This window comes from Danio aesculapii, chromosome 1 (assembly GCF_903798145.1).
Source record: "Danio aesculapii chromosome 1, fDanAes4.1, whole genome shotgun sequence".
Classification (NCBI taxonomy): domain Eukaryota; kingdom Metazoa; phylum Chordata; class Actinopteri; order Cypriniformes; family Danionidae; genus Danio; species Danio aesculapii.
This window is the reverse complement of record NC_079435.1, coordinates 43,112,906-43,257,084: the sequence shown is the minus strand read 5'-3', so window position 1 is coordinate 43,257,084 and position 144,179 is coordinate 43,112,906. Positions and strand designations below refer to the sequence as shown.

The 144,179-nt window shown below is 34.5% G+C and overlaps 3 protein-coding genes across 6 annotated transcripts in view; all 3 read right to left on the bottom strand.

The window, feature by feature from the left end:
* The window catches only part of ufsp2 (ufm1-specific peptidase 2), an 11,810-nt gene extending 1,020 nt beyond the window's left edge, over positions 1-10,790 (bottom strand). The window contains exons 1-11 of the mRNA XM_056460829.1: positions 10,703-10,790; positions 10,104-10,179; positions 9,410-9,593; positions 9,263-9,323; positions 8,849-9,003; positions 7,397-7,589; positions 5,918-6,064; positions 4,231-4,395; positions 4,011-4,135; positions 2,704-2,780; positions 2,041-2,165 (exon numbers count right to left, since the gene is read on the bottom strand). Of these exons, the coding sequence (XP_056316804.1) occupies positions 2,041-2,165; positions 2,704-2,780; positions 4,011-4,135; positions 4,231-4,395; positions 5,918-6,064; positions 7,397-7,589; positions 8,849-9,003; positions 9,263-9,323; positions 9,410-9,593; positions 10,104-10,179; positions 10,703-10,705 (1,311 nt within the window). The 5' untranslated portion in view covers positions 10,706-10,790. The remainder of the gene's footprint in view (positions 1-2,040; positions 2,166-2,703; positions 2,781-4,010; positions 4,136-4,230; positions 4,396-5,917; positions 6,065-7,396; positions 7,590-8,848; positions 9,004-9,262; positions 9,324-9,409; positions 9,594-10,103; positions 10,180-10,702) is intronic.
* Positions 10,791-16,204: 5,414 nt separating this feature from the next.
* pdlim3a (PDZ and LIM domain 3a) lies at positions 16,205-31,624 on the bottom strand. The gene is made up of 7 exons (XM_056446670.1): positions 31,398-31,624; positions 22,660-22,811; positions 19,979-20,054; positions 19,713-19,900; positions 19,432-19,565; positions 18,235-18,346; positions 16,205-16,729 (listed from the first exon to the last, which is right to left on the bottom strand). Exons 1-7 carry the CDS (start codon positions 31,488-31,490, stop codon positions 16,561-16,563), a joined length of 924 nt encoding a protein of 307 aa, XP_056302645.1. The 5' UTR covers positions 31,491-31,624; the 3' UTR covers positions 16,205-16,560.
* A 6,704-nt stretch (positions 31,625-38,328) lies between these two features.
* On the bottom strand, positions 38,329-143,773 carry sorbs2a (sorbin and SH3 domain containing 2a). 4 transcript variants are annotated; one of them, XM_056460800.1, is made up of 27 exons: positions 143,363-143,773; positions 99,308-99,364; positions 94,708-94,734; positions 94,341-94,465; positions 92,088-92,660; positions 89,855-90,241; positions 86,171-86,297; positions 80,993-81,168; positions 78,315-78,381; positions 78,144-78,194; positions 75,843-76,047; positions 75,660-75,774; positions 70,385-70,468; positions 65,867-65,923; positions 62,263-62,309; positions 59,741-59,916; positions 56,728-56,789; positions 56,357-56,454; positions 53,359-53,473; positions 53,139-53,267; positions 52,887-53,057; positions 51,097-51,924; positions 48,992-49,804; positions 47,090-47,197; positions 46,790-46,827; positions 46,600-46,706; positions 38,329-44,099 (listed from the first exon to the last, which is right to left on the bottom strand). In XM_056460800.1, the coding sequence occupies exons 2-27, from the start codon at positions 99,315-99,317 to the stop codon at positions 44,038-44,040; spliced, it is 4,758 nt and encodes a 1,585-aa protein (XP_056316775.1). In that variant the 5' UTR covers positions 99,318-99,364; positions 143,363-143,773; the 3' UTR covers positions 38,329-44,037. The 4 variants fall into 4 exon arrangements, with proteins under 4 accessions (XP_056316775.1, XP_056316782.1, XP_056316789.1 ...); XM_056460807.1 differs by lacking the exon at positions 89,855-90,241 and having other exon boundaries at positions 143,363-143,772; XM_056460814.1 differs by lacking the exons at positions 89,855-90,241; positions 92,088-92,660 and having other exon boundaries at positions 143,363-143,770.
* Positions 143,774-144,179: the final 406 nt, after the last annotated feature.

The window sequence follows — 144,179 nt, the reverse complement described above, 5'->3', positions numbered from 1 at the left end:
AAGCAAAATTTTGTGCCAGCTGGGTAAGTAAAATTATCTTGTTTTTGGTATGAAATGTATATATTTAGAGATATTTGGACCAGAAACAAGACAAAAATTCCAAGAAACATTTTTTTTGCATAAATCTGATTAACTCCATATAAATAAATACAATTAATTTTTGTTACACTTTCCAGAATTTAAATTTTTTGTGGCCAGATGTTTTAAACTCTCTTGAAGTCATATCCTATAATGTGACGTATACAGGCACAACAAAATTAAATCCTATAGTTCTTATGATATGATTAAATATATGTTTCACTTCATGAGAACTTAAAGAGCTCCTATTATGCATAAAAAAAGGGGGGGGGGGGGTCAAAAAACACTTTCATTGTATTATAATGTGCATTTATCTTTACCTAATTATCCCAACGACTCCCATATGATTCGTTCAGCGATTCATTTGTTCCAAATCTCTCCTTAGTGCAATGCTAATCTGCACTGATTGTTCCATTGACCCAGTCTGTTGTGATTAGTTGACTGCGTTCAGCGTGACACAGAGAGAAATACTCACCACAGCTTATCAACAATTTTGAAGTAGTCAGAGTGTATGTGTGAGCCTAATGCAGGAGTGCATTAAAGCAGTGCAGTTTAACACCAGCATAATGCTCTATTCTTAACTATGACACACTTTCAGTATTAACCCACACAGTGGCAAAAGCTGAACTGTTTTGAAACTTGACTGCCGCACGTGTGTAGGAACAGCTGACGGTGGCTATAGCACCGGAAAACAGCAGTGGATCGTGAGCTCACAAACGCATTTAAATCCGTAAACAAATTAGCACGTGTCACGTTTTCAACGTGGTTTTAGATGCGATATGAGAATATAAAGAGTTGACCAAATACAGTACAAGCGGTTACAAGTAATAAAAAACAATTAAATAGATAATTTGCAAGCTAGAAAAAATAGTAGGCAACCATTTTAATCACACTTACTGATCCATGAACTGTGTACTGTAAAGTTCCTGTCAAGCTCTGAGTAGTAGTCAAGTCCCATACATCAATAATCAATTCTGATCCTTCCTTTAACAAACGGCCGATGAATCCCCTGTTGTAAGCATGTAGATTGCTGAAGCACTCGTCAGAAAAATGATGGGAACACAGCACAAGGTTGGGGCTATATTGCTGAGGTATTTTTGCAAAAATAAACTTCAACCACTGACTCTTCACAGCCTCATCTTTGGGTAGGGAAAATAACACTAACTTTCTCTCACACTTCAGAGCATAGCATCTACATGACTTGATTCAACCGGGATCTGCTACATTGTTTGTCTTCCTCTTTTTCTTTCTACAGTGTTTGTGGGCAGGGGTTTCAATTTTCCCAGGTCTGCACGCACAACAAATGGGTGGGGCTTGAGTTCCGTATCGACGGCTAAGGATTTGTTACCCCCGACGATTCATTCGAACCACTATGAGTCGACTCTTTTATAGATGAATCAATAGTTTTAAATACGGGGCACTTTCAGATTTAGGCTTTAGCTGGATATTTCACTTCACTTAGATCTGTGTAACACACCACATGGAAGGTCATTTTAAAAAACCCATAATAGTGGTTCTTTAATGCATTGATTTAGTTTTGCCAATATGTTCTTTTCCATTGACTTCCATTGTATGAATCACAGAGGAGCATGATTTTAGATAACTCTTCGATTATACATCTATTGACTAAGAAAATACATCTTAGATGGCCTAAGGGTAAGTAAATTAAAAGCACATTTTCATTTTATGGTGAAATTACCCTTGACAGAAACTCTAGGTACCGCAAAACCTATTTATATTTAGCCTACATACTGCGTGTATTCCAACCGATGCTGTACAATTAACTGATGTTTTAAAGCACATTTGTAACACTTAAAATTCCATGTATATCTTGGTATAATGGAAGAACACTTAAGATAATTATAGTTGTATGTATTGAAAGAGGTTATTTTTCAGCAAGACAGAGCAGAAAGTTTACCTCATCAAAACAAAATGCTAGACTAGTGTTGTCGTCAAATGTACCTTGTCAGTAATGATCTGCAAGTCCTCTCCACCAGTATAATGAGGGTCCAGGATAAGAAAACGTATTTCTCCAGTGTTCTCACTCCACGCTACACCTAGAATGGTGTGCGCAAGTACTCCCCCGCCTGGTCAGGAAGAAATAATTAATAGAAATAAAACAGGAAAACAACAAATCACGGAAAAAGAAGCAATGTGAACCATCATTCACATTCAATAATTTTTCCCCCATTTAGAAATACTATATGATCTTGTAAAGAGAAGCCATTTTACAATATAAATAACATTCTATATAAAACAACAAGCACACAGTAATATTTTAAGTGAAAAAAGAAGATATAATAAAAGAAATGTGTGCTTATCGGGCTACATCTTGCACTCAGTATATTTATTAAAAATTGTTGATTTGTAATTATGACATGCTCCATAATTTTGGGTCACCTCCACTCAGAAACACATTTTACACATGTTTTTTTTCTTTTAATGAACCTGCTCTCTGATATTACAATTATGACATGACAATATTAAAATGTACTGACCCCAGATCCTTTGAATGGAAGTGAATATTATAAGATACAAGTACTGTATGCTAGATCAATAGTTAATCATGATAATGTAACTTTCTGTACCATCTAGTCAACCGTTAAATATAAAATGTTAACATACCAATCATGACAGGTGTTCCTTCAGTCTGGAAATGATTGGCTAGCTCCCTGCCCTTGGTTGCCAGCTCAGATCCCTGACTTTAACAGAAAATTCAAACCTTTTAGAAACTTTTATTGTAAACCTATTTTAGTATAACAGTGCATATGGTTTTGTTATGTTTAAGGCTCAAAAGGCACTACACATAGGGTTCCCACTGTAAGCCAAATGTCAAATTCCCTGACTTTTCCCTGATTTAAAACTATAAAGCTGAATTTTCATAACCTATCCACCTTATTTTTCACACAAGTGCACCATGGCCATTAGAACTCAAATGTGTGAAGACTTCTGGTCTCATTGACTTCCATTATACTTTGTAGCAAAGCAAAACTACTTACAGTTAAAGTCAGAATTATAAGCTCCCTCTTGATTTTGTTTTTCTTTTATAAATATTTCCTAAATGATGTTTAACAGAGCAAGGAAATTTTCACAGTATGTCTGATAATATTTTTTTCTTCTGGAGAAAGTCTTATATGTTTTATTTTGGCTAGAATAAAAGCAGTTTTTAAATTTTTAAACACCATTTTAAGGACAAAATTATTATCCATATTAAGCTAAACATTTTTTCGATAGTATACAGAACAAACCATCATTATACAATAACTTGCCTAATTACCATAACCTGCCTAGTTAACCTAATTAACCTAGTTAAGCCTTTAAATGTCACTAAGCTGTATAGAATGTCTTAAAAAATATAGTGGAAAATATTATTCACTGTCATCATGACAAAGATAAAAAAAATCAGTTATTAGAAATGAGTTATTAAAACTATTATGTTTAGAAATGTGTTGAAAAAAAATCCGTTTTCGTTAAACAGATACTGGGGGAAAATAAACATGGGGGTTAACAATTTAGGGGGGCTAATAATTCTGACTTCAACTGTATTCTGCTTAATATTTTAAACTGTATTTTTAATCATATTGTTTTAATATATTTGATTGCCAGTTGAAAATCTGAAAAGGAAGAAATTAGCATGGGAAAAATACAAACCATAACAATGGGTAAAACACATGAAACAACGTGCTAAAAAAAACCCCACTGTATAGAAAAATTACATTCTGATAAATTTAAAACAAAATTTGACAAAAAATCCACAATATTCCATGAAAAAAAAATTTAAATCCATGACTTTTAATGTCTGGAATTAACCTTTTTAAAATTCCATTGATATTCCAGAAATTCCATGACCTGTGGAAGCCCTGTAAACAGCATTTGCCAGAATTAAAAAAAAAAAGGAAAACACCACCCTAAATAGAAAACATCTTTGGTACCTGACAAACATGATCTTTGAGGTGACGCCCAACAGTTGGTTAAGGACAGCCTGAACTTCAATGGAGCCGATCCACTGACGTGAACCCACAAACCGTGCCTCTTTATCCCCAACATCCACAAGAGCCTGCCAAACCAAATGTAAGGTTTCTTTTAAATCCATACAAGTAGACCACATAACTTTAACACCGTTACATCCATTGATGGTTTACTGTGGCTTACCTGCTGGATCTGCATGTGTGTGGGAACAGCCGTCTCCACATATCCTTGCTGCTGGAACCAGGAGCAGATGGTCTGAAGGGAACGATATGCACATCCCCAGCCATCGTCATCCACACGATCCTGCATGTAGTGGTGATAACTGTATACACCCTGCACTAGATACAGCTACAGAGAGACAATAGAAAGTGTCAATGGTTCATCTTTACTATTGGAAGTCACAGATTTTGAACACTAAGGCCCAATCCCAATTCTATTTTTGTACCCCTACCCCTTCAAACAGAGTGTGAAAGGGAAGGGCTTCAAAATTTACCCTTAAGAAATGGGACAATACTACAGCACCTGTACACGTCATCTCTAAGCTCTTGCTTCATATGAGATCAGACGATCACGACTGCTGTAGTTATTCCAGTTGTGTTATTATTTGGTATTTATCTTCAGAAAAATCACTGAAGGCAATGATATCATGATATCATAATGATCTAATGTGGCAATGAGATCGTAACTGTACTGTGCATTTACACCCTGGCCATATTCATCTATGTAAACACAAGAAAACAATATTAACATTATAGCAGACACTGTAAAAAGCTCATTCTCAGCCACTAGACTTTTCTGACATGGGATTTGAGTGTCATCAAGTGACAGAATGTTGTGGGACTTCTATACAGGAGTTGTTATTATGAATTATAGATAGCGAAGTTTAGCGGTTTTTATTTCAGCGTTTTTTTTTTAAAGCATGACGGTAAAAGACGGTTATGAATGTATTAAAACATATGTGGGATGCTGCCCCATTTAAATTCAAATGTTGTTATTTCTTAGCCACATATTTTAAATGTCAACATTTTTAAAATAATTTTTTATATTAAAAATAAAATTTCCCACATTTTTCAAGTGCCTTAGACTGACTTTTGCTGTTTATTCCGATGAATCCCTTACCAAATAAGCACTGACACATTATTTATTTAAGCTACCACTTTTTTTTGTTTTGTTTTTGAATGCGTCTCATTTTTCTTTAGATGGATTTTTGGGTGTACCAATTGCATAGCTTTACATTAACAAAGGAAAATTAAGACCTGTTAAGAATTATTTAAGACCTTCAAAATCATATTTAACTGAATTTAAGACTTTTTAAGGCCTAGAATTTTGTTTTGTTAATTTAATATTTTAAATTTAAATTTAAAGACATTTTAAGGCTTTTTAGGACCTTTTGTGGGCACTCTGGGAAAAAAACAATAAAATGTTGTGAGGAACCAATTTCTTACATACTGGTGTGTTTTGTCTTATTTTGAGCTTCAATTCTTCTGTATTCCAATAAAGGTAAACAATAATAACAACAAGGAAGCAGGTTTGAAATAACTCAAGGTAGTTCACCCAATAATCACCCAAAAAAAACTTGACTTGTTCCAAACCAGTTTGAGTTTTTTTTTTATATGTTGAACACAAAATAAATGTTATTAAAGAATGTTGAGAACCTGTAACCATTGACTTCCATAGTTTTTATTGTTCCTATATGGATGTCAATGGTTACAGGTTTTCAACAGCCTTCAAAATATTTTTTTTGTGTTCAACAGAAAAAAAATCCAATTGGTATGTAAGTCAAGACTGAGTAAATGACAGAATTGTCCTTTTTGCGTGAACTATCCATTTCACTTTCTGGATGAATTATTCCTATAAATCACAACCTCACCTTAGCATCCTCAATGTTAGGTGGGTTCAGGTGCATGTGGGGATTACGGAGGTAACCGTCTTTATAGGCCTCATCAGGGAAATGAAAGGCATTGGCGCGTCGCAGGTATGGCTTGTCGATTGACAACTCAAACTTCCTGTGCAGATCCTAGAAACAAAGGAAGCCGTCTTGTTTTAGATAAAAATCACACATGGATTATCAATAAACTGTTAGTTGTGGCATTATAAGGATACTGTGTGGGCTCAGATTAATATTTTGTGCACATTTAAAAATCTTCTTATGCTCACCAGAATCAACACTTAATTGTCTAACACTTATACTACATTCTTTATGATTCTTCTATGCTATTCTGTTCTATAAATCCCATGATGACTGTAATGTACGAAACCAACTGTGACTTTCCATAGCATCTAATTAATATTATATTTTAATTTTGAAAGGTTTATTCATCTGGTTCTTCAAAAATAAACTATTTATTTAATTTCTTTTTACATATTTTACAGTTTATGGCCTATCAGCCTATCAGATGGTTAAATGAACAACATGCTTACAGCTCTGTCAGTGAAACTCTCTGTTCACACATGGTAGTTTGTTTTTAAAGAGAAAGAATATGAATAAAAAACAAAATAACTGACATGAGGAAATTATGTCCCTATGTTATAGGTTGTGAATTTTGGTTTTAGTTTATTCACAATTAATTGCCCAGGCCTAATACATATATATGTACATTGTTTAGCATAACTGAGTACACCCCATTTTGAAAATGTATATTTTTATCCATTTGTCAGTGAATATAGGTCATATATTTTCGGTGCATTTGAACAAAACAGATTTATTAAATAAATATATTTATCCAAATTATATTTTAGTCACCAAACATCTTTAGAAATGGAAAGACAATATATTTAAACTTATGCAAAATACTATGTTCATGCTAAATACAAAATTTCAATAACATTTTATATAGTATTTCTTGTTTCTCTTGGTTTTTGCTCTTTTTAAATTTTTATTTTATGTTTTTCCAATAAACATATAACACAAAAATTTTGGGCTACAAATTTTTGGACCGTTATCATAAGTTATTTTGAGAGATTAGCTCCAGATTTGGCTTCAGTATTCACTAATCTAATGTATTTGGACAAACAATATTGTGAAAAATCCTATAGAAGTTATTCATTTAAATGAGAGATTTGTGAGGGGTCAGCACTGTACATATAAATGTAAAATACTATTTTGTCTATTCTATATTATGTTGACTCTATAAACAGTTGAAGTCAGAATTATTAGACCCTCTTTTATTTACCTTTTTCTTTTTAAAATATTTCTCAAATGGGGTTTAACAGAGCAAGAAAATTCAATAATTTAGAAAATTCTCTAATAATTCAGGGGGTTTAATAATTCTGACTTAAACTGTATATACCATTTCCTATTCAACTTCTTTTTCTTCCATGAAATCATCTGAATCTTTGGATTTCTTGCCTCTCTGATGGCCTGTAGCTGGCTGTCTGGCACTCCTGCAGGGTAAATCACAGTGGTAAGTCCAGCTGGTTTGGGTAGCTGAAAGTGAAATGGCTGTGGCACCAGGAAAGAGGAGCCCTTCCTATACCGGAGCACCACCTCCTCCATATCTGCTATCTGCTTATTTAACGCCTCTACCAGACCTGTAAAGACACTAAACAATCACACAGAGAGAGATACATACTAATGAAAGTGTCATTAAAAACGAGACTGTGACGAAAAAAAAAATGTCATTAGTAGAAACATATTTCATATTTACTTTTTGGCTTTTCATAAAGTGTTTTGTCATTATAATATAAAGAAAATCTCTAAAAAGTACAATTTCAAATATTTATTTTCTTGCATTTTATCTTTTTTTTTGTAGATGTCAAATACATTCATATTTTCAAAGGCCATTTTTTCAGAATGGTTTCTTTCTCCTAGTCAGAAATCTCCACTTCAGCAGCACTTGGAGACATAATACACAGTTTAGTTCATTTCTATATTCTGAAGTTTTTTTTTTTAGAAAGGGATTAATTCATACATAATTTGGGTGATTATGTACACTTTATTCTACAAATTATGGAGAGATAAAAGAAACACCCAAAATTCAATCTGGAGTCTAATATGTCAAAAAGAGAAAAGAAAAACAATTTAAACCTATTAAATTCCATGTTAAGATTTTTGAGCTAGAAATACAAGCAAACAGACACATATTCAATAAAATAAAGCTTTTTAGAATATAAAAACACAACATTTTATGAAATATGTGTAATGGAGGCCAGCTAACAAAGTGCTGTGCAGGTAAACCTTACTCATCTGACCTCTAAAGGTGCTCTAGTGACAGACGCTAGAGGCCATGGCCTTTAGCTTTCTTGTTAGAGCAAACAACTCCCATGCAAAGAATCGCTAGTTCGATACCAGCTCAGACCGGGTTGGGAGCAGTAGCACCGATGGGTTACAAGTGGGGGCTCGTCCGGGATGGGAGTGAGGTTTAGGTGGGTGAGTGTAAAGGAGGCCAGCTAGTGAAGTGCTATGCAGGTAAACCTCACTCCCCTGATCTCTAAAGGTGCTCTAGTGACAGATGCTAGAGGTCATGGCCTTTAGCCTCCTTGTTAGAGCAACCAACTCCCATGCAAAGAATCGCCGGTTCGATCCAAGCTCAGACCAGGTTGGGTGCAGTATCACCGGTGGGTTACACTTGTAATTTAAAAAATGTTTGCAATTCTTAACACAATCTTTAAACTGCAGTGTCCAGTATGTAAGTAATAAAAACAAAACGCTATTCTATTGGCTGTTTTTTAAAAAAGGCGGAGCTACTCTTTCTTGTCCCACCCTTTCTTAATTTTTCAGTTGCAATTACGTCAAACATCTAATAAAAAATGCACAATTCAAAGCACTTCACGGGACCTTTAAGAACGATAAGTCACTCACGTTGGCAAGCTCTCATCAGCGCTCACAGAATAAACACAGTCTAAAGGCAGTGGCATCTTCACACTGTGGTGCTGTGAACTCATTCGCATCAGACTAGGAGCTTCATTCCCAGCAGGATCAGTGACCTCAAACAACAGCTTCATATTCACTACAGTCTACAGAAACACAGGCAGCAGATAGTTAATGTCACAAAAGTTAATGGTCACAATGCTTTAAATCAGACGTGTCCAAACTCAGTCCTGGAGGTGTCCTGCATAGTTTAGTTCCATCCCCAATTAAACACACCTAAACCAGCTAATCAAGCTCTTTCTAGGTATACTAGAAACTTCCAGGCAGGTGTGTTGAAGGAAGTTGGAGCTAAACTATGCAGGAAACCAGCCCTTCAGGACCGGTATTCAAGGAAAAGGTTCTCACAGGTCCGGATCTTTTCTTATCTTTCTTTTTTGATGACTTCTTGTTCCCACCATCATCTGATCTACGAAAAGCAAAAAGAAACAATCTTAATACTCTTATAATACACAATGAATGAAGAATAAACTTGGAATATATAAGAATTCTCACTCTATATACTGCAAAATGTCTCCACATGCTGATGCTTCTGTCAAGCTTTCCATGCTTGACTGGAACCCCATGTTTGGCCATATTAATATCGGACTGTTACTGACAGTGAAAACGATATTTTTGGATGATACTTTTGATCGGAGGTTCTGAAAACTTTTTGATATGGTGTTATCACTTTGTGCTCCTGCAAAAAAAGAAAATAAATAATAAATAATGACACAAAATAACTGAAGACATCTTATTCATAACACTAATTCATTTTTATTTCTAGATGAATTGCATTAAGGGTGGCTCGGTGGCACAGTGGTTAGCACTGTCACATCACAGAAAGAAGGTCGCTGGTTCGAGCCTCGGCTGGTTCAGTTGGCATTTCTGTGTGGAGTTTGCATGTTCTCCCCATGTTCGCATAAGTTTTCTCCGGGTACAAGGGTTTCCCCCACATTCCAAAGACATGCGCTAGTCCGTAGTGTATATGTGCGTGAATGAGAGTGTATGGGAATTTCCCAGTGATGGGTTGCAGCTGGAAGGGCATCCGCTGCGCAAAATATTTGCTGGATAAGTTGGTGGCTATTCCACTGTGGCGACCTCTTATTAATAAAGGGACTAAGCCGAAAAGAAAATGAATGAATGTATTGCATTAAAGACAACTAAATTAATATCTTTATCTGCTTTAACAAAACAATATGAACTTTACCATTTGGATTGTCAAGCTGACAAGCAAACTCCAAGATTCCCTTCACCCGGAATATAATGCACTCTTCGGAATGAACCTAAAATTAAAACAGATCAACGTTTTATATAGAGGATAAATTGAAGGAAAGAAATTGAGGTAAAGTTGGTTTTATATTCGCACATTCCTTCCTTTTTGAACGGTGACAACTTGTGATGCAGTCTCTAATATTGCTTATTAAGCTACTTTGAATATTTCGTTCTGAAATCGCTAAGTATGACTTCAAAACAACATTAGCTCTATTTAATTGACTGTGAGCGATGTTGTACTTTGATAGTCATTGGCTGCTAACATAATTTCACTATTTAGAATTTGGAAAGAATACTTTTCTGAAACCATATCATTAAGGAGAAGTCCTAATGTGCGAATATAAAACCAACTTTAGTCCAGTTAAGCAAAATAACTGGGTTTGCATTTCGTGGTTTTTATTACAATAACTTATATTCTCTCAGAAGCATATGCTGGTAGACTAATTCATATTATATCGACACCGTATGCAACTAGCCTTTTAAACGAAAGGGGATATATTTCGATCAACAAATAGATTTAAAACAAGTTATTACCATTTTAATTCCCTCGATCTATGATCGAATTCAGCTGCTGTCAAGAGGAGGCTGCCATTTTCGATGACGTATCATAACACACGTCCACCTCTTTCTCGTTTTTTTGTCGCGTCACAGGGAAAACACAATCTTTTGCTGCCCCCTGCTGACCTGAATGTGGCTGCTCGATTTATAAATTTATAAATAGAAAGTACAAAAAAATAAAATAAAATAAAATAAACAAATAACTGAATCATAAGTAAACAATTAATGTTTTGCTACACTGTTAAAATGTTATATGTAAATATGAATTGTTATTTTAAAATCATGTTACATGTACATGTAAATATAAATAATATAGTAGAAGTTATTATGAAAGTGTTTTTACTTAAAAAGGCCAATGAGTCTAGCTGTGTGAGATATAGAAAAAGCACAAGGAAGAATCCTTATCAATACACAGACAAGCAGATTTATTGACAGAAAATAATAAATGATTTTTTTACTAGTTTTGATTCTTCATTTTGAATAATAATAATAACATGAAAAAATGTAGTTAATAATAACATAAATCAACAACATTAAATAACAAAAAATAAATAAAATAATAAACTTATGAAACCATATCAATAAACAGACTGCATTTTAAATCACAGAACATTGGTAATTAACTTTTTACCAGTAGAAATTAATAATAAAAAAAATACTAACAACAACAACAACAACAACAACAACAACAACATATATTTTAATAATATAAAAATTTATATTTATGAAGCCATGTCAATAAACAGACTACATATTAACATACAGAATATTGGTAATTCATTTTTACCGGTAGAAATTAATAAATTAAAATAATAATAATAATAATAATAATAATAATAATAATAATAATAATAATAATAATAATAATAATAATAATAATAATAATAACAGCAACAAAAAAACAACAAGTAAAACAACCCAGTTATGAAATATCAATAAACAGACTGTTAAATCACAGAACATTGGTAATTAATTTTTTAACCAGTAAAAATAATCACTGAAATAATAATAATAATAATAATAATAATAATAATAATAATAATAATAATAATACTAACAGCAACAACAACAACAACAACAACAACAATAATAATAATAATAATAATAATAACAATAACAACAATAACAATAATAACAACAACAACAACAATAATAATAATAATAATAACAATAACAATAATAATAACAACAACAACAATAATAATAATAATAATAACAATAACAACAATAACAATAATAATAACAACAACAACAACAACAATAATAATAATAATAATAATAATAATAATAATAATAATAATAATAATAATAACAATAATAATAATAATAATAATAATAATAATAATAATAATAATAATAATAATAATAACAATAAAAATAATAATAATAATAATAATAATAATAATAATAATAATAATAACAATAATAATAATAATAACAACAACAACAACAAAAAAACAACAAGTAAAAAACTCAATTATGAAATATCAATAAACTAACTGTTAAGTCACAGAACATTGGTAATTAACTTTTTTTTACCAGTAAAAACTAATCATTGAAATAATAATAATAATAATAATAATAATAATAATAATATTAATAATAATAATAATAATAATAATAATAATAATAATAATAATAATAATAATAATAATAATAATAATAATAAAAAGAAGAAGAAGAAGTAAAATGACAAATTTAATGAAAAATAAAAACACTCAAAACTCTAAAATAAAAAATAAAAAAAAACAGACAGCATCTAGGAACATTCCTTAATCATTGTTTCAGGTTTTTGTACGTCTTTCTCCTGTGTCTTCTTTATCCATTATGTTGTGTGTCCTCCTATCAGAATATAATAAAGCAAATAATATAAATAACAATTAATGAGTCATATATATAACAGCTGTATTTAGCTTACCTTCAGCACACTTAACAAGTGGACTTTGCTGTTGTAGACTGTGAGGCCGAAACCGTTGCTGTTTCTCTTCATCTGCACTGAGATGCTGTTAGTAAGGCAGATATATTCCTCATGGAGCCTCTTTACCTCATGCCGCAGCAAATTTCTCTCAGTCTGTAAAGTGAGCAGACAGCTTTCCACTTCGTCCAGCTCTGTCTGAACTCTCTCTGCTTTACTCACTGCATATTTGATCACCTGACTCTTCTGCTCCAGTCTTTCTCGTAGAATCAGGTTTTCTTGTTGTACTTGCATAAGCATCTTCTTCTCTTCAATTCTAGCTGAATCTTCTTTCATTGGATGCTCTTCTAAGCCATTGTCCACAGCTGTTTCCATAAGTTGCTGTTTCTCAAGTTGTTTGCTTTGGGTGATTTTCTCCAGATGTTCAGAAAGAGGTTTGTTCTGGTTTAAAACCTCTGTAATTCTTTGCCTCATTTGCTGGTTTTTGTTGAGAAGTTGTTTGTTCTTTGAATCCAGGTTTTTGTTGATGCTTTTAAATTCCTTAAAGCGCTTCACAAATCTCTGCAGCTCTGTCGCGCAATCCTTGCAATACTTCTCCATCTTTTTAAGCTTTTTTTTAACCTCTAGGTTTTCTTTCTGCAATTGTGTGTACTTTTCTAAATAAGGCTCAAATGGACACTTATGAGTTGGCATAGCTGTTAAATTGCAGTCATGAAAGCCTGATTTATGTATGGTTTTATTGTCCTTCTTATTTCGCATTAAGATGTCTTTCTTAAGGATTGCTGCACTGGCCAGTTGCCGCTCAGTGTCTTTAGGGTCTGCATTAAACTTGCTCTCCATAGCATTGCAGTTGTCTTCTGGTCCTTTTGCTGTAATTGCAGGGTCAGAATTTAATGTGAACTGTGAACTGCTGTCTGTAAATGTGGATTTTTGCATAATGTCCATAAGAGTTCTACAGTGTCTTCTTTGTCTGGTTTATGACAAGTTTTTGAATTCCTCCTTCAGTTGACCAATGCCAGTTATACAGCACTTAACAGCTTATTTTCTTTTGTGATTGATTCCTGCAAAGGATAATCTAGTCATCTCAAATACTCCAAGAATTGATAGAATTGACTTTTTAATATAAACGTACAGTTTTTTTTTCAGAATTCAGAAGTCAGAATTATTAGCCCTCCTTTAATTTTTTTTGCTTTTTTAAATATTTCCCAAATTATGTTTAACAGAGCTAGCGAATTTTCACAGTATCTCTGATAATCATTTTTCTTTTGGAGAAAGTCTTTTTTGTTTCATTTCATCTAGAATGAAAGTAGTTTTAATTTTTTTTAAAAACCATGTATGGTCAAAATCATTAGCCCCTTTAAGCTATATATTTTTTTCGATAGTCTACAGAACAAACCATTGTTATACAATAACTTGCCTAATTACCCTAACCTGCCTATTTAACCTAATTAAACTAATAATACCTTTAAATGTCACTTTAAACTGTATAGAATTAAGTGTCTTGAAAAAAATCTAGTAAAATATTATTTACTGTCATCATGGCAAAGATAACATAATTCAGTTATTAGAAATGAGTTATTAAAACTATTATGTTTAGAAATGTGCTGAAAAAAAATCTTCTCTCCGTTAAACAGAAATTGGAGGAAAAAAAATAAACAGGGGACTAATGATTCTGACTTTAACTGTGTACTAAAAAATTATTACTAGTTTCCGAGGTTGATTAAAAGCAATTAATAATAATAATAATGATAATAATAATAATAATAATAATAATAATAATAATAAGAATGCTCTCTGCTGATAATAATGATAATGGTCAAAGACAAAAATGGGATTTCGAGGATCAAAAGAATCGAATTGTAATATAGATTTATTTTTTCATACATCAGAATGTGTTTTATTATTTTTACTGTATACCAGGTTTTTCAATAACTGTAAGATTATACAGTTTAAATCAGATATAACTCCGGTTAAATTTTAATTATTTTATATTTTTCCCCAAGTTCTGTTTAACAGAGATATTTTGTCAACACATTTAAAAGCACAATAAATTTAATAACTAATTTAGTTGCCATTAAGACAGTACATAATATTGTCTTTGCTTTTTTCAATACACTAGCTTAAAGTGTAATTTTTTTAAAGGCCTAAAAATGCTTAAGGCAATTATTGCTAAATATCTATTGCTTAAGGGGGCTAATAATATTGAAATAACAGTTAAAAAATGCTTTATTACGGCCAAAATAAAACAAGTACGACTTTTTCCAGAACAAAAATTTGATCGGAAATACTGTGAAAATTTCCTTGCTCCAAACATCACTTGGGAAATATTTGAAAAACAATAAATATTTCACAGCAGGGCTTTAAAAATTTTGTCCTCAACTGTAAATGAAACACATCAAAGTTAATAAATTCTTATGTAACTTTACATAAATTTGATGACTAAATCTGCAGACACCAAAAAAGACGTCTTTGACCCAGTTTGCATTATGTGGCTGTATAACGTTAAATTTAACTTAACTTGTAATATTTTGTAATACATCTCTTCAATTTTACTTACCAAACTTACCAATAATTGCTAATAGACTGCTTCTTGATTGGACTCGATTGGATTGGATTTGATTGATATTTACAATATGACGACTGTAACCATAGAAACTAAAGCAATTTCAGTTTCTCTTGTGGTCTTCGCGTCACCACGTCGCCTCGTGAGCAACTCGACATCCAGAGTCCCGTGAGTCTGTTCAGTAAATCGATTTAACGTTAAATCATGTATATTTATCGTTAAAACCTCATGTTTGTTGATTATTGTCAATTTCGCGAAACAGACCATCGAGAGTTGAAGTACAAAACTGCAACTATAGCACTGAAGTAACAGAATGCAAGCTAAGACCAAACTGAAGTTAGCATTTCCTCAAAAAAAAAAAAAACTTCGTGTTAATTGGTAGGCTAACTGAATTTTACCCGCTTATTTACAAAATAACAGTGATAAAAAAGAAAAAGGTAATATCTGTGATATTGTTTCGCCTTTTAGTCAGAATTAATTCATTTCCACCCAACTCATTCATTCATTTTGGCTTAGTTCCCCTATTAATCCAGGGTCACCACAGCGGAATGAACCGCCAACCCATCCAGCACATGTTTTACGCAGCGGACGCCCTTCCAGCTGCAACCTATCTATGGGAAACATCCATACACACTCATACACTACTGACAGTTTAGCCTACCCAGTTCACACGTACTGGACTATGGACTGTGCACCAAGAGAACTTCAAACTCCACACAGAAACGCCAACTGACGAACCAGCAACCTTCTTGCTATGAGGCGACAACACTATACCTACTTCGCCACGGCGTCGCCCTTCCACCCAACTGGACTGTAAATGAAAAGGAGGGAATTTTCTTTTGTGTTGTACTCATTTCATTCATCGTATTTTGTCACAAAACACAAAAGTTTTTAGAAGAGTGACATTGGTTTTACCCCAGCAGGTGGCAGTACAATTCCTAAATTCTAGACTTTTCTGTATGAATTATCACAGTAAGCTGTAGTAAAATAATAAATTAACTTTACAGTACATGTTATATTTTTTTTATTTTTTGTGAAAGCACATTAAACGTGATGAAAATATGTCAAACAAAGCCACTTGTGAGTCTATCTTCTTTTAGAAAGTACATCCATGTCCTGCTCAAACACACCAGATAATAGATATTTTGATTCTCAAAAAACAAAACCTTTATTAATACAAAATATTTTAGTCAACGCACACTATATTACTACAGTAAGTGCAAAATACTGAATCCCAGCACACAACACGACAATGTATGACAACTCTCGGTATCTGGATGACATGCTTGTGCATGAATTGTGGTAAAACTTTTGTGTCTGTGGTTAAAACAAAAGAAGTTCATGTTGGCGAGAAGATCAAAGGTCCGGACTCTCAGGAGGTTTTGCCCGGGCATGAGCGTGGCTTTCACAGTACAGCTCATCATCTATGAAGTAGTATCCTTTCTGCTTTAGGTTTTCCTCACATTCTGTGCACACAAAACAGTCTGGGTGACGGAACTTATCCTGAACCTTCACAACCGTCCCACTGAGAAAACATACACAGAGAGACAGAAAAACTAAAATTATAACCCTAGATCACCATTTACATTTTTGATAAATACAGTAAACACAGTAATACTGTGAAGTATCATTAGATTTATTAACATCACTTTTTAAAATAATTTTTCTAATGTAATTTGTGTCAGGTAATGGCTAAATTTTCAGCATCGTTGCTCTAGTCTTCAGTGTCGTGATGATTTTAATTTGGTTGTCCATAGTAAAAAAGTTGTGTGGCTTAATTTTTTGTGGAAACCATTATTATTATTATTATAATTATTATTATTCAGGATTATTTTAGTAATAGAAAGTTTAAGAGAACAGAATTTATTTGAAATACAAATCATTTTTATATTACTTTTCATCAACCTACTCTACCTGAAAAGCAGAAAACTTTTATTCACTCCAAAGCATTTTTATAATGCATGTATTTTCATTATTTTTAAAGTGTAAAAATTAACTGACCATTTACAATTAATGAATGATACTGGACATTTTTAATAAAGTCTGAATATATACGGTATATGTACACTCACTGGCCACTTTATTAGGTACACCTGTCCAGCTGCTTGTTAACGCAAATTTCTAATCAGCCAATCACATGACAGAAACTCAATGGATTTAGGCATGTAGACATGGTGAAAACGATCTGTTGAAGTTCAAACTGAGCATCAGAATGCGGAAGAAAGGTGATTTAAGTTACTTTAAATGTGGCATGGTTGTTGGTGCCGGGCTGGTCTGAGTATTTTAGAAACTGCTGATCTACTGGGATTTTCACACACAACCATCTCTAGGGTTTACAGAGAATGGTCCGAAAAAGAGAAAATATCCAGTGAGCGGCAGTTTTGTGGGAGGAAATGCCTTGTTGATGCCAGAGGTCAGAGGAGAATGGCCAGACTGCTTTGAGCTGATCGAAAGGCAACAGTGACTCAAATAACCAATTGTTACAACCGAGGTATGCAGAAAAGCATCTCTGAACACACAACACGTCAAACCTTGAGGCGGATGGGCTACAGCAGCACCCTTTATGACCACAGTGCACCCATCTTCTGATGGCTACTTCCAGCAGGATAACACGCTATGCGAATCATCTCAGACTGGTTTCTTAAACATGACAATGATTCACTGTATGGCCTCCACAGTCACCAGATCACAATCTGATAGAGCACCTTTAGGATGTGGTGGAAAGGGAGATTTCGCATCATGGATCTGCAGCCGACAAATCTGAAGCAACTGTGTGTTGCTATCCTGTCAATATGGACCAAAATTTCTAAGGAATATTTCCTGTACCCCTTTGAATCTATGCCACAAAGGATTAAGGCAGTTCTAAAGGCAAAAGGGTACTAGTAAGGTGTACCAAATAAAGTGGCCGATGAGTGTATGTATAATTTAAATATTTTTTGGGCAGGAATTTCGATGTATCTCCATAAAAGATTGTTGGCTTTCTACAGTAAATATTTGACCCTGTGCAATGGCTTGTGTAGCTTGACTTACACTATGCCGTTACCACACTTATCACACATTGGTAATTTGTGCAAGTTGCCAGAAGGAGCAGACGGTTTGCTCATGGGGGCATTGACTTTCCTTATCACTAATGGACGAGTACCTGTGGAAAAAAGACAGAAAATAAGACAGTATAGTAAGATGTTTCTGATCAGAACAAAACTTTAGTGTATGTGCACATTGCAGCATTTTCAAAAAAATAAGAAATCCACAGTAAAGATGCCATAAAATTACCCAAAACAAACAGTAATGAGGATTTTTTTATATCCTTGACTATATGTCACAAAATTTCAAAAGACTTTCATTTTTAATATATTATGCATAATCCACAACACTCCTTATAAATTAGAATTACATTATCTGGGTGAAGCATATTTTACATATTAAAACTAATACTATCTAACTAATAATATCTCGTTCATCATAAAAAATCAATTGTGTTAGATCTTTTCTGTGAAAAAAAATCATTTTAAGAGGTGTTTTGACAATGCAAAGCCAGAAATCCAGAATGTTGTCACTCGGTGCACATAGCACTTTATGAAAAACAAACTGCGTAGTGGATCGTAAGCAAGGTATGCCGTTTACGAGCGTACATTATTGCTACTATTCATTCATTTTCTTTTCGGTTTAGTCCCTTTATTAATCTGGGGTTGCCACAGCAGAATGAACCGCCAATTTATACAGCATTTGTTTTATGCAGCGGATGCCCTTCCAGCTGCAACCCATCACTGGGAAACACATACACACTTATTCACACACACATATACTACGGACAATTTAGCCTACCCAATTAACTTGTACCACATGTCTTTGGACTGTGGGGGAAACCGGAGCAACCGGAGGAAACCCTCGCGAAACTCCCCACAGAAACGCCAACTGACCCAGACGAGGCTCGAACCAGCAACCTTCTTGCTGTGAGGCGACAGCACTACCTACTGCGCCACTGTGTAGCCCATCTACTGCGTTGCCCATGTATTGCTACTAATTTCCTGAAATTCAGGGTAATCCCGCACCGTTCTATGAGAGGGAGGCAAACTTTCCTTCCGTGCAATAGATTAGATGGTCAAAACTGTTTTGACTCAATGCCTTCCTTAGTGTGTGAAACAAATTTCTCACTCCACCCATTTTTTGAATAATCAATCTCATTGTCATACTCATTCATTAAAAACAATGTTGTGGATGTCGTACCCTCACTGTTTATAAAGCTCTGTAAGGCCTTAAAGGATCCAGACTGTCGAGGTTCATGAGCTTCATCCTCTTCTTGATTTTTCTGCAGCATCCGAAATACATCCGAATCCTCTATATTGCTGAGTTTCCTAGGACTACACAGCCATCATTTCAATGTAATCTGCTACACAAAAAACAAACTAGATGCTGTATTGATTTAAATTCTGATCATTAAATCTAACGTCCTGTTGATTAGTTCTAAAAACATTCTAGAAGGATTTAGGTTCAGGTATGAAACACACCTTTCTGCTTTGTTATGGATGAGGCCCTTGAGTTGTCCTTGTAGGGCATCCTGGATATTGCCTGAAGAGTAAAGGCCAATAGGGGAGTTGTAGGTTGGACTCACCACCTGTCGTGTTTCATCAATGTTTGCTGCAGCCACAAACGGCGAAGCCCTTCGATTATGGCCTGTTCCTATTGGTCTGTGCTCCTTTCGATCAAAATGATAAGTGTTACAGGTCATATTAAAAATGGAGATCATTGTGCTGAAAAATATGAAGACACGTACTTGTCTCTCTGCTTCTAGGTTCATTTTAAATGGATTGTCTTCAGTCATATTTGGTGACCACAGCTTAGTCGCAGGTCTGCAAAATAACATTTGTGATCCCACATGAATTATTTCGGTAACACTTTAGTTTTGGTCACAATTCACGGTATTAGCAAACCATTAACGAACACTACCGGTTAATAAACTATTAATTAGCTGTTTATTAATGGTTAGTAAGGTAGAAGTTGGATTCAGGTTTTAGGTATAGGGATACAATTCAATATAATATACGATTATAACTATGAACAGTTAATATCTTAATAATAGGCAGGTAATAAGCCAGTATAGACTGTAAAACCCAAAAAGTTAAGGTAACTGAAACCATTTAAGGAAACCAATTGCAACAAACCATTTAAGTTCAAAAACTAATCCTAATGAGTACTGTGAACTTAATCCATTTGAGTAAACGAAGCAAACTGAGCACAATAAAACCCAATAAATGAAAAGAACTCAAACCAACTGAGTACTGTAAAACACAGTAAGTTAAGGCAACTCAAACCGTTTGAAGAAATTGATTGCTACAAACCATTTGAGGTAAAAAACTAATCTATATGAGTACTGTGAACTTAAGTTGAAGTAATGAGGTATTTAATTAACTCATTACCTTCAACACTGAGCTCAAAACTCTTTTCAAATGGGTAGAATTAACTTTCAGTACATTTTGAGTTAACTACACTCATTTCATTTGATAAAGTGGACTGTTGGGTTTTACAGTGTACCAATTAGCTGTATATTTAGTAAGGTAGAAGTGGGGTTTAGGTTTTGGGTTCAGGGATACAATATATGATTATAACTACTAATGAACAGTTAATATCTTAATAATAAGCAGGTAATAAGCCAGTAAAGTTAATAGCATCAATTGTGACCTAAACTTAAGTGTTATCATTATTTCTTGTTTTTCCAATATGCTCTCAATATATTTCTTAGCATATGTGTGATTTTAGAATTTTGTGTATAGATTTCACTTTTAATAACACAAATTATATCACATTATCTATAACAACAATATGTTGTGCTTATTTAGGGACATTTTTTCCTGAAAATATTGACTTAAAGAATCCCACTACACCATTTTATACAGACAAATAAGCATCTGCATGAAACATCTATTTTCTGTATCATTTGTAATTTCACTTATTAAAACAAATTTGTGTCCGTCCCTATGTTCTGGTCACATTGTTTCTAAAAAGGCATAACATTTAAAGCACTGACAGAAAAAAAGCATGTGCCTCGTTCAAGTTATTTTACTGGAAGGCACTGAGGTGTGTCATTATTCTTCTCTCATTCAATTTTACAAACTGCACTATAAAAATTGCTGGGTTCCACACAATTCCTTCATGTTGTCCCAGCAAAAAGTTAACATAATTGTTTTGACAAATTTAAGTGGATTGAACAGAAAACAATTAAGTTCTCCCGCCAAAAATCTTAAGAACTGTGTTATTTCAACTCGTTTTAAATAAGTAGTTTAAACAAGCAACAAAATATATTTTTGAGTGTGTTTAGGATACACTAATAGATTATAAGAAATTATCTCTCAACTCTGTTACTGAGATATTTAATTGAATTTTTCATTCACCTTTTGAAAACTGTAATACGATTAAAACACATTTTTTTGTTTTTAAGACATGCCATGTGGTATCTGGTTTGAGGTTAGCATCTTGAGCTAATGCATGGAAATGGAGGAATGGTGGAAAATGTCAACTCTGTTAGCTGTTTAAAATGTTTAACAGTACGTTAAACCCCATAATCAAATGTTCCCCATCATATTTAACAATTTTACATCATCATACATTAATTATGGATACTTTGGTATTATACACTCTCCGAAAAAAGGCACACAGTGGTACAAACAGTTCCTTGAGAAACAGTTTTGTACCTTTATAAAAATGGTACCTTATATGATCCAGAAAAGACCTCTTATGATATTGTTCTGTGCCTATTATGGTACAATTAAAATTAAGTACACAATTTAGATTAGATTAGATTAGATTCAATTTACTGTCATCACACATGTACAAGTACACGGCAACGAAATGCAGAACGAAATTGTTCTCATTTAAAAGGTACAAAAGTGTTGGACAACTCCTTCTTTATAACAATATCTATGCAAATAAATATGACTGGAAAGGCAAAGTGATTTTATAGGTAATTTCCATATTAAAACATAAATCATCCTTTAAAAGTATGTAAAGAAACTTATAAACATTAATTCTTAAATTCTATAATACAATAATACAAACAACTGGTACTATAGGTACTGAAAACTAAACATTTAAGGCATTTTTAATAAATGTTTGATAACCATTTTGATACTGTTAAGGTACAAAGTGTCTTGTCACTGTAGTGATACCTTCATGGATCAGATTTGTACCTTTGATGAAGGTACAACATTGTATCTGCAGGTTTTAAAAACCAAAGGTACATTTTGATTTCCCATGTCTTTAAAGGTACAACTTTGTCTTAACATAAAATCCCCCCCCCTCCACCATTTTTTCTGAGTGTATCATTCCAATATAAGCAGGATGAATGCAAAATACTTCAAATGCACCAGCAATTCTAGAAAGAGTCCAATATTAAAAACTCAAAAATCTGTTTCAATAAACCCAATACACATCAACTATATAAATGATTGGACCTCTGACCTTTCAACAATAAGTGTAAGCTGATGGGAGGCATCCTTAATTAAAGTCTGAGCCTCAGAGTGCATCAGGTTTTCTGCAGACACTCCATCTATCGACAAAATGATATCTCCTGGAGAGAGGTTCACGGTGGAAGCTTTACTTCCTGGTGAAATCTGAAAACAGAGAATGGTATAGACAACACCAGAAGAAGCTAGTTGAAAGTTTCAGCAAATGGTTAAACTCCAACACTGAGCACTGACACTGAGTACTGTTAGTACAAAACAACTAAACCGGGCAAATAAGCGTCAAACCACAACACAATAAAAGCACTAATTAGAGAGAAAGATTCTGTTGATGGATAATGTGCAAATATACAAATTAAGCAACACTGTTACAGTAAATTATTTTTTTATAATAGAAAACACAATGCACTAAGAGCAATGGAAGATAGAAAATAAGGTGTTGGAGTTGGCAGAAATGAAGCTTTTACAGAAACGCCTAGTGCAAATAAACATGCACTCATTTAATGGAATCAATACCAGTATACTGGTTACTGCAAAACTTATGAAATGTGGTATGGCTATACTTTTACTCTCCTTCCATATATTTTGGGTATGAAAGGGAAACTCCTACTAATGCATAACAGTAAGGTCAGCCATAAACAATCATCTATCCACACCACATGGTTCATACTGCAAGTCTTAAATCAGTGAAGAAAATCCATTTTAGCAGTAAATTTGTTCACCTTCAGTTTGTGGTACATGCTTATTTTTTGCAGTGAAATTGTATAGTTATTTTATTAGAAAAGAAAAGGATTTTTGAAGATGAAAACGTCTTTTTGTTTTTTATAAAGCAAACAATAGGATATTTTAACCAAGATTTAAAATCTTAAGTTTACTTGATTATTCATTCATTATTTTATTTCTGCTCACAAAAATCCAGCCTGATCTCATGAGAAAACGTAATTATTTAACGTTTTGTCAGTTTAGTGGCTAATTCGTACGAATTCGTATGAGTTCAGTCGTAAGAATTCGTACGATTTTAAAAAGGAGGTGTGGCACCTAACCCCACCCCTAAACCCAACCGTCATTGGGGGATGAGCAAATCGTACTAAATTATACGAATTAGATTGTACGGATTCATACGAATTAGCCACTAAATGAAAAAGTTACGAATTGCCGTGAGATTGTGTTGCAAAAATCATGTTAAAAGCTGAGGATTAAATCTAATAAGTCAGTATTTTGATGAACAGTGCATCATTAGTGATCCACAGATTGTATTATTTCTATGGTTACATTTTTTTTTATTTAATCTCACATTTTGGCGATATGTAAATTAGAAGTGCATATTATATTTTTTGGCATCTAAATGTTCTTTCTTTCCTTTTCTTTCATTCTTTCTTTCTTTCTATCTTTCTATCTATTTTTACAAATGTTTTCTTACATGCGCGCTATAACTTACTACAATAGACAAAAATCCTGTATCAAAAAGATTTCTAAAAAGCAAGATGTATACAAAATGTGGATTATTACATGAATAAACAAATGTTTGTTTGTGTGTGTGCAACCATAAAAAGTGACAAGGTACAGGGCTATGAAGCTTTATATTAGTATCTCAGGATTGTGTGTGTGTTTGTCTGATTGTGTTCATGTCCTTTTCTTCATTGGTATGTTACCCAAGTAAACTAATCTTAACAGTAAACATACTTGAGGAATAAGTCTCCAGCCAAGTTCTGCAGTCCTACTGTTATCATTTCTCAGAGTAAAGCTGCAAATATGAATTATATGAAACTGCACGTATGCAGCGCATTATATAGTATGCATTACATGAGCAGAATGGCATGTAGAATGGTATAAGAACCAAATGTAAATGTGCATCCATTATGTCAGTCATTCATCATAAGGCGGTGTTTTCTGTGGAACTGTTATGGTTTGGCACTGGATAAGATCCTAACCCTTAAATCAGTTGTTTATCAACTCAATATTTTTCTTAGAGTCTCTTATCTATTCATCCCAGATGTATGTTCTGTGCAATGTGTATGTGTATGTTCTTCTGCATTCAAAGCAAATAATACAAGTTTTTTTTTTCAGAATAACTTAGAACTAATTTACAGAGCATGTGTAAAGACTAATTTTACACTGCAATAGAAGGGCTAGTATTATGAAAATGCATAAACCTTTAGGTTGGTTATTGGTGAAGGATAGAGAAATCATTTCTCTACTGTGTTTCAAAAGAAATATTTCTGCATCAAGAGTTCCAAGTGTATTGTTCTGTCAACTTTTTTATTGGTCTTTGTTGTTATGTATTAATGTAATTTTGTTTTGTGTTTAATTGACCCCAGGAAGAATAGCAACAACCTTGGTAGTGGCTAATGGGGATCCTAATAAATAAATAAATAAAGTTCCTGTAGCATTTACAGTATGCTATTGGATTTTTGGCAAAAATTGTTTCTATCGGTCAGTTGTGACACTGTCAAACCCATCCTGATCTCACGAGGAAATGTAAGTATTTTAAGTTTTGTCAGTTTAGTGGCTAATTTAGTCATACGAAAATGTACGATTTTAAAAAGGAGGCGTGGCACCTAACCCCACCCCTAACCCCAACTGTCATTGGGTGATGAGCAAATCGTACTAAATTGTACCAATTAGATTGTACGAATTCATAAGAATTAGCCACTAAATCAAAAAGTTATGAATCGCCGTGAGATTGCGTTGGTCAAACCCTGTTGCCAAGGTAAAGGAGTAAATAATTTCTCATCACCCCCAAATAGCTTATGTTACTTGTACATTTAAAAAGTGTTTAGTTGACTTTACTTAAAAAAAACCTGAAAACCCCAGTGCTCTTAAAGTGATTAGTTGACTCTACTCATAAAAGTAAATAAACCTGTTGCCTTCAAATTATTGAGTAATTGAAAGTTTGCTTTACTTAATTTATTTAATACAAATTAAATGAACTTAACAGTTCAAGGTTACAAAGCACACTTTTTAAGTAAAGTAACTAATCGCATTTTACAATGATTATATCTGACTAGTCATATCTACTTATAAATATGACGAGACACACGTGAATGTTGCCTGTAATTTACAGAAGCCAGAGTAAAGTACAGCAGCCAGTTTACTGCAACTTAGTGATTCCGGTTAAAAAAATTATGGTTTATTTACTCATTGTTTATTATGTCTTATAATTTAAAAACAAAAAGCTTTAAAGTTTACCATTATAAGTTAGAAATTGCGGTGGAAAAGGGTTTTCTTATAAAGTCTATAAAATAAGTTTTTAAAACTCATATGAAACTATAAAATAAAAAAATATAAAAATAATGAATGAAAAAATTCTATTTATAAAAAAATTTGTAAAATGATCCATCAATATTAAATGTGAGATAAAATGTCAACTAAAACATTTTCTTGCCGACATGAAAGTAAATGATACATACACATTTTTACACCAATATAAATTCAAATGCATAAATGCTTATATGCTTAGCCTTCATTTTCATCTGAATTGACCACCATTTATAAATGTTGGTCTTCAATCCATCTTCTCATCTTTTTCTTCAATGAAACTTGTAATTGCTATTGACAGGAAATTATGTTAGTCTGTTGTTAGTTCAGATCACTGTATACACTCTCAGAAATAAAGGTACGCGAGCTGTCACTGGGGTGGTACCTTTTCAAATGGTACACATTTGCACCTGAAGGTTCCATATTGGTACCTCAAAGGTATATATTAGCACCTACACATTTTAAGAGGAACACTTTTGTACTTTTTAGGTACTAGCATGTACCCTTAAGGTATTAATATAGGGCTTTTAGGCACAACATTGTACCTTTTGAAAAGGTATCACCCCAGTGATAGCTCACGTACCTTTATTTCTGAGAGTGTAGTACTTAGATTATATAAATTGCTATTTGTATGATATTATAGCCAGAAGTCAATTTAAATAAGTTAATTTACCAAATTAAATAATGATAAATGATTAGATTAATTAGGTAATTTTAGGAAAACCTGAAACCCTTGCTCACATAAATCAAAGCCTGATTTAAAATGAACTGGCATTTAACCTCCTACCGCATGATGTTACCATATGGCAACATGATAATTATGTTCATTTCCCTGCCACTTTTTGTTTAAGACCAACATTATTATTTTTTTGTTGTTGGAAAGTGAAGACCTTAGTGTAGCCAATGATGTGCTTTAGTTAAGTCACATGACATGCATTGTTTTTCTGTAGTGTGATTTCTGACAGACTGGCATTTATTGTGAGTAGTTGCTAAATGCAAACGTCAATAAAAACAAAGGATCAAATGATGTCAGATCCACAAAAAAATCTGAAACATCACCTCCAGTAAGTTATGATAACATATTCACAACTCATTTTCTTTAATCAAATTAGTTTTTTGTAAATCGTTCAAATGTGTGAGTTGTCAAATGGCAACACTGTGCAATATAGTGGAACGTGCAATATTGCAATGGGTTAGCTAGCTAGCAAGGTCAGCTGTGAACTTTTAAGTTGTAACAATAACAACATGAAAGCTAGTAATATAATGTTGATTACTTGTATGTTAATGACATTTGCATTTTGGATAAAATCAATTTTTAATGGCAATACTACTTTTAAATAGATATGAATACAGGGAACAGTGTATTAGCGAGCACCACCATGTTCTATGGTAAGTGAAAGAAGAAAAGGACAGAACTGGCTCTTCCTGCAGATGAAAGTGAGGATGAGATGGGTTTTAGTGACCATGAATGGTGCAGACAAGACATTTGATGGAGACAGTTCAGGTAAGTTAGCTCAGAGGCAGATAAGACAGGTGTAGTAGTATATAATATATAAATATTGTTAGCTAGTAGCTACATTATTCTGATGCATCTGGAGATACTAGACTTGTTATTCATTTGTTATAATATTTATATTCATTGTATGTTGTATGTTGTATACATGATAATACAATATGATTGTTTTCAATAATATTCAGCAATAAAAGAATGGAATAAATGAAAGCTGTTGGAATATGAGTTGTTGGAAAGCATGTATAAGGTGTTATTTATAAGTTCTGTGTTAAAGCTTATAATACTGCAACACCAATTAAATAATTTCAAACAACAAAATTATTCTTTATGAGGAATATAAATTTATAAATTAGAAATTTCTAAGTTAGATCCACTGTTGGACGTTGTTGCCATACAGCAACATATAAAGTACCTTAAAAAAAGAACATTTTCCACATTTTTTACAGCACTTCAAGTTAAGTAAAACAGTCAAATATTTTTTTTCTCAAAGATTTATCATAATGCATGGCGGGAGAGGGTTAAGCATTGAAAAAGTAAGCAAAGATTTATATTTGTACTGCATGTAATAGACATTTGCTCCACAAATCTGGGCTAAATCATTTTTAAACTTGGGTCGACTTAAACTAATCAGATACTACAGTATATGACATAAAATACAAAGACTATCGTCATTCTGAAATTAAATTTTGAGCACATTCCAAACCTGCTGTTGGAAAAATATGCCTGCTTTCCAAACATACTTTGATTAATAAAGTCCATGCAGGTTACAGACTGTGAGTAAAACAAATCTGAAGGCCCAGAGGACAGGAGGGTGTTTGACCAAAAATGGCTGCGCAGTGTTGAGATTAGGTAACAGTGTCATGCTGCACCGCAGAGTGAGCAGCAGAGAATGTTCCGAGTGTGAAATCTCATTAAAGCAAAGGAGAAATCCAAAACTAGAGCTGCACAGAGAACAAAAGCAGAAAACCACTGCACAAACAATGACTTCATTGTGCATTTATATCCTGGATCTTTGATCACATAACAAGTTGTAGCCTTTTTAACTCACATGAAAAAAAATGTTGTTTAAATAATCTTCAGATGACAGTAGATTTGGCTAAGGATTAAGAATTAAGAAGAGTTGATCATTGTATCAAGATTCAGTTTTGTGATTTGCAAGACTTATTCTTAAAGGGATATTTCACCCCAAAATGGAAATACTTCTTTGCTCACCCCTCGAGTGTTTTCAAACCATTATGAGCTTTTTTTTTCTTTCTGTTGAACACAAAAGAGGATATTTTGAAGAATGTTAGAAGCCGGTAACCACAGACTTTCATAGTAGAAAAAACAATTACGTCAATAGTTACTAGTACTAGCGTTAAAAAAAAATTGTGATCAAAAGAAAAAACAAACTCAAACAAACAAACCCACTTGAGGGTAAATCGTGAGTAAATTTCCATTTTGGGGTTTTGACTAAAGGGTGAGTAAATGACTTTACATCTCCCGTTTCTCACTTATTTATTTTTTTTTGCAAAACAATACTAAAAATCAAGATTTAATATACAAATTGTCAGATATAAAGAGAATGGAAATATATAAATATTGAGGTAAAATGATGAGGATTAAAAAATCTGAATTGCAAGAATAGACACAAGCTTGTTTCTGGAATAAAAAAAAAAAAAAAAAAATTCATTGCATCTTTTTATCTCAAACTTGAAAAAAACTATATTAATTTTAATGCTTGGCAAAGATTAATTATGATTAATGACATCCAAAATGAAAGTTTGTTTTGGTAATAAAATTTCCTCAATTTCCATTTTCTCAAATATATACATAATAAATATACACAGTATACATATATTCTGTAAAAAACAAAACAAAAAACAAAACTTTTACTTTGAATGCAATTAATTGGGATAATTTTTTGCCCAGCACTATATATATATATATATATATATATATATATATATATATATATATATATATATATATATATATATATATATATATATATATATATATATATATATATATATATATATATATATTTATATATATATATAGTTGAAGTCAGAATTATTAGCCCCCCTTGAATCTTTTTTTCTTTATTAAATGTTTCCCAAATGATGTTTAACAGAGCAAGGAAATTTTCACAGTATGTCTGATAATATTTTTTTCTTCTGGAGAAAGTCTTATTTGTTTTATTTCGGCTAGAATAAAAGCAGTTTTTAATTTTTTCAAAACCATTTTAAGGTCAAAATTATTAACTCCTTTAAAAAAATTTTTTTACAAAAAAATGTTTGTTTTTTTATTCATTGAATAAATAATTGTAAGATGTAAAGATTACAGTTAAAAACTTGCTATTTGGAGATATATAATAACAATTGAGAGAAAGTCTGAACTATTTGAAACAATATTAAAGGTACTTCATATAATCATCAGACTTGTATTAAATTATTGCTCAAATTCCAGATCTGTATGATGTTCTTTCTTCCGTAGTACAGAAAATTAAGTTTGGATAACAGCAGCCAGGATATTCCTCAAATTATTATTATTATTATTTTTTTTTTTGAGTTCCACAGAAGAAAGAAACAGATTTTTTTTTCATTTTTATTAAAAAATCCCTTAAAGGGCTGAACAAACAGAGTGATTTGAATCAGTCTATGCTCCTATCTGTCGTTCTTTCTGTTTTTGGACTCTCTCTGACATTGGTTTATACGTGGAATACACAAATCCACTGCCACAACAGGTGCGAGGATCCAAATGTTAGTTCCAGTGTCAATGATTCATCAACAATTTTAGCTCCACACATGCACATACACAGCACATAAATAGAGCATGAGGACAGCCATTGTTCTGCACCATAAAACATTCTCTTTATAGGGGATGATATACAGCAATCCACAGCTCATGCCAGATTCTGTTGTGTAATTGCGGTAACCATTTATCTTATTTTTTTCTTTTATTCTTTTTGCATTTTGCATTGTTATAAGATTATATAAGTTATTTTAATATTTATTTTAGCGGTATATAAAAATGGTAATGAATTTTTACTTTTATATTTTTATATATATACTTGTATAGTAAATGTCATTTATTTTAGTATGCTTATTTTTTTTTTTGTATTTACTTTACTGTTATGCATCTATTTAGCGTTTTATGGTTCTGTTATTATATTTTATTACATAATTAACTTTGCTTACTCTAGAATGTTTCAAGGAAATCTTCACAGTATGTCTGATAATATTTTTTTCTTTTGGAGAAAGTCTTATTTGTTTTATTTTGACTAGAATAAAAGCAGTTTTTAATTTTTTATGAACTGTTTTAAGGTCAAAATTATTAGCCCTTTAAGCTAATTTTTTCCCACTGTCTACAGAACAAACCATCATTATACAATAACTTGCCTAATTACCCTAACCTGCCTAGTTAACCTAATTAACCAAGTTAAGCCTTTAAATGTCACTTTAAGCTGTATAAGTGTCTCGAAAATATCTTGTAAAATATTGTTTACTGTCATCATGGAAAAGATAAAATAAATCAGTTATTAGAAATGAGTTATGTTTAGAAACGTGTTGAAAAAATCTTCTCTCCGTTAAACAGAAATTTGGGGAAAAAATAAACATGGGGACTAATAATTCTGACTTCAACTGTATATAACTTTTTAAAACGTAGACTATATAAATTGTACATTTACATTACAACAATAATGATGATGATGATGATAATAATTTAATATTATTAGAATATATAGGTATTCTGAATTAATAATAAATCAATCTTATAAGGCGTATGAATATACTCTTTCTAAAAACAGATGAATGATTCAGCATTGATACCTGTTTTATGATTAGCCTGCCGTTGATGATGCTGTTCTATAAACGAGTCAAACGCCCTTGTGGACACATGTAAAAGCTCTTTACAACCAATATGCTTTTTCTGTTAAACCGAACGCTTCTTATCACAGTTATAGGTAAATAGACACTCACTTTGGCGACAGTGAGCGGCTGACTGAAGTCTCGTCCTCCAATAAGTCGAAAACCCCACGGCGCGGGTCCATCCAGCACCACAGTGAACGGCATTTCCACAGCAGGTGTGTGTGTCGAGTGTGACGATGTTTTCAAATTTAAACCCCTTTAGAGCCGAAAGACCACTCCTACGCTGAGCCCTATCTCTAGCTTTATATCTTCCTCACTCACTTCTCTCAGTTCATAATGTTCTTCTGTCTCTGTCTGACTGTTCATATCATCTGATCTTCCTCTCCTCTAGTGTATATACAGTACATCATACCTAAATCTGTTTCATCACAGAATTATTCTCCTCGATTAGCCACCTCGATTATATCAAAACAATGGTAGGAATGGCAATTTTGCTTTCGTTTTCAGAACAACAAGGGTTTTTTTGTCAAAAAAGTCTGCAGTAACTATAAAAAAATTCAAGTTTTTCATCCTACAAAAAGGGCAAAACAAACAAACCAAAATAAGTTAAATCCTAGATAGCAGGCCTAAATTAAATCAACATTGAATAAATGTTAAAACATCAACGATATAAAAAATATCATTGAAACATCGTTAAATGATATTATTTTTTGCCAGTTTTGCACCCTTAAATAATGTTATTTCAAGATCACAAGTCACAAAATATTTTTTAACTATAATCTTTAATCACTTTTTTACACTGAAAGCAACATTGCATAAATGTATAATGTTTTAAACATTTATGCAATGTTCAACCAAACAATCATCAAATTAATGTTCAAATTTAAAGTTGATTTTCAGCCAGTTTTGCACCCTGAAATAATGCTATTTCATAATAATATGATACAGTAGATCAAAATAGTCACAAAATCTGGATTTTTTCAACTAAAATTAAATCAATATTTACACAAACCAACATTGACTAAAAGTTAAAAGATCATCCAAACTATAATTGAATTGTGTTTGTCTTGGTCAGTTTTGGTTGTTGTATTGGATAAGGGTGTTCAGTTGCATTTACAGTGTAGTTTTCAGGATAGAGTATACATATACTGTAGCACCTGTGCAAAATACAAAATAAATTATCTGACACCCACACGCAAGCACACAAGCACATGCATACACACACAGACACAAACTGACATCATATTAAACATAAAAATGTATAAAATAAACTGTAATTTCTGCATTTCGTTGCCTTGTACTTGTACATGTGTGATGACAATAAATTGAATCTAATCTAATCTAATCTAATTTCAGAATAATGTAAATATTGTAATATAATAAAATAATATGGTAAATTTCTGTTTATAGTTAATACAACTTTTATATAATGTTCATAGTACATTCATCTGTAAATATCACCATAGTTTTTCCTATAACTGCACTTTATAACCTATACCTATATCCTGCACTTGCTCCTATTGCACTCCTGGCTAGACCCAAACTGCATTTCGTTGCTTTGTACTTGTAGATGTGTAATGACAATAAAGTTGAATCTAACCTAACAAAATCTATAGTTTAATATAATATTATGTAATAATATGTATAATATTTTTCCCCAACATTTTATACAGTATTAACAATCTACACTCTGTGGAACAACTTAATTGTTGTATGGTCAATCTACATACGTTTGTAAAATCTATTAAGTTAACATCATCATTTTGTGTTAAGACATGAAGCAGCTGTGTTGAACCCAGCATTTTTTACAATGTAGTAAAAGATCAAGTTCCATTTTTATCGAGTAAAGTTTTTATCTTGAACAGCTTTATCAAGAAACTACTATGAATTTAATTACATTTTCGCTTCCATAATGCTGGATAATTATTATATAACTATTTCAATAGTTCACACTTAGATATGCTTGGCGTTAATAGCAGGTTTGTCCCGGGAGAGAACCCTAAGCTTGGAGATAATTTAGCCCAAGGCTCCCGCCTGGTCAATAAGCATGTAAAGGGAGTCCGAGATCAGGTAGTTCTCGAGAGCTCCCCTTAGAAAGGGAGGAGATGGGGTGGAAGGGGGGATTCTTCCAAAGCGAAGATAAGGCAGTAGGGAAAAATCTGTCTATTTATTGTAAGCTTGGATCAATCTGATTGGATAATTACTGATTACGGATTAGAAGCCAGCCATGCTCAATCATATCACACGCTCCTCTCGAAATTAGTTTATAAAACTTGTTTAGACTGAAAAATACAAAAATTGGGAAAATCTTTCAAAACGAAGATCATGAACATTAACTCTTTCAGGATGTTTCATAATTGTTCTTTTTTTTAGAATTGCAAATTTGATCAAACAAAAATGTAAAAATAATAAATTATATATATATATATAATTATGTGTGACCATTTTTGTCTAGCGGAGTTTACTGGATAGAAGAAACTTCTCTTATGACATACCTGGCAATGGAGACTGATCTCAGATGTGAGCTACAGTATACAGAGAAACACTGATCAGACTGTCAGCAGAGATGAAGGCAGGCCTGTGTGCTCCTTATGGCTTTCTAGTGTTTGTACAGGACTGGAGACACAAGAGCCTTTGCTGCTTCTGCCCTTATTTGGTGAGTGAACGAAGCGGAGGCTTGTAAAGTCTCACTGACACATTCTTTTATACCAATCTGGATCTCGCTCTGGATCTCCAGTTAAGCAGATCCCCATTTGCGTTCTCTCATCTTTAAATCTTCTCCTCTCCTGTGGCCTAATCTTGCACTTCCACTTTGTTGATATAGTAATAATAAACTCATTGCCCTGGACATGGACGAATCCAAGCATAAACTCTTCCGTGTTTTCTTCCATTGCTTGTTTTTGACTCTAACAGTTGGGCTTCTTCCCTCTTGTGTTTTATCTGCTTGATTCATTCCATCTTTTGGTTCAGTCCAAACAGTATAAATTGACATAAAAAGAAGTAACAAAACTCTGTTGTAATACAAGAATATTCTTCTTTAATAGTGTAATCCCAGAGACATTGCCAGTATTCAGTTTTCAGCAGGTCTGACAGATTTACTCCATAAAAGGTTTTTGGGGAAATGGCCAAACAAATAAATGTCACTGGCAGTAAATCCCATCCTCATATCATTCTGGCTACAATGACAGTTTGACATGTCTTATGGTATTTAAAACAAAAAACAAAAACATCCTTAACACATTAACTAAAAAGCGCAGGGATATAACCATGATTATTTTGTTATTATATCAACCCGGGCCCCTTCTGATAACGTACCTCTATATACAAATCTGGAGACTGCTAAATACGTCCCAGGAGGTACATTTTTTTGCAGATTTTGTTTTCACAAATCCACAAGAGTCCGCTGTGTATGGTTTTTGAGATCTCAAATTTCTCTCACGAGTGCCATTCGTGCCTGCTGTTCTCTCGTAAATCCACCAGAGGCCGCTGTCGACTGTTTGACTGACTGACAGAACGATCGACTGACCCCCGCGCTTCCCTAAACCCAACCAATAGTATTTTAAAAAGCACAGATTGACCCACTCACTCACTTCCCTAAACCCAACCGACAAATTAAAAAATAGTTTAGAAAAAGAAAATAGCTCGTCTGATTTTTACCATGTTTTATCACATTCTCAACCTGTTATTTACTTGTTTATTTTATTTTTTAGCTTCTGTTTTTGTCTTACCTGCTTTCTGCAACCGCTCTTCATTAGACTCAAACCCCGTTGCCTCTCTGCGTCTCAAGTCCACCGAAGTACATGGTGAGCTAACTGGACAAACGCCATCTGGAGTTAAATGGTCAGCTGGTGAGCGAGAAAAGGAACGGCATCATACCGCCCTATAGCGTTCATTAAAAAAATTAAATGCAGCCATACAAACCTAATTTGTACTATTTCAAAACCAAAAAGGTGCATTTTCGTACTTATTTTTTTTCGTACACCTAGACAGGTACACCTAGACAGACCAGGGACCTATGTGAGGATCTTGTTTGTTGACTTCAGCTCGGCGTTTAACACTATCATCCCAAAACTTCTCCTGCCCAAATTAACTCAGCTCTCTGTGCCCACCTCTGTCTGTCAGTGGATCAACAGCTTCCTAACGGACAGGCAGCAGCTGGTGAAGCTGGGAAAATTCTCATCTAGTATCCGCACAATAAGCACTGGCGCCCCCCAGGGGTGTGTCCTCTCCCCACTGCTTTTCTCCCTGTACACGAATGACTGCACTTCAAAAGACTCCTCTGTGAAGCTCTTGAAGTTTGCAGACGACAACACACTTATCGGCCACATTCAGGACGGTGACGAGTCTGCTTACAGACAGTAGGTTAAGGAGTTGGCTGTCTGGTGTAGTCACAACAACCTGGAGCTCAACACGCTCAAAACAGTGGAGATGATAGTGGACTTCAGGAGAAACCCCCCTGCTCTCCCCCCACTGAGCATCATGGACAGCATTGTGGCAGCAGTGGAGTCATTCAGGTTCCTGGGCACCACCATCTCTTAGGACCTGAAGTGGGACACTCACATTGACTCCATTGTCAAAAAAGCTCAACAGAGGCTGTACTTTCTTCGTCAGCTGAGGAAGTTTAACCTCCCAAAGGAGCTGCTGAATCAGTTCTACACCTCCATCATTGAATCAGTCATCTGCACATCAATAACTGTCTGGTTTAGCTCAGCTACTAAATACGACCTCCAAAGACTACGTCGAATAGTTCGGACTGCTGAGCGAATCACTGGTACAACCCTTCCTACTCCCCAAGAACTGTACTTATCCAGAGCGAGCAGAAGGGCTGCCAAAATCACTCTGGACCCCTCACACCCAGCACACTGCCTCTTTGAACTGTTACCTTCTGGTCGACGCTACAAAGCACTGCGCACCAGAACAGCCCGACACAGAAACAGTTTCTTCCCTCAGGCAATCCATCTCATGAACACTTGATGATAATAATTGTGGAGCCAACATCACTACTTGCCATACACTTTTATACACATATACACTTATTTAACCACACACTTACATGCCAATTTGCACATAACAGCTGCACATATAACGTTGTATATAGTAATAAACATGTACATACACTTGTCAATCTGTATATTTGCACTCACTACTTCTATTTTGTTTTTTAAATATATTTATTATCTGTTTTTTGTCCTGTCTCTGTAATCCTGTTGCACTGTAGAAGCTCTGTCACGAAAACAAATTCCTCGTATGTGTGAACATACCTGGCAATAAAGCTCTTTCTGATTATTTAAAATGAGCCAAATCATCACAATTCTTTAGGATTTTTTAGGGTCAACTTAATTGTTTTAAGTTCAATACTCTTAAATTTGCCAAAACAATTAAGTTAGCTTCATCAATTTGTGTTGGGACAACAAAGGAACTTTGTGGAACCCAGCTTTTTACCAACCCAGGCTTATTCTGATTATGTACCCCTATTTACATTTCTGGAGAGCGCCAAATGCATGCCAGGAGCTACATTTCTTTGCAGGTGTTATTTTTGGGAATCCACCAGAGGCCACTGTGTATGCTTTTTGCGATCTCATATTTCCCTCGCGACTGCCACCAGAAATCCACCAGGGGCTAATGTCGACTGATTGACCTATCGTCTGACCCACCCCCCTCCTTCCCTAAATCTAACCAACAGCGTTTTCAAAAGTAATCCAGAAACAGAAAAACCCTCACAGCAGCCTGATTTTACCATGTTTTACCACATTCTTACCCTGTTAAGTACTTGTTTATTTTATTTTTTGGCTTTTGTTTTTTCCGTTGCTGGACTCAAACCTCGTTGTCGTGGTCAACTCCCCATGCTACAAGCCACATGACAAACTGGTAACAGCAGAAAAGCTGCCCATATGGAGGCAAGCGGTCAGCTGGTAAGTGTGATAAGGAACGGCGCCAAACAGTCCCGTAGCATTCATTTTGAATGAAACGGAGCCATACGTACTTCTGGCCACATAATTCGCGATCTCCAGAAATGTATACAGTGCTACGTTTTCAGAATGAGCCTGTGTTTTTTTTTTTAAAAACTGTACCTGGTAGAAACTGTACAACTCTAAGGGATTTTGAACCTTTGATAAAGAAAATTATTTGCTCTACACTTGTAGATGCATGAATTAAAAAAAAAAAAATCACCTTCTCATAAACACTCCACATTTCTTGGAAAATATTGTGCATTTTTGAGTGTGCTACACGCAGCTGAGCGGGATGTAGGAAACACACTCTATTCTCATGAAATCAACATTACATTTTTAGATATTGCTAAATAAACAAACTTTGACATTGCTGTTTTGTCACCTTTTTAGGTAAATTGTGGTCCAGCTTTGACTTTTTAAATAAACATTTTTTTAAAAAAATGAAACAACCTTGAAATTTCAAAACTTTGAAATAACTGTAACTTTGAATTAAATGAACTTCAGACATTTATAATGATCAAAACAGATCAATTTCCGCAAAGAATCCTGAAAAACAAACAAACATGCTTTTAACGAAAATATTAGTGAGATATCTGAAAGAAATGCTGTTCATTTACTCCACCTGCAGACCATTCAAGATGTACAGAAGTTTTCCTTCATTAGAACGATAAAGAAGATTTTTAGCTGAAATGTGGTTCTTGGTGATTCATTATAAAAAAAGTTGTAAATATTTTTTTTTGATTTCCTAAATAGATCCGTTTCACTTCAAAAAACCTCAGTGTATCATCAGAATTCACATTTATTAAATTTGTTTTGACTGTTTGCTTAATTTTTTTTGGATGATAACTATTGACTTTGACTTACTTTTTAAAGTAATTTCAACAAGGACCAGTTTCCCAAAAATAAAAATTGCCCAAAGAAGATTGGACTAACAGCAACATATTTGGGGTTAACATCCATTTAAAGAAATCTCTGTTTTGCATTTTTTTTTTTTACCTAAAACGGTCATGAAATACTGAAAATAAATATAATAATTACACTCCCACAGTGTTGAAATATTAGAACTGGAGGCAATGGATAAACAGAGGGGCTCAAATAACAGAGCAGAAATTTATTGGCTACAGAACAAAACAAACAAAAGAAAGACAGAAGGAGAGAGAAGGAGAAAGGGAAAAAAATAGGAGAAAGCTTTACTTGACAGAGAGCAGTTTAAGAACCTAAGTTAATTATGAACACAGACAGACAGACAGACAGACAGACAGATAGACAGATAGACAGACACACACACACACACACACACACACACACACACACACACACACACACACACACACTTTGGAGGTTTGTGAGGACTCTCCGTTGGCATAATATATTTTTTACTTTCAAAACATGGCAAATTTTGAATTTGAAAAGACCCTGTTAAGAATGATTTTTTTTCATGTCCTTATAAACCACATCAAGGTCTAAGGTCATATCCATGTCATTATACAGTTTGTGTCCTCATAAACCACCAAAACCAACACTATAACACTATATGATGATAAAACACCATATCTGTCATATCCACTGTCTTGAGTAGAGGAGTATGTGGCTGTATCAAAGGGAAATAGTGACTCCAGTTACACTAGAGAGTGCATCACTATCCATCCTGTGCTGAAGAAAGTCCTTTATTATACCCAGAAAACATTCTCTGCCAATTTTTTTGCATACATTTTAATTTTTTTGCACCAAAGACGTTGAGTGTGTATAAATTTGGCACATGGGATGAATTATAAAGGACTACAAAACAGATGAAAGAAACCATAAGTGAGAAAGCAAGAGCTTTATAACGTGAAGTATAAAGTGAAACCCATGTACAGTACAATACAAAAAGAACATATAGAGTTTTAGCAAACACAGCTGTGAAGCTGGAAAATGCAAAACGTGTGTTTAAACATTTAAAGCTGAAGTGTGTCACTTCTACTCAGAGCTGAACTCAAAGATCACAAATCACTATTCAAACATCCCAGTGACTTTTTGCTTTCTTAATAAACGCCATCAGTCTGGCTTTTCATTAAACAAGTAAATCAAAGTGGGAATTCAGGCCTATGTGTGAACAGTCAATAGATCGCTTCACAAAAGTCCTCTCGATATACCAGTTTTACGAAACTTCAATTGGAATAAAAGTTCTGATATAAACACTGATCTCTGAAGTAGTGATCAAAACAAACTAAGTGAAGTTTCATAAACCAATTTCGAGAGGAGCATGTGATATGATTGAGCACGTCTGGCCACTCATCTGTAATCAGTAATAATCCAATCAGAGTGATCCTAGTTTACTATAAATGGATCATTTTCTCCCTAATGTTTTATCTTCGTTTGGAAAAATACCCCCTTCCACCCCATCTCCTCCTTTTCCTCCCTTTTCTAAAAGGGGGAGCTCTCGAGACCTACCTGATCTCGGATCTCCTGATATGCTTATCGACCGGGCGGGAGCCCTGGGCTCAGATATCTCCGAGCTCAGGGTTCTCTCCCGGGACAGCATGCCAAACCTGCTTTATACGCCAAGCATATCTAAGTGGGAACTCTTGAAATATCTATTTAAAAATGTCCCGACTGTTCAAATAAGACTATCAATTACATGTTACTGTTAAAAAAGTCACTGTCAATGTGAGCAGATTCTTCTAGCAACCAAATCAAAGTCTAAAAGCCCTTGAATCATTATTTGAACGTACAAAAAAAACATTTTAAGTTTCTTTTGGTTCCCTATTGAGAACATTGTGAGAATCTTGAGCTCTATTTTAAGAACAAAAGCATGCTTATTATGAATATGCAGCTCTTTATGTGGATCAAATGTAATTACAATTGTTTCCGAACAGGTTTCCAAAACACCTCGCATCTACCACTGGGCAACCAAACACCTCCACTCCAAATGCAAACCATTAGTTGCGTGTACAAAAAAACAAAGTGCCATCATGAACCCTTTTCACAATTTCCGGGGTTTTTGAATGGAAATTAGAATTAAACATTATTTTTTGAGTTCCCATTTGATTTAGTAGCAAGATGAAAAAAAAAAGATCTTGATCACAGCAAGTTACCAAAGTCCTTAGAGGCCGTGCGTTATTACAGTATATTTTTCTTTCTCGTTTTCTCAACATATCAACAGTTGTTTTCTTGTTATAATGACTTAATTGTTTCGTGACCTTGACATATCAACAGTTGTTTTCTCGTTATCACGACTTAATTTTTTCATCATTTCGACAACAAAAGTTGTTTTCTCGAGTTTTCGATTTATTCAGCATAAGAGAATGTCCTAGACACAGTAGCTATTTCATATTGCGGTCACACTTTAAAATAAGGTTTCATTAGTAAATGTGTTTACTAACATGAACTAATTATGAAAAACACTTGTATAGAATTTATAAATTATAGTTCAGCATTAACATGCATTATTAAAATCCAAAGTCATGCTTGTTAACATTAGCTAATGCATTGTGAGTTAACATGAACTAACAATGAACAACTGTATTTTCATGTTAACTAACATGAACAAATACTGTAACAAATGTATTATTTATTATTTGTTAGTGTTAGTAAATGCTTTAACTAACATTAATACAACATCATTGTAAAAGGTTAGCCATATTGCATTATTTGAAGGGATTCACTTTTTCATGTAATTGTAAACAGCTTACGCAAAAGATGCATTAAAGCAAAAGCAGGATCTTCATCATTCTTCATAATCTAATTCATACATGTAACAACTTATTTTGCACCATCATAGAATGAGAATAGAATAGAGCTCTAAAATGGTATAAACAGTTGAGGGAATTTTATTGTAAATAATGATACTGTATATCAAGGGTCACCAAACTTGTTCCTGGAGGGTCGGTGCCCTGCAGATTTTAGCTCCAACCCTAATCAAACACACCTGAACAAGCTAATCAAGCTCTTACTAGGTATGCTAGAAACACCAAGGCAGGTGTGATGAGGGTGATGAAGTTGGAGCTAAACCCTGCAGGGACACTGGCCCTCCTAGACCGAGATTGGTGACCCCTGCTGTATACATCAGGGGTTTCCAAACTTTTCAGCCCATGGCCCCCAAAATAACAATGCCAGTGACTCGTGACCCCCAAAATGGTTCACACACACCAATAGGTTCAAGTCTATTCTTTGTTTAATTTTGAAGATTGCCACTCAGAGATCATCCTCCATGTTCAGTGTGGTTTACATTTTTCATTTCATTTTAATGTATACGAGTGCGGTAAAGGTGTCAAAGTTTACCCTGGTGCCATGAAATTAATCTGCTGCATCTGACCCTATTGCTGTGTCTTTAATCTAATGTAATGAGACTCCAGGATTTGCAATCTAGTTGAAAAAAAGTGTGATGTTTTATACCTGTAACTATTAACAACCATCTTTTATCTTCTGTAGCATATGGACAAAATATGCTCATTCTAATAGTTATCCCGCAACCCTCCGAGGAATCCTGACCACCACTTTGGGAACCACTGATATATATGAATGCTATCATGAATACACATTAATCATGAGTATGTGCGTTTGTGCTCATATGATTATGGCTCTTCTGAAAGTCCTTAATGTGTTGCACGAATGTGCATCTGCAGTCATTCTAGCTTAGTTTGCTGCTCCATAGGCAAAATACACGTGTTGTCCCTTCATCATCAATCATTAAGTTACATGTGGAAGATTCTGTTACTAAGGTTGGAGTGTCCATCTGAAAACTTTTGGTGGCCTGCTCATGCATTGGGCGGGTATAAATAATAATGATAAATAAATAAAACCCCCCAAAATTAAGTCGTGATAACGAGAAAACAACGTTTGATATGTCGTGATCACAAGAAAACATCTTTTTGTTATGTTGAGATCACGATAAAACTAGAGAGAAAAAAATATTTGAATGCATGGCCTTTTAGAATGTCCATAGCAAGTTGATATGAGGAGAGAAAGAGACTTCAGTCAGTCATGCCAAGGTAAAATAACACAATTTTTAGTGTTGTTAAGTTAAATACCTTACATTACTTTTCATGCGAATGACTGTGAAAAACGCATCAGGAAAGTCTGTGAAAAGGGTCAGCTGGATCAATAAACTTACAATTGGTTTACCTATAATTTCCCCTGCATATCACACTACAAAATGATGCAATATCTCATGTACACACTTCAACTTTAAAGAAAACAAAAATAAGAGAACTAATAAATGCTTAAGGTGCTTTAAGATTGCTTTGCTGCCTGTGAACTTCAGACATACTTTTTCATACACTGAATAAACATACTCGTAAAAGCTGATGCAAAACAAGCTATATGTTTTCAGATGAGAACACAACAAGTGATACACTTAGTGCAGAAAATACTGACGTACAAATCCTTCAAAAACTAAACATGAATTTTTAAATGCCAGACAAGCTTAGAAACAACAACATTCATCAAAGACCAACAGCTCTTTCTCTCTCTCTCTATTGCGCTATACAATGCAGTTTTTAAAAGAGTGCATCTCATGAGAAACGTGGCAGATAAATTACATAATTTAATTGTTATACCAGAGATCAAATGCTCAAAAGGAAAACTGCAAGATGAACCCTTTCAGATAAATTAGTTAAACAAATAAAAAGGGAAACATTTGAGCAGGCTCACCTTGACTTTGTAACATTTGTTGCCATTCATTTCTAATGCAGTTTTACAGAATGTTACTGTATGAAAATCTGGTTTACAATTCTAAAACAGCCTATTCATAAAATTCTCAAGTAAACATTAGAAAAACAAGTTCGTTAATCAAATAGTTTATACCAAATCCCATAAAAGCATTTTTTCCTTTTCAGAATTTCAATGCACTTTCATTTTAAAGACAACTTATACAAATACCCAGTGCACTGATAATTATATGGACATTATCCTATATTAAAGATTGCCACTTAAACAACAGCACAAATCCTTCATATTTCATATTTCTGTATGGCAAAAGTATATTTCCTATACACTTAATTAGCTTCTTATTTTGGCCACAAAAACGGGGAATGGACTACATCATAAATTGTCCATTAAATCACTTTCAGCTCATTTTAAATGAAACTATTCATCACCTTCTATAACCAGTGGTCTCTATTGCTATTAACTTTGCATGTTAAATACACACACACGCACATACACTTGTATGTATGGTTTATGAGGACTATCATAGTTGTATTGTAGTTTATACTGTAAAAATGCTTATTATATGGTCTTTCCCTACCTTTAAATCCAACCATCAATGAAAACCTGTGGCAAATTTTAAATATCAAAAGACGCAAGTATTATTTTTAGCTTTTCAAATTACAAGAACACAAGGTATGTTCCTGTAAACCACCTTAATAGAGTACAACTAGGTCATACCCATGACATTATACAATATAATGTCCTCATAAACAATATAAACAAGTACACACACATTCAGTTCAACACTGATGCCTGAGTTTTTTCTCTCAGTTTATACTGATCTACTGACCTTACTCAATATCGTGTCTGAATCCTCATTGTGTTAATTCCTGTAAAATAACAAAATATTGGAAAAACATCGCTGTGTGTGCTGTTGTCAGGAAAGCAGGTGAAAGAACGGCGAGGAGGTTGCATGGTGGCATGAAAAAAAAAGTGCTCAGAGTGAAGTAACTTCCGTGGTTCGTCTGTGCAGTAATGGCAGAGCTAAAACTGTAGTGTCTGTGAACACACTCGCACACAAAGACACACTTTCTCAAAGGTGAGGCGCCTCGTTGGCCCTACACAGTAGGCACTGGAGTGGCCATAGTTGTGCCATTGTTTCCTCTTTGTTAAAGCGGTTTAACATAGTTTCCTGGGAACGTTCCAAATAACCTGGTTCTCCGAGAGGTACCTGAAAACAAGCACAGCGTATCAGCAATACAATACAATAGCTTTCATGAAATCCCTCCCTCACAGAAAAATCACACTGAGTGTGTCACAGAAAAAACGACATGTGAAACACAAATGCATAACAAGAACAACAAGCTGAAGTGAATACAAGCGAGGATGCAACTTAATCAGAAATAGGTGTGAGATGTATTCAGTAACCATAGCTAAAAATTTAAACATACTTGGAAACCTAGCCTTTATTAGGTACACCTTAATAGTCCTAGGTTGGACCCACTTTTGCCTTCAGAACTTAAAGGTGCAGTAGGTGATTGTCTTCAGAAACTTTTTTGTTGTGCTGGTTGACAGTCTCTTCACGTTCCAATTGTATTGATTAAAGTAAATGATCTAAATGTATTTATATGTATTTTTATATTCTGGGTAAGTCATAAGACAAAAAAATATTCATCCAATAAAATAGTGTCGGGCCGACATCTCACATAATTCCGTTGCTCAAACTGTCTGTCAGCAAATGCAGATTAGAACTAATACACAGCTGTTTACACGCAGGTCCGCCGTTTGTGTGTACACAAGCTGCGGGTTCATTTGAGAAAGAGAGACATGATGAATCAAAACTTTTTAAAATCCTGAATCAATATTGGAGTTACTTTTGCACGCTGGAGGAAGGACGACAGCATAGCTGAAGTGTTTCTGTTAGACAGGTAATGTTCTGCTTTAAAATGATTTTAGCTTCACGCAAAGCTGATGTAGACGATGTTGTTACAAATGGGTTATATGCACAGAAGTGCTGTTCAGCCACTGAAATCTCCCAGCAATAGATTGATATGACTATTTTCAGTTTCATAATAAGGCTCCTTTTACAGTAGCGATAATGTAGATATTTATTTAGTTTATCAACAAAACATCAGCCAATAGCGCTATTCCTCCTAGCCTGGTTTACTGAGCTGAGTTGGTTTTATATTCACATTGGTTCATTTTTGAACAATGACAGCCTGTGACGTGTTCTATTTACCATACTACTCTGATTATTCGATCAGAAATAGCATGTAAACATGTAATAGAGATTTATGCTAGCTGGTTAGTATTGTCGCAGATCACCTACTGCACCTTTAATCCTTAATCCTCAGTAATATAGATTCAACAAGGTACTTGAAATATTCCTCATAGATTTTGGTCCATATTGACATGATAGCATCACGCAGTTGCTGCAGATTTGTCGGCTGCACATCCATGATGTGAATCTCCCGTTCCACCACATCCCAAAGGTGCTCTATTGGATTGAGTTCTGGTGACTGTGGAGGCCATCGAGTACAATGAACTCATTGTCATGTTCAAGAAACCAGTCTGAGATGATACGCTCTTTATGACATGGCGCGTTATCCTGCTGAAAGTAGCCATCAGAAGATGGGTACACTGTTATCATTAAAACCACATGGTCAGCAACAATGCTCAGGTAGGCTGTGGTCTTGACATGATGCTCAATTGGTACGGATGGGCCCAAAGTGTGCTAAGAATCATCCCCCACACCATTACACCACCAGCAACAGCCTGCACTATTGATACAAGGCTGGATGGATACATGCTTTCATTTTGCTGATGCCAAATTCTGACCCTACCATCTGAATAATGTAGCAGAAATCAAGATTCATCAGACCAGGCAACGATTTTCCAATCTACTATTGTCCAATTTTGGGTTAGCCTGTGCGAATTGTAGCCTAAGTTTCCTTTTTCTAGCTGACAGGAATGACACCCGTTGTGGTCTTCAGCTGCTGTAGCCCATCCGCCTTAAGGTTGGACATGTTGTGTACAGAGGTGCTCTTCAGCATACCTCGGTTGTAACGAGTGTTTTTTTTTTTTGAGTTACTGTTGCTTTTATATCAGCTCGAACTAGTCTGGCCATTCTCCTCTGACCTCTGGCATCAACAAGGCATTTGCGCCCACAGAACTGCCACTCACTGGATATTTTCTCTTTTTCAGTCCATTCTATGTAAACCCTAGAGATAGTTGTGTTTGAAAATCCCAGTAGATTAGCAGTTTCTGAAATACTCGGACCAGCCCGTCTGGCACAAACAATCATACCACGTTCAAAGTCACTTACATCACCTTTTCCTTCCCATTCTGATGCTCGGTTTGAATTGGAGCAGATCGTTTTGACCATGTCTACATCGTAAAATGCATCGAGTTGCTGCCATGTGATTGGCTGATTAGAAATTTGCATTAACGAGCAGTTGGACAGGTGTACCTAGTAAAGTGGACGGTGAGTGTATATACATATAGTTTAAGTTACAATTTTAAAGTGCACAATAAAGGCTTAACTAGGTTAATGTGGTTAACAAGGGAAGGAAGGTTAATTCATTATCAAAAAGTCATTTAACAACTAATTTCACAGGAGGGCCAACAATTTTGTCTTCACAATATAGAATAGTCTATATTAACAAATCACAAACCCATAAAAATTGCATACCACTTGCAAAGGCACTGTAGTATCTTTATAAAAGACTTACCAACAAACCAGCCATCGTCACATCTCTCGACAACATCAACAACATCCCCTTCCTTCAGCTCCAGCTCATCCTCATTACGAGGCACATAGTTGTACACAGCTTGGAAGCTTTAATAAAAATTTAAATAACATTTTATAATAAAATAACATTAGTTGAATAGGCAAAATTAAAGTGCTAAAAAAATACTTACGGGTCACCACCTGCATGCTGAGAATCCTGCATCATTTTCTGATAGAAAGAGAGAGAGAAAAATGTCAGTATAATATACATGTAACATGTTAATGCATCAGAACATCATGCCAAATCCAGGCACAGGATGTCATTCTGTGAGTCTTCATGGTCATCACAGAGCTTAGAGAAAACCTGTTGTTACAATACACACAAAAGGAAAATTCACCAAGTTTGAGACCACAGAACTGTAAAAATGATTAGAAAATGCTTTATTTCCCAGTCTGCACTGCTGCTAGTGTCACAGCACACTCCATCCTACCCTTCGTGCTCTACTGGGTGATAAACAGGGAGAAAAACAGCGCCTCCTTGTGGAATTGGGGCTACGGGGTGGCTTACCCTCAACCACCACTTCCTGCCTATAAACTGTCTGCAAGAATCAAATGCAAAGCAGCCAATCAGCAGTTTCATACAAAATCCATCTCAGAATTATTAACAACCTCATTCTCTGTCATAAAATCACTGCCCATGTTATTTCCAATTTAAGTACAATTAAGTTTTAGTAGTCATTACAGAATTTTTAGTACTGTTACTAAGTTATCTTAGGTAGGGTTTAGCTTGCAAGAAAGAGACATATTGTAGACATACATGCACAAACACACCTGCCTTACTTCCAGTATTGCCATATTTAGAATAATGGCGAGAGGAAAAGAAGGACAGTCCAGCTGGTTGTATTGTTATGTTGCATATTTCCCCATCAATACAACGCATGTTGCCAGTTCAAATTCTGCTGGCATCGGAGCAAGCAGATCCAAAGGGCTTACATTGGTGCCCTGACTCGGATGAGAATTTCATCATCATTATTATTATTATTATTATTATTATTATTATTATTATTATTATTATTATATTATAATATTTTGAATCCCACTTGAAATGATGGGAGCAAAACCAGAGGGGCTACGCTGGTATATTTTATGGGAGCTAGGTTCAGGGGAGTACGTGTAATAGAGGCCATATAGTAACAGCTGTTTACACAAACCCCTTTTGCTTCAAGAAAGATACTGGTGACTAGGCTGTAGTCTTAGCAACACTGGAAATGGCAGTTTGAATAATGCTTAAAGTGATGCGAGTAGAACCGGAATGGTTAAATTGGTGCCGTGACCCAGAAGGGAATGCGCTTTGATGCAAGAGCTTTAAAGTAAACCTCATTCCCCTCTCCTCAACAGGTGTTCTAGTGACAGACACTAGAGGCTGTGGTCTTTAGCATCTTTGAAAGTGCATCTACTTCTTACGCCAGATACACTGCTTCAAATACTTGGGGGTCTATTCTCAAACATGATGATTACTGTCAAAGACCATAGAAAACACAAGACATGTCACTAGAATAGTTTTGATTGGGGAAAAGTGTAACTGTCAACATGGTGGATGAAGCCCCGCCTACTAGTACAGGAGCCAATCATCGATCGCTATAGATTGACAGAGAAGCTCTGAGCAGACGTGTGCTTTTACGACAGTTTGGCGTTCAACAAATGCACTGGAATTTCAGCAAATACTTGCTTCACAGACATAAGAAATATATCCAGATAAAGCTTGAAATCTGTACTTTTAAAGAACTGAGTGCACTTGATAACAAAAGTTTTTTTGGTTTTATAAACTGTATGAACACCCACAAACTTGTAAACAAAGAGTCACTTCCATTTCTGGACCATCAAGACCAAGTTGTGAATTACTACAGAAGACCAGCACAATCAGGCGATCTTCTCCAGAGAATGATAATGTGTAGAACGGCCATTAATGAGGTTGGTGTCGTGATCTCGTTCCTTTTGAGTGCGCATTAGCTTAGGCAACCTGAAAATATGCAGATTTTGTTTGAATTGGACATTTAGAAATGAAACTTATGAGACAGTTGTTGTTTAATTTTATTGGTGTTTCCAAATATGCAATGTAATCGTAAGCTTGGCAAACAGTTTTGGAGAATTTGATGTTTCCCTATTCAGATAGAATGCCAGAGCATACTGCGAGAGAGGCGTTTCAAAGATGGCCGCCAAGTGAAATGACTTGCCTTTAAGGGGCTTTGTTACTGTTTAATGAGGTTATTCTATAGGTAATCATACACCACTGCACATGTACCATACATGCACCACACATCACCCTTGTTTACTTTAAGTTAAAGAACATATGCATGTCCACAAAGAACCATTGTATTGTTCATTCTTTTTACCTTAATCTTAGGAGATCGGGGCTGTGAACGAGGGGAGAGAGGACAAACAGGGGGAGAGGATGGAGGGGTGGATGTAAAGGAGACCACAGGAACAGAGGAGGGAGGAGGAGAGGAAAGAAGAGGAGGAGATTTAGGGGGAGAGGGTGGAGCTTGGTCTGAAGAAGATGGAGGAGGAGAGGGAGATGAGGGTGGGGAGGCTGGAATAGTTGGTAGAAGAGGCTTGCAAGAGGTATAAAGAGGAGGATGTAATGAAGGAAAAGGAGATGATAGAGGTGATGGTGGGATTTGAGGAGAAGATGAGGAAGTAGAGATATTAGAGTGAATAGGAGCAGAAGGAGAATAGGAAAGCTGAGGAGAAACAGAAGAAAGAATAGCTTGTGGAGGGGAGGGAGGAGGAGATGGTGATGATGTGTTGCGAAGATTAGAAGGCAGAGAAGAGGATGAAGGAGGAGGAATATTGAGTGTCATTGAAGGAGGTGGAGGAAGTGGGATTGGGGAGTAGGGAGGAGACGAAGGAGGTGAAGGAAGAGGAGTAGAGAGAGATAATGGAGGGAGAGGAGATTCTGAAGTGGAGGAAACAATTGAGGTTGGAAGGTTAGAGGAGAAATAGGGCACCAATTCAAAAGAAGAAGCCAGAGGAATTGGAGGAGAACAAGATGAATGTTTGGCAGCAGACAGCGGAGTGCACTGAACAACAAGAGGAGATGATTCAGTGTTTATTTGAGAAAAGCTAGTGGAAGATAGATGAAGGGAGGAATCAGGGGTGGGGGAGGAAGACATGGGGAAAGATGGAATGATGGAGGAGGAGTCAGCCTGGCAAAGAAAAGAACAGAGCTGAAATTTTGTTCTGCTACTGAGGTTCACTACCCTTTACAACTTTTTACCTGATTTTTAAAAGTACACAAGAACTAGTGTGATAAAGACTACTTAAAGAGGCCATATTATTGTAAATTATTGTCTATTATCTTTGTAAATGGAGAAGTTACAGACTAAAGCAATAAGTCACAAGAAGCTGTAGTTTACAGTGAATTTAGCACAGTTAAGGGCCGTTGAGTGAGACTACTTCTTATACTCAATAAATATAGTGGAATGATTGCCAAGCAACAGTCACAGGTGAATGTTTATAGAGTGTTTTAGAAACGCTTCAAAGATGGCTCAACTAATCAGAATAAAGGACCAGAACTATTTGTTTTAAGTGACGTTTATTTATAAACTAATTTCGGGAGCATCACATGCTTATGATTGTCCACGTCTGGTCCCGAATTAGCCTTCACTCAATTCACCAATCAAATAATTCCTAACTCATTATAAATAACCAGAGATTCTTATCTCAGTATCTTCATCTTGAAGAATACCCCCCACCCTTCCCTACTCGCCCTCCATTCTAGATGGGAACAACGATGGCCCAGTGATTAGCACTGTTGCCTCACAGCAAAAATGTCTCTGGTTAAAGTCCCTACTAAACCAGTCAACATTTCTGTGCGAAGTTTGCTCGATCTCCCCGTGCTCGCGTGGGTTTTCCCTGGCTTCTTCAGTTTTCATCCCACAGTCCAAAAAACACGCAACATAAGTAAATTAAACATACCAAACTGGCATCATAGTCAAGCTCTTAGCATGCCATATATCTCTCCTTAGCATCCCTACATCTGTCATTAGTCAGAAATAAGTCAGGGGGCTTTAATTGAAATCTACCTGAGATCAAGTTCTCCTCTCACCCTGCCAACAGAAGGGAGCCCAGGGCTCCAAGATATTATAAGCTCAGGGCTCTCTTGTAACATGCCAAATCCGCTACCCCAATCTGTTCCGGGACCTCGCAATTTACAAATTTAGCACTGGGGAAAGCACAATAAGGCCCCTTTAAGCCTCCGGACCACTCCTTTTACAATGCCACTGGAAATCATATGGTTATCATTCTTGTTTAAAATGTGCCTTTGATGTGCTATCAACATAGCCAGTCAAGTTAAGAAACACTAAGTAATACTACATTGATAGTAGATATGGCCCCTCTAATTCAGTCAGTTAACATGCAAACAATGTATGTAAATTTTGCATAAACATTTTGGGTTTTGGGGACTAACATGCTTTTGTCACACTGCAAGTTCTACCTCTTTTTTCAAAACAGTCTTTAAGCCTGAAGTGCTGATTTTTTCATCATCCTCTTGTATGTACAACTCAGGAAGATCCTCCCAGTTTAGCGCGGCTGGACTGTGGAACTCCGTTTTCTCATTCCAAATGACTGACAACAAATCTTCAGCCTTTTTCTCATAGTTATCGTGCTGTTTTTCTAGTTTTTGTTCAAATTTGTGGCTTGGCTTGATGGGCAGTGGCTCAGCAGGTAATAATTCTAGATTAGCTATGTTTTTCGACCGAATGGCCAATTTGAACTCAAGTTCATTATATAGCTGATTTTTAAGAAACATCGACATAAGCTCACCATATGGATCAGGTTCGCTTATTAGTCTAGATGGGTCACAGTTTTGCTTCAAGGTTTGCTCCTTTACATTCAGTTCTTCTAAAAACTTTTTACCATCGTGACCCATCTGTTGTTCATGATCTCTGATCTGTTTCATGGGTAAACTAAAAGACTGTGCTACATCTATTGCTGTCAATTTATCTCTGTAGAGAAGTTCATCTGAGTAACAGGGACTGTTTAAGGACTCTGAAATGGTTGGTCCTTGGCTGGGAAAAGGGGGGCATTTTGGAGAAAGGTTTTGTGTTGGGTAGGACCTTCGCACAGGTGGAGTAGGGGATTGTGGGCCTGTGTAGTGCAGGTCACTGGGTAAAGGAGGAGGTGTGGGTGGCAAAGGACTGCCACAGGAAGATGCATAAGTGGTGGAGACACCCAATGTGAGGGACAGCCATTCGCTAGTGACTGATTGAAGGTGTGTCCTAGCGGCAGATTCAAGGCACAGCAGATGGGAGACTGTATCATGCTTGAGCAAAGGAAAAAGAAACAGGAAAACCTTTGTTGATGTAAATAAAGTATTTAGGACAGACTTTTCACACTATAATCATTATTATAATCCCTGCGTAAAGAAACCTTTCCCACATGATCCATGATTCACAGCAGGCTAACACCACTTTTGTGATGCATTGAGGTGTACAGTTTGAGACACAAATGATGTCTCAAGAACAGCATGTGCATATTATATATTCTACCTGATTAAGGTAACCATGCTTATTTACAAGCACATGCACTCTGAATTGTTTTTGCTCCAATTAGGTTCCCCCACCCAGTGATTCACATTTTGAATCGAGAATAACACAACAACAATGAACTACTTAAGAAACAATAGATGCCATGTTGAGTGTTTAGAGGGGAAATTAAATGATACACTTTAAACTCATTTACAGATATTTTCATCTCGCTGACACTAGACAAGTATGATTCTTTCTAGTATGCATGTGTCCAGTGGCTTTGTTTGTGCAAGCTGTCAAATGGAGTCTGATTCATCTTGGGCTGTATGTTTGGCTTTAAAATATCCCAACAACAACCAATCAGATATATTTGTTTTAGAGTGAAAATAAGATCATTGTATTACTGAAACTATAGTCTGAATACAATTTCTTCCGGAAAAACTTGATGGAAGTTTCCAATTAATAACATAAGGATGTACAATGCTGTAGTTTTTTTTAATAAACATGTTGCACAATGTATTTATTCAGTCATAGTGGCACAATATATACAAATATGCTAATTAACTAACAGTTTAGAAATGCACAGTGTGAAATGACTACCAGGATTATTTGTTAACCCCTGGTAAAAATAGGATCCATGTAAAAATGTAAGCAAGATAACAGGAATTAATTTACCCAAGGTTTAGGATGACATTTTTTTAAGTGTGAAAAGCCTTTTTAGGGGTGTGATGGTCCAAGAATGGTGCTAAAGACTTACCTTCTGTGCTCTATATGTGTGCGTGTCTCCTTGGTGACTGGGGCTCTTGGAAGGTGAGCCCTTGATCACATCGACATAAGACACAGGGAAAATGCCCTGCTTACTTGAGCCAGGAATCTTTCCTTCATACCAATTCTGATCCACCTTCCTTAGAAGGATGACCCGTTCCCCCTACAACAGCAACAACAAGCATGCATTAAACTTTATGATTCAGGGTGGGCTGAGCAAGTATATGTGTTTTAGTACATTTACTTTTCTGAGAGAAAGCTCCACATTAGTGTCAGCATTGAAGTTGTATCGCGCAATGGCCTCTCCCATCTCTCGAACCTGAGCTGGAGGAGGAGGCCTGACAGGCTGTCTCCGCTCTGGAGACGCCACCTTCTGAAGGAGAGAATAAGAGATAAAGTAAGGAGAATGTGATTAAGTATGTTTGAGTTGGAGTTTAGATGATTTAAAAAGATTAATCACTGACCTCGACATAAGAGATGGGGAAAATCCCAATCCGCCCTCTGTGTTCACCTTCATACCAGTTACTGTCAATCTGTCTGATGATGTTGACAGCATCACCCTTTTTAAAGGAAATTTCCCTGCAAACATACATGCAAGCATGTTCATGTCTATACATAGATATTTACATTAGATGTCGCCTATGCTGTTGTTGTCTATTGAAAGGAATACGTCAATAGCGCCGACATTTTAGTACAGGGTAGCTCTCCTTTGAATTGAATGTGAGACCAAGGTGTAGTGAAGGACTGGCCATCCGGAGCCATAGATGATGTAAACATTTATACATATATCTATGATTGGGAGTTTTCTAGGTGGTCAGAATACAAATATTTTTTTAATTACGAAAATTATCATTTTACATCACTTTTTTTACATCGATAGTCATGTGGCCGAACGGACATTGCCGACAAAGAGCAAGTTGGTGCTACTTTGCCTTATGGTCAATGCAGTAAATGACTGTATTATCATCAATAACGTTACTTGTTTAGCACAAAAGTTCGTAACATTCAAAGTCATAAAAAACCAAATCTTATCTATGAAATGTTGTGCCTTTATGCTTTGTTTTCTTTGTTTGCTCGTTACTACACCCGAACACAGCGCTAAAGTCCAGCATCTTCAGATTGGCTTTAGTCTTGACTAGTGCGGTTGAATATTACTTGTCCTGGGAGCACTGCACAAACGTGGCGGCGGTATTGACGCATACTCAGGGTCCGTATGCGATATCTAATGTATGTATCTATGGTGTCTATAAACATACATTATACAATGTTGGGTAAAGTTACTTTTAAAGGTAATATATTACAACTGAAAATCACTTTTAAAAAAAGTAACTTAATGTGTTAGCTACTTTTTAGAAAAGTAATGTGGAAGTGAGTGTTATGTTATATTTGTGTTTTTATTTAGATTGTTAGGTTTAAGATGGTAATATATTACATTTAAAAGTAACTTTACCCAAGAATAATAGAAATTGGGTCAATGATTTATTAAAAAACAATTCACATTCGATGTGGTGAAGCAGCATTGACATAAAGCAGAGTAGCTGGCACACTTCAGCTATGTAATTTGTTTATTATTCAATGAGCCAGAGCGAATTATTCAGCTTATATTGTGATTATCAAACCTAAAGGCAATGTTCAAATGTTTTATTTAACACATTTGTCAGTTTTTTCTTTTTAAACTGCTCATGTGTGTAGGATTAGTTTTATTGCACTAGGACTATTGCATCTCAACCAAAGTCTTTTGTTGTGTTTTGTTGTGGGCTGTGAAATAAGTGTATGGAACTGTAATGTGGTCAAGATTTGTCTGGAACAACTTGAGCGGTCTGTTTTCCTAAAATAATTGCAGACGTTCCAATGTTCATCATTCCCGAGAATAAATAAATAATAAATAAGAATGAATATCATTTTTGTTCCAAGATTTTCTTTTTAGTCACTGGGAACATTTGTTATTCCCAAGTTACAACAATGTGCGGGACCACTATTGTTATGCAATGAATTTGGTCATATGCATATGTCAAGCGCAGTTCATGGACCTTGAAATTCTTCAATAATTAAAGATTTTCAAGCAAGCTGGTACTTCATCATGCAATGATTGACAGCCATGCCATCAATGCCAACCTGATTTCACCAAGTAGGTCATGTTCCTGGATTAACATTTATGATAATCCTGGAACAACATTCCAATCAACCAATTAGAATTAAGGGATGTGTTTACCACTTATGTTAAGTTTTGGCTTATGGTTCGGTTTATACAGAGTTAATTTCGTTAATGAAAAAGTTTCGGCATAATTTTCATGATGAACAATTTTCTACCTTCAAAAACTAGACGAAAACTAAATTAATATGTGAAGTTTGCTATAGTCTTTTCTAATTCTTCAATGTGAGCTAACAGAACTATGAGACTGAATGCACATTTTACAAAATAACACATTATTATTTGCCAGTCATTACTCATTACTCAAGTCATTACTCTACTTATTCACTCAGTGCTATACAGCTGAGCACTATGTACTGTAATACCAACTACAACAGTAAAGCTTGCTATAAACTGACATTGCAAAGTGGACTTAAAACAAAGGGTTTGCTAGATAATTGCGAAATCCAAAATTTTCAGTAGTTTACTGTTCTTGCCGACACATAATTTTACATATCACTTATGATACACATAAACAATGCATATCTAGTTTTTGGTCTTCAATGGAAAAGCTATATTCCATATTTTATTGAGACTGTTTCATTTAATTTTAAGTTAGAATATTTTGTATAAATAACAATATTAATAACATTAATTAATAATAATACCAATTAATTAATTAATACTAACATTAATTAATGATAACTACAATATTTCAATTAAATTACACTTAAATTAAGACAAATATAAATAATCGCGAGTAGATTTAGTCAACTAAAATCTTATTAAATTTAGTCAACTAAAACTAGACTTAATCTAAAATGATTAAGAAGACAAAAAAATTACTGAAACTAAAATGGAATTTTAGTCAAAAGACTAAAACTAAATAAAAATTGGCTGTCAAAAATAACACTGGTTTATACACGATTTCTACATGATTGCTATCCAACTATTATTCCCCTTTTATTTTGGGAATAATTTACGGTGATGGTTGGGGTAGGAAATAGGTATGGATTACATTTTCGAACAAAAATGATGTACCAGGACCAACATAGATGTTAATCCCAGATTGCATAGTACTTGGCAAAATCATGACATGCAAGTGACCAATGGCGATACAGACACCAATTTGGCTTAAGCAAGTTAGTATGCAAAAAAGCAAAAACTGCAACATCAAAAATGCACATCAAAAGAAAATGGCATGAAAACATTCAAATGACTTCACGAAAAAAAGAAGCTGACGAGCCCATTTTGCAGACTAAAATTCAGCGAGATGCTGTGATGTTATTGGCATGCACCAGTAAGCTTTTTTCACATTTCTGTATACTCACTTGGCAGACTGAGCTTTAAAATCATAAATTGCTCTGGCAGACTGTTTCTGATGGAGGAGAGAAGACAATATAAGATAGGTCATCTGCTTAGAAGAGACCTGCGAGGCAAGCAAAAAGACCATAAGCTATCCAACATATGCACACCTAAGCCCTATATTTTGTGATCGTAACCAAAATGAAGGTTACAGGATTGTGGGATTTCTGGCATAGCACAATTAGGATTCGGGCTTTAAGATGATAAGCTCTGGTTTCTACTGCCTTGTATTTACTGTTTAATCAATGATGTACTCCCTGTAGATTTCAAAACATGGTTCTAATTAACTGAAAACTAATTAATGTGAAAATAAATATGTGAAAGGCTGCATTTCTACCTCTCTTTCTGGTGTGAGCCTTCTGCTTTGTGGAGTAATTCGTCCTGTATCAGAGCCCTGATCTGTGGAAATAGATAGAAAAGGTCAGCATAAAAGAAAACACTGTGACATTATCCATGGTGGCAGCATTCCAATAATGTCAAAAGGAATTATGAGACGAATTAAAAATGTACAAACATTTATTTTACATTTTGGATCAAGCAAAACATAAGGGATGATCTGGATATACCTGCACAACATACATTAAAATGGCATGCCCAAAAATTACAGAACACTGTAAAAATCAAGTTTTAAAAAGGAAGCAAATTATAGCATAACAAAATGATTTGAAAATGATCAAAATGGAAAATAAAGTTTAGTAAAACACATCATGCATATACCAGACAGACATCAATTGTACCATAAAATGCTAATACTTCTTTTTCCAATTTTGGAAACTTAAAATGCATCGAATAAAGTAATGAGATTGGCATAAAGAAAGACATCCATTTTATTTTGCATTAAATGTAACAAAGCTAATGAACCCTAAAAAGTACTAAAACTAGAAAACCTCCAGTATAAAACCTCAATTTTACCAGTCAGTAGTTTCTAGAACGAGAATTTACCTTCAGGAAACCAACAACTGTCCACATTTAATTGATCAAAATATGCTATATAAACACATAAATATTAAAACCTGCTAGTATATTCAACTAGGATGCCATGCTATGCTGAAAAAGCTTGCAGATTTTGTGGAAAAGAAGTTTAAGCATTTTTTAAATCTCTGGTTGGGAACATCTGAGGATAATGACATGAGGATTCTGCAACAATGATACAGAAGGATGACAGCTTTAGAGATCTACTGTGGATGCACCTGAGTAGCAGTGCACATTAGCATTAGTACTATGCTGGTTGTTGTTGGAGGTGTCTGCAAGGTGGTGTTGCTGCTGGTAGGAGGCACATTGGTGGGCTCCATGATAAGGCTGGTGGACATGGGACGAGGAGGGGGAGCCAGACCCTCTCTGAACCCTCAACGAGGAGCTACGCTTGGGCACATCAGGCAGCAGCTCTTCCAACAACCGGCGCAATATGCTATCATCTGGCATCCTTGCTGGTTCTTGTCCCTTTTCCGCCCTTATGTGGTCATAAATGTCCTGTAAAGCGGCATCTAAAGCCTCATAAATTGCAGTTTTGGATTTTGGGCGCCCACTTCTGCAGTGCCGCCGCTGGGTTGGTGGCGAGCCTCGTTTCCGACGGAAAGGCACAGGGCTGACCAGGAAGGCCAGTTTGGAAAGGCCTGACTCACTGGGTGATTGTTGGGCAAGCGGAGAACTAATCGCAGGATGGGACTCCTGTCGAGCCCTTTCTTGTTGCCGCTCATGTTTTAGCATTGTAGTAAAACGTGTATAGGATGCCGGACAGCGGCCCTTGCAGGAACTGATGAGGTGGCGGTGTTGGTAACCTTGACTCTGACCTACACTCTGGTGATGGTGGCGGTGATAGTGGTGATGGTGTCCATGATGGTGATGTTGCCCAGAACCATAGAAGCTTTCTGATGAGGTGAGCGAGCAATGATCCAGGTCGCTCTCACTACACAATGACGATCCTTCAATGTGGATATCACTTATTTCAGAGGCACATGCGTCCTGTTCGCTGTCCGAGTAGTCTTGATGTTGCCTCTGGTTCTTTCCATGAATTGGCACCAAGCTGTCTGCTCCCAACCTTGGCTGACCCTCAGGAGGACTTCTAGCACTTTCTGGAGGATCCTCCTCTTCCAAAAGAGATTCAACAGAAAAGCGTCGCTTGGGGCAGCTGCTGGCCCTTGAGGACCCTGGTGTGGTGGTGCCCGAAGGGGCATTTTCATCGCCAAGATCTGGCATTGATTTTGATTTCTGGATAAGCTGTTCATATGCTGATATACGATTTGGAACCATTTGCTGTGGCACCTCATGACCTAAATGTGCCCACCCATGGATGCTGTGCCTCTGTTGCTGCTGTAGTCTTTCCAACTCGAGGATTCGTGCACGTACAGACCGAATCACCTCAGAGGGCAATAACTGCTCACGATCAATGTGGTGCATCTTCTTGTAGAGCTGAAGGAAACCTGGAGCATCATGTGGCATCTTACGCCGGTGATGTCGGCGGCCCCTGGGAGATGAGGTAAGACTTTTTACTTGAGGTTTTTGGGGAGCATCTTCGTCAATCAGTGAACCCGCACTTTCCGAACGAGTGCTAGAAACAGGATTGGACGCTCTCCCATTATTATTGGTGGTAGCACCAGGTCCATCAGACAGCAAATCATCACAGCTGCGCGATTTGAGCCGTGGTGACGTAGGGGTCATGGCAGAATCGTCATCGGCGCTACTCCAGTTCTCTGTATTTTCATGCCTGCCTGTCTGCCAACCATTCTTGAAGCAGATGGAGCGCTTGGAGCTAGGCCAAGTTGGTGTGGAGATGGTGAGGGAGTCTGTGGAGATACGAGAGGAAGGGCGCTCCATACCTGGGGAGCTCATACAGGAGGAGAGTGACTCACTAAAGTCTCCAGCTGTGAATTCAAATAACATCCAACGCAGCATGACAAAGAGGAGACAGAAAGCTGGTTAGTGAGATTAGCTGACAGAGAATGAGGCAGCGAGAGAAAAGCAAGAAGAGAAGCAAGTGAGAAAGTGTCAGCATCTTTATAGAAGAAAGAGGAGAGCATGCAGTCTCACATAATTATGATATTCAACATAAACTTAAATTTCACGTACTAGGTCTATTACTAGGTCGCATACTAGGTCTAAGTACAAATGTGACCATCTAATAATGAATCAAGAAAAATGAGTCTTGTGTTTTCTAATAGAACAGAACAAAGCATTGGTTTATACTGTAAATACAGACATGGTAAAAGAAATCAATCAACTAGTTCTTTGGCAGATAAAAAGTGCTGCACTGAATAAGTATTTAATATGGCACTGGAATGTCTTCAGCAATATTTGACCGTTCTAACACCTTCAGTTGGCACGTGTAGCTGTGTTAGTGTGTTTAAACATACCTTTGGCTCTTGATGGTGATGAGGGGGAAGAGCGTATGGTGGGCTTCTTCAGCGTCTGTGCTTTACTGGAGTCCAGTGTGCGAGAAAATACTTGACTGGCATTCTGTTCACTTCCTGTGTTGGCTTGAGTGACAGATGGCTCAGACTTTCGCCTTTTTCTGTAGTCACTTGCAGAGCTAAAATTTCCAGATCAAAAAATGTATTCAAATAACAAATGCAAAACTCATTTAACTCAAAACTAAGTTTAATTTTTTCAATATATAAACAGGATTATATAAGAAATATTACAGCCACAAGGGGAAGTGAAGTGGCCGTTACTCATTGGGTGTGCATAATTTTATTTTTTAATTCAATAGACCAGAGTCAATTATTCCATTTATACTACAGTTACCACGCCTAAAGACTCTTCAGATTTGTCAGGTTTCTGTCCTCAAACTGCTTCTGTGTGCGGGACTAGTTTCATATGCATCTCATCTAAAGCCTTTTATGATTATATATGAATTTTGACTGTTGTAGGCTGTTAACTGTAAATGACCTTGCATAGTGAAATGGAGATTCAGGGTGCTTTCACACTTGGTCTGAATGCCTGATCCGAATCCAAGTTCAGTTGTTCCTACTTCGGCTGGTTTGCGTTTACACTGTCCTTCTTCCTTCTAAACCGAGACAGTCCTTGCTGCAGCCTGCACCTTGATGACCTAGTTGACTAGGTCCACTATGTAGTTGACGATCACCTACACTATGCTAAACCCATCCTAGCCACTTCCCTCCTCCTAAAACACATAATTAGACTCATCTCAGACCTGACTACAGACTTGTGATAAACTTACAGACTGCAGACCTGTAAGAGACTCCAGTAGTCTCTTACAGACTCATGGACTTCTTGAAGACACTGTATGACTGCAGATTAACCAACATATCTCAATAGAGCAATTCTGTTTGTTTCGAGTCTCCTGGACTGGGTTCTCTTTTTCATTTTTATTTTTCCAACAAGGGGCGCTACCTTAGTGTGTGGTACAAGGTCCGCTACATAGTTGACGATCGTCTATACCTCCCCCTACCCTAAATCCATCCGTCACAGTATAATAGGCGCTACCTTAGTGGGCGGTACAAGATCCGCTACGTAGTTGATGATCACCTACACCTCCCCCTACCCTAAACCCAACTGTCACAGTAGCATGGGCGTTACAAGTTGATGATGGCCTACACCTCCCCCTACCCTAAACCCAACCCTATGTTACCTTAGTTGGCGGTACAAGGTCCGCTACATAGGTGACGATCGCCTACATCATCAAGCTGTGGACTGCAGTGAGGACATCTTGTCTGTACCCCGGGACGCTTGCGTCATCAAGCTGCTGTTTTGTATACAGCTGTTGCTAGGTGACGCCAAAATGGAAATGTCCGCATATCACGGTCGTTACGCTTTCACTGAATCTTTTGCTTTTGTTAACATAGAAAGCCACTTGCATCTATCTGCGCAAAAAAATTTAATGTTCAGAGCACCACTTGATGTCTGCGATGTCATTTTTTTGGTGGAGACAAGCAGACATTATCACTGTTTGCACTAGGTGTACAGTAGGTGGTTCACTTCCATTATTTGGTATAACTGCATTCATATCAGAAGTTAACTGTACCCCAGACCTCCTCTTTCAGGTGGATTCGTGTACAGTTCACGGGTGCGCACCTGAGTTCAGAAGACAGCATTCAAACTAGCTAAACATACCATACTTTAACGTCAAACGAACCCGGATGCGGACCAAAAGTGCTAGTGTGAAAGCACACTTATACTTCAGTTACCAAACCTAAAGACTTATTTTAGACATTGTATTTGTCAGGTTCTGAAACTGCTTCTACCTTTGGGACTAGTTTCTTATGCATCTATTTAATCTCATAACTCATCTTTTAAATAATAATAATAATCTCATACCTGTTCATAAATCATCTCATATTAATACAATGTTCAACAGAAAACTACACATTCACCAGTCCAGGAGTATTAAAATAATCAAAATGATGTACTCTAAAAATTCACATTTTAAGGGATTTAAACTTATCTAAATTTAAACTAAGTTTATGATTATGCTATATTAAAAAAAGAGACATCGCCCAGAATGATACAGCTAGTGAACAATATATTAATACATATACTGACAATAATATTACGATTATAAAGCCTTCAACAAATTAAACACTGAGAAATTAGGATTGTCATATTCTGTACTCTACAGATGTCACATTGACAGCATGTGTCACTGATCTGAGATCATGTATAGATAATCTGAGATCAAGAAGATGCATATAAAATGTTTAATAGTCAAACAGACCATTATAGAATGCCAGATTCACAAATTATACACAAACATAAACAAACTTATGAATAGTGGCAGAGCTTTAAAAGCATGTGCATTAAAATAAACTGAGGATGCTCAGGACCTGCCTTCCACTGGACAACCAATACACATCTTTCAGGAATAATGAAAGAACCAAAGTGAGAAAAGCATGATATTAACAAAACAAGAGCTTACCTTGAAGGCCCATCAGGTCGTTCAGAAGGCGAGATATAGAGAGATGACTGAAAGAGAGCAGACAACAAAAGAGAAGAGTGAGATCCATAGGAACAAAGAAGAGTAATGCATCCCGTCCTGCGCCACGCTCAAAACCTTCCCCCGCATGCGCAAATAAAGCTATGACAGACGAGGGTTCCACATCTCTTTATCCTCAGTACCTTGAAGGACTGTGAATGAACTTTGACATTGTGTGAGGGAAAAAAAAAGGGTCGGACCCAGCGGTCACCAAAGCCAGATAAAAGGAAGCAAACAAAACAGTCTTAATTCCAGAAAGGCTGCACGTGGCACCAGGTCAAAAGAAGCCCCCTCTATTATGTTGTCCAAAATCGCCACGCCTCCTTTTCCCTTGACACGGCCTGGGGCGAACTACAAATCTGAGCACAATACAGCAGTCTCTGGTGTTCATTCTGGCTAATCCAAAAGACTTGGATTAGAGGAAAGAAAAGAAAGCAATTACTGACAGCACAGCATTTTTAAACACACCATTGCTGATCCTATATGTGGCAGACTGGAAGATGTATTAAAAGCCAGTCCACTCAAGCAGGAAAAGTGCATTTCAGTATTACATGGGAAGCTTATGACTCTTCTCAAACAACATATATGAAAATAAATAAATAAATAAATACCCAGAGCAAAAAACAAAACAAAAACAACTTTCTCTCATGCACATGAACTCTTTCAATTAATTCAACAGAGAACATTTTGAGAGAAAACCTCCAAAAATAGCAATGCAATTAATAAGATAGTCCACCCAAAAGCTCGAAACTTTGTAATAATTAATTTAAACTTATGTCATTCTAAACATGTATTAATTATTTATTTATTTATTAACTGGTTGATTTATTGGTTGGAATAAAACAAATTTAAAAATGTAAAAATGTTTTGAGTCCATACATCAATCAAACTGACTAAAAATACTACGTTAAACAAAAAAATTTGTTAAAATCTGCTTTATGTATTAAAATAAATTATAGTAATATGAAAAGATTTGTTGTCATGACTTTGTCTTTTTTCAGTGACTGGCAACCATAATCATCACTGTTAGTCTACAAAATATAAGTCAGGGTTTTTATAGTTGCTAACATATAATAGCATATATTTGAGTAACTATAAATATATTTATAGTTACTAAGGCCATTTAAAATGTATTACAGTTATTAGGCCATAAAAACTAGTAAAAAACTAGCAACCATAATTATAGTAACTAAAACCTTTTTTTTCTTTTTTACTTTTTGTTGTTCCTTGAAATAAAATCAACTGAAAACCAATATTCAGTTAAACTCAACTGTAGATGTCAGAGGAGTGCTGACAGTGGGCAATATGACAAGCTTCCGGGTTCAAGTGCTCTATCAAACTGTATGGGGAGACTCATCCAATGGTAATATTGAATGTTTACAAAGTGATGTAATGCTTTCGAAAATCACAATCGCAATATAAATGTCCACGACTTAACAAGCGGATAGTAAAGAGGCTGTACAGGTGCTGATATTGCTTTAATATCGCACGTCTTTTTTTAAAATGTTTCCCAAATTATGTTTAACAGAGCAAGGAAATTTTCACAGTATTTCTGATAATATTCTTTCTTCTGAAAAAAGTCTTGTTTGTTTTATTTCGGCTAGAATAAAAGCAGTTTTTAATTTTTTAAAAACATTTTAAGGTCACAATTATTAGCCCCTTTAAGCTATATATATTTTTTGATAGTCTACAGAACAAACCATTATTATACAATAACTTGCCTAATTACCCTATTCTGCCTAGTTAACCTAAATAACCCAGTTAAGACTTTAAATGTCACTTTAAGCTGTATAGAAGTGTCTTGAAAAAAATCTAGTAAAATATTATTTACTGTCATCATGGCAAAGATAAAAGAAATCAGTTATTAGAAATGAGTTATTAAAACTATTATGTTTAGAAATGTGTTTAAAAGATCTTCTTTCCGTTAAACAAAAATTGGGGAAAAAAAAAATAAACATGGGAGCTAATTATTCAAGGGGGCTATTAATTTGACTTCAACTGTGTGTGTGTGTGTGTGTGTATATACATATATATATATATATATATATATATATATATATATATATATATATATATATATATATATATATATATATATATATATATATATATACACACACACAGTGCTTCATATGCAAGTATATTTGGTGGTGACACATGTCGTGAATATTACTATTATTGTCATCCTTATATACTTTTTTGTCGAAGAAAGCCAAACATTCGTGATCAATTAACCAGTGGAAAATCTCACACAATCTTACGTGCTCTGTAGACCCATAGAGGCATGCCTTTTGCACTAAATGCGTCTGACCATTGTTTCTCAATATCCTAAAATATCCAATTTCGGTTTTGCTTTCGCTTTCTAAAGTTGCCATTATTTGTATGCGCTTTTGCATTAGCTTTTCGAAGCTGACTGCGAGCACACAGCCACGAGAGAAACATTAAATGATTATTCATTTAATAAACGACTTCGATCAATTTTTGACAAAATATACTGGCTGCAAAATTTTTATACACCATTAGAAATGACTAATCAACTAATTTACCTTATGTAAATAACCTACACTTTTTATTGTAGTAATTATTATGATTTTGAGCAATATTGTCTATTTTGTTATTTATTTCTCATTATTAATTTAATAATGTTAATATATCACATACTTTATACAAATCTAAATATGTATAAAGCTTTGGTAATACTGTAAATGTCATGCCAATAAAGCAACTTTAGAGAGAGAGAGCAGCCTTTACCTGTCAGTGGGCGCACATGGCTCCTAAATAGCATAAAAGTAAGAGAAATAATGGATTTCTTTTATTTCAACAGACTTTTAAAAATAATTTTAACCAATTGAAAAGAAAAGATGCATAACAGTGTCATAATTAATGAAAATATAGTTGAAAATCACTTTTTGTTTCATGTTTGCCGCATGTAGTTGACTATTTATGTGTTGTGGGTAAAAGATGTGTTTCAATCCAGCTACCACCGCAAGTATATTTCAAACCTGTGGAAAGCACTGCTATATTAGTAAAAATATATACTCTGTAATTTTAAAATACACTGACAGTAAATAACGACAGATTTTTCCTTTTTGCGTGAACTTCTGTAGCATTAAAAGTAAAAACTTGAAGAGCAGATAAAGTAAACCTGAGCGCGAATAAAGTATAAAGCAAATTCTGATAAAATTTTTTTAAAAACTGTTATGAAAAAGCATTACAAAACACAAAATGCATATGTGAGTGTTCAGTACTTTTCATATAAAATATTTTAATCAGTCACTTCAAAAAAGTCTCAAATAAAGTGACTTTTAAATGAACTATTACATATTTTTCCAGTAAAGGGGAGTTTATAAGGTATAAAAATATACATATGAAGATTTCTATATTTTATTTGGAAATATAAATGCATCAGAAGGCAGTGGAAGGAAATAAAGCAAGATACAGATAGAAGATCACAGAGCAAAAGGCATAAAAGCAAATTGTAGAATGCGCATAGAAAGAGCAAAGGAAAGATGGATGGATGAATGGATGGGCAGGAAGATAGATTTACCTGTGCCACAGTATGTGTGGAGTAGTCAGGATTATAATCCAACCTCTTTTTAGGAGGCTGGATGTCCCGCCACCAGAACAAACGCACAGCACAGAGGTGAAGATGAGGTGGAGAAGCAGGTGCATCATGGGAAAAAGACACATGTGGAGAGAGTGACAACGTTAGGCATGGAGAAACACAGAGAAAGATTAAACAAAACACACACACACAGTGCGCAAACAAGCAAAGGGTGAGTACTAGTGTGTGTGACAGACTACACAAGTGCTCACACATGCTTCACCTACCTTACACACATTGCCGATTGTGTGTACATGTAATACACACAATGATGGAACTACATCAAGGCTTCACCCAGATTCTGCTTGTTTACACATGATGGCAGCAAACTCAACCAGTAAACAAGCCAGGTGTGTGTTCTCTAGGAGCTGGAGGAACTGCATATACTGTCTCAATAATGAACATACAGTAGCCTCCAAAAAATATGAACAGGCTTATTCATTTTATTGCATTAAACAGAAATTTGATGATGTAACAAAAACATTAATCATGAAATTCAGTAAGATCTTATGGATATAATATAATATAATATAATATAATATAATATAATATAATATAATATAATATAATATAATATAATATAATATAATATAATATAATATAATATAATATAATATAATATAATTGTAATATAATTTAATATAATATAATATAATATAATATAATATAATTATAATATAATTATAATATAATATAATATAATATAATATAATTATATTTATAATATAATATAATATAATATAATATAATATAATATAATATAATATAATATAATTGTAATATAATATAATATAATATAATATAATATAATATAATATAATATAATTATATTTATAATATAATATAATATAATATAATATAATATAATATAATATAATATAATTGTAATATAATTTAATATAATATAATATAATATAATTATAATATAATTATAATATAATATAATATAATATAATATAATTATATTTATAATATAATATAATATAATATAATATAATATAATATAATATAATATAATATAATATAATTATAATATAATATAATATAATATAATATAATATAATATAATATAATATAATATAATAGCCATTTTAATAAAGGCTTTTTAACTCTTTCATTATTTTTTGAGTGCTGTAAATATTTATTATTATTATTATTATTATTATTATTATTATTATTATTATTATTATTATTATTATTATTATTTTAAAGACTACTTTAAAAAGTAAATAAAATGTAATGAATAATTTAAACGGAAAACATCACTTCAATATGTTCTTTAAAATAATAATAAAAAAATGTATAGGCGCAAATACGGATTAGCGTACACCTAAAACTTAAATTACCGTATAAAGTCCAACAGATTGCAATGACTATTAAATTCAAATAAGTTCATTATCAATAACTATAGGATTAAAAACTCAAGGTTTGAATAACTTTTGCTGTACCTAATTTTCAAATTCAAATGTCCAAAGATTCTTAAGTAATGACACATTTACCAAAGCAAAATGACAAGAGATAAAAAGTGTTGTTTATTTTTTGTTGTTGTTTACAAATTATTTTGTTGTTGTTTAAATTATTAAACAAAGCAAGTCTATGATTAAAAGGGGAAGAAGTATATTCATCAATGGGTTAAAAAACACTACAGTCAAACAGAAAAGTTATTTTCATACCCCACTGACAAGTATTTCTTCTCGTTTTTAGGGACTATTTTTGTTTAGATTCTCAGAAAAAATACTTGTAAAGCAAAATGAAAAATTCCAAGTAAATCTTTCTTGTAACTGGAAAACAAAACAAAACAAAACAAAACAAAACAAAACAAAACAAAACAAAACAAAACAAAACAAAACAAAACAAAACAAAACAAAACAAATCAAACAAAAAATACTGAGAAAAACTTTGAATTTCAACATTTTATGGTCTGATTAATTTTAGAGACCCTTATAAGACCCACAGAAACCCTGAATAATTTCTGAAGGATCAGTAGTATAAAAGTAGTATAGTAATACATACTCAACTAAGTTAATGTCTTCAAACCTTTCCTAATTTTGTATTAACTGTTGTTTTAGCATTTAGAACTCAGTGATGTGAAATTACTCACATAATGTGAAATTACTGCTTTACCCAGTATGGATTAAAGGTCCAATTTTTTAGGGCCACTGTATTATCATATCCAGCATTCATTCATTATTATTGAAAACAGACAGACTTGTCTAGTGTTTTCTGCACAGTTTCTCCAGCTGAAAATACTGTAAGCTGCAGAATATGTGATACTGCAAACAGAGCCAAAGCAAAACAAACAAACAAAAAATAGTGTTTCACACTAAAAGTTCAAACTGTTCCTCTGTTAACAACACTCTACCTAATAAACAGAGCACACATACAGATAATATTGCTGCTTTGATCAGTGTTTTGAGAACTGAGAATTATTATTTATTTAAGATATTAGAGTTAGAGATTTATTACCAGATGTGCTACTTGCTGCTTCTAGTAATGTTAAGGACCCGATATACTTCAAGCATTTATTCTGTTCAGTCATTCGAGGGGAGACACAAGTACGTACATTTTTTTTAAAAATTCTAAATGAAATCTACACTAATGCCTTTTCATATTTACTACTATAAAACAGTTTGCTTTAAAGCAATTTATGTTCTATATAAATAAACAAAGTGCTGAATTGTATAGAGCTTATGCAAACATTCACATCTCTTTTAGCCAGTCTGATGCTTTCTTAACTACGGTTTTCTCACAGCTGTCATTTTTGTTGGGATTATTTGGTTCTTTAGAGGAAAGTGTGTAGCACAAATTGACACATTTTCATTTCATCAGTTTCATTTTTATCTTTGCTTTATAATAAATATAATTTATGTAGATACTCGTGCAGAATCTCTCCAATCAATCTAAAATTAGGAATCTAAAATAAGAAACTATGCATTTTTTAAGTCATCAGGTAAAACTACAGCAATGTCACATAAAATATAATAGAAAAATAAAATTTCGCATTGTCATTTATTCTTTATACACATTAGCATTTTCCAAAAATTGTTAATCTCCAGTGGAAAATGCTTGTCTCTGAGACTGGGACTGCTTCTCATGCTTTCGCAATAATCTAGCTGTACTTTATTGTCATACACCTGGTCTGTGCAGCACCTCATCAATTCAAACACAACTCATATTTGCAAAAGCCCCAATTTTCAAATTCCAAATTATAAAACCACATTTTCAAATTTAAGCACTTTGAAAAGCATTTTTGAAAAGCTTTATTTTCAGTAAAGCCTGTTTCACATCGCAAGTGCGAGCAGAGCGTGAGCAGCGCATGTTTTTCCGGCATCCATGTTATGAGATTATAGCTTTCGTACTGCACGCAGAGGCAGCATGTCAGTGTGCTCACGCTCAATTAAAGTGACAGTACATTGATAATCACCAAAAACACATTGAATGACTGTAAAAAGTAGCAATTTTACCCAATAAATGCATTGATAATATCCACAGATTTTTATATATTCAATCAAATGAGCTTAAACGATTAAAAACTACAACAAATATTTATTTATGCCCGAACTACAAAACCAAATTTAAAACAATTTTAGTATTAGTTTTGCTTACTAAGCTGCAGACAAGTTTTATCATGTATAAATGTTATAACTATATTGTATGAATATTATTATAATATAGGTCTACTACATCCTGACAATCAAAAACAAAATTATTTGATATCACAGGCGATTGTCTTCTGACCGAGTGCACCTTAAAAGACATGAATTACACTCCTCAGAGCGCGAGAAGCAAACAGTTCTTTAGGAACTATATAATTTGTAAAATAAAGACTTGCAGGTTAAGGAAACAACATAGAAGGAAGTTGCCACGGGCCTTGGTGCAGTTAAAAAAGTATATATATATAGACAGAGATAGATTGATCTATGCAAAAGCTGCCGATCCGCTGTGCACTCTGCTGATGCAGCTGGTGTGAAAGGCAAATGCTTGTGCGCTGTTTTTGTTCTCTATGCGTGCTGCTCACAATCTGCTCGCACTTGGGGTGTGAAACAGGCAAAACAAAAAAATGTTTGTCATTTTGAATGACAATGTGTATTTTAAAATGTGTATTTTAAACTGGAAGTGTATTATTTTTGACAAAGCCTCAGCAGCATGTGCAGTGCAACATTATCCCTTATTTTGAACTTCTTATCAATGAATGAACAAAAATGTTGCAGTGAGTATATCGGGGCCTTCATTGTGCAAAATGTTATTGTGGTGGTGTTAAGTGCTATTGAGCCGTTTTCTGTGGGCAAACACAGATTTCTTTGTCATTAAATAAGTTTTTATAAAGCCAGTGTGCACATGTCAAAACTTAAACCACACACACACACACGCACACTTGTCGTTACACAGCAGCATGTGTGTACAGGACAAGGAGATTATAGCCTACAGCATGCCAACCTGCCGCACCCTCACACAACTTACCGGCCGTCCAAACTCCAACTCGGAAAAGAATTTAAACCAAGGCTCGTTCTCTAAATCTATGTCATCTGGGTTTAAATCAAATGTCTGGAGCAAGAAGCAACACAGAAGAATAGAGGTAAGCAAAGAGAAAAAACTGAGAGGGAAAGAAAAATGGCAGTCAGGGTTAAAAGGCAACCCAGGCTTACTGAAAATACTAAGCCAAACATAAAATACGTTGCTCTGGGTACATTTTGTTACATGTTTGAGATGACAAATCCAATAGAGGGTGCTGTATGAATTTTGAAAATCTGAAATACATCACTTAGAGTAATGGACTCAATCTTGAATGTTCTGTATCACTAGTACAAAGTGAGCTACCGAGCAAGCTGACTGCAGCAGAGAATGTGTCCATATTTAGACAGAAAGGTGAGGCAAAATGTGTTCTATTACAAATTATGAACATCATTCAGGTGTTTTGTAGCATTTATGTTGTGTTATGCAAAGAACTGCATAAAAATAATCCTTTATTCATTGATAATATGTCTGTAAATATCATTAGTGTGAAAAGTAACAAAAATAATTTGGAATCATACTGCCCCTTAGTATTCATTTGACCTAGAAGCCACAGTCAAACGTTTGTTGAAGTATGGCTGAGGCACATATTTCCAATGAGCTTGTGTTGACTAAAGGAGGATCAAAATATGGCAAGAATATATGGGTAAAGAACAGAGGTTGATGTTGTGGCTCATCTCTCTCACACACTAAACACATTCATTTATAATAATTAACAGGGCATAATGTAGGTAACTAAATTGCTTTGCCTCCCATTGACTACAACTGTATTTACATTAGGATCCAAATGAGAAAAATATTATTTCAATAATTTCAGCTTTAAGTAACATCAAACCTTAAGTATCAGCTTTAGGTATAATTTCTCATTAAACTAAATAAATGAAACTTTTATAACTAAAGTGAACGTTAAAACAGTTCTCAATCCACATATGCTCCTTATTAAAAGGTAGTCTGACTTTTGATTCTTTCTGCTGACCAACCGAGTATTAAGATTCTCTGCATTATCTCATCCTCTTGTGCATTTGTCGTTTGGGGGACTTAAATGAGTTAGTGAAACTGTAAAGTTGTAATAGGCCTATTGTAAAAACCAAGGATTTTCAAAGACTATCATCTTTTGCTATGGCTAAAAGGCTTGTCTCTTTGGCCTTCATCTTACCTGTTGTTGAACAGTTTGATTTATTTAAGAATGGATCACCATCTTGCAAAGCCAGTGAAAACTGGTAAGTTAGATTGCAATTGAAATAGGAGTTGTGAGATAGTAAAGAAGTTTTCCATCAGGTGCCAGATTAAAGGGATAGTTCACCCCAAAATGAAAGTACTCACCCTCAAGTGCACTGAAAAAAGTGTTGCATGCAAAACTGTTGCAAACAATTTATTTGTGTTGAATTTAAACAAACAAATTAAATTGAGCAATGTTCAACTTAATTTGTTTGTTTAAATTTAGCCCAAATAAATTGTTTACAACAACTTAACGTAAAAACATTTAGTAAATCCAAGGAATCATCTTTAAAAAAATTTTTAGTGTGGTTCCAAACCTTTTTAATTTTCTTCTGTTAAACACAAAACAAGATACTTTGAGGAGGCTGGAAACCTGTGACAATCGACTTCCTTAGTAGAAAAAACTAATACTCTGGAAGTGAATGTTTACATGTTTCCAGCTTTCTTGAAAATGTCTTCTGTGTTCAACAGAATAAAGAAAGTCAAGGTTTGGAGCAAGTGAATGGTGAGTAAATGACAAAATTCTCAGTTTTGGGCAAACTATCTCATTAATGCTAATAGCTAAGGATAAGGAATCTGAAGTCGTTCTCAAATTTTGATCAGTGTTCTGATATATCATATATTTTTATGCTGCGCTTCAGAATATGTGCTTCAAAACTAGACTGCTCTTTTACTTCTGTTCTAAACAAATCTAATCAGTCATCTTGAAATTGTAGGTCTACTAACTCCTGTATATGTCTATACAATGGAAGTCAATGGGAAACAAAACGGTTTAGCCTTCAGCATGAGACAGAACATATTGCTTCTGAGTTCCAACTGATAGAATTTTCTTTTTTTTTTCATTACAAGAGTTGTGCCTTTCAGTTTTCCCCAGCAGGGGGAGACATCGAGCTTCTTCCTCCTGTTTCTCTCTCTCTAAACCAGGGGTGGGCAAACTCGGTCCTGGAGGGCCAGTGTCCTGCACAGTTTAGCTCCAACACTAATCAAACACACCTGAACATGCTAATCAGTGTCTTCAAGATCACTAGAAATCTATAGGCAGGTGTGTTTGATTAGAGTTGGAGCTAAACTGTGCAGGACACCGGCCCTCCAGGACCGAGTTTGCCCACCCCTGCTCTAAACCCTCTTCTAAACCCTCTTTTTCTCTTCCCTGAGCTATGACTGTACATGCTGTGAAAGCTGCCCACTCATTTTGCCACATGGGACATCTCCCACCGCCACATCCACTGTTGTGCTGAGGGCAGTGGTGTGATTCAGCCTCCTGACATTTCTATCCTATTGTTCCCTGTGAACCGAGCCGCTGGCTATGACTCCACCGCTTTTTGTCTGACACCCTTCCAGCTTTTTACATCTGCATTGCAAAACGAAAGTTCAGCTGCTCTCAAAAGAGAAATGAAACACTGAGGAAAAACCTCTATTGAACCATTTTGTTTGTGCCGTTTTATTAGACAAACACAATCTTGACATTATTAGTGTAAGAATGGGATTGGGACATAATGTATTGCTGGCAAAATTCAAAGCTGCATTGTTAGCATGAATACCACAGCTTAATGTTTCAGGTAAACCGCAGCACTATAGCTCCAACTGATTGCTTTAAGTGCAAACATTTACCAATATTTTACCTACTACATGAACTAATATACAAAGGAAAGAAAGCTTACTACAGCACCACATTGCTCATGATAAGCAAACTTATGGCTGAGGGTCCATTATATGGTCAAATGATCCATGAAACAGAGGTTAAAGCCTGTCTTAACACACATCCAATCATCAGTTTCTACTGTTTGGACATTAAGTTAAGCATGTGACAATTTCATTGAGCTGAACTTAAATGGCTTCAAAATGAAAATGAAAGTTTTTATAAGACAGGATAAGGTAATTATGCTGCTGTTTAAATAATTGGGATAAGGTAAGAAACTGTTTCAAAAAGAAGTCATGTTAAACAAAAAAATACACTTACTAATAATCATTTGGCTTAGTTACTGATTTATCAGGAGTTGCCACAGCAGAATGAACCACCAATTACTCTAGCATATGCAGTGGGTGCCCTTCTAGCTGCATTAAAAGTACATGAGTAAACAGAAAACCCATTTCTTTTTAAAATAGAATTATTCTTGTATAGAAGTGTGGATGTGGTTAAAACGTATTGTACACTGTGGACACTGCTGGACAGCTGGACAGAATTAAAAATTTTATTATTTATTTACACAGTCATAATGTTAAAATTAATAGTAGTACTAGTAATAGTAGCAATAGCAATACCAGAAGGAAAAAAATAAATAAATAAATAAAAAATTCAAAATAACCCAATGCATTGACTTAAATTATATAATTCATTATTATATGGGTTATACGTAGGGGCATTTTTAACCCAACTATTTTTACGGAGTGGGAAAACTGATTTCCAGCCTCCAGTCTACTCCAGCCTAGCATAATCCTTAAAAATAAAATGCTATTGACCTAAAATGTATGAAGGGTATTATAATTTTTAATGAGAGGAAGAACAAAATTGATCTGAAAAGCACACAAAGTTAAAGGAATACACTGAACATTCTAAAATGTTACAAATGATCAATTTAACAACTTAATCCAAGCCTTTCTTCCCGCAACAAAGCATAAGAAAACATGTTGAGAAAAATATGTAGTTTGCTAATTTCTATATTATGCAAGGTAATGGAGGCTGTTTAGCTAAAAAAAAACAATATATAGTCTCAATTATCTGTGAACAGAGTGTGAATTACAGGGGGGTTTGGGGGGTCTGACTCCCCTAATTAACAATTGATCCCCCCATGAAGGCCATCAAAACATGATGTATGTGGGGGTCTGCCCTTTAATGATTAAGAAATAGTTTGCTCTGATCTGTATCTTAAATAATATTAATAATTAAAATAATACATGTCTTCAATTTATATATGACCACCCCTAATGGTTCATACCATTGTGAATTTTTCTAGAGCAAATCTAGAGCACTAGAGCTGTTTTTTTTTTAAAGACATTTGTAGGTGTCTGTAAAACTAGATGCATAGTTTGCATTTTATAATACACTGGCTTACACATTAAAGTTAATCAGTAAAAAAAATATATATATATGCAGTCTTTCACGGTCATCCATTAATAGCTGCAGGAAAGAAAACCTGTCACCGTTTATTTAATATCACAAATGTCATTGAGAACCACTCAATATCCCTTAAAACACTGAAAACATAACAACAAGGATGATTAATAAATTAGATGTAATGTAATTAAATATATGAATTAGGTTCACTGAGGCATATTACCAAACATAACTGAAAAACTTGACCCCTCCCTCAATCGTCATTGAATATTTTGCACCCTGTCTGTGAATCAGGACTTTAAAAGTTCTACTCCTGACTAGACTAGTTCTGGATCTTTCCCAATCTCATGCCACATCTCTCTCTTCAACATTGCTTCCTGTAAAGGTACTGTCCTCTCACAACAAAGTTAAAAAAAGAGCCAAAAATACAAATGAATCTAAAAAAATGGTAGAAATTGTGGTAAAAATGCAGATATAACAAACAAACAACGCTCCATGAATTCAAAACGGGGGCAAAAACATGGAAAGATCTGTCTATACCCATCATGAATAAGCATTTTTGGGTTTCAGAGGAAAAAAAGGCATACAGGTTTGAAATTATATGAAGGCAAGTAAATATAGGCTGAATGTTCATTTCTGGGTGAACTACTTCTTTGAAACTTTCAACAGTTTCTAGGGCGCAAATTTGGCTAAACACAGAGCTAAAAAACGATTTCCAAAAGCAAGTCTGCTGACTGAGCAACTTAATCCAGGACAAGGCCTATAATCCTTGTTGGAGACTGACCCTGTATGTCTGAATTTTTGAATAAACAGAGTGAAAAAGCTCCCTAAAATTAAGGAAAACACAACAGCTGAACTGTCTCTAGAACTAAAGCACAGTAAGGATTATACAATTATATTAGCAAATGACAATCACTTAATTAAATAATTTAATGAAAAGAGATCACTCACAGGCCTTTCTTGTTCGAGAATGGAGGATTTACCAGGCTCATACTCAAAGATGCTTCGTGGTTCTGCCCGATATTTACGCGTGTCCACTTTACGTTCTGGAGGACCCCATTCGTTTCTGTTGAAGAGACCAATATAAGAACCAATCCGAGGGTAGCCTGTAGGGTATGATTTGGGCTGTCTTACGGGTCATGGGAGAACTCTTTTTCTCTGTCCATGTCCCGCGAGCGGAGCTGGAGGAGAGAGGGCATCGGAGGGGGTGGCGGGGGCACGGGTGACGGCGAGAGCTCTCGCTGGGCAGCATTGTCGGGGATGTCTGAGGTATTTCTAGAGAGCGGCCGGTACGTGTGCGTTCGAGGAGGTGGGTGAGCATGAACTGGAGGATAATTGTCTAAGAAATAGACACAAATAATAAATCAATATCGCAGATTAATGAAACTAATGTAGTTAATGGCTATATGTGTTTAGGCATCGCAGAAAAAACAAACAAACAAATAGAAATAGGGGTACTCAACTATACAAAACTCTAAAATTAGTATAATATCTTTTTAAAAAAGTTTGTTTAGCTCAAATATTCAACATTTATTTGATCAAAAGCAGCACTATTGTGATTTGTTATAATTCAGGCTAATTTTACTATTTAAATATATACACATACATATCTCTGTGATTCAAAACGTAATTTTTTGTGTCACCGATCCTGCAGAAATCATAACAATATACGGATGTGGTGCTCAGGAAATATTTCTTATTAATATCAACAACTGTGCTGCACAATATATTTTATGCCATTTGTAACTGCCATTTTAAATGTATTTCAATACATATATTAAATCCTTTGATAATAGAAAGCAATAGTTTAATTAAAGAAAAAAAATAATACTCGCCTCAAATTTGTAATAACAGTGTTATAATAGTGTTAGAAATACACATGCATTTATAATATTATCAAATAATAGATATATTGTTAAAAATCAAGACAAACAACATCATATATTTGGACACTTTTTAGATGTCAACTGTAAAAAACAAAACACATTTTTCATGTTTATTATTTATGTGGCATGTAAATATTTATCTGCAAATTTTGCAATATTAGGAAATTATGATTTCTAAATAGTTCCACTGTACATTTCCATGCAATAAACATACACAACCTTTCGTATATATAATAGTCAACATTTGAAATGGATCATCAACTTTCATCAAAGTTGCCCTAAAACTTGATTTGATTTATTCATTTTAAACAACAAAAAGAAAAAGAAAAATCATACGCAAAGCAATTCTTTAAACAAAAAGCATTTCATCATGGTCAAAATGGAGCAGGATGAAGCGCAAGCTTAATATTTTCCCCACCCCATTACCACACACATCATTTGTCTATTACTTCAAATTATTTCTTCTTTTACTTATCTCTTCTTTTTACCTTAGAACATACATAAGCTTTACATGATACATACTTCATCCTTTTGGCATCTTTGACATGGTTAATTCACCATTTGTACATTGACTAATCATAACATAGACCCCACAAAAGTACATAGTATTGCAAACAGCCATTATCTTAAACCATATTGTTCTTTTTTTAATCACGTCAATTCATCAACATATTTCTTTAATAACATATTTTTACCTTTTTATATATTTTCCATATTTTTACAATCACCTTTATTAATCATTATATTCCTTTAATAATATACATTTATACAACTGTTTGATTTTGATTGATTAATATCCTGTCATTGTTTGGGAACCTGTTCCAGACTGTTCCATAATTTTACACCATATAGACATACACAGTTTTTAAAAAGTTGTTCTTGTTTTCAACCTCCTAAGATTTTGTTCCTCTTTCAGATTATATTGCCCTTGTCTTTCTTCAAAAAACTTTTGTATGCATTTAGGAAGTAATTTATTTCTAACTTTAAACATGAATTGTGCTGTTTTAAATTGAACAAAATCATTAAAATTAAGTATCTTCAATTAAAAAAATAAAGAATTCATATGCTCCAAATAACCCACATTTTCTATCATTCCAATTACTTTTTTCTGCATTGTGCATAAGGATTGTAAATTAGATTTATATGTATTCCCCCCAAATTTGAGCACAATAACTCATATATGACAACATAAGTGTGTTGTATAACACATATATTGATTTATTGTCCAAGATAAATCTTGCTTTACACACTATTGATACGTTTTTTGCCAATTTTAACACAACATTTGCAGTTTCCAACTAATGTTATGATCGAATACAACACCAAGAAACTTAATTGCATGAACTCTTTCTATAACTTCATTATCAATTTTTAAATCTATATTATAACTACTTTTTAATTTCCCAAATAACATAACCTTTGTTTTACTTATCTTTAATGACAATTTGTTTACATCAAACCACAATTTCAAAACTATTGAACAACATCCTTCCTTGTTTTAAGCAATCAGAAAGTTAAAATCGGATTTATTTTATTTGAAACAGCTTACCATTGTTTATGACTGCGTATGTTGCATTATATGTGTCTGCATAGTCATCATCTGGTAAAAACAGCATTGGATAGAAGCAAATTGAAAAACTCATAACACTGACAAAAGAATATGTAATTAATAGCTGGATTTAATACTGCAAGATGCATTCAGTGTAACCAGTATACACACCTGGCTTATGAACCATGTGGATCTGTTTAAACATGGTCTTGTACCAGTCCTTGGGCCTGTCCACAGTCTAAACAAAAGCACAAACACACACACACAGAGTCAAGCTATCCTATCAGTTTGATGGTTAAGTGCAGAAAAAGCTAACAGCATTTGTCATTACCTGACAACCAACAACATCACCAGAGCACAGAGAGAGAGAGAGAAAGAGAGAATAGGAGTATCACAGAAACCTGCCAGGAAAGAGGCAGGAATGTTCTCTTCTGCTCACAAACACACATTCACAGACAGTCTGACCTGCTGAAAAGCATTCCTGTAGCCACAATAAGAGGATCAAATGTCAAAACAGCTCAAACGCTAATCAAGGAAAATGCCCTCAAAACAGATGACAGACAGCTGATCTGTTGTTTTAAATTGACCAATGACAATCAACAGATGGGATGACAACAACAAGTGTTTGGCTTTGTTTTTGGTTTGCTATACCAGATCCTAGCTAGATAAAGCAAGGCAACAAGTAATAAAAATCATATTTTTGTGGAAACAGACATCAGAACATTATATCAAGTCATTTTTAGTTTCTTTTTCTGCAGTGATGTGCTTTGCAGCACCATCCACTCTATATTTCAGTGATTTAAAAATAGCTCATACAAGTTTATCTCATATAGTCTTGTTTTGAATGTTCTATTGACCTTATTCTTCACGGATTAATCTTTTTGGCTCGAGACGTCCGTTTTTATTAACTTTAATTCATTTTTAGACGTTAAAAACAGCTTGTTATGCTGCTTGATGTTGCAAACTGATATTTTCTTATTGTATTATTCTGCTTTGACTGTATAGTCATGCACACATTTGTTTGTAGAGCAAATAGTTCAGCGGTTTTCTGCCGTTTATTATTTCTAGTCATTTCTCCCATAGGCAACTGAATCGGAAGTTCTAAACAATCACAAAGCGAGCTCACTTCAGTATTGTAGATCAATAAGTTTCCGTCATAATATATAGGTTATACAAATAGGGTGCTATGTGGTTTCAGGTTTTTGAGGGGTGTTAAAAAATTATCTTATTGATCCAGTGCTTTGAAACAACCAAATGCGGCATTTATTAGCAGTAAAAAAATGAAAATTGTTATGTTCAAGGAATGCAAATAGCAATTTTTCAAACCTTAAATGTGTGCACTTCATGTCACATTCTTATTTTTTGTCATTTATTTTAACAACAAAATGTATATCAAAAATTGAAATGAGCATTTAAAATTAATCTGATTAGTTAAAAAAAGCTGAATCATTCTTTATTAATCATTAAATAGGTCACTGAATCACTTGATCCATTCAGAAGTGCTGATTCATTCATCACCAAACATGTTTCACTGAGATACACAGTGGCTCAGCAGGGACTGCATTTGTTTAGAATTATTTTGTGATAAGAAGATACTGAGACTGAAAAGGTCATACTTTAAATATATCAATACTTAATTTTTAATTAGTCATTTGTTTGAAAAATCATATTCCAGATTTTTAAATAGTTGTATCTCTGCCAAATGTCAGTTTCAAACATTTTGACCCATGTGATTTTTTGGTCCAGGGTCACAAATGTTGGTATGAAAGACATAAGTACACAGAATGTCAGGCTACCTTTTATGTGAGCACTAAAAAATATCAATTTTTACTTCACAAATCACATTATTCATATACTTGAGACTGGATCATTGAAAGGAAACAAACTCTGACTCACATACAGTCTTTCTTTATATAAACTAGTGCAAAAACAAAGCAAATTGGCAAGATTATACTGTAAATAATCACTACAATAGTTCTATCAACGATGATGCTATAGAAGATTTGCTATTTGATGGACCTCATTTATTATGAGCTACAAAGTCAATGTGTTTAAAGCAGTTCCTGATTTAGTATGAAGATGTAAGAATAAACCTGTATTGTTGAAAATATACAAGCAAGTCCACTTGTGAGTTCCTAGAATAACCTCAGACTCAGTTTATCCCTACACTAAATTAAATAAATTGAAACAGAAACCCAGAATTAATTGATTTATAACGAACAGCTAATAATACAAATGATATATTCCATGCTGCAGTAGTTCAGTATGGACAGACTAACTACTTATATCAATCAAAAGACAAAATCAGCCAATATATATGTTGAAAAGTCATTAGAAGAGCAAAAATTTACTCAAGTAGCATGATAAATTATCATCAGGAATGATCAACTATTTGTTGAGAATGCAGTAGCCTATATAAAACAGTTAAGTTGACTTAATTATTACATTATTTTAGATGTCCTTGTTACAGTTTAACAATTCATTTAACTGCTGGGTAATAGTAATTCATTACATATACTAGCTATATGGTTAGGGTTAGATTGCCGGTTAGGTTTAGGGTTAGTTGCATGTAATTATGCATATTTATTTTTAATTACTATAGTAAGTAGATAAAAAATGTGTAACAAGGACATCATAAATACAAATGTTACCAAAAATTGTTGTAGGATTTTAAAATGTGACCATTTTCACACAAATATTGACAATGAATTTCACAAATAGCACACTGGAATAAATATTAATAACTGAAATTGTATTTTCTTTTAAAGCATACTCCATGAATCATTTTTAAAGTGAATTAAATTAGTCATTTATGTTATTTCCCTCATACATGCCAGTATAATACTCACCGTACGGATGGCGATGGGAATGCCAGACTCATCCACTGGCCCAATGCCTTCGTAATGGGGAGCTTTAATGACGGAGACCTTCTTCTCTTCCTCTGAGAAGCGAGCGATGGGCACGGAGCTACTGACCACTGTCTGACCAGAGACAACAGTCTCTCTTTTCAGTGTCTCTGAACCCTCTGTCAAAGAGAGAGAGAGGGATAGTTTAGAGACAGATAAAAAAAAACTGTTGAGTAAACTGCTGTGCAATGTTGTTCTGTCCTTTAAAAAGTATCAAACTGTATCGCATATGACCCCACTGAGATCCTGCAGTTTGACAACCTAGAATGAACCTTTTAAACTGAATGTCTCTCTCTCACAAACACATCATCATCGACTGCTGCGCTGCTATTGGCTCTTCAGTTGACTGCTGCCATCACACTATGCAGAATTTATTACTGTCTAGACTTTAGTCAGATACTAAAATGCATCGTAAAGGCAATTAACTGGCTGTTCATAAGCGTTTCACACTACGAAAGCAAAGAATGTCTTCGAATAAAGACATCTACTTTGTTTTGCCAGCAACTTATCTTAAATTACAAAATACTGTAAATAGTGACACAACGGGAACTTGACAGTCAAATTTAATCTAAGTGAGCAGGAAAACTGACATGGCACAATCTCCAACCCTGACTAAGCACCATGAAGTATATGACATTAGTATGATGTGGCATAAATGAGACAGCTACATTTATATCCCCATATTTATACAGGTTTGCGGTTGTAAAAAGGCAGTGATGTGAGGAAATGCTACAGCAAACTATTTGTCAGCATCTTTCTTTAAACTGAACTACTACAACAACTGTATGAATGTGCCTTCCTAAGCAAATCTGCACTAAAGTGTCAGAGCTTTGCCTCTCCTCAGTTTCCCCCTCTGTTCAGGTATTGATTGCTCTGGTCTGGTCTAATGGATGCAAGTGATTCATATCCTGAGGACCAAACTGCACCGTTAATTGCCAATAATTGCCTGATGTTCACTAACAAGAACTGTGTGTTACAAATCTTTGTTTTAGAGCATCAAAAATGAGAGTGAATCAGCAGAAGGACAAAAAGCCATTTTAGGAAAGTCTCTGTTTAGAGATATAGGTAATAACTCAGTCGGAATAGTTGGCATTTCATCCCAACAAACCCACATTGCCTCAACATGTTGACCTTCCTACAACATGGTACCAACCTTGTAAAAAGGCTGAGGATTTACATCGTTGCTGAAGGTTGTCACAATTTTGTCATAATGTTGTCATTATAAATGGCTTTGCTTTAGGTTGTGATTTGGCAGCATGGCCGACCACTATACATTTACTCCTCCTCAATGAATCTGTTTAAATTTCAACAGACCGTTCGGCATCTCATTCAACAATGACTGAGGAGACATGAGGATTGCTTTATTTCTTCTTGCTAAATAAGACATCAGTGGTCCTTTGTGTAGTCCTGTTGTGTCAAGCTCTAATCTGTCCTCTCTTGTTCACTGCCTATTTTGACTTGTGGCTGCTGTGGATCCATCTCTGAAACTGAATTCTCTGTTGAATTTGTTTATTCTCTGACTGCTTTCTCCATATCAACAATACGCCTGGTCTTCGGCTGTGCTCCCCAGTCTGCTGTATTCTCCAGTCCACAGATTCGATGCCAAGTGTCTGCATTTTAATTTGCTTTATTTTTTCTTGTTTGTTTACTTTACTTTATCAATCGACAGTTTAATTTAGCCTGCCCTTTTAGATTAATTACATATAGTTATTTATGCAATGTAATCTAAACATTATTTTATACTGTTAGCTAATAATTAGATGTGTACTGTATGTGTTAAATGTTGTGAAACATACAATAAAAAGTTTGATTATATACATTTGTATGGCATTTCTTGCACTTAAAAGTTTACATATGCAGTTATTAAATTAAAAAAAGGAAAAATGAATAAACAATATTTAATATTTAGCAATATTGGAAACAGTATTACTGCTTATCCTGTATTCTAGGCAGTATTGATAAACTACCAAAAAAAAAACAAAAAAAAAAACAATAATACATGTAGTAAGAACATCATCTCATGGTAGCTGAATGTTATACAACAATGCTGCTACAGCCCTCTTACGTCTTACATTTCTACGTTGTAACAAAGCAACATTGTACAGACATAGCTGCAATGTAGATGTGTTAGTTTGGATTCCGCTGTGATGACACCTGATAAATGAAGGACTAAGTTGAAAATGAATAATATAATATAATGTAATATAATATAATATAATATAATATAATATAATATAATATAATATAATATAATATAATATAATATAATATAATATAATATAATATAATATAATATAATATAATATAATATAATATAATATAATACAATATAATACAATACAATATAATGAAATCAGGTGACTATTACTTTTTACATTCATTAAGTGCGTACATATTTTGATTTTTAATTATGAAATACTTTATTATATAATATTCAACCTAACCACTGGGTTTTATTTGTCTTTTTTTTTTTAATAAAATGTTTAATAAAATGTTGGGTTTGTCAATATTTCACCTAAATTTGGGTTGAAGCAGTCCAGAATTTAAGACAGTACCATGAAACAGAATGAACTCTGTAATGAACTGCACATTTAAATGTGTTCACACTTGAAGAAAATGATACATTTAGACCTGGTTCATTCAGAACTCATGCTCTAGCATTTTAAAGACTGTACCTAAAGACAGACACATGCAAAAATGCTTTCATGTATTTTATATATTTTTAAACAGAACATCCAAAATATGCTGGGTTAAACGCACTTGTTGTATGAGGTTACATCTGATTAAGAATAAAAAATGAGCCTTATATTTATGTGTAAAAAAGGAGTCAAAAGTTCCCCCGGAATCCCTCTGTCACACATACAAAGAAAGATCTGCTGCAAGGAGACAGGTTTTTGGATTCATGGTTGTGTCTTTTGGCATCATGGCCTGTTTTTGATTAATGTACATGTCTTCTGCCTGTTTTTTAGTGGAACTGCTTATGAGAGTTGATTTGAAAATGGGCTGATAATATTTTTTTCAGCAGTCATGGTCTGGTGAACACTAGGACTTTAATGGCAAAAATGTTTAAACTTGTATTGTTGTATTAATATATATATATATAAGTCAGAAGTATTAGCCCCCATTTAACTTTTTTTCTTTTTTAACTATTTTACAAATGATGTTTAACAGAGCAAGGAAATTTTCACAGTATGTCAGATAATATTTTGTCTTCTGGAAAAATTCTTATATGTTTTATTTCGGCTAGAATAAAAGCAGTTTTTTAAAAACCATTTTAGGGTCAAAATCATAAGCCCCTTTAAGCTATATTTTTTCGATAGTCTACAGAACAAACCATCGTTATACAATAACTTGCCTAATTACCCTAACCTTCCTATTTAACATAATTAACCTAGTTAAACCTTTAAAGGTCACTTTAAGCTGTATAGAAGTGTCTTGCTTTTTTTTTTTTATCAAAACTAACCTGCCAAGTGTAAACACACCAAAAGTACACTCAAAAATGACATTTGCTGCTTGTAACTACTTATTTAAAATGAACATCAACATTAGAAAAAAAAAATTGAATCACTTTTCTATTTTCACATTTTCATATAGGCTGCACTAATTTAGTACAACAGAAGGTGTGCGAAGAACACCTGAAGAACAACTAAGCATACACACAGACAATACAAATCTGCTGCTTTAACTTTTATGATTAATGTCTTAAAAAAAAGCATTAAAAATGAATTAAAAATGTGCCCACTGATTAAACGTTAAACACATTGATGAGGTAAAACCTAGATATTTACAGAATTGTGTTGTACAGGTTGTTTCTACATGCAAAACAGGTCTAAGGATTGAAATTTAATTTAGCTGCCTTATTTTAGAGATTTTGTTAAGACGGGCCATTTTTGGCGACACAGTAAAAAATATCCACACGTTACCTGTTTTCTGTATTTTGTAATCCATGTTTTTATTTTATATTTTCCCAATTTATTTATGCTTTTGAATTGTTTTATGGGACTTTGATGTTTCTTCCAACAACTTTTAACCCTTAAAAGTGAAAAAAGTGACTTTTATTAACATTTTTAATAGTGATATAGTGTAACATTTTACAACCCAGACTCATTCTGAAAACATACCTCAATATACGTTTCTGGAGACTGTAAAATACGTCCCAGGAGGTACGTTTTTTGCAGTTTTTGTTCTACGAGAGGCCGCTGTGTATGCTTTTTCATATCTCAAATTTCTCTCGTGCCATTTGCGCCTGCTGTTCTCGCATTAACCCACCAGAGGCCGCTGTTGACTCTGTTTGACTGACTGACCGATCGACTGACCCACCCTCCTCCTTCCCTAAACCCAACCAATTTTATTGATTGACCTGCATTCCCACTTCCCTAAAGCCAACCAACAATTTTTAAAAGCAATCCAAAAAAAAAGAAAAGCTCTCGTATGATTTTTACCACATTTTCAGATTTTACCACATTCTCACCCTGTTATTTACTTGTTTATTTTATTTTTTGGATTCTGCTTTTGTCCTACCCGCCTTCCGTTCTTCACCGGACTCGACCCCTGTCATTGTGGTCAACTCCTCTCTGCATCTCAAGTCTGCCGACATGGCGAGCTAAAGGGACAAACTGGTTACATCGGGAGTCATCCACGCGGAGGTAAGCGGTCAGCTGGTAAGCGCGAAAAGAAACAGCACCATACCGCCCCGTAGCATTCATTTAAAAAATGAAATGCAGCCATACTTACCGCTAGCCACATAATTCGCAGTCTCCAGAAACGAGCTACGTTCTGAGAGAGCTACGTTTTCATATTGAGCCTGTGTTGATGTTTTAAGTGATATATCTGTTATTTACAGATTTATTTCTCTATATATTACTTCTTATACATTATATTATTTTAAACTACTAAAATGTCAATAAAAGTTACTTTGTTAAACTGTAGAGTTGAATTTTCACCATCAAAAGTTGACAGAGCAGACATCAAGGTTCAAAAACGCAATTCACAACTGTAAATAAACCCCTTGTGAATCACAAAATACGGAAACTGTAAACATTTTTACAACAGAAGGGTTAATGTTATGCTAATACTTGTCTTCCAGTACTACAGCCGGCAATTGTGGTTCTTTCTGCTCACCTGAACTATGACCATGCTGGATCTGTACCAGGCCTGGGCTGAGGATTGGTGGTGGTGGAGGAGGAGGGTGTGCAGGTGGAGAGAAGGGCCTCTGAGACTGAGAGCTTCCATTCACTGCCATCTGACCCTGGGCAACATACAAAACACTTTATCGGAGATGGAACTGTGGGTAATGTAATCTGTAGAGTCACTTTAAGTCAATCAAATATGAGTGGGTGAAATCTATGGGACAATAGGAAGTTAGAATGAGAAAACGTAAGACATGAGGGCACACATCAGAAGACACAAACTGAAAAATATCACAGATATTGTAGCACAAATGCATCTGAGAGGTGTCATTACTGAGAGAAATGCTGTTACAAAAAAGACAACGTTTGGGATCAGATGTTGATGCTTCTGTGATAACGTGAGAGAAATAACAGACAAAATAAAGAGGTGACTGGATAAACTGTTAGGGCACAGCAACTAACACTAATATTAAAAGAAACTTTAGTAGATAATGAGAGCAAGACAATCTACTAATATGCGTGTTAGCACTGGGATAAGCTTTAGTTATACATTCATATTGCACATGTGTTCAGTCAGCAGTGGCAAATGCAAATTATGTTTCTATTAAACAAGTTAAACAACCATCAGGAAAAGTCATGTAAAAAAGTCATCGTAGGAACCTATTTAATAACTAAAGTTCCCCTGTTTAATACACCTTCCTGGATAATTTATCATTAATTTTACATTACATAGAATTAAAAATAAAACATTTAAAATAAATAAATAAATAAAACTTTTATACATTAAACTGATTAAAAGTAACTGTACAAATATTGATAAATTATTTTTATTTCGAATAAATTTAGTTTTTTGTATTTATATTAAGCAAAAGACCTTAAAATACCTCAGTGACTCCACATAAAATATTCAGCAGCATAACAGTTTTCTATAGTAATGATAAGTAAAAAAATAAAAATAATTCTGGACTTTAAAATAAAGATATTAGAATGATTTTTGAAATGTGACATTGAAGAATAATAATGACAATAATTTTGCAAAAATTAGATTTGCTAGTCTAGTAAAGTTTCAAATGTATTAATTTAAAAAACAGTTTGCAATAATATATATATATATATATATATATATATATATATATATATATATATATATATATATATATATATATATATATATATATATATATATATATATTTAACATATTATAATATTTATTTGAGGTATTGAAAAACACCAAACACTTAATTTACTCCAAAATAATAAATGTGTATACAGAATATAGGATTGTGGTCCCATTTTATATTAAGTGTCCTTAACTACTATGTACTTGCATCAAAAAATAAATACAATGTACTTACAATACTGTGTTCATAATGTATTTGAGAACACTTGAGTGCTCTTGAGTTGGGACAGGTTTGGTGGTATCGGTAGGTTTAAGGGTGGGATAAGGTGTAAGGGATGGTAAACAGTGTATTTAAAAATGTAATTACAGAAATTAATTACAGATGTAATTACATATAGATATTTAATCAAGCATAAGGACCATGTAAAAACATGTATTTACTCAATAAATATATTGTAACGAATTGTTAATTTCGGTGTAAGTGCATATGAAGTAAGGCCACTTAATATAAAGTGGGACCATGATTACTATGTAAAGGCTGAGAAAAACTTTACCTATACATTTATAAATACACGCAAAGCTTCTTAAGCTACAAATTATCTCACTTCTAGCACAGCCTCACACCTTTTCAATATTAACACGTCCCATCCCATACTACATTTCTTACATTCAGTTTAATATTAAAATGCCACATAATGTGTGCATGTTGACTTCAAAGGGGACCAATTATGCAAAAATACCATTTAAAAGAGGTTTAAACACAGTTTTGTGGCAACAGTGCGTGAATACAACCAGCCTCTAAAGGTAAAAATTTATTTATGCTATTTTTTATAATCAAACTTGATAAATGCAGTATGCAGAAACACTTTGATTGGCATTCTCCTTTTGTCCTGCCTACCAATACTAAGCCGTCATTGCGATCCTCCACCCCATCCCTGTAGCAGCAGCAACCTACTCGCGAAAAATACACACTAGTAGGCCCCGTTTACACTATTACGTCTAAAATTGCATTTTAGAACGAAAACAATCTACATTCACACTGGCGTTTCATCTAGAATTTCTGAAAAGATATCTGTCCACACTATACCGCTGAAAACACACATCATGTGACCACACACACACTCTGACATGCGCTGCAACATATGCGTACGTCCGACCTCCAGCAGTCACAGATGTTTTGAGCACAAAACCCCAGAGAGCAGTACATGTCGTACAGTTTATCAAGGACGTACCACTGGATCACATCTCACTGTAATTGTTAAACGTGACATTTAATTAATCTTGTCTCTTTCTAACGACTCTCCGGTCTTTTGAATCTGTCAGGTAACATGTCACAGCATCAGTACTGCTTCAATCTTTCACTTACACGCTTGTACTTAGTAATTTTAGCGAAAACCTCTACTACTAAGATACTGTTGGTTGGTTCCTGTTGGTTGTGCACCATTTTACCAACCAAGTTTGTCGACACAGATCCCTCTGCCAATTTATGCCAGAGTCCAGTGGAAAAAGCTATTGAGGGGTGGTAATTTGTGTGTATCTTATCTTTATTTATTTATGATATGGTTATGGGTAAAACAAAGACCATGCGGGTCAGGTAGTTGAAACGGTAGGCTACAAATAATTAATTAGTTATGAATTAATTAATTATTCACCACGATGCCATCGTCCATCGCGATAGTTCACACTAGACATCGCATGATGCCAAACTGGTCAACATCGCCCAACCCTAATGTAACCCACCGATCCTGCGCCACCCAAACTCACTCCGAGCTGGGATCAAACCAGCGACTTTCCGCATGGGAGTCGGTTGCTCTACCAAGGAGGCTAAAGACCATGGCCACTAGCGCTAGAGCACCTTTAGAGGTCAGAAGAATGAGGTTTACCTGCATAGCACTTCACTAACTGGCCTCCGCTACATTAACAGACAGCCCTAAGTGAGAAGCAGCCGACGGCCGTTTTTGCATGGTACCTGCCAAAGATAATGTCAGTGCTTAAGAGGTGATATAATTGTATCCTAAAAGTTTTAGGGTGCAGAATTGAATGTCGTAGTCTCCATAGACTACCTTCTTCTGAGCCACTTTTGACATTTTCAGTTTTTTTCAGAGATAATGTTAGTCCTGTATGTCCTGCTAAGCTGATGAAAATGCATTTGTAGCTCCACGCTCTTTTAAAAAAAAGGGGTTGGGACCACAATCTTATTTGAATTTAAAGCGACAGCCACCAAATAGAGTTCTAAAAAAATATTTGTTGGGTATTTTGAGCTGAAACTTCACATACGTACACACTCTAGGGACATCAGATACTTATTTTACATCTTTTAAAAAGGGTCCCCTTTTAATAGTCCCCTTTAAAACAACATACATAGCACGCAATGAATATTTGAACACATAAAACTGAAAACCAAGTGTAAAACACAAGACATAACAGCCTGACACATTCAAGCATGTGACAAAATGTTAGACACTCAGCGCTGAAAGACACGTGAGGACGTACAACAAGTAGCTTGAAACAAACATGACCACAGGTGAAGTGCGCCAGTCGAGCGTGATAGTTACGTTAGTGCCTGTGGCAGCAGACGGGATGGCTTGAAGCTCATCAGTGACATTGGAGGCGTGGCTGAGTGTGGGGGACGGAGTGGGTGTGGCCAAGGGGGAGGAGTCTAGGCCGCAGATCTGCAGCTCCTCCAGCACGGCCGTGGATGAGGAATATTGACTCAGTGCTGAAACGGTTACTGGTGACATGGCAGGTGAGGCCGACATTAATCCCGAACGTTCCAGAGGGGCGTAGGGAGTCGGCGAAAGGGCTTTGGGTAGTAGCCCTGATAGGAAGTCTGGGGAATCCTGACTGGCCCGGCTATATGGTGATCGACGAGCTGCTGGGTCTGGGGATGATGATCCAGAAGAAAGCGGTCCTGGGCCACCTCTTACAGGGGAAAACTCGCGCTGATGGAGGCGGATGGGAGGAAATAAAAAGGGAAGGAAGATAAGAAATTAACGTGAACAAAGCAAAGCTGGTGAGCAAGAAGTGACGCAGGCAAATTGAACCATGTTGAGTGAAGAACAGAACAATCTGTTGAGAAAAAATAATAGGTACTTGGCTGTAAAATGGCAAAATTAGTTGTTAGCAGTCAACACATAGGGCTTTTCATCATGCTGTGTGTTTTTGTTCATTCTGTCCCTCTGGATGAGGGTAATTGGGTGATTTTTACACAGTTTGGATATTGTTGAATAAATGGTTATGTGTTTTTGTAAGAATGCTGGTTTGGTGCTAATTTTTTTTATTGTAATTAATGCTGCAAATAGTTGCAAATAGTGCTGTATAAAATATATTCAATATATTTTTTATAATTTATTTTCAAATCACTGATCAAAAGATTACATTGATCCAAATTGGCATTTAAAAAACTTCAAACCATTTATATTTCAATAGATACTATAGATGCAAGCAACAATTCTGGATCCAAGTACTTCAGAAGTAGAATAGGGAGCTAATTCTGAGTTCACACCAAATGCGGAATTAAGTATTCGCAAGAGTAAGTTACAAACAAAATCAACACAATCACGCAAATAGAGGTGACTTTCACTGCAAACGTATGTCTTACAGACAATTAGAAAAAATTCAACTTGAGCGGAACAAGTTGTGTGTTCTCTTTGTGTTTGGTGTGTACTCAGAATACAAATTTAAAGGTTTAGTCAAAATTAAAATAATAATGATAATCATAAACACAATCACTAAAAATGTTATGTGATAAGTGCGATGTAATGATGACACACAAAATATTTGGTGTCAATATATATCACAGCTGTAAAGGGATACAGCCTCAGATGTAGTTTGTTAGGCTGCCATCAAAGTCATTAATGAGGTAAATAAAATCAATTTTGTCTATTGACATGAAATTTTACAAATCATATGATTACATAAACAATCTATAATACATATGGTGGTACTGCCCTGAAACTATCTACAAGGCATGGTGCTGAAGATATAAGCCACATTTCATAACCATACACCAATGCAAACAAAATTCAAACTGTTTGATGCACAAAATAACTGATATTGATAAATCAGATACGATGTGATTTAGGAAATCCTTTCTGAATTTAAAAGCCAAGAGACATTTTTTTTGCATCTCCTCACCACTAGAGGACACTCTTCCAAGTGCTCTTTGTCTGAAAGGCTAAAACATTGTGGTTATTTTGCCTCAATTCCACTTTGGCAAGTTTTTTTATTTCAAATTAATTCGACTGTTATTAAAGAACAATTTGTCTAATTAGCCTAATTTCTTCACTTTTTTCCACAATGATCAGAGGATGATCTGCTTTGATTTTTGCAGAAATCAAACAGCCATGAACATTGAAAAATTGTCAATTAATTCATACCGTGCATTTGCATTGAAATTGTCAAAATAAATTTAGTTTAATTAAAATGTTACCAAATGGTTGGCTATGTCACCTAAAAAGTTAAAGAAGAAGAGTTAATATCTTACAATAATAAGTGAGCACCAAATCAGCATATTAGAGTGAATTCTGAAAAAACAACAATCACCTGACACCAAAAACTGGAGTAATATTGATGCTAAAAATTCAGCTTTAGCACCCCAGGAATTAATTACAATTGAAAATACATTATAAAAGAAATTCAAACTATATTCCATAATTTTTTAACTTTATTGTAAAACAAATGCAGTCTTAGTTGAGCATTAGAGACTTTTAACTGGTATCTTTAACTGAAAACCTTTAACGGGTAGTTTAAGAGTACATTATGACTATAAATGAATGACAGTAATACCACCAAACTGCCCGCTGGTCTTGGTGGTATGACAGGGGGTCGTGTAGAGTCAGTGAAGTCCACCGCGTTTGTCCTGGGTTCAGACCGGCTCTCTGCTCGGGGCTCGGGGCTGTGAGGAGCTAACTGGATGGAGAGAGAGGCTATGTGTGAATCAGAAGTGCTAGCGGGGTCTAGCGGTGAGGGTGTGAATGCTCCTTTTGGCTTAGTTTTAGTCTTAGGGTCAGTTGTAATCGCATTTATCTTGTTAGGTGCAGCGTTAAGTTGGTCAGTTGCAAATTTAGAAGAAGACAATTTGCTTCCAAGGACCCGAGAGATAAAACTGTTAGCATTAGCCTGCTGGGAGGAGGGGAACTCCTCGAGGGGGGCTCCAGAGGTGTTAGTGGAGGTTCGGGTGGTCTTGGAGTATGAGTATGAGGAGGTGCCACTAGACTGAATGGAGTAAGAGCCTGTGGAAATGGCATCATGACTCTGTGAGGGTGAGAATGTAGCGTTTGACAGCATTGCGAGCGAACTGTAAGGTGGAGGGTTAGGGGTCATGTGATAGCTCTCTCTCCGAGGAGGAGGCAAGGGGACCTGATGGAGAAAAGGTCATTTGAATATACAAAACCAGTTCAGAGTACATTGAATCAGAGATTTAAAAGGATAGTTCAACCAAAAATGCTTCCATATACTGGATCATCATATACCCACCATAAACTGGTTCCAAACCCAGGGTTCCCACTTAAAGCCAAATACTTATAGACTTTCACTGAGTAAAAAGCTGAATTCTCATGACATTTAATAGATGAAAAACAGACCACTGCTGCTTAATATATTAACAATATAATATTAAAATAATATGTTAATATAAAAACAATATTATCATGGAATAACACTAACTTTTAGAACAACAATTGATAATGTATGAGAGATTGAGAAAATAATCAGAAAAGTAGCTTCACAAAATGTACAAACTGTCTTTTCTATTATCTACAGCAGTGTTTCTCAACCATGTTCCTGCAGGACCACCAACACTACATGTTTTGGATGTCTCATTTGTTTGTCACACCCATTGTAGTTCTTTTAATCTCTGCTAATGAGCTGATGATCTGAATCAGGTGTGTTTGATTAAGGAGACATAGAATATGTGCAGAGCTGGTGGTCCTCCAGGAATGTGGTTGAGAAACACTGATCTACAATACATTTTAATCTATGTACTATGTACTATGTATAACACGCAGTCTTAGACCCAGTCAAGTGGTCATTTTGAAGCCAAAGTCCTTAAAATTTATATTATCTATGTGGCTGTTTGTCACAAGATTTGTTTGAGATCAGGTATATGTATTATTATAGATTCATGCCTGTGTATTTTAAAATGGCACTTCCTTTGTTTTTATTCTTCTGTCTTGTTGCATGCACTAATGACAATTCTCTGTAAACCAATAGCATTCAGCTGCATTTTTAGCTCCACCCTTTTGGAACCATTCTGTTGTGCTAGCTACCTTTTGGAAAGGGTGCCCAAAGTTGAATGGTATGGTCACTTTTTTGACAATGGAAATGGGCAAAAAAGCACACCTTACCATACCACTTTGTGGAAATTAGCTAAAATGGAGCTGTTAAAAACAGCATGATATATAATGTATATTTATAAACAATTACATTTTGATGAAATTAAGCTAAAATCCCTGATATTTCTTGACTTGGACCAAAAAATAATAATAAATACATAAAATAATTCCCTGACTTTCAGTGTCTTGAAAATACAGTTTAAAATACCATGATACTCAAGAAATTCCATGATGCTTAGAAGCCTTGAAGAACTTTAGGAGTATCTTTATTCTGTTGAACACAAAATACAATATTGTGCAGAATATTGAAAATCTTCAGCCATTGACATCCATAGAAACAAAATACTATGGAAGTAAATGGTTTCCTACAGTATATTCTTCAAATTGTCTTATTCTGTGTTCAACATAAAAAGAAACAAAAATGAAATTGGAACAAGTGAAAGGAGAGTAAATGAATTGTCATTTTTAGGAGAACTATCGCTTTTTGGAATTACTTGATATGATCCAATTTCTAAACACCTCTAAACAGAAACTTGTTACAAACTCAAGCAGTCAAAATAACATTTAAAATCAAAGAGGAGGTTCACCTGTTGTGAAAAATGAATATGGTACAACATATAATATAATGACAGTGTGATCAAGCAAGTAATGCAAATGCAATAACAGCTCATAACAAGATAAAAATGTATTATAAATAAATATGTACTGGTGTGGGAGATTTCTTGTCCTGCAGGTTGGGTCTAACGCTGCGAAAGCCTTTAGAGGTCAAGGACGAGCTGTTGGCGTCTCCATTTCTCAATCCCTCGGAGACACTGCGTGAACGCCAGGCATCTGCTCATACATAAGCACATGCAAAAAAATATATAATAAATTAATAAATATATTTAATTAAATTATTATTATTATTATTATTATTATTATTATTATTATTATTATTATTGTTATTATTATTATTATCAAAATCATTTGAGGTTTCCAAACACTTAAATGTACATATGATTGGCCAATGTACATATTGATGTTTATATAACAGGGATGAAATCAGAGACATTTTTTAAAAAACAATCACTTGCCTGAATCTGACGACTGGGAATCACTGCCTGTAGAAAATAAAGATGTACTGTATTAATATAACCATCATATTATAAAAATTACACAAGGAAGCTACCAAACATCGCAATTATCATTCATAATAACATTACTGACACAGCAAACCACAACAAATATATAAAAAAAACGATATATGTGAATGTCAGCCAATTGTAATGTTATCCCCGATTGAATGGGCGTTCTCAGTGGTTATCAGCTGGTAGATATGGGCCAGTAGGAGACTTCTGCGCCTACTGGTAGGCTCAGAAGGTTGTTATCATCCATTGACATGGTTATTCAGCTACAGATCACATAAGGCTGCGGCCGAAAGTTAACAAGAATTATTCACATTATTTATCAAATTTCCCATGTATTGTATTTTATTAACGTCTATCCCTACCCCAATCCTAAACCCAACCGTCACAGTAATGTGAAAACAGATCTGGATCTGGGGTCTTCTCTATTAGTATATCTGATTAACCATGTGGATAGATGATAACAGCCTTCTGAGCCTACTAGTAGGTGCTGAAGGCTTCATCTGACCCATATCTATCAGCTGATAACCACTGATAACGCCCATTCAACCGAGTGATAACATTCAAAGCCGGTAAATATGTAAACAAACCATTAAGGAAATTGTACACAGTCAAATTAAGGTGCAACATGGCTTAGTTTGTAATACATTTTAATACTACTTGCACTTTTATTTGAAAGTACTTTACTCTTTAATTCTTTTCCCTTTTCTTGTTAATCTTTAGTTTTGATTACTTTTGCTGCCATCCTGCCATTGGTGCCACATTGAAAATGGTTGGACAACATATAACTAGAGAGACGAATGGCCACGGTATGAGAATTAAAAAGAGAGATGCAGAATTACAGAGAACAGAAGATTAAAGAGCAGAGACTGCACTGAACACAACACAGAGAGAGAGAGCTAGTAAGACCACACAAAGTTACATAACTAGTTACCTACTTCATAATGCTGATTATAAAAACATTACATAAACTTGGACATAAAAAAAACTACTTTAATATGAGTTTAGTTTTACGACTTAATTCTAGTCTTTTGCTAGTCTATTTCAAAAGAATGACAGAGATTTCAAGTGAAAGTGAATGGAATTGTCTCAGTGGTGCCATTTAAACTGATATCCATTTTATTTCAATCAAACACGCCTGTGCCTTAAACAGTTCAACACAAAGCGAGCACAGCAGTGCATCTGCGAATACATGCTTGACTGCTTTTGTGTGGACAGCAGTTTTTCTTTATGTAAAGCTGCGTTTCTGTATCTTTGGCAGGTCTTGACAGCATGTCACATTTTCAACAGACTCACTCGAGCAGCAGAATATAATATTAAAAATGTCTAGGTCTCAGTATATATCAGCACTAAAATATAGATGCTTTACATGGTCTCCTATTACATGTTGATTGTAAATGTAAAGTGTTTAATGATTTTGTTGATAAAACCCGAACAGTGTCTATTAATACAGCTGAATACAGACAAAGCATTGATTGATTGATTGATTGATTGATTGATTGATTGATTGTGTTCAATAGGAAAATCATAACAGGACAAGTTATGTTCAGAGAAAAGATATACAGTGGTACTTGATATACTTTTTGATACAGTATATAATTATTACATCAATATCTAGAGTCAATTTCTCTAGTGTGGGCTGGTAAGCATTTAGAAAGTAATAAAATAATTTTTAGATTTTATTTTACATATAGATTTTAGATTTTATTTTATATATACATACATATAAATGTACATATACATATATATATATATACATATAAATGTACATATACATATACATATATATATACATATACATATATATATATACATATATATATACACATATACACACATATATATATATATATATATATATATATATATATATATATACATATACATATACATATACATATATATATATATATATATATATATATATATATATATATATACATATACATATACATATACATATATATATATATATACATATACATATACATATACATATATATATATATATATATATATATATATATATATATATATATATATATATATACACATATACATATACATATACATATATATATATATATATATATATATATATATATATATATATATATATATATATATATGTATATATATATATATATATATGTATATATATATATATATATATGTATATATATATAAATGTTTATTTTTTTCCTTTACATTTGTTTTATGTATTGATACATACATATTATATAAAATGTCTTTAGTTATTTATTAAGTAATTAAAATAAGTTTCATCACCTTAATAGTAAGCCTGTTAAAACTATTTCTTTATTTTAAGCAGCAAAATGGATTTTAATTTTATGGTTTTAGCTTTAAGATTTAGTTAACCTTAATAATGAATTTTATATTATAAATGTATTTAGGCACAATAAGACTTATAATCATTGATTTAATGTGTTTATTTAAATATGTTAACTGTTTTAACTATGTAACCAGTTTTTCTGTTCTTGTATATCTGCTATGACTATATTTGATAAAACAACATATCCACTAAAAATAAGACAGAGAGAAGAAGACAACATGGAAAAAAAATGGGAAGGAAAAGGAGAACAGAATGTATAATGACATAATATATATTTTAGGGATGAACTATTTCTTGAATTCAATGACCAAAAATCTGAATCTGGGACAAAACACATTGCAACCACATTTCAATTGTGCACATAAACATAGCACTGGAAAGAAAGACAGAGGAAACAATGATAGTAAAGAGATAATTTAAAAAAGAAACATTCTAAAGATCTGTGTTTGTTAGCTCCATGCCTGATACCTGCAGCAGTGTACAGGTTGGGGGAGCTCTGGACCCTCTTCACAGGCCACAAAGTGAGTGACAGGGATGCTCTTTTATGAGCGCATCCTCCGCTTTCTGGAGTATCTTTGATTGCACACACACATGCACGCACGCAGAAGCACACATGCAAAACAATCAGAGAGCAAAGCACATGCATTGTAAAGGCAACATTATTGCACAAACAGGCATTGTGAAAAAAAATAATGAAATTATGTACACTACTGATCAAATTTTGTGTCAGTTTAATAAAAAAATGACAGTTAAGTCATTAATAATCTTGCCAAAAATAGGTTAAGATAATAAAAATGTTTTTAGCTTTAAATCGAGGTATTATAGAATCATTTCTGAATGTGACACTAGAAACTGAAGTAATTGCTGCTGAATTATATTACATTTAATAAAATATATCACAATTGAAAACTATTACTAATAATATTTCACAATAATACAATTTTATTGTAATTTGGATAATAAAAATCATAAGAGGCTTTAAAAACAAACAGATCTTACTGACCACAAACCTTTGAATAGTAATGTTTTAAGTGGTTAAAGTCTATTATAGAACAACATAAAACTTGAGCAACAATTGATTAGCAAAGCAATGTGGAAAGATCGAAATGTTACAATAATACCCTCTGCATCCAAAACTGTTATAATATTATGCAAAAAAGCACCTGAATGACTTACTACTTCTGCTAAGATTCAGAAGTGTGCTTCCATTGGACACTTTACTATCTCACAAGGCCTTGAATGAGGATTTGTGAACGATTTTAAAGTGACGCATCTGATGCTAGTAGTTACAACATACAAATGGAGTACATCTGGTGCAATTGAGCAGTCACAAAATGTTGAAGTAATTCAAAATAAGTTCCTACTATACTCATGCAATTTTGGATGCAGCCTTTGGTTGATCAGAACATATTTAATAATTAATGTAGAAATGAAAAGCAGGATTTTGAACTAAAAACAGTGTATTATTCAAAATGAGCAGTATAAAATAAAACATACAGTTGAAGTCAGAATTATCAGCCCCCTAGAATTATTAGCCCCCCTGTTTATTTTTTTCCCCAATTTCTGTTTAACGGAGAGAAGATTTTTTCAACAGCTTTCTAAACATAATAGTTTTAATAACTAATTTCTAATAACTGATTTATTTTATCTGACAGTAAATAATACTTTACTAGATATTTTTCAAGACACTTCTACACAGCTTAAAGTGACATTTAAGGGCTTAACTAGGTTAATTAGATTACCTTGGCAGGTTAGGGTAATTAGGCAAGTTATTGTATAACGATGGTTTGTTCTGTAGACTATCGAAAAAAATTTAGAGCTTAAAGGGGCTAATAATATTGACCCTAAAATGTTTATTTTTAAAAAAATTTATTAAAAAACTGCTTTTATTCTACTTTCTCCAGAAGACAAAAAAATAATATCACTTCCTTGCTCTGTTAAACATTAGTTGGGAACTATTTAAAAAAGAAAAAATATAATAAATCAAAGAGGGGCTAATAATTCTGACTTCAACTATGGATATGTTGAAGCAATGCAGTGCGTTTGGTTGGACATTTAATTGTTATAGATGAACCAGAATCACATGTGAACCCTTTCTTGTCACATTAGGTTATCAAATGTTACATTGTATGTCCTTCAAGTATGTTAGAAAATGCTAAATAACTTCTTTGTTGTGCTAGCAACTAACAGGCTTACCTGTATTCATGATGAAGATCTCCACTGATCTTTGTTCTCAACAAGGACACTTTTCACCTGTAAAACATATCAAACATTTCTTAGTAATCCTAAAAATGTACATGAATAGCTACAAGTAAGCATTTTGAAAGAAGAATTAGCATGCTAATTTGTTAGCGTACTCTGTGTACACACTGCTGTTTAACACCTAATACCGCATGTTAAAGTGACTAATCTGTTTAGCGACTGTGTATTTTTACCAAGATGTTCTATGACCAGCACAGGCTATATTTAATTAGAGTGGCAAATATAGAGGATTTTCCATTTTAAACATTTTTTCTTGTGTATCAAATGGAGACACAGACCTTAATATGGATCCATGACAGACAACACTGACTTTGGCGTCAGTGTGTGTTCGTAGTAATACTCTGACTGACACCAGACAGTCTGGACACCAGGAATACACTCGGTCTGCCTGCTATGTGTTAATTTTATAGTGTACTACACACATATTTGACTCTCTTTCATCACTGTCAGCATTTGCAAACATGATGGTTGAGGTGTGGAATGTTTGTGGTGGGATTTCATCTCAGTATTTTTGTCTCGTACTAAATTATGTTGCCCACCAGACATGTTAACATACAGAAATTATTTTGAGATAATGTTATGATGATGCCGCTGCCCTAGCAGTCGAGGATTTTTAAACACACTCCTTATAATAACTGATGATGCATCTCGTGTGTTCACTGGGCTAACAGACATAACGGATTAAATAGAGAGGCAGAGATAGCAAGAGTGTGAGTGAGAGAGAGAGAGAGAGAGAGATAGAGAGAGAGAGAGAGAGAGAGAGAGAGAGAGAGAGAGAGAGAGAGCATTTAAAAATAAAAATAAGATCCAGTTGTCAAATATCCCTTTGCCAATGAAAGATTTATAACTTGCCAAGAGAGATGTGTTACACCCAGAGCGTGAAAACGTTTTCAACACTGTTTAAGTTTCTGTAACTAAAGCTACTGTATGGCACAAATTGAGGTATTCAAGTGATTTAGAATTACACTGTGAAATACTTTTACTTGTCATATTAAATGGACTTGTCATATTATGATGTGTAAGATGTAGATGACAAGACATTGTACAGACTATAAGTTCCTTAAGTTCTTTAACACATACAGAGTTTACAGAGAATTATTCTGAAAACTAAACAGTTTGGTTTTACAAAAAAGGTTGTTGTTAAACTATGGTAAATACTGTATGGTTTTGCTCCATTGCCATGGTTTAAACATTATTAGCTGTACAAACAAATGATGATACATTTGCAAAAAAATAAACAAACAAAAACATGTTTACTACACTCAAACAAATATTTTTTTTTGTTGCTTTTTCAAACATCTTATTTAAAATGAGCTGAAACAACACGATTTTTGAGATTTTGTTGGGACAACTTAAATGTTTTAAGTTCAATCCACTTAAATTTGTAAAAACTAATAGGTTAAATTAATTCCTTCATGGTGTCTCAACACAAATCGATTGTGTGGAACCCACTGCACTTTTTACAGTGTACATTTTTACTATAACTAAAAACACACAATTATACACAATTCATTTATGTTGTACTAACACATATATATTAAGTTAACCTAATTTTTTTTTACAAATTTAAGTGGACTGAACATAAATCATTTAAGTTCCTTCATTTATTTTCCTTTGGATTAGTACCTTTATTCATCAGGGGTCGCCACAGCGGAATGAACCGCCAACTTATACAGCATATGTTTTACAAAGTGGATGTCCTACCGGCTGCAACCCAGTACTGGGAAACACTCATACACACTCATAAACTACGGCCAATCTAGTTTATATTGGCAACTTAGTTTATTTTATATTGAATTCACCTATAGCGCATGCCTTTGGACTGTGGGGGAAGCCGTAGGATCCGGAGGAAACCCACGCAAACACGGGGAGAACATGCAAAATCCACACAGAAACGCCAACTGACTCAGCTGGGACTCGAACCAGTGACCTTCTTGCTGTGAGGCGACAGTGCTAACCACTGAGCCAGCGTGTCACCCAAACATTTAAGTTGTCCTGCATAAAAAAATATTAAGAATTGTCTTTCTTCAACTAATTTTAAATAAGCAGTTTAAACAAGAATTTTTTTTGAACGTATGCCATGTTTTATTTTCTAAGGGTTAAATGCTTTCCCGTTTTCCAGTTAATCATTATTATGATGCTAAACAGTACTTGAACAAACTGATATGAGCACAAATAAAGACAGGAAGTTTTGACTTGAGAGGCCTGCTTTTTGGCCAACAGAGTTTACAGTAAACTCTGATGCTTTTGATGGTTTTCCACTTAAACATGTGCTAGATAAAAATCTGACCATCTTTGTGCACAAGATCCTGCATTCTCTTCCAGTCAGCGATGCTACAGTTATAATTGCACACTGTGCTACACTCACTGGCCACTTTATTAGGTACCCCTGTTCAACTGCTCCTTAAAACAACAACAACAACAACATAAACATTTTAATCATCCAATCACATGGAATCAACTTAAGATGCATTTTGGCAGGTAGACATTTACAAAACAATCTGCTATATTCAACCGAAGCATCAAAATGGAGAAGAAACATGATTTGAGTGATTTTGACCGTTGCATATTTGTTGGTGCCACACAGGCTCTTGTAATGGTAGCAGAAAACAACACTGAAAGCTTCTCTTGTAAGCTAAGAACAAGAAAATTAGACTATAGTTTTTCACAGGCTCAACAAAAGTTGACATTGGGAAATAGAAAAAAAAGTTGCCTGATCTAATCGGACATGATTTTTGGCCACTTTATTAGGTACAGCTTTTTTCAGCTTTTCAAATTAGGGTCAGAATTTGGCCTAAATAATATTATGAAAGCATGAATTCATAATTCAGTTCATACTTCATACTGTCATTTTCTGATGGTGGTGATGAGGGTATAATGACACAGGCATATTTCTTGACACAATATTGCCCCTTAGTACCAATTGATCATCCCATAAATCCCACAGCCTATGCAGTAATATTACTCACACTTTACAATATGGTTACATTAATGTTAGTTATATATTTACTAACATGTAGATGGTATGAACAATACTTGTCGAGCATTTATTAATCATAGTTAAACATTAATTCATTATTAAAAGTAAAAGTTTTGCTTGTTAACATTAGTATATACAAATAAATGTATTGTTCTTTGTTCTTGTTAATACATTAACTAATGGAACCTTTTTGTAAATGTGACCAGATTATTAACATGAAAGATTGCAAGTGTTCTGGTGCTGATGTGTGAATGTTGTCTTATCTGTAAAAGTCAGTGTGGTAATTTTATTGTGTAAACGGTGCTGCCTAAATCATTTCTCATATACGTCAAACTAGTAGATATGCCATTTCTAATTGTCTCTTACACTTAAAAACTATAGATAAAGTAAAAAGAACACTCTAGAAAGATGTGTGTGTTCAAATTAATGACATGAAGTTTCCTCCCCTACTAGTTGGGCCAAAAATAAAGACACTAAAAGCACTAATAATAGGTTGTAGCGTCTTTAAAAAGAAAGAGTCTCTGGGTCACCATCAAAAGGAAGCAAAACACAGACTATTTAAAGATTAACTGCACTTTCCAGATCTAATTACTATATTATGACCAGGCAGTTTTATTTTATTTGTTAGTGAATTGATGATTATTTGACATAAATTTGTAGAATTTCATGCTTTTCCCCCCCAAATATTTCATTGGCCAACATTCCACTGAAAGGTTTTCAGTCAACACTGTTAGGCCATTCATGCTTCGGCCTGCAATTTTGTGGAACAGCCAAAGTGTATTTTAACATGTTTTGACTCCAGTTTCTAGGTAAAATGAATAGTAAGGGGCTGTATGATACTAACGACTTTTGTTCATTCTCACACTAATGATATTTATGAGGTCATATTATTGACAAAAGTAAATAATTCTTTTCATGCAGTTCTTTGTACAACAACAAATAAAAACAAACAAAAAAAGTGTACTGTATTGATCAAATAAGTTGCAACACTTACTGTATATATCTCCGTATAGATAACTTTTCTGCTATGGTCAGCTTGCTCGGTAGCTCACTTTGTATGGTGTTGTACATGTGATGCAAAGGTTTCAGGTTCAAGACCAGTGAAGCATACAATACTAAATATAAAGTAAAACACAGTGGCCACAGTGGATTTGTCATCTGAAACGTGTAACAAAATGAGAACATTTTGCTAAAATTGAAGCTGAGGCACAAATTTTTAATGAGTCTGGGTTGTTTTAGGTGCTTTTATCTTTTTTCGCCTTCATTTTTTTTAATCGAATTCAATCTGTTCAAATTCACACAAATGAATTGCAAATTCACTAAAACCCCAGCAGGCACACAACATCAAAAGACATTATTATTAGTTTATATTTAGTCTGTGATGTCAGGTGACCAAAATTCAAAGTCTAGCCAGCGTCTAAGGACAACATTATTTTGACGTCCAATATTGACGTTGATATTTGGTAGATTTTAGGTTGTGTTGGAAAGTGACCAAAATCCAACGTCGAGCCAACATCTTAAATCAAAGTCATATTGACGTCAAATACTGACATTTATTGGTCAGGTATGGCAACCAAAATCCAAAACCTGATAGACGTCATAGTGGTAATGTCAACACAACGTCAATCTGTAACATCATTATACGTTGATATTTGGTTGATTTTAGCTTGGATGTTGGGTTCTGACATCAACCCGATTTGAACAAAATGCAACATCCTCACTATGATATATACTGTATAATGAGCTTTATGATGCTAACAACTATTATTCATTATTATTAATGATATTCACGAGGACATACTGTAATATTGACCAATAAAGAATTATTTTTATGCAGTTCTTTGCACGACACCATATAAAAACGTGTAAAATTTTGATCAAATTAGTGCCTCATCTATTATATCTATCTCAATATTGATAACTTTTCTGGCATGGTCAGGTAGCTCACTTTGTATGGTCTTGTACATGTGATACAAAGGCTTCGAGTTCCAATCCAGTGAAGCATACAATACTAAATATATGGTAAAACGCATTGACCTCTAGTGAAATTTTCATCAGAAACATGGAATAAAACATTTTACGTTTTGCCAGAATTTAAGCTGAGGCACATATTTCTAAGCCTGCATTGTTTTAGGTGCTTCATCTTTTTCCCTTCATTTTTTATCAAATTCACGCAAATGAATTGGCAATTTACTAAAATCCCAGCAGGCACACAACATCATAAGATGTTAATATTAGGTTAGATTTTGTCTGTGACGTCAGGTGACCAAAATTCAATGTCTAGCCAGCGTCTAAGGACAACGATCTTATAACAACGTCAAATATTTGGTTGATATTAGGTTGTTTTGGAAAGTGACCAAAATCCAACGTCGAGCCAACATCTTAAACCAACGTCATATTGGTATAACAGTATACAAATACTGACATTTATTCGTCAGGTTTGGCAACCAAAATCCAACAGCTGATAGACGTCATAGTGTTGACGTCCACACGTCGAGCAGTAACATAATTTGACGTTGATATTTTGTTGATTTTAGGTTGGACATTAACGTTGGGTTCTGATGTCAACCAGATTTTTCTTTTCCAAACAAAATGCTACGTCCCCACAATGTTGGGGTACAACGTCAATCTGCTGTCATATTGGCATCTTGTGCCTGCTGGGATGAATAATAGTTTTCTGTAGACTAGGTTGCATATTTCATATACTCTAGACTACATGAAACTACAAACAGACTCAAATCTGAATCAACACTTAAATACAGTAGTGTAAAATAACAAACAAGTTACAATCGAACTAATTACATTAAATCTTCTTATTTTTCATCTCCTCATCCACCTGGCTTCAAATGTAACATTCTTTTCACAATCCTTTTCCAAATGGGTAAAATCAAGTCTTCCACCCAGCCTCAAAATGTTTTATTCTGATGGACAGCTGCAGCTCTGAGCACCTGATTAGTTACTGGCAATATTAGTGCAAAGCCCTCTGGGTGCACTTGAGTGTGACAAGCATTCAATGCCATCTGCAGCTTGTGTTAACAGGCAATTAAGCTGGCATTTCCGTTATGTAATGGACTATCCGCCACGGCTGCACACTTCACTGTGAATACTGTAATTCTCTATTGTTTAACACGGCTCAGCTGGTAGATTTTCAGATTAGTCGAGCAACTAACCAAAGTCAGGTCAGTACAGATTTTGTCAGTAGCTCTGAATGTTTGTTTACAGCTTTTATGACATGATTTGCAAGCTAATAAAGTCATCCTCAGCCATTTCCTAGAACACTTACTGTACAGTGTGGGCTTTCACATGTGTTAATGGAAACATTTTTAACCATGAGTTAGTGGCAACACACTCATTTATGGTCTCCTAAATTCTCACTTTCACACACACTCACAGTGTCTATGGAATGTCAGCACTATAGATCAGCGTACAGGGACAGGACAGTACATGGATAGGGTTTCAATGGGCAGACTGGAGGCTTCACAACAGCTGTATTAAAAAAAAAAAACATTACCACTCAGCATTTTGGTGTCAATACAATTTTTCAATCATTTTGAATGAAGTTACCAGCACAATCTCACAGCAATTCATATCGTAACTTTTTAATTTAGAGGCTAAATTGTATAAATTTGTATGATCTCAGTGATACATTTTAGTACAATTTTCTTATTCCCCAATAAATAATAATCAGACTGAAGTTGCGTATCCTCACCAATGCTCTGTTTAAACAAACATACAGTTATACTGTTAAATACACTTAATAATTTATATCAGATTTTCCATTTCAATTTATTCTAAATATTTTTTTTCTGTGACTGCAAAGCTGAATTTTCAGTGTTACATGATCCTTCAAAAATTATTTTGATGCTCAGAAAACATTTGACATAGTCAATGCTAAAAAGAGTTTAAGAGAGTTTGTATGTAACAATAAAATATATTTTTTGCTAAATAAATTACTGTTGAAGATAAAATATATTCATTTATTCATTCTTTAATTTTCCTTCAGCTTAGTTCCTAGTCCCCCCATCAGGGGTCACCACAGCGGAATGAACAGCCATAACAATTTTATATATATGTAAATTAATTACATGTTATAGTTGCAAACAAAAATGCAAATGACACACAGAACAAAAATCAATATGCAATATAAGTAAAAACAATACTTTTACATACATTTTACATAACCCCTTCAGACCCGAATTTGTTCCAAGTTTCTAAAAAATGTAAAAGTATATTTTTGTAAATGTATAAAGTGTATGTATTTTTTTAAATGTATAATATATATTTTTACAGTTCTTGAGGTTCTTATACATGTGACCAAATTATAATAATAAAAATTCAACATTCTTTGCGTATATGGACATCAGGTCAGAACAGCTGTGCTTTCCGAACATTACACCAACATAAAATAAAAACATTGCTGGTATAAACATTGAGTGTAACGTTTTTCACCAATTTCTGGTTAACGGAGAGAAGATTTTTTCAACACATTTCTAAACATAATAGTTTTAATAACTCATTTCTAATAACTGATTAATTTTATCTTTGCCATGATGACAGTAAATAATATTTTACAAGACACTTCTATACAGCTTAAAGTGACATTTAAAGGCTTAACTTAGGTTAATTAGGTTAACTAGGCAGGTTAGGGTCATTAGTAAAGTTATTGTATAATGATGGTTTGTTCTGTAGACTATTGAACAAAAAAAATTGCTTAAAGGGGCTAATATTAATGACTTTAAAATGTTTCATAAAAAAATTAAAAAATGCTTTTATTCTAGCCGAAATAAAACAAATAAGACTTTCTCCAGAAGAAAAAAATATTATAAGACATACTGTGAAAATTTCCTTGCTCTGTTTAACATCATTCGGGTAATATTTAAAAAAGGAAAAAAAATTATGTATATATGTATATATATATATATATATATATATATATATATATATATATATATATATATATATATATATATATATATATATATATATTAAAGGATATTTAATTTCAGTAACAGTTCTTGAACCCATATTGTATGTCTTAAAAGACATATTTGAAAAATATCTGATCTAAAGCTCGCAATGTTACAAAAGATTTAAAAAACTTTAATTAGTAAGTGCAATCCCTCTTTTTTGCATATAATCTATGAAATATTGGCAAACATATCAATAAATCTAAATAAAAACATTGTAAATGTGGCTTACGTCTGTGTCTGGAGTGAAGTGATGCCATGCTGCTTTTTAGTGTAGTGAATTTCTTTTATGCCGAGCCTTACCGCCATTGAATTGGATGACATTAGACATTAGATGAAATTATCAGGAACCACAAAAAACATGGACTGACATATGATGTCCATTCTAATGGACACGGTCCGAAAGGGGTTAAACATTCAAAAAACAAATAATACAGCAACTGAATAATCTAAATAAAAATCTAAACTGGTAATTTACTTTTGCAGCTGCAGGTTGTAACAAAAGCACATGTGAGTCCAGTCACTTTAATGCATCTTGCTAAATAAAAACAAATTTTATGCGTTTCTTCCAAAAAATCTAATAAAACCCCAAAGACCCCAAACTACTGAACAGTAGTGTGTTTACAGCACCTAAAGTTATATTAGCCTTATAAAGCAGAATAAAGCAGTGTTGTCAAGGCCACTTGTATGATCCCATTAGAGACATTCTCCAGGCCTCTTTCTCCTTTTATGAAGGAGTAAATCATAACAAGCGATACAGCACAGCACTACAGCAATATGAGACATGGGAGGAAACGTAATCTCAAATCGTGAAATCCATCATAAAGTTCTTGCATGCTTCTCAAAAAACCAGCCTATCCTCGTGAATATAGTGTGTCTGAAGAAAACTGATCTGGCAGCTGATACAGAGGAGTCCTGACAACCATGAGAACATCAATATCCACCACATGACAGAAAGCTCTACACACTTTTTTCCAATTTATACATTCATCCATAAGTGTTTTTTAGGCAGCGTTTGTTCAAAAGTACTTTGAAAGCTGTAAAACTGTCATTACTGATTTGTACAGTATTAGTTTTTCCAACTATGGACGTCAATTGTTACCAGTTTCCAGCTTTCTTCAAAATATCTTCTTTTGTGTTTAACATAAACTCATAAAGCAATGGAACCACTTAATGATGAGTAAATATTGATCCAAAAATGGCTCCAAACCCTACTGAAAAGTTATAATTTCATTTATATAACATAAATCCATGGAGTACAGTGTTGTTTTACATATACATATATATATATATATATATATATATATATATATATATATATATATATATATATATATATATATATATATATATATATATATATATATATATATATATATATATATATATGCCACTTTATTAGGTACACCTGTCCAACTTCTCGTTCAGACAATCAGACAATCACATGGCAGCAAGTCAATGCATTTAGGCATGTTGATATGGTCAAGACGATCTGCTGCAGTTCAAACCGAGCATCAGAATGATGATTTAAGTGACTTTGAATGTGGCATAGTTGTTGGTGCCAGATGGCCAGCACAACCATCTCTAGGGTTTACAGAGAATGGTCTGAAAAAGACAAAATATTTAGTGAGCAGCAGATCTGTGGGCGCAAATGCCTTGTTGATGCCGGAGGTCAGAAGAGAATGGCCAGACTGGTTCGAGCTGATAGAAAGGCAACAGTAACTCCAATAACCACTCGTTACAACCGAGGTATGCAGAAGAGCATCTCTGAATGCACAACACATCCAACCTTGAGGTGGATGGGCTACAGTAGCAGAAGACCACACCAGGTGGTACTCCTGTCAGCAAAGAACAGGAAACTGAGGCTATAATTTACACAGGCTCACCAAAATTGCACAATAGAAGATTGGAAAAACGTTGTCTGGTCTGATGAATCTTGATTTCTGTTGTGACATTCAGATGATAGGGTCAGAATTTGACATCAACAACATGAAAGCATGGATCAATCCTACCTTGTATCTATGGTTCAGGCTGGTGGTGGAGGTGTAATAGTGTGTGGGACATTTTCTTGGGACACATTTGGTCCATTAGTGTCAATTGAGCATAGTGTCCACACCACAGCCTACCTGATATTGTTGCTGACCATGTCATCCCTTTATGACCACAGGTGTACCCATCTTCTGATGGCTACATCAGCAGGATAACACACCATGCCATAAAGCGCAAATCATCTCAGACTGGTTTCTTGAACACAAAATTGAGTTCACTGTACTTAAATGGCCTCCACAGTCATCGGAGCTCAATCCAATAGAGCATCTTTGGGATGTGGTGGAACGGGAGTTTTGTATTATGGATGTGCAGCCGACAAATCTGCAGCAACTGCATGATGCTATCATGTCATTATGGACCAAAATCTCTAAGGAATATTTCTAGCACCTTGTTGAATATATACCACGAAGGATTAAGGCAGTTCTGTAGGCAAGAGGGGGTCCTACTAGGGGGTGTACCTAATAAAGTGTTTGTTTGTTTTTTTTGCATTGATTTTGGGTGATTTACGCCTTTAAGCCTGTAGCTTTATGCATTTAAAATGATTCGCTGTTATTTATGAGTATTTAGCAGCATTTGTAATCATCTACAAACATCTATTAAACCCCTGTAATTCTAAGCAGAAACAGCTTAAGCAAACAAGGTCCATATTGATATTTTGCTGAGAGGCTCGATAAAAATGTCTCTTAATAAACCGTGAAACTTAATCATCTTTATATGACAGAGCCAGTGGCAAAGAGCGTGTTTATGTAATAAGGTCATTTTCAGGCCCATATATAACAGTCATTGAGTTAAATGTGGAACGGTGATATACTACAAATCTGCCGTGTGTACAAGTGAATGTGTGCGTGCGTGGCTTGTAAGCATAAATAAAAGCACTGCGAATAGGCCGCCATCGACCGCCAAAGAATTTGATTTGGAATATTTTTAAACCTCCGTGACAGATTTAAAAGGGGCCAATAATTCGAGTCAGCTAAATAAATCAACTTCACATAACTTGATGACAGAATCTACAAAACGGGAGGACGAACATCAAGATGGAGCTGGAAAATAATGTTGATGCTTGCTTGATCTAAAGCTGGTAGGAGTGAGAGGAGGAAGATATGAGAGGTTGTTTTGCATGCGTGTTTGTGCCATTAGGGAGCTGTGGAGTCAGTGTGGGTTTCTAAAGTTATACGAAAGTTGTCATTAGTGTACTATGCCCAAACTAGTGTGTGTGTGTCTAAAACTTCTGTTTAGATTCTTTATGCTTCTGCTTTCTCCGTCTGAGCTCGAACCACAGGCTCTGCTTTCATCTGTCAGAGACGCTGATTCATTAGTGGCTTTAGTCATATCGCCACAAACCACATTCCACTTCCTATTAGTGCAGTGAAGCGTCTGGCACACTACACAGCATGTAAAGTATGCTAATGTTTTGAACTGAAACATTTTTGTTAACTGTGTTTTGAAGTTTAAACAGTGTTGTAGCTGTTTAATGCTAAATGCTAATGGTATAAAGCTAATAGCTAAAAGAAGCAGAGAGGGGTTAAGAATCATGTGGGAAGTTATGGTCAAGAAAGGGAATATATTTCTTCTGTATAGCAATAAGCCATTTTGAAATTATATTTGCAGTTTTTTTTTGTTTATAGTCTTCTTATAAGTCATTTCCATTTCCATTTGAGTTACATTTTTAACACATTCATTAGCATTGAGCTGATTAATCTGTTTATTTAAAATTATAAAAGATTGTTACATTACATTAAGTTAATATGAATTAGCTATTTATTAAAGACCTGATACTATAGTTTCTACAATACTAAGACCAATCATTTATGACATTTTTTAAAATTATCAATATTTCTTAAGAACAACATATTAGTAGGAATATTTAAATTTATATTTATATTTAAATATTTATATCTCTGAAAGATTATGTGACACTAATTACTGGAGTAATTACGCTAAAAATAAATCCTCATGTGGGTGACACGGTAGTGGGTGGCATGATCGGCTTACAGCAAAAAGGTCACTGGCTGGGTCAATTGGCATTTCTGTGGAGTTTGCATGTTCTCCCAGTGTTGGCATGGGTTTCCCTCCAGGTGCTCTGCTTTACCCCACAGTCTAAAGACATGCGCTATAGGTGAATTGAATAAGCTAAATTGGCCATAGTGTATGTGTGTGAATGCAAGTGTGTATGGGTGTTTCGCAGTGTTGGGTTGGGTTGTTAAAAAATATCTAATTCTGTTATCATTAACTCATCATCTACTTATTTAAAACCAGTTGGGTTTTGTTCTTGGGTTTAACACAGAAGAAGATATTTTGAAGAATGTTGGAAGCCAGTGGCCATTGACATCCATTGTATTTTTTTCCTACTATGAATGTCAATGGTTATTGGTTACCAACATTCTTCAGAATATCTTTTTTTTGTGTTCAACAGAAAAAGAAACATTTTTGAACTATTCGAGGTGATTTTTTATTTTTATTTTATTAATTGTCATTTGCTTGTTTGTTAAAATACTTTTTTCAAGATTTTTTATAACAAATTTTAATGACGACAAATTTTTCAGCTTATTTTTTTTTCATTTGGGGAAAATAGTATATTTTATAAAATGTACATTTTTATTCAATAGATGTTGATGCCATGGTGCAATGCTTCATTTATCCTCCCAAAAAAATCGATAAGAAATACTACAGGTGTTCGATGAATTCTAATGACATTGTAAATTGTTTAATAAAGCTGTGTAAAAAATGAACAATGTCCTCATAATATACACTCTCAGAAATAAAGGTATGCAAGCTGTCACTGGAGTGGTACCTTTACAAAAGGTACAAATTTGTACCTAAAAGGTCCATATTAATACCTCAAGGGTACATATTAAGTACATAGTAATATTTTTATATATATTAAAAAAAGTTTATATTACATATAAAAGTACAAAAGTGTTCCTCTTAAAATTTGTAGGTACTAATATATACTTTTGAGGTACCAATATGGACCTTTAAAGTACAAATGTGAACCTTTTGAAAAGGTACCACCACAGTGACAGCTTGCACACCTTTATTTCTGAGAGTGTACTGTATTAGGGAATACTGCCCTGTTTTACCAGACTTTACTACATTTAATCATTATAGAAAATATAGCAATCATCAAACAAACAATAATGTTAAAACGAATATTTCTAGTCGAATTATTCTTCACAGTAGTCCAACTGGCAGAATGATTTACCATTTGTTCTCCTTTTTTTTAAGAGAATGTGATTTGAAGCAATAGATTATATTTATTGCATCATGTGGTTGACTGTGTGACACAGGGCAGTTTGGTTACATGAGAAACCCAGAAAGTAATAACACTGTGAAATAAAGCAGAGCCCCATCAGTCAACTTTAATTCTGTTCCTTGCTGCCTCATATTATTTTAGTGGATATGATTGGAGAATGAACCAGATTCCAGCTACTGTGACAGACATAGAAAAACCTACGCTGGTGAAAGCCGCAACCACAAAGAGATTTTGCATGCAGAAACAAACCCATCACAGTCAGCCCATGTGTTATACTCATTCTTAGGGAATCACTGGAATCGAATAAATAACTGAGCACAAAAAGACAAATCCATTCATTGTTTTAACAGAAAATAAAAAAGAATCAGAAAGCAAAGTTAAAGAATTCTTAATGAGTATTTTTTTTAAGTAAAATAAAATGTCATTTTTAAAAATCAAAAATTGCTTTTATTCTAGCCGAAATCAAATAAATTTATAAATAAATCTCCAGAAGAAAAAAATATTATCAGACATACAGGGGAATTTTCATTGCTCTGTTAAACATTTTTGGGAAATATTTAAAAAAGAAAAAATAATAATAATTTAATAATTCTGATTTCAACTGTATATATTTTGACCACATGTCAAGGACTATTTGTTTTTTTTACATTTTAAAATTCATACTCATTCATATGTGATCCAATTTTTATCTTTATTTAGAATGCCAGGGCAAATATTAAATAAATACTAAATACACATAATATAACTAATGATTGCAGGTCCAATATAAAAACAAATAAAAAAAATGCATTGCTGAAAATAAAAATGTAATTAATGAAATACAAAATGTAAACAAGACCTGAACTTTCTCGTGGTGCTATTATTCATGTTTCAGTCTTTATCCCCATAATGGCGTTTCATATTGCACTCATATGAATTAAGAAAAAGTAGTGCCATAAACAATGTACATCAAATCATAGAGTATAATATGAAATGATAGACTTTTTATTTTGATCATCTGTCCATATGGAAGTCAATGGTTACAGGTTACCATCTTTACTTCAAACTCAAACTGTTTTGGAACAAGTCAAGGCTGAGTAAATGATGACAGAATTTTCATTTATGGGTGAACTCTCTTTTTAAATATGTGGTTGTGATCTTATGTTTTGTTTTTGCATATGTAAATATATTCACTAACAAAGATTGTTTCAATGCATTAAGAGAGACCACCAGGCACAAAAGGAACATGTTGCCACACTGTAAATCCCAAAAAGTTAAGGTAACTCAAACCATTTGAGGAAACAGATTGCAATAAACCATTTAGGTTCAAAAACTAATCCTAATGAGTACTGTGAACTCAATTTGAGAACAGTAAAACCCAATAAATGAAGAGAACTTAAACCAACTGAGTACTGTAAAACCCAATAAGTTAATGTAACCGATTGCAACAAACCATTTGAGTTAAAAAAAACTAATCTATATGAATACTGTTAACTTACTCCATTTAAGTTGAAGTAATGAGGTGTTTAATTAACTCATTACCTTCAACTTTAAGTTCAAAACTTTTTTCAAATGATTAGAATTAACTACACTAAACAATTCAATTCAACAATTCAATTGATAAAGTTCATCATTTTACAGTGCATCATTGAAAAGGGAACACTGCTCGTCGACACACTAGAGGTTTTAAATGTTCTTGAAGATGACATGGTGATGCCTTCAAAATCCTGTTTCAGTGCACAGACTCTGGTTCACATGAACTACACAGAGAAACTGACTTTTTAATCCTCTTAAATTTATGAAAAAGGTAATGTTGACACATTGATTGATTACAATTGGGCTGCTTACAGATTTGTTTAATACTTGCTAACTTGTTTTGTACTTAATATAAATGTATTATTTCAATAAATTTGTCTTAAAATACCTCCTTTTTATTTAATTTCTTGTTTACATATTAGTTGTTGCTTTATGTTCAAATCTATTTCATTCATTCATTTATTTTCTTTTCGGTTTAGTCCCTTTATTAACCTGGGATCGCCACAGCAGAATGAACCGCCAACTTATCCAGCATATGTTTTACGCAGCAGATGCCCTTCCAGCTTCAACTCATCACTGGGAAACATCCATACACTCCCATTCACACACATACACTACGCCAATTTAGCTTACCCAATTCAACTATACAGCATGTCTTTGGACTTGTGGGGGAAACCGGAGCATCCGGAGGAAACCCACGCGACATGTAAACTCCACACAGAAATGCCAACTGATCCAGTCGAGGCACAAACCAGCAACCTTCATGCTGTGCAGCGATCGTGCTACCCACTGCACCACCGTTACACCCTCAAATCTATTTGTGTTTAGTTAATAGAATGAATTAAGTCCAAACAACTGTATAGCTACGCAAATGGTTTGAGGAAACCGATTGCGGCAAACCATTACTGTATTTTGTCTAACTTTATTCACTTGAGTTCAGTCAACTTAAACTGTTTTAGGAAACCGATTGCGGCAAATGGTTTGAGTAGCTAAACAGTTGTTTGACTTAAATAGTTGAAGTAAACTGAACTCAAACATTTTAGGTTCAGTTATCAAATCTGTATAAATGACTAATACTCTAAATGTTTGACGAAATGAACTCATTTAATATAAGTGCATATGATTCAATATATATAAGTTTACAGTACTCAAATGATTTGGTTTCAAAACTTAAATGGTTTGCCGCAATCGGTTTGAACTTATTGAGTTTTACAAAGTGGTCAAATTGCACAGCCCTAACTGATACAAAAGCATAATAAAGTAAACAGTGTTTATATATAGTGCAAACAAGACCATTTTATAAAAGGAATTAAATGACGTTTTGAATTTAAAGGATTTTTTATTTGAGGAAACCGATTGCAACTAACTATTTAAGTTCAAAAACTGATTCTAATGAGTACTGTAAACTTAATCCATTTGAGTAAACGAAGCAATTTGAGCACAGTAAAACCCAATAAGTTAAGGCAACTCAAACCGTTTGAGGAAACTGATTGCAACAAACTATTTGAGTTAAAAAACTAATCTATATGAGTACTGTGAACTTACTCCATTTAAGTTGAAGTAATGAGGTATTTAGTTAACTCATTACCTTTGACACCGAGTTCAAAATTCTTTTCAAATGAGTAGGATTAACTTTCAGTCAATTTTGAGTTAACTAAACTCATTTCATTTGATAAAGTTGATAATGTTGGGTTTTACAGCGTGGGTATACTGATAATAAATAAGGTCTGTTTAAATGTACTGTATATATTTTGCTAGTTTAACCTGTATATTGTAAAATTTGCCGCATATGTTTGTAATGAGGCAACAGACACTTGTATGTAAATAGAAGACCTTTACAAAAAACATAGGATGGAGATAAGGTGACTACTTTTTCTTCAAGAGAAAAGGTCATGTCATGGCCACCATGGCGGACACACTCAACTACTGTCAGCACTTAAGAGTATGTGTGTGTGTTTGTGTGAGTGCGTATGCCCCTATTTAAAGCCATACAAGAAAAGAGCAACAGATAAACTGCTTTACCAGACTTACCTATCTGTATGATTTTCAGACTGCGTTAAGTCAGGCAGCTATTTCTGGATGCGAGTTACATGACATTTATTTTCACATTAAAGTCAATTTTGGCAGTGAGCAACCAAAAAACATATCACTTAAATCAAAATACAGTTCAATTCTAAGTGCATTTCAAGCCAGATGTCCAACATAAATCTGAATGAGAGTCTCTCTGAACACAAGAGCCATCCAAATAAGGAAGAATCCATTTTGCTCCTGAAACAGTGCCAAGATATTTGCTTGGTACGTTTTAGTGGGAAATTTGTCAAAACCTCATACCTTAAAATGTTGTCAGGAGTAGCGAACGGGAGTTTGGGAGACTTTGGGTGGTTAAATACCAGCAGCTGTTGCTGGGTCCAGATTGCTTTCTTGGTTTCCCAACTGACCACAAATATTCTAGTTAACTGCAACCAGGCACTTCTGTTTCCCTGGAGCTTTACCCTTATGATCTCCAAAACAAAACCAGACCATAAAGGCTAATGAAACACTCCTGTTCCAAAAGATTTTTTTAAAGAGCTAATTAAATCCAAAATAATCATCCATTATAGTTTTTGTCTCAGCTGCCGTTAAACTGGGATGCATTTCCCGAACAACTTACTGATTAGAAAGAGTTCATTCATATGTATTCTACCAAATAAAAAAATAAAATGTATGTATACTTTGACCTTGTAACACGGGGAGTGACAGAGACAATTGAGGTTTAGGATCCACATGCAGGTTTATTCAAAGTCAGGCAAGCAAAGGTCAACATAGGTGCAAACAGATGTATAAAGGCAATCCAGAATCGTAGTCACTTTAACAGGCAAGAGATCGGAAGGCAGGCGGCAGACAGACAGAGAGAACTGGATAAACAAGGCTTAGGTCAAAACACAGGAAAACAAGACTAGGAGAAACGCGTTATAATGTCACTTTACAGAAAACAAGACTCAGCAATGGAAATGAGAGTGTGTGCTGTTTAAGTAGTGTCTGTAATCAGTCTTTGACAATGCTCAGGTGGTGCGAGTGTAATCAGTAGAGACTTGGAGCAGGTGTGAGTATGTGTGTGGCATGACTGAATATGTAGTCCATTAATGGAGGAATTGTAGTCCATGTGTGTTTGTGTGTGAGATCCAGCGATCTGGGAGTTATGATGATCGTGACAGACCTGATATTTTTAATTCTGCATTTATCATTAATAAATCTTTTTCAAAATATATTAAATATATAATGTCCTCATGCACATATAATTTTCAAAATGTGTATGTAAACTCACAGATTTTTCACATCATTAAACTATATTCGGTGGATGTTCAGTACCATATGTGAACACTGTCAGCACACTATAGTACAAAAGTGTTTGTAAAATGTTATATATAAACTGGATTAGATTAACTGTACTTACTAAAATCTCTCTTTATTTTTATTGAGAAGTGGAGAAAACATATTACAGATTCAAATATATTACATGCTTATACTATGTGCTTTAAATTTTTAACATCTGGCAACTGCAAAAATTAAACCACTTGTTTCCTGCAGCAAAATTGTGATACTCTTTAATAAATGCAAATATAATCTTGATTCTTGACTAATTGTTTGCAATTGTGGTAGATAAATAATATAGACCTATGGTTAACTTAATAAAAAAAGCATATAATAGATTATAGACCAAAAGCAATGGTTTCCATAGTGGGAGTCGAGACCCCTCAGGGGGCTGTAGAATAATAAAAGGGGTGGAGGGGTCACTTGGTGATTAGCAAAAATCTAATTTATTTTATTTAACTATTAGTATAGCCATATTTTATCCATAACTTACAGAAGTCAATAGTAGTTAGTAGATACATTAAAGCATGCACATTTTTTTCCCATTACGTAGTCTTCATGGAAATGGATTTCATGGAACCAGGTTAAACTTTGACACCTTTACAGCACCCACATAATTAATAATTTCCAAGTGGCGCTCGCCAAATTTGAACGAAGAATAGACTCGGGCCTATTGGTGTTGCTGTGTGTGCACCGTTGCATGCAAGGTTTGTATACTTATAACCACCTCAGAGGATATGAGTTGTCGCAAGTCCCTGGCATTGTTATTTTGGTTGGGGGCTGAAAAGTTTGGGAACCTCTGGACCAGAGATAAAACAATGAGTTTAAGCTTACATGAGAAAGTGGAATAATTCTGATAGAATGAAAGAGAGAGAAAACAAAAAAAATCTATAATAATTTTGATTAAAATGATCATTATTACAGTTTAACCACTATGCAGAATGATGAAAATATGGCTATGTTTTTATTTCCTAAAACTAATGCACAGACATTGTCATATAAATTTGACTCAACAAAACAGGACAATGCTGATTCAATAAGATTTAAAAACCTAAAGGAACAGTTTTCGCCAGCCTAAACTACAATATAGCTAACAAAACTGACAATTGTGCTCTATTAAGAATAAAACAGATGTTAACCAATTAGCATAACTAACCATTTCATAGAATATAATAGAAAAGAAATGAGATTTGCACACTGTTTAATCTCATACATAATCCACACACTGTATAGCACACAGCGGGGACTCATGAAGCCACTGTACTGTAGGGTGATTTGATTATGTAATGCAGCATTTCCTCACAGCATGTAAAGCATGATGACATATTCATCTTGATAAACTGTTACTCATCACTATGCTGACAAAATATTCATGCCTCTGGAACAAACTGAGTGAATTAGGGTGCTCGGGGACAACAAATAGCATGCCAGACAGACAAATATGAAATAAATAATTAAGGAACAGCTTTGAACTTTGAAAAATCGAATTTGGTGTGATTAAAAATTTACTAAATTGTATTATCCAGTGGAAAAAAAATATATAGATATATAGTTTAGCAGTTGATGCAAAGGATGAAAGTAGCAAGTAGCTCGAGAGACAGAAAAAATAAATTGCAAGGACGGAGCAATGAGAAATTCAGCAAGAGCCTGTGGCATGCAAGATTATGTAAGATGAATGAGTTCCTTCAGGGCGGCATTTTAGCAAAGAGCAACTCCTCAACTCCACAGCGCAAACTTCATTAGGGCTCAGTGCTAATTGGACTAATTGCTAGTTTATGTGCAACAAAAAACACAAAAAGAGTTAGGCTCATGGTGGGAACATGAACAATATCTCTTATTTACACACACACACCATGTATGCGCACACACACAAACAAATTCCCCACACAAAACTACAACTTATTATTCAGCTTTTCCGACATCTAGATTTTCATTGTACAGCACCGTAAAGGTTTATTTTTTTTCCAGGGCTGCTTGTACTATATATGTAATCTCTACTCTAGTAACTTATACTTCAGAATTCCCAAGAGTCTTTTGATGGCACTGTGCACTTCATAGGGTTTACTTAAATCATAGGGAATGGCTAGATAGAGGAAGCCTGAACAGAATCACCTGCAATCCATCCATCATACTTGAGTCAGGGAATAACGTCACCCAACCACTCCAGTCTAAATTCCACTGATACGATGAGTCTAAATATAAAGCCTGCATGCTCAATCATCTACAAAAATACATTTCTATAAGGGTTTGGAGAGCATACATCCTCTCCTGATAATGATAAACTACCACCTGAAATGTCTGGGGAAAAGATTATTTGCTGCATTCATTAAAAAATAAATGAAAAATATATGATGTATATGTTTCTGAGATGAAAATCTGAATTGTTTGCATTCCTCCGGTGTCAAATAATATTCTGATTTGGTGCTGAAGAAACTTTTTTTTTTATTAAGCAGTTGTGCTGTTTATTATTTTGTGTGGTATCTGTGATTCTCTTTTTTGGGCATTGTTATTTATTGAACAGTTTAAAGAACAGCATTTTAAAATATTATGCTTGTAACATTGCATTCTAAAATTCTTTGTCACGTTTTAAATGTATTGTCAGTAATTAAATTCATCATTGCAGATTAAAAGTATACCAATATTTAAAAAAAAATAGTGCATATTTTGTTATTTGATCTAAATGTTTTATTTTGACTGGTAATAATGTATTTATTAAATTACAAATGTTTGGGTTAGGACATATTTTATAATTATCTGAATATAAATCTTAAATAATACATTATTATGTTCCTATTTATGCAGCTAAATGTGTTTTACAGTGTTTTACTAACAAGAACACAGGCTCATTCTGATTACGTACCCCTATATACATTTCTGGAGATCGCGAAATACGTCCCAGGAGCTACGTTTTTTTGCAGTTTTTGTTTTCGTGAATCTATCGGAGGCTGCTTTTTCAGATCTCAAGTTTCTCTTGCGAGTGCCATTTGCGCCTGCTGTTCTCACGTAAATCCACCAGAGGCCGCTGTCGACTGACTAACTGACTGACTGGCCAAACGACCAATCCCCCCACCATCCCCATTCCTTAAGCCCTACCAACAGTATTTTAAAAAGCATCAATTGACCGGCCCACCCCTTCTATAAACCCAGTCCTTTGAAAAACAATCCAGAAAAAGAAAAGCCCTCAACAGATTTTGACCATGTTTTCAGATTTTACCACATTCTCACCCTGTTATTTACTTGTTTATTTTATTTTTTGGATTCTGTTCTTGTCTTATCTGCCTTCTGGAACCGTTCACCGTACTCGAACCCCATCGCCAAGGTCAACGTGCATCTCAAATCTGCCGTCGACGTTCGTTTTAAATACAAAATGCAGCCATACGTAGCTCTGGCTACATAATTCGCGATCTCCAGAAATGTATATACAGTAGGGCTACGTTTTCTGAATGAGCCTGTGTTGAAATATTCCAACGTGGATAGTTAAAACTAGTATTGTTGACCCGCAGTTCTGAAAAAGGAAATCAATACTAAATGAGGGTTCGGTTTAGCAAAGGCTATGGTATGTCCCCACAAACACTCTGAAAAAAAGTGTGTGTGTGTGTGTGTTTGCGCACACTGGTTTGGGTGGTTTAGAAGAACAGAAATTTGTATAATGACATGGGTATGACCTAGATATTACAATATTGAAGTGGTTTATGAGGACATGTGTCCTTGTAATTCAAATTTTAATGGGGTCTTAATGTAATTCTTAATAGGATCTTTTGACATTCAAATCCATTAAACATTCAAATCAAAGGGGCAGATAATAAGGGAATTTTGCATTATAAAATACATTATGCCTATGACACTGTAAAAAATATAACTTACAAATTAGTTGCTTGTAATTGTAAGTTAGCTGGAGATATTTTTGAGCTCAGAGTTGAATTTACTCATACAAATGATTTGAAAACAATTTATAAGTTGAAGTTAACTTAAAATTTTAAAGCAACCGGCTGCAAAGAAATTGAGTTTATTAAACTTCAGTGGTTTAATATGTGCCAAATTATTCCATAAAGTAAACTTGACTTAAAACAGCCTTTTCAGTCAACTTAAAAAAATTATTTGCCACAACTTCACCCACTGAAGCTTAATATACTCAAAATTTCTTTGCAGCCAGTTGCTTTAAACCTTTATGTTAACTAAACTTTTTATTTTTTACAATGTACTTGTAAACCACCAATACCAACATGTGTGTGTGTGTGTGTGCCCTGTTCAGCCAGGTTTTCAAGTATTCCCAAACCACTGAAACTCAAACTCTCTGTGTTCCCTTTTGAGGCCTTTGTTGTGGTGAGAGCTAGTGAACTTAAACAAATCACACACAAACAGAGGAATGAGGAAGAGAAGGAAATTACACATAAAAGCCGGTACACACATCCTCTCACTCTCTCTTTCCATCTACCTAAATTGCTCATACACAAACACAAGTTAACTTATGTGTTAGTGTGGGCTAGCAACATTTTTTTTTCATTTATTGACAAAACAACATGGATTTGATACTTATCAGACAAATCAATAAAAATGGAAGAGAATTCTGCGAGTTAATGGAAGATAACAATGTAGTATTAGATGTTAGGTGAGCAGTGTGCGTGTGCATGTAATGCAATCAGATATCTCAGTTTCTATGTACTTTAAAGGTGATGAGGTCAAGGTGACAGACTAAAGACACGCACATACCTGCACACACGGACACACAAGACAGAACGACGCAGCCTTCTTTCTTCAATTCTTAAATGGCACCTATTTTACCCCTTTTTCAAGATTTAAGATAGGTATTTTGTGTCTCCAGAGTGTGTCTGTAAAGTTTCAGCTCAAAACACCCATCAGATTATTTATTATAGCTTTCAGAACAATGGAATTTTCTGCTCTGAACTCAAATGTAGCTGTTTTTGTTGCCTGTGCCCTTAATGCTAGTTCTCCCCTCCCACCGTTCCCATGTGCCTGCAGAGTGTGCCTCAATCTCCGCCTTCGCTGCATCAGATAAACAGCACAGTGACAGACATGAAGGAAGCAGATCTCACGTAATGTTTGTGAGGAATACTACAGTACGAACTTTCCCAATGATTATTTGATGTATTAGTTGTGGAGTTAATTCAAGCCTTTCTGCAACGATGAGTCACACACAATGTCGTTACAAAGTTCATGCACACACACACATGCACACACAGAACGCACATTTAACTTTGCACTGTTTTTGCACAGCAAATATCTCAGGATACACGTTATTATCCACTGCTGTATGGATATCTGTTATGTTAATGTACAAAATAAAAATGATTTAACGTCCACAACCTAGGATTAAACAGTCTTCTTTTATAATTGTTCTGACATGTGGCTGTGGGGATAAACACGGTAAAATCGCTGTAATTCATTACAAACATGCACTGTTTTAAACTTTAAAACTCGAGCTGAACAGATCTTTTAGTCCGGGTTGCTTTGTGCACGTCCTGTCTTGTTGATATTATTATAAGCATTACTATGGAGACATGTTAATACACAGCTGTCAATCAAATCGGTGGGCGGGCAAAGCGCACTCCTATGTCACGTTGCGGTGAATCTCAAAATGGGATAAATTTGGATCCTATTTTAATGTCAGGAAACTTAAAAAAAGAGACTTATTGTCTTTATAATCAACCCAATATTACTGTGAACACCTACACACAGTTCTGTCCAAACAGCTGACAAAAGATGTAGGTGCTCTTTAAAATAGCTTAAAAATGCTTACATAAATCGCATTCTATTCAAGGCGACTATTTAAAACTAATTAATTTGTAAAACAGTTAGTTTATCTTGCATCTTAAAATTTAGAAAACTCAAAAGTGCAACAAATAATGTGCAGTTTATCTCATAAAACCAAAGAATTTTCACATATATAGACGGTTCTTAAAAAAAGATTTATTTGAAAAGCCTTACAGTCTCTGGTCTGAAATGCAGGCTGGCTTTTTGTGTTCTATTTCGAGGAAAGTGTTGGGCTTGAACCACAAACTTGTTTTGATGCTGGCTTTATTCTGTCAACTACACAAAGGAAAAAAGAAAGCTTTTCCTGCTGACAAATTAAACTTGAAATATTGTATATGAGTCTTCAGTGCTCTGGGATGTCATTCATAACAGTCCCCATTGTTCATTGTTTAAATATCAACTTAGTATTCATCAGTCTATTAAGAAAATAGCAAGGGAAAAAAATAGGGAACGTATTTTTTTATCATTGTTTTGAAAGTGTATAGGGTTGTTAGTAAACCAAGGGGTGTAGTGACTCTGTAAGTGTTTCACACATAATTACCACAGGCATAAAACTAAAGAATATCATCTGCAAAACTTGAAATAACTTTAATGCAGAGCAAATACTGCTGGTGGATCTAGTGGATATTTAATTTTTGCAAATGATAGTTTGAGGAAATGGCTGAGATTTCAAATTTTACAGTGATGGTAAAATAATCTACTCAAACTTAACCCTTCCAAGGTAGACTGTAACCAAATATGATGTACTGTAGTTTAAGTTTTTAGAAAATTTTATCAAAGTTTCAGTAGATTTAGAGATTATTTCATGCTAGATAAAATGATCTAAATCAATAAATATTAAAACACAACTATATCATGTTATAACTACCATTCATGTATTAAACATTCATGTATTATAGTGTGTTCTCGGTGTAGATTCCAACTGCATTCAGCTGCTCATGAATGTGTCTGTGTACAGTAAATCCCTCACATACAGAAGCACAGACTGAAATGCTGCATATTCTCCCTGTGAGACTTACTGCAGCAATCCGACTTGCACTGTGCTGACCTACTCAGCAGTCACCAAACTCACAACATTTTCCATTAAAAAGCATCCAAGTTCTTTAATTCTGAATTCAATGATGCTTTAAAAGTGTAAAAAATCATTGTCTTTTTTGTATTCAAGCACTCAGATATCAAATTAGCTCCTCACTAACTGCTTATTTAAAAGCATTCAAGTGTCCTGGAAGCTCATAAATGATGAAACTGTACATAGCCAACCGTAAAAAGGGGCTCTAGTAGACTCAACAATAAGCTAAGAACAATGTTATTCACATTCTTTTACAAAAGTGGAAGCAAAACATTTCCTGACTCTGTGTGAGACTTCTAGTCCATTAGCCGCTATATATAACTAGAAAGAATAACAAAGTGCAGTAAATCACACAACTACATGCACTCAAAAAAATAAGTTCGCTGAAACTACTTATTTAAAAAGAGTTGAAACAACACAATTCTTAAGTTTATTGGGGGGACAACTCAATTGTTTTATGTTTAATACACTTACATTTGTAAAAATTGATTAGGTTTGCTTAATCGATTTGCGTTGGGATAACATGAAGGAATTGTGTGAAACCAGCATTTTGTTACAGTGTGTGCATCAAACCAGTCTCTTTGTTGCAACATAGGCTCATTCTGAAAACGTAGCCCTATATACATTTCTGGAGATCACAAATTATGTAGCCAGAAGTACGTATGGCTGCATTTCGTTTTTAAAACGAACGTAAGGGGTAGTTCCTTTTCTAGCTTACAGCTGATCATTTACCTCTGTATGGACGGCTTTCCCACTGTTACCAGTTTGTCAGTTAGCTCGCCATGTACGTCAGTGGACTGGAGACGCAGAGAAGAGTTGACCACGATGACAGGGTTCAAGTCCGGTGAAGAACGGTTCCAGAAAGCGGGTAAGACAAAAACAGAATCCAAAAAATAAAATAAACAAGTAAATAACAGGGTGAGAATGTGAAAATACTATTGGTTGGGTTTAAAGAAGACGGAGGGAAGGGTCAGTCGATCAGTCAGTCGACAGTGGCCTCTGGTGGATTTACACAAGAACAACAGGTGCGAATGGCACTCATGAGAGAAATTTAAGATCTCAGAAAGCATACACAGCAGCCTCTGAAAAAAACTACAAAATTAATCTCCTGGCTTGTATTTGGGGCCCCCCAGAAATAGAGGTTCGTTTACAGAATGAGCCAGGGTTGCTTTATCATGACAATAAATATAAAAAAAAATACTAACAAATGTCTGTCTGCAACATCAAGCAGCATAATACATAATACAATTTGTTGACTTTACCTAAAAATTTGTTAACTAGTTGCATTAAAATTAGTAAGTAAATGAACGCTGTGGATCATTATAAAATTCAGTTAACATCACCAAGTTATAACAGGTTTACTCACTTTTTAATGAAAAATTACCTAAAAGACAATGGTTATACTTACATTTTAAAGTAACTGATCAATTTTTACAGTGTACAGCTTAAATAATTAGCAGCTGATAGGCCTGATATGATAAAGAAATTTTGTTGAGCAATATATTGACATGGAAATAGTTGCGATAAGCAATATTATTGTCATTTTGAGATCATTTTATGCCACTGATTACATAATGATTATATAACAGCATAATGCAAATAGCTATAAACACTTTAAAATACTTATTTTTAAGGTTATTTAGATTCTGTAATTTGATGTTAATAATGCAAATTACCTATTATATATACACATTGCTCAGCATATATAAGTACACCCCTCACAAATCTATCTATTAAATTCACTTTTTTAATAGGAAGCTACACAATATTATATTTCTGCATATATATATTACATTAGTCAGTACTGAAGCCAAATCTGGAGCTTATCTAATAAAATAATTTATGATAACAGTCCAAAAACTAGTACAGCCAAATGTATATGGTATAGAAGAATATTAAATACAAATTTAAAAAGAGGAAAAATTAAGAGAAGCAAAAACTTTTTATGAATTTATTAGAAATTTTGTAGGTTATAATTTATTTTTGCAATATTATGCTTGAATTTAATTGTATTATCTTACAGTTTCTAAATGTGTTTGGTGACTAAAATATTATATTGAATAAATATATCTGTTTAATAAATCTGTTTCGTTTAAATGGACCAAAATACATTGCCTATATTCACTGTGAAATGAATAAAAATATTCATTTTCAAAAGGGGGTGTACTCAGTTATACGGAGCACTGCAGAACTATTAAATGTTCTATTAAACTATTGCAACAAACCACGTGAATCATGGAAACAAACACATACGCCCATGCCCTGTGTGATCTCACTCAGACATTGGGTCTCACAGCTTGGCAGGTCTGCCTTGCCTTCAGAAAGCACGTGCTACCATGAATAATTAAGAAGCAGGGTCTTTTTGTAGGGAAACTCAAGAAAACTCAGCTATGAATAATAATGAGAAACCGCCACGTCATAAACTATTAATCGAACTATTAAATGTTCTATTAGGTAAATGCCCAATTATAAATATTGACACTGGTGAGGTAGAATGTAATTGTCATTGTAAAATGGCTTTAACATCATTTGTGAGTTTGTAAATATATATTGGAATGACACAAATTATTAAGGTCATCTCCAAGTGTTGCACGATAAGTCGATATATTGATTATTGTGACAGGCCTAGCAGCTGATTGTTGAAAGCTTGGATGTTGAAGTAAAAAAATGGCCACATCTGATTTTACACTATAAATACGGTGTATAAAAACAAAAATGCACACAAAAATATTGTGTAAGATCAAAGAGCATGACTAATATACCAAATAGTAAACTATAAGTATAATGTTAAGTTCACTTAAAGAATTTAACATACATGCATACATAAGTGCAGCACAAAACTTAAAGTTGCTAGGTGTATGTCAAAAATCTCCTGTCAAAAACTAAAAAAAATATATGTGCAGTGCTGAAAATGTGTAGTATACTATACTTACTACATAATATACTTCTCTAATTGTCAGAATCACTCTACTATTGCTCTGCTGATGCTGCAAAACGTTACACTTATCTGTCAGTTTTTGGCATAACAGAGATGCAATCAGACACATGAAGAGACAATGCCTTTCACTCAAGATAAAAAGTGTGTGATCAGCATAAGAACAAGAGAAAACAAGATGGGCAGAAATCAAAGAGCATGAGAGACAGATAAAAAGTTTCACGAGTTAGCCAAAAAAATGTCAGCATGGCACTTTTCTGCTTTTCTCACCCTCTGGCCATTGATAATGTACTGTATGTAACTTTATTTTTGTCAGCAGAATATTAAAGAAGATTTTAAGCTGAATCTGAGGTCCTTGGTCATTCATATGTTGCAAGTTAGTGGTCACCCATTTGTGAGAGGAAAATAAACAAATAGACAAGTCCTGATAATACACTGAGGTCTTATGAATGAAACGATTGGTCTGTGTAAGAAATGTAAAATTATTTACAATATTATTAGTGCGCGATGAGAACTGTTTGCCCAGACCAAAGCTAATAATATAATAAATCATGCTCAATTTCTTGTACAGACCAATCATTTCAATTCATAAGACCATAAGAGTATTATCATGAGCCATGGTGATAGTTTTGGACTTCTTTGTATGTTCAATGCAAACTAGCCCTAATTCATACAATTTTTTAAATATAAATCATTTATATGAGTTTGTGCAATCTCATTTGCAAATTTTAGTATATTGTTGAGCAAATTAGACTGAATGAATTTGTACAAATTAGCCACTTTTTCGAACAATACATAAAATAGTAAAAAGTTTCTTTGTAATATTGGGCTGGTTAATTTTAATCTAAAAAACAGGTGACCAAAGACTTGCATCAAAACTATATCATTAAGGACTATGGATTTTGGTAAAAGCTTTAATGTTCTACAAGTCCTGTACATTTTGTGGCCTGAGAGTAACTAAATTGTTTTCATTTTTAGGTGAACAATCCATTTAAGGAATGTAAAATATGATTATGCATTAAAATGTCATTAACTGAGAAACTTTTTTTGCATTATTATATGGTACTATAAAAACATGCTGTTAGTTTTTGAACTCAAAACGTTCAGATCAGTCATGAAAACAGCTTATATTGAAGCCAATGCGCAAAAAAAAAAAATAGTGTTGTGAAAAGTGACACTTACAGTGGTGTGGCTTACTACTGCCAAGAAGTTACTGCTACTGTTTTGGAAGAAAAAGGAGTCCCCTACATGTAAACCGTGGCTTGTAGAAATGACCTCCATTTTACATTTGGAGTGAATTAGGTACTATTTGAAAAGAAAACTCGAACAATTTGACAAATTAGGGCATCCTTTTATCTGTTACCCTGCAAAACTTTGTGGAATAATGCATTGCAATTTCTGTAATGTTTTAATATGCTTTGTCATCATACGCTGACAGGTTCAAACAGGTCTTTGTAAACAAGTTCCTTATTTAAAAAAAATAAGTTTTATGTGGGTGGGTTTTTATTTATTATTATGATTTTCATATTGGTTTTTCCTTTTTTTTTTTTTTTTGCCTATGCTATATGTAGACAAAATATGTAAAAGAGAGAATCCTTTTCTTTCTAAATCTGTGTTCTCAATATAAACCTTATTTGACACAAAATTTAAAACTTTATAAACCTCCTTATAGACTTCAGAGACCAGTACAAAATATAAAAAAACAGTTCATGTCCCTTTAATGTGTTTATAAGTGATAAACTTCCAATATGCAATTTTGTATTGAGGCTATTATTGTCAAATCTTACTATCCAGACAGAGCACCACTTCTGAGAGCCAGTGGTGTTGGATAGCAAAAAATAGGTGGAGTGGGAGATCAGATAAGTCTGTTTTGGCAGCCAGACATGCTTCTGTAGTGGCTAGAAAGTTCCTTTCTGGGGCCTGAATGGCTCCACCTGTCACATCTGAATCTGTGACACATTGTCTTTACATCCGCTACAATCTGCTCAGTGACCTCAGGGAAATTTAACAAGCCATAAAACACCCTAAAATGTCAAGCAATTTTGCTTCACAACTAAAATGATATTCCACAGTTACAGAGATGGGGGCTGTTTGAGAAATGTGCATGCCTTAATTTACAGACTTGCATTTAAGAGACCCATACATCACTACATCAAAACGCTGTCTGCTGATGAAGAACGAAAGCAACTTCCGGCTAATCTGTGTGAATCTGTAAGTGCAGCCGTTTTTGTGTCGCTGTAAGCACTAAGCAGCTGTAAAAAACTAAATCAGCAAGTGAAACCAACCAAACAGAAATAAACAGAAATATGTTTATCCATACAGTCAGCGGCAGACTTGGTGGTTTAGGGGGGCCAAAGCAATTCTAGGTATGGGGCCTCATTGAAACTCAAAACATTCTCTTTCTCTATAGATATTTTTCCTCTGTAGATTTATTTATTATTAGTATTATTATTTTTGTAAATAAACAGCATGTTAAATATATAATTAAAATAGAAGCTTTATCTTCTTAATGTAAAATTAAATTGTACCTATTGCCACTGAACATATTAGACCAGTTACCAAAGATGCGACAGCAAAGCCACACAGCACTGTCATTTTCAACTCTATAATCTTTTCACCATTATTTAAATAATAGCTGTTTGTGAATCGGTGGAATTTTTTTTTATTTGAACAGACACTTCTTAACAAGCTAACAAACGTTCCACTATTCATGAAGGCCCTCCGATTAGAAAAGAAGTAATAATGTTAAAATCTTAATGGTTATACACAGGTTTTACATGATCGAAAATTATTAAAAGAGCTATATGATTAATATAGGTTTATTGGCATTGGTCGGGGCCCCTAATTTCCTGGGGCCATAAGAGGCAGCTTATCTTGCTTATTGGTTAAGTCTGCCCCGGCATACAGTGTAAAAAATAAAGACTTCTATTAAAAATCCAAATTCAAATTGTTGATAGAAACTGTCAGCTGAAGACAAAACTGAATTGATGAATACATATTGAGGCGTATTGAGGCATATTGAGTATATACACGTTTAATTGGTGTGATATAACATACAAGAGTCCATGCTCAAAGCTAAGGGGTGTTAAAGGTTTAAGACACTCTTTTTAAATTGACAGATTTGTGTGTGTTGAGCATGAGTTAGAACAACGTTAGCACCTGTCAGTTTTAATTGTGGGGAAAACTGGATAATCTTGAGCTTTTGTTAGCTAAATTTCATCTTTCTGGTTAAAAATCATTTTTGGGGCGAGAATCTGCTAGTGGAGTGATGACGCATTGGTTTCTCATTATTATTCATACAGCTGAGTTTTCTTATCCTATGAAAAGACCCTGCTTCTTAATTATTCATGAGAACACGTGCTTTCTAAAGGCAAGGCGGACCTGCTAAGCTGTGAGACCCAATGACTGAGTGAGATTGCACAGGGCACGGGTCATATGTGTTTGTTTCTATGATCCACAGGGTTTGTTGCATGTTTTTTCAAGCAATTCGGTCAGGGCCAACACAGCAAAGCTGTTGGTTTGCAGCAAGCATTTTTGTTGGGAAAGCTGTCCGAGAACTGAAGAATGGTAGACTTTGTCTTTTATCAGTTGAGTTCATTACCATTCAGACACGTCACCTATATCCATGCTGCCGTGATCGCCTACTGTATGTTTAAAATCCTCCAGATTACCGGCAGGGCTAATGGTTTGAATAGACTGGGCAAGAGACCTGCTGCACTACTGTCCACTGTGTCTGCATTCAGACCTGGGGATTGAGGAGGAACGAAGTCCTCCTCATTTATAGTGTTTATATTAACATGATTATCTTTATAATGATAACAAATTGTGGTTAAATGTATATGAAATTACAAATAACAAATGTAGCAGGACAATAAATTACATACTGTATATTTCTTTGCATTTTAACTTTGTAAACTATAAAATCATGGGTCATTTTGTGAGCCAACTGACAACAGATGTTCGCTCCCCTCTTTTTCCCCTGCTCTGCCAGCCACGCCCATTCCTCCCTCTGCTCGCAGAGCTCCACGGCCATCTCGAAGCAATTTTTTTTTATTCCGAGGTAGACTTGAACCGAAAGAGGGGGGTTTCATGGCCCTTTAAAGACCAGTAAAACACAAATTACAGACAAAAAATAAATAAATAAATAAATAAAATAATAATAATAATATATATATATATATATATATATATATATATATATATATATATATATATATATATATATATATATATATATATATATATATATATATATACACACATACATACATATCATTATTAAATGCTGTCCTTCTACTAGACAAATACTGTAGTTCTTGACAGTGAAATAAATGTTGGCAATATGCAGGTGTAACTGTAACCAGGGGTGTAACCAGCAAACAGATGTATGAGGGCAATCCAGAGTCGTAGTCAATTAACAGGCAGATGGTCACAAGGTAGGCAGTAAACAGGATGAAACAAATAAACAAGGCAAAGGATCAAAAACACGACAAAGGAAACGCATTGTAGTGTCACTAAAACAGTAGACAAGACTCAGCAACAGTGTTTGTGTTCCTTATGTTGTCCATTAATCAGTCCTTGAGCAGCTTCAGCTGTGAGAGTGTAATCAGTCTTGATCTGGAACCGGTTGTGTGTGTTGTATGACTGGATGTTGTAGTCCATAACATGGCGAATTTGTAGTTCATTTGAATGTAAGTGTGTTTACCAGCGATCTCAGGTAGTAGATCGCTGGTGATCGTGACAGTAACAATGCTCTTCAATTTAATTAAACTCAAATTTATTTTTATAGCACTTTTTTGACAATAATTATTGTTTCAAAGCAGCTTTACAATCAAATTCAGAAAAGTTAAGGTCACTACCATTACTACTAATAACTTTAACTGTTAAAAGCTACTAGTTACTAATTAAAGTTATTATATAAGCATAACCAGCATATAGTAATATAGTATACATGTATAGGTGATGTCTACGTGTACATGTTTAGTGAAGTGTATTTGTGTATTAAATATATGTGTTGTCCTTGAAGTGATAGAGACTGATGGAGACTAAGAACTGTGTGCTGTCATTTATTACACTGTGTGACATTTTCTCACACACATACATATTATCTTTCAGCATGAACATTTATTTTAAAAAGATTTGTGGCACAGCATGAGATTGAAAATGTCAATAAACAGTGTAAATCAATATACTATACTTATATGTAGTTAATATTTAAGTTGCTAAGGGTATCATCCACATTTACCAATTACCCCAATAATAATGGCAAACAATTATTAATAATTGTTTATTATTAATAATTATTAATCTCATTTGTTGAACCATAACGCAGTTAAAACAAGACAGCTAAGTCGCTAGCTCAAAACAATCAACCTTTTATTAATATTCAAACCTGTATTATATATGGTACATCATAGAAAACATCAGCTTTATATAATCAGCCAAAAGATATCTCAGAAACTGTTCCCTATACACTACATAGTGCACTATACCTCAGGTGTTGGCCATTTTCTAGAGATTTGAATTCTGAGTGAATGACTTCAATCCCTACATTTATTCTTACAGCCATAATCTAACCAGATTTTTTTTTTTTTTTTTTTTTTTTGAGTGGGCATCCAATACATTCTCACTGAAGTGCAATTTCCCCAATCTAATTTGAAACAGTGTTAAAGACTAAAACTAATATGGCAGACAATGAAAATTGAAACTTTTCACAATTTACGCCCGTTTTACAGTATATCAACTGGGGGACCCTGAAAAAATGTTGTTTAAATAACATATGTTCATATACCTCTAGGTTCCTGTTGATAGTAATATGTATTATCATTTTAAAGAATTCATTTTCTAGTGTATGTACTGTTAGATTTAAATTTTAAGAACAAATAAAAGTAAATAAACACAACAGGCTCATTTGGCCCAGGGCTAAAATATTGCAAAATTTCAAATACATGCACTGCTACAGTCATTATATGTTTCTGGGAAAAATTATTGCTATGATGCAGTATGACAACAACTTCATTTTCACTCTACACAAACATTTACAGGGGCATAATATTGATGAATAAAAAAATGCATTTGTGCAGCACCAAAAACATAGAACAAAAAAAACGTAATGTGTATGTGTTACATAATCAAATGTGTTCACATTGGCCACTTATCTACATATGGATGGCTTTTCCAAAGAGGTCAGTTTGCACGGTAGCTCACCTTGTACAGTATCATTTTTTGCATATGAAGCAGACTGGGTTGGATGGCTCCAGAAACCAGCTAAAATGTGAAATTGTGGTAAAACGATCATCTGCGTTGCATTTTTTTCTTGTTGCTTTTGAAAACACAATCTGTCGCCAGAGCAAAGTGTTTCATGGTTTGCAAAACTACCGCACTTAGCACATATTTTTGCTCTCTTTGCTATTAAATGTAAAATGTAAAGCATCATACTGTATATAATATTCATTCATTTTCTTTTCAGCTTAGTCCCTTTATTAATCTGGGGTATTATAGCGGGTACATAGCGGAATGAACCGGCAACTTATCCAGCATATGTTTTACGCAGCAGATGGCCTTCCAGCCGCAACCCATCACTGGGAAACAAAACATCCACACATATATTCATACACTACGGACAATTTAGCTAAACCACTTCACCTATACAGTACCACATGTCTTTGGACTTGTGGGGGAAACCGGAGCACACAGAAATGCCAACTGAACCAGCCGAGGCTCAAACCAGCGACTTTCTTGCTGTGAGGCGATTGTATATTATAATATAATATAATATAATATAATATAATATAATATAATATAATATAATATAATATAATATAATATAATATAATATAATATAATATAATATAATATAATATAATATAATATAATATAAGTGATTGGATATTTGTTATTTTCAGGAAAAATCTGACATTATTTTGATCTCAAACTTTGTAATTAGGGTCTATAATCGCAGTTCTAAACAATGTATCTGCGACAAACATGAACAATCATGAATAACTAGATTCCACAACAATGCCCCATACCATGACAGCAATTTACATAGCTGTTTGGGAAACGCACCCCTGGACAGGTGGCATGTGCTATTTATTGATGCTGAATTTGCTCACATCTGAATTTGCTCATTCATTATTGTTCTCTTTTTACTGACACCCTATACTGCCATGCACGTTATAGGAACAGTGAATGAGAGAGTAGTTTCGTACACAGTCAAACTAAGATTTAGTCAGAAGTGATGGATGTAATGACCTCTGATACGACGGTCAGTGCTTCATGAAAAAGGCTGTGATCACAGGTCCTGGACATGCCAGACATGACCGCGTTATCGCAACAAGCTGCAAACTGATACTAAGCACAGCAATGATGTAATGCTGAGAAAATGTTCCAGTAGCCTCTGATAAAACTACATTCAGGAACAATACAAACGAGAGCTGTTCTAGAGGAGAGATCATGCAGATAAAACGCAACAAAGTATGGGGAAGAGGAAAGCTGATCCTAATCCACTGATTTATGCTAATTTGCATCGTTTGTTCAGAATAGAATATGATACAGTGACACAGCTTAAACCTCACATGCTATGCACGCATCTTCAATCATAAAACAATCATAATGTAATGGAAATCAGTTGTTTTCATTGTGGGTTGAACTTTAATTTAACTTGATATTATACAATTAAAAAAACATTTTAATCTTATAGTTTTGCTAGGCACACTTTGTTCAAAGTTGTAAAATAAGTGTTTTTTTTTTTTACTAAAGATTCCTTAAGTTGTAAATAAAATAAAGATTGTACAAGCAGGTTTTACAAGAATATAAATTTACTAGAGAATACATTTCTTTACAAAATCATTTAACTGTAAATATATTGTCAACTCAGAGAAGTTTGTAGCAAATAAAAAATAAGTAATTCCTGCAAAACAATATACTGAATTTATTCTTTAAAACAGTGATGGGTTGCGGCTGGAAGGGCATTCGCTGTGTAAAACATAATATAAAAAAAAACTGGATAAGTTGGCAGTCTGCTGTGGTGACCCTTATTAATAAAGGGACTAAGCTGAAAATAAAATGAATGAATGAATGAACGAATATGGTCTTATGTTGCACTGCTCTATTTTTTGACAATATTTTTAAAGGTGATTTTCAAATAGTTGCACCTTGGCCAATTATAGTTTTATCCTAACAAACCATAGATCAACGCAAAGTTTATTTATATATTTATTGATTTATTTTCAGATAATGCATATTTTATTTATGTATTTTTTTATTATTGACACTTATGACTAATTTTGTGGTTCAGGGTCACATACTGTTTAATGTAAACACTGAAAAATTGGAAGATGGTCTTATCCAAAGCAAGTTACACATAAGAGCAATAGAAATAATCAATGCAAAAATGAAAAATATCATGTAAATACTGATATTACATAGTACATACATATGTAATACATACATATTACATAGTATGTAAATTGTATAAATTTCATATTAAAAGGTACAGTATATATCTATAACTGAAATAATCTTTGCAAAAGTTTGTGCATAAAAAATCCATAGTTAATTTAAGAAGATAGTGAATGAATGTTCATTTTTTTGGTGTTCTGTTTAAATGAAACCCAGGCTTATTATTGATACGTACCCCTATATATACAAATTTCTGGAGCTCCAGAAATACATCCCAGGAGCTACATTATTTTGCAGTTTTTGTTTTCACAAATCCACCAGAGGCTATTGTGTACACGTTTTCAGATCTCAAATTTATTTCGCAAGTGCCATTCGTGCCTTCTGTTCTCATGTAAATCCACCAGAGGTGGACTGACTGACTGACTGACTGACTGAACCACATGATCGCGATCAACTCCTCTCTGCGCCTCAAGTCCGCCAATGAATGCGACATGCCACTGGGCAATCTGGTAGCAACGGTAAAGTCATCCACACAGAGGCAAGTGGAATCTGTTCGCAGCATCATGCTGCCATGTACTTAGAGGTGGATTCAGTGATTTTGGGGCCCTAAGCAATTCCAGCTGTAGGGGCAAAGTCCTGAAATGCACCCTTTCAACTTTTATTTATTATTTATTTTATTTATATACATCATACATCATTTAAATACAGCAACTTTTACATTTTAAATTATCCGTTTTCTTAAAATGAATTTACAACTAAAAATAATAAATACAATTTTTTTTTTTAAATTTGACTGCTGAACTGCTCTATGATGGATACTTTATTTTGTGATATTATTATTATTATTAATACTACATAACATTAAATTATTATAATAATACTATATTTTATTGTATATTAAATAATATTTAATTACGTTAAATTTATATTTGTTTAACTCACCACACAAAATATAGTAGAAAACAATGTTATATATATATAGATATAGATATATATAGATAAATAGATAGATATATATATAGATATATAGATAGATATATAGATAGATATATAGATAGATAGATAGATAGATAGATAGATAGATAGATATATAGATAGATAGATAGATAGATAGATAGATAGATAGATAGATAGATAGATAGATAGATAGATAGATAGATAGATAGATAGATAGATAGATAGATAGATAGATAGATAGATAGATAGATAGATAGATAGATAGATAGATAGATAGATAGTTTATAGCGATAATTTATAATTTGAGATATTTATTGTGGGCCCCCAGATTTCCTGGGGCCCTAAGCGGCTGCTTACCTTACTTATTGGTTAAATCCATGCCTGTACCATTTGCTTTAAAGACGAAATGCAACCATACGTAGCTCTGGCTACATAATTCGCGCTCTCCAGAAATGTATATGGGGTTGGTTGCCTGTGTTGGTTTAATAACTCAAGTTTCATTATTTTGATATTTTAAATAGTTTTAAAAATGTTGGCATCCAGAAAGAAACTCAAACATGCTTGGAACAAGTGCATGGTGCCACAATGTTCATTTTTGGGTGAACTTTCCCAAATACTATCTCCGGATAGATCTCTCATTGCATTGATAAGTCACACATCCACACAGCTGTGCTGCCATTCTCTCATTAAACTGTACCAAACTGTTATATGACAAACTCATGTTCAACCACAAAGCTGATGGGATGGACAGACATTACCTCTGCTGACCCATCTCAACACTCAATCCATTATCACACTGAATACCAGCTGACATTACTGACACGACAAGTGAGAGGTTATAAAAAGCGTTGCTGTTAAGTAAACATGTATAATCATATATCTGTGGGTCCGCTACTGCACTGCCTTTTGCCCTGTGGCAGCACTACTTTTAGGGATGGAAAACGGAGTGTAGAGCCAATAAAATTCATTCCTCTGGATTTAGCAAAACCACTGCAAGTGTAGCAAAAACTTCATGCTAATTATTTTATTTTTATTTCAATTCTCAATGAGAAATACTCATTTGCAAAGGTGACAGACGCTGGTATATTGTCTTTTAAATATTAGTAATAATTTGTTTACACTTCCTACGCTGTTATAAACATTGCTTACTTAACTAATGATAAAAATGAGACTACACTGCAGGGCATCACGGTGGCGAAGTGGATAGCATGAAAGAGGTCGCTGGTTCGAGCCTCGGCTGGGTCAGTTGGCATTTCTGTGTGAGGTTTGCAAGTTCTCCCTATCTTCGTGTGGGTTTCCTCCGGGTGCTCCGGTTTCCCCCACAAGTCCAAAAACATGTGGTATAGGTGAATTGGGTAAGCTAAAATTGTCTGTAGTGTATGTGTGTGAATGAGTGTGTATGAATGTTTCCCAGTGATGAGTTGCAGCTGGAAGGGCATCTGCTGCGTAAAACATGTTCTGAATAAGTTGGCGGTTCATTCTGCTGTGGCCACCCCAAATTAATGAATGGATAAAGCTGAAAAGAAAATGAATGAATGAATTAATGAATTAGACTACATTGTAACCATTTTGTTTAAACTTAAATATTTGAATACTTCTGATTAAAATAAAATAACCAGTGACCAGGAGGCTCAATGGTTAACACTGTGGCCTCACAGCAGGAAGGTTCCTGGTTCGAGTCCCAGCTGGGTCAGTTGGCATTTCTGTGCGGAGTTTGCATGTTCTCCACATGTTCATGTGGGTTTCTTTCGGGTGTTACTGTTTCCCCCACAGTCCAAAGACATGCGCTATAGGTGAATTGAATAAACTAAACTGACCGTAGTGTATGTGTGTGAATAAGAGTGTATGGGTGTTTTCCAGCACTGGGTTGCAGCCGGAAGGGCATTCGCTTAGTAAAACATATGCTGGACAAGTTGGTGGTTTATTTCGCTGTGGCGACCCCTGAAGACTAAAGGGACCAAGCCGAAGGAAATTGAATAAAATAACAACAACACAATTAATGGTCCCATTGTATATTAAATGGCTTTGTGCTCATATTGTATTGCACAATACATTTGGTGCTATTGTGATATGGGCAAGGTTAGGCACAGGTTAAGTGATATGTGTAGGTTTAAGGATGGTTTAAGATGTAAGGAATGGGTTAATACCATAATTCTAAATGTAATTAAGTAAATTCATAAAAAAATAATTAAGTGCAGATGACCTTTAAAATAAAAGTTAACATACAATGTAAAAACAATTGAATAATTTAAATGTGAGTAAGGCCACTTAATATAAAGTGGGCTTAATTATTATTATTACTGCCTTATTAATTAAATTAAATAATTAAATTACATTTCCGAACATCAAATGAACATCATCTAACACCAACTTTCAGTTTTTAGCATAAAATCAAAAATATTTCAATGTAAGCTATACCGTATGGTTCATGCAAAATGCATTTCCATACTCTTTAGAGTGTAACCTTGCATTAGATCAAGTTTTTTTTTTTATCAGGATGCAGAGCTGCAGATTGCTCTGTAAGTAATGAGATCAGAGCTTTCCCCATGTCTCAATAGCTTCACAGTTCTAAAGAGATACTGTGGTGGGCTTCTGTCCACCAAACAATCTTTATCCAGCACTATTCTCGGGATCTCTACCCAGTAACATTAGACAAATGTACACAGGCACCTTGGCTTCAGGCATGCAGATCTCATCACACAAACACTCAGCGTTGAGTTCACAGAGATGCTTTCTTTAGACCTTCACGCCTTTTTGACACCACAGCACTAGGTGCATGTGTCAGTCTGTCTGCATGCGATGCTTTGGTCTGCATAATTCTAAAGATGACATTCTGTAATTTATAGGTGATATATTACGCCAATTTTCATAACATATCTGGTGTTCCCCAAATGTCTGTGTCCGTCCACTCATATAAAGTAAAGTAATGAAGGTTGCACTGCGCGATTGCAGTTTTTTAATTTTCTGGTGAGTTAATCTAGTTAATAATATTATTCAGAAGGTCATGAGTCACACTCATTAAATAACTACTTTGTATAGCTTTATTTTACATTCTTAGGGGATACAAAACACAGACGTTTCGGCACAATGCCTTCCTCAGTGCGACACAATCCTCTCACTCCATTCTTTTATCCCAAAGTCAATCACATTACGTCATTAGTTAGACCACAACTCAATACTGTAATCAACCACACAAGAACTATTTTCCTTCACCTTTAAAAGCATTATCTCTATAGCACAGGAAAATAACATTTCAATTATCGTCATTCACTTATTCATGTCTACGTCAATGCAATGAAAGTCCAACAGTCTTACTTTTGATAAGCCTTTTTTTGTAAACATGTTCCTTTGCAGTTTATTAGCTCCCCTAAAGTGACGTAGGAAGGTAAATCTAATCCTAATATTACCGCCTCCTAATCTGCATATTTCCACCCACAATGCTGCTGTGCCATTCCAATGTCTATGCCATAAAAGAACCCATACAAATGTTCTGTGATTGGATGTGATAAGGGAGATAAGATAAGAAAGTTGCGGTAGTGTTCTAATGTTAATTTGCTAAGACTAGTACATACAGTAGAAACAGAGCAGTTACATGTTAGTACATACTGTACAAGTACTGTAAGAATGTTCTTAGCTACTGTTATTTCTGACATTTTGGCTGCATGAAATTAGCTTGTTTTATTGTTTCTGGAATGTCAAAATATCATGTAAAGGCTCCTCTTATCAGTTGCTTGTTTGTTTTTAAAGGGACAAAACACCCAAATAGGGGCACATTTGACAAGATCTGTGGGGTACTATGAGTGGACCACCACTCAATAGTTAAAAACAATCTCATTTTCGTTTCAATATAGTGTAATTAACCACAAAACAATATTTTCCTTCGCCTGTAAAAGCATTATCTCCATAACATATCAACTATCATCATTCACTTATTCATGTCTAAGTCAATGCAATGAAATTCCGACAGTCAAAAACATTAAAAATAGATTTTCATCTCATTATTTGTATAATTACATATTCAAAATCCATGATTCACAATATTTTAGACAAATAATAAACCATTAAAGAAACACAGAAAGATCAAATTCCTCATTTATTCCTCTTGGTGTAAGTGATTCTAACTGATGAATTCAGAGCGCTTCTCTTTGTAATAATCTTTTATTCAGATTACCTTTGTTTAACGTCATGTCTGAAATCTATAAAATGTCTTGTTACTGCCGACATCTATCTTGTCATTGTATTCTTGATTTATGTTCACTAATTCGCAACTTCAACTGACGTGATGACTTCCCTTTATATATGTTTTGGCACAGACATTTTAACATACAGACCACATTAAAAGTAGAGCAGGTAATGCAGGTTTTTATTTTAACATTTCTACCTGTTGCCGGATTCAAAAATTCACTACACTCTACTAAATTCTGGCATGCGGCACAATTTCTGCACAGAAAATAACCTTGTATAAAAGTGGAGTTCATATATCTTACTATATCTGAGTCAATCATCATATCTGCTACATTTTGGGATCTTGAGAGATTTGGAATTGCCAAATTAAAATCACTTAGGTATAGTGATGGGGGGAGAGGGGGGGGGGGGGGTAGTTAGGATGATTCTAAGGGCCATTACATTTAGGGGGCCCCCAAAGACATTTTCAAGGGCCTGTGCAACTCTCTTATCTCCCTTATCACATCCAATCACTGAACATGTGTATAGTTTCTTTTCTGGCACAGACTTTGGAATGATACAGCAGCATTGTGGGTGAAAATATGCAGATTAAGAGGTGGTAATATTATGATTAAATTTATCTTCCTACGTCACTAGTGGAGCGAGTGAACTGTGAATGAATGTGCTTACAAAAAAAGGCTTATCAAAAGGTTGTCAAATGTTCTAGTTTGGCAAATGCACAGGGTCCCCCTTAGCACTTAAACGTGGAAAAATCTGTTTTTTACTATATGACCCCTTTAATATAGTTTTAGAGACAGCACACACTTAGTTCATAAACTTTGAGAGGGAGCCATAAAGCCTGCATTAAATATGAATGATGAGGTATTAATGTCCAGTAATTTCAGAAAGAGGTTCATTTGCCTCTATAGAGCTGCTTCTGATAGACTCCTTAATTCTGAGGAAGCAGTGGAAGATTTCTTTTTAATGTGTGCTACTTCAAAGTGATATTGCAATTAAACTCCTTATAAAAGTTAGTCAAATTGATTTATTGATAAATTGAGACCAATGCATTACTGTACGTTTGAGGTCAGTGGTGAGAGTACTTTACCTGGCGTGCTCTTTCCCCAGTTATTCTCCCATATGAACAGTATTTAAATGATCGTGCACAGATAAAGAGAGAGATGGATACAAATTCACCCTGCCTTTCACTTTACTGCCATTACATCATCCGATACACACAGAATCACACATCCCATCTTGTTCAAAAGAATTAAAGACCTCCATTCTCTCTGTTCTGTAACAATTTAACAGTGGGCCACTGCGTCCCCGGGCCACCGTCAACTCATCAGAATGGACTATAAAAACATTACAGGACATGTAACCTGATTTTTTATAGTGAGCTCCAATTTCTACAGTATGTAACACTTTAAGATACTGATATAACAGTAAATATTTCTATAAATATAGTTAATGTGAAATTCACAGTTCTTAAGATATAAATATTTACATTTAAATATTAAAAATATATATTTCACACAATAAGAGTACTAAGACATGACTGTATGTCTTTTTTAAATAAAAAAAACCTTTAAACTCAAGATTGAATAATATGATTGTGGACAACTGACATGCTAAAATTCCTGCTTTGTGATATAGCATATTCCTTTTAACGGGTAATAAATCCAGAGCGTTACAATTGACCATCATCCACGATAAGAATGTAACACAGGTTGGCCATTACCTCCACCGGCCGCTGGACCACACTAATGAGCTGGTAATGACAAGGCTCTTAATTGTTATGTTAATCAATTAAGCCAAAGGATCTTGGCGCAGGATTTTGGGACACAAGCGCTCTTTGTTGTTGAGGAAGGTCACGCTAGATTGAGTTACTGGTAATCAGTTTCACTCTCTGCACAAACTCAATCCACACGCCAAATGCATCGGAATTAGGACAAACTGACACAATTCTAGCACTTCTGATTACACTTGTTGGGTCAACTATTACAACACATCACAATCACCCAGCAAAACATATTAAGAGGAAGCTGGAGCGTAATGCAGCACCATCTCAATGCGCAGCAGTGCTACTGTAAATGCCATGCTGCAAACCGAGAAGCATCAAAGAATAAATGGAGAGAAAGTGTCAACATGACAGATGTAGCTACATTCTGAGATCATCAAACAGCATAAACACAGCAGCTTTTGCTTTACAAACACAGTCTTCCTGTTAAAGATATACAAAATTCTTCAATCTCTCTAATGTGTTTCTGGAATGTGCTTTTAAATTGTTCATCTAAAATGCTTTCCATCACTAACATCTCTCTTTGAAATCTGACTCTTAAATGTTGTCCCTCTGGAATGCTTTGACTCGGAAATCTAAATTCATCCGTCTCCGGAATCTGCGTCTGAAATACCTTTTTTTCTAGTCTACTTTTGTTTCTCAATTTTGCCTTTGAAATATGCGTCTGAAATTCTGTTTCTAGAGTGTGTCTAAAATGAGCCTCAAACTCTGCTTATTCCATCTGCACTACTGTTATTCAGTCAGTGTGTGACCGTGAAACATGCGTTTCTTACCCTGAGCAATAAACACGCATATGGAGTCATCCACCGCAGTTACACGCTAACACACCGCATGTAAGTCCATCAAAGTCAGAGAAGAGAGAGAGAGAGGAGGTCTGAATCCAGACTGAAAGCGCACACCTGCTCCGCTCAGTTCTTGTCCGCTCAGCCGACTCTAGATAAACGCGTGAACGCGCATGGACTATGCCAGTGCGCGGCACCTCCCTTTCCTCTTGGGTCAGTGGCTCTCGTACGGAGCTGGAGAGCTATTGAAATAGCATTGCGGTAAAACTGTCTCTTTACACATGACGAAACGCTTCTCCGTGTCAGCTCCGGGAGGAGGAGGAGGAGGAGGAGGAGATGGAAACGCGTTCGTTTTGCATACTCAATCCGACGCGACGCTTGCGCGCGAGAAAGCAAGGATGAGCACGTCGAGAAAGCGAGGGGCAAGAGCTTAATAGAGACTTCATCCAGACATCATCCAATCGTCGCTTGTTTCTCAGGGAAGAGGAGTATTTTATAGCACAGCCTATAGAGTGTGCGCGCTCATGTGTGAGATGGAGAGCAGCGCCGCGTATTGGTCCCTCGCAGGTTTTCAGTAGTCATGGCAACCAGTCAGAATACTTCAGTAATCAGTGCGCGGGCTCAGGGGAGATGCTCAGGTCACCTCTCTAGCATTCAAGGGCAAAAAGACCGCACTGAAATCTTCAAAATATCTTCAAGTTTGATCAAAAGTAAGTACAAAGCAACAATGAAAGCATCTCAGAATATTTGCTGCCCTCTCTTGCCATTTGACTTGAATGTGGATTTGATATTAGGAATAGGAAATAAT

Bases quoted from the DNA above. Each gene is read 5' to 3' on its own strand.
- pdlim3a (XM_056446670.1), bottom strand. From the start codon at position 31,490: ATGCCGTTCACTGTGGTGCTGGATGGACCCGCGCCGTGGGGTTTTCGA. The intron at 19,566-19,712 runs GTGTGTTTCATA...ATGGCTGTGTAG, and splicing joins ATCCATAACAAAGCAGAAAG to TCCTAGGAAACTCAGCAATA. The intron at 18,347-19,431 runs GTACGACATCCA...TTTTTTCCACAG, and splicing joins GAGCTTTATAAACAGTGAGG to GTACTCGTCCATTAGTGATA.
- sorbs2a (XM_056460800.1), bottom strand. The intron at 94,466-94,707 runs GCAAGTGATTGT...ATGTATGAGCAG, and splicing joins TTCCCAGTCGTCAGATTCAG to ATGCCTGGCGTTCACGCAGT. The intron at 46,707-46,789 runs GTAAGTATTTTT...TTTTTATTAAAG, and splicing joins CAGCATGCAGGTGGTGACCC to CTTCCAAGCTGTGTACAACT.